The sequence below is a fragment of the Schistocerca cancellata genome, chromosome 4 (genome assembly GCF_023864275.1).
Source record: "Schistocerca cancellata isolate TAMUIC-IGC-003103 chromosome 4, iqSchCanc2.1, whole genome shotgun sequence".
NCBI lineage: Eukaryota > Metazoa > Arthropoda > Insecta > Orthoptera > Acrididae > Schistocerca > Schistocerca cancellata.
This window is the reverse complement of record NC_064629.1, coordinates 740,326,028-740,470,206: the sequence shown is the minus strand read 5'-3', so window position 1 is coordinate 740,470,206 and position 144,179 is coordinate 740,326,028. Positions and strand designations below refer to the sequence as shown.

The 144,179-nt window shown below is 43.7% G+C and overlaps 1 non-coding gene across 1 annotated transcript; it reads left to right on the top strand.

Annotated features, from left to right (window-relative positions):
- Nucleotides 1–5,660: 5,660 nt before the first annotated feature.
- Nucleotides 5,661–5,767, top strand: LOC126186556 (U6 spliceosomal RNA). Its single transcript, XR_007537628.1, has one exon. It is a non-coding gene; the product is annotated as a U6 spliceosomal RNA (small nuclear RNA).
- The last annotated feature ends 138,412 nt before the right edge of the window (nucleotides 5,768–144,179 follow it).

The window sequence follows — 144,179 nt, the reverse complement described above, 5'->3', positions numbered from 1 at the left end:
AGGTTCGAATCCTGCCTCGGGCATGGATGTGTGTGATGTCCTTAGGTTAGTTAGGTTTAAGTAGTTCTAAGTTCTAGGGGACTGATGACCATAGATGTTAAGTCCCATAGTGCTCAGAGCCATTACAGCTAAGAGGGAAAAGTATTTATTCTGCAGATGCGTACAATAAGAATATTGTGTATAGCTGATAATAACCGAACACCTTGCAGAAGCCTCATCAGGACCTAGAGATTGTCACGCTTTCGTGCCAATGCTTATACTACCTAATGGTGTTTGTACTTAACAACAAGAGTGAATTTAGGATGATCTCACCAATTCACAACTAGAATACTACAAAAAAGGAATAATTCTCATATGGACTATGCATCTCTCTCTGGTATTCAGAACTGAGTGTTATACGGGATGTTTTAAAAATTGATGGTACAGTTTCAGGTATGTATATCCTATACATAGACAAAAAATATTTATTGCAATGTGTGTCCGGACATCCTTGGTTTCAGAACTGTGGCCTTCAAAACGGTGATATTGACCGAAACATTTTTCCTCCTGCAGGAAGTTGCCATAACAGAAGATATTAAAAAGATAGTTAATTCCTCCTCCCCCCCCCCCCCCCCATAAACCATAGACCTTGCCGTTGGTGGGGAGGCTTGCGTGCCTCAGCGATACAGATAGCCGTACCGTAGGTGCAACCAAAATGGAGGGGGTATCTGTTGAGAGGCCAGACAAACGTGTGGTTCCTGAAGAGGGGCAGCAGCCTTTTCAGTAGTTGCAGGGGCAACAGTCTGGATGATTGACTGATCTGGCCTTATAACACTAACCAAAACGGTCTTGCTGTGCTGGTACTGCGAACGGCTGAAAGCAAGGGGAAACTACAGCCGTAATTTTTCCCGAGGACATGCAGCTTTACTGTATGGTTAAATGATGATGGCGTCCTCTTGGGTAAAATATTCCGGAGGTAAAATAGTCCCCCATTCGGATTTCCGGGCGGGGGACTACTCAAGAGGACGTCGTTATCAGGAGAAAGAAAACCGGCGTTCTACGGATCGGAGCGTGGAATGTCAGATCCCTTAATCGGGCAGGTAGGTTAGAAAATTTAAAAAGGGAAATGGATAGGTTAAAGTTAGATATAGTGGGAATTAGCGAAGTTCGGTGGCACGCGGAACAAGACTTCTGGTCAGGTGAATACAGGGTTACAAATACAAAATCAAATAGGGGTAATGCGGGAGTAGGTTTAATAATGAATAAAAAAATAAAAAAATAGGAGTGCGTGTAGCTACTGCAAACAGCATAGTGAACGCCTTATTGTGGCCAAGATAGACACGAAGCCCACGCCTACTACAGTAGTACAAGTTTATATGCCAACTATCTCTGCAGATGACGAAGAAATTGAAGAAATGTATGATGAGATAAAAGAAATTATTCAGATAGTGAAGGGAGACGAAAATTTAATAGTCATGGGTGACTGGAATTCGGTAGTAGGAAAAGGGAGAGAAGGAAACGTAGTAGGTGAATATGGACTGGGGGTAAGAAATGACAGAGGAAGCCGCCTAGTAGAATTTTGCACAGAGCATAACTTAATTATACCTGACACATGGTTCAAGAATCATAAAAGAAGGTTGTATACATGGAAGATACCTGGAGATACTCGCAGTTTTCAGATAGATTCTATAATGGTAAGGCAGAGATTTAGGAACCAGGTTTTAAATAATAAGACATTGGCAGGGGCAGATGTGGACTCTGACCACAATCTATTGGTTATGAACTGTAGATTAAAACTGACGAAACTGCAAAAAGGAGGCAATTGAAGGAGATGGGACCTGGATAAACTGACTAAACCAGAGGTAGTACAGAGTTCCAGGGAGAGCATAAGGAAACAATTGACAAGAATGGGGGAAAGAAATACAGTAGAAGAAGAATTGATAGCTTTGAGGGATGAAGTACTGAAGGCAGCAGAGAATCAATTAGGTAAAAAGACGAGGGCTAGTAGAAATCCTTGGGTAACAGAAGAGATACTGAATTTAACCGATGAAAGGAGAAAATATAAAAATGCAGTAAATGAAGCAGGCAAAAAGGAATACAAACGTCTCAAAAATGAGATCGACAGGAAGTGCAAAATGACTAAGCGGGGATGGCTAGAGGACAAATGTAAGGATGTAGAGGCTTATCTCACTAGGGGTAAGATAGACACTGCCTACAGGAAAATTAAAGAGAACTTTGGAGAAAAGAGAACCACTTGTATGAATGTCAAGAGCTCAGATGGAAATCCAGTTCTAAGCAAAGAAGGAAAAGCAGAAAGTTGGAAGGAGTATATAGAGGGTCTATACAAGGGGGATGTACTTGAGGGCAATATTATGGAAATGGAAGAGGATTTAGATGAAGATGAAATGGGAGATATGATACTGCATGAAGAGTTTGACAGAGCACTGAAAGACCTAAGTCGAAACAAGACCCCGGAAGTAGAAAACATTCCATTAGAACTACTGACAACCTTGGGAGAGCCAGTCCTGACAAATCTTACCATTTGGTGAGCAAAATGTATGAGACAGGAGAAATACCCTCAGACTTCAAGAAGAATATAATAATACCAATCCCAAAGAAAGCAGGTGTTGAAAGATGTGAAAATTACCGAACTATCAGTTTAATAAGCCACGACTGTAAAATACTAACGCGAGTTCTTTACAGACGAATGGAAAAACTGGTAGAAGCCGACCTCGGGGAAGATCAGTTTGGATTCCGTAGAAATGTTGGAACACGTGAGGCAATACTGACCCTACGGCTTATCTTAGAAACTAGATTAAGAAAAGGCAAACCTACGTTTCTAGCATTTGTAGACTCAGAGAAAGCTTTTGACAATGTTGACTGGAATACTCTCTTTTAAATTCTGAATGTGGCAGGGGTAAAATACAGGGAGCGAAAGGCCATTTACAATTTGTACAGAAACCAGAAGGCAGTTATAAGAGTCGAGGGACATGAAAGAGAAGCAGTGGTTGGGAAGGGAGTGAGACAGGGTTGTAGCCTCTCCCCGATGTTATTCAATCTGTATATTGAGCAAGCAGTAAAGGAAACAAAAGGAAAATGCGGAGTAGGTATTAAAAATCCATGGAGAAGAAATAAAAACTTTAAGGTTCGCCGATGACATTGTAATTCTGTCAGAGACAGGAAAGGACTTGGAAGAGCAGTTGAACGGAATGGACAGTGTCTTGAAAGGAGGTTATCAGATGAACATCAACAAAAGCAAAACGAGGATAATGGAATGAAGTAGAATTAACTCAGGTTATGCTGATGGAATTAGATTAGGAAATGAGACACTTAAAGTAGTAAAGGAGTTTTGCTATTTGGGGAGCAAAATAACTGATGATGGTCGAAGTAGAGAGGATATAAAATGTAGACTGGCAATGGCAAGGAAAGCGTTTCTGAAGAAGAATTTGTTAACGTCGAGTATAGGTTTAAGTGTCAGGACGTCGTTTCTGAAAGTACTTGTATGGAGTGTAGCCATGTATGGAAGTGAAACATGGACGATAAATAGTTTGGACAAGAAGAGAATAGAAGCTTTTGAAATGTGGTGCTACAGAAGAATGCTGAAGATTAGATGGGTAGATCACATAACTAATGAGGAGGTACTGAATAAAATTGGGGAGAAGAGGACTAGAAGAAGGGATTGGTTGGGAGGACACGTTCTGAGGCATCAAGGGATCACCAATTTAGTATCGGAGGGTAGCGTGGAGGGTAAAAATCGTAGAGGGAGACCAAGAGATGAATACGCTAAGCAGGTTCAGAAGGATGTAGGCTGCAGTATGTATTGGGGGATGAAGCAGCTTGCACAGGATAGAGTAGCATGGAGAGCTGCATCAAACCAGTCTCAGGAGTGAAGACCACAACAACAACAACAGTTAATTCCTAGATGAAGAGCAGTGTTCCATGTGGTGTTCACGAGGTACTCAAATCAGGAGCTGCCAAAAGTGCATTCTACTAGTGTTCAATGCTACGTTGGTTCGTCCTTTGTACCAGGCCAGGTACCCACAGCAAAGACATCCAGAATAGAAAACATTGTGCGCTCATAGGAAGATTACATCTCCTGGTTTGGAGAGATCTACAACTCGAGATGTAGAAGATGTAGAAGATTCTGGATTCTTTGCACACGAATGCTAGTGTTACAAGTGAATATTCGTCATAGATGTTTGTAGACTGTTGCGAGAGCTAATCTTATGATTTGTAACATGTATAGGCCTCGTCACCATCAACTTACCCCCCCTCTAAGTATGTTCTGCCAGTGGTTCTTGCAGCAGTGTGCTACAGATCCGAACTTCCCTAAGAATCACTCACATGAGACATCGGTGTGAGGCCTTTATTCGAGGAGGAGGTGGACTTTTTTAACATATTCTGGAAAGTAAGCTACATGTGAGAAGAAAAGCGTTCCAGCGGACGTCACGTCTTTGAAGACTATAACTCGAAAAACCAAGTATTTCCCGACATGTACTGTAATGAAATTCTTTTTGTTCTATACGTATGGGGAATACAAACCTGAAATTAAGCTCTGTTTTTTTGAAACACCCTGTAGTCTAGTGCAGAAATCCACAACAGGTTGCCTGTGGACATCAGGAATGAAATTAAATACACTCAAATATTTAGGCACGAAGTAAGATGGCTTGCTGCAAAGTAATGCCTCCAAAATTGTTTTGTAAAATATTTTCAGCTTTTTTAAGTAAAAGCCGGCCGGAGTGGCCGAGCAGTTCTAGGCGCTACAGTCTGGAACCGCGCGACCGCTGCGGTCGCAGGTTCGAATCCTGCCTCGGGCATGGATGTGTGTGATGTCCTTAGGTTAGTTAGGTTTAAGTATTTCTAAGTTCTAGGGGACTGATGACCTCAGCAGTTAAGTCCCATAGTGCTCAGAACCATTTGAACCATTTTTTAAGTAAAACAAGCATTAACATTCTACATCTTTATTCTTCGTGTCTTCAGATTTATTTCTCAGCATAGTCACCCTGGAGACACACAGCTCTCCCAACGAGAGACCAGATCGTTGATCCAGTTGCTGTAAAATAATTGACTCGGTTTACGGAGGCACAACCTCCCTTCTGCTTCATCACTATGAAAGTGAAAACCTCGAAGGTGCTCTTTAAGTTTTGGAACAGATGAAAATCGGACGGGGCCAAGTCGGGACTGCATGGAGGATGGTCTGTGACAGTGAACCCGAGTATGTCAAATCAAACACCTTTCAGCCGTCTAATTTCCAATCTTATTTTATTTGGCTACCAGTTTTTGTGATTTACTACGCCATCTTCAGGCCCCTGACAGACGTGTAGGAAGATTTCGACCTCAGCTCCGGTCAAAATGGAGACCAGCGCTCAAATACTGGTGCCTGTAGATTTGTTCTTGCTTCAGCGATCCCTTCAGTCGTCATCTGGCAACACCTTTGAAGTGATAACAGTATTTGAATGCTGGCCCCTATTTTGACCGGAAGCGAGGTTGGAATCTTCCAACACGTGAGTCAGGGGCCTGAAGATGGCTAGTAAATAGCCGAAACTGGTATCCAAATTAAATAAATTTGGAAATTAGGCACCTGAAAAATGCGCGATTTGACGTCCTGTAGTGAACAGCCCAGTCCCACAACCAGCTCTGAAAATATGGACTTACAGTGAACCCAAGGCATCGGATTGGATGTACTCGCTTTGGCGGTACATGTACTAAAATTGGAACGATACAGGGAAGATTAGCATGGCCCCTGCGCAAGGATGACACGCAAAATCGTGAAGCGTTCCACATTTTTTGGCAGCAAGAGAGGGGAAGAAAACCAATGTGCACTCCGTGTGCATACCGGGGGAGTCATTCCATATGTGGAAAGGGTCCTTCCGGATGCAATGAGGGGTACAGGGTGCACCCATCTGCAGGTGGTCGCTCATGTCGGCACCAATGATGTGTGTCGCTATGGATCGGAGGAAATCCTCTCTGGCTTCCGGCGGCTATCTGATTTGGTGAAGACTGCCAGTCTCTCTAGCGGGATGAAAGCAGAGCTCACCATCTGCAGCATCGTCGACAGGACTGACTGCGGACCTTTGGTACAGAGCCGAGTGGAGGGTCTGAATCAGAGGCTGAGACGGTTCTGCGACCGTGTGGGCTGCAGATTCCTCGACTTGCGCCATTGGGTGGTGTGGTTTCGGGTTCCGCTGGATAGGTCAGGAGTCCACTACACGCAGCAAGCGGCTACACGGGTAGCAGGGGTTGTGTGGCGTGGACTGGGCGGTTTTTTAGGTTAGATGGCCTCGGGCAAGTACAGAAAGGGCAACAGCCTCAAAGGGTGCGGGGCAAAGTCAGGACATGCGGGGACCAAGCAGCAATCGGTATTGTAATTGTAAACTGGCGAAGCTGCATTGGTAAAGTACCGGAACTTCAAGCGCTGATAGAAAGCACCGAAGCTGAAATCGTTATAGGTACAGAAAGCTGGCTGAAGCCAGAGATAAATTCTGCCGAAATTTTTACAAAGGCACAGACGGTGTTTAGAAAGGATAGATTGCATACAACCGGTGGTGGCGTGTTCGTCGCTGTTAGTAGTAGTTTAGCCTGTAGTGAGGTAGAGGGAGATAGTTCCTGTGAATTATTATGGGTGGAGGTTACACTCAACAACCGAACTAGGTTAATAGTTGGCTCCTTTTACCGACCTCCCGACTCAGCAGCATTAGTGGCAGAACAACTGAGAGAAAATTTGGAATACATTTGACATAAATTTTCTCAGCATGTTATAGTCTTAGGTGGAGATTTCAATTTACCAGATATAGACTGGGACACTCAGATGTTTAGGACGGGTGGTAGGGACAGAGCATCGAGTGACATTATACTGAGTGCACTATCCGAAAATTACCTCGAGCAATTAAACAGAGTACCGACTCGTGGAGATAACATCTTGGACCTACTGATAACAAACAGACCCGAACTTTTCGACTCTGTAGGTGTAGAACAGGGAATCAGTGATCATAAGGCCGTTGCAGCATCCCTGAATATGGAAGTTAATAGGAATATAAAAAAAGGGAGGAAGGTTTATCTGTTTAGCACGAGTAATAGAAGGCAGATTTCAGACTACCTAACAGATCAAAACGAAAATTTCTGTTCCGACACTGGCAATGTTGAGTGTTTATGGAAAAAGTTCAAGGCAATCGTCAAATGCGTTTTAGACAGGTACGTACCGAGTAAAACTGTGAGGGACGGCAAAAACCCACCGTGGTTCAACAACAAAGTTAGGAAACTACTGCGAAAGCAAAGAGAGCTTCACTCCAAGTTTAAACGCAGCCAAAACCTCTCAGACAAACAGAAGCTAAACGATGTCAAAGTTAGCCTAAGGAGGGCTATGGGTGAAGCGTTCAGTGAATTCGAAAGTAAAATTCTATGTACCGACTTGACAGAAAATCCTAGGAAGTTCTGGTCTTACGTTAAATCAGTAAGTGGCTCGAAACAGCATATCCAGACACTCCGGGATGATGATGGCATTGAAACAGAGGATGACAAGCGTAAAGCTGAAATACTAAACACCTTTTTCCAAAGCTGTTTCACAGAGGAAGACCGCATTGCAGTTCCTTCTCTAAATCCTCGCACAAACGAAAAAATGGCTGACATCGAAATAAGTGTCCAAGGAATAGAAAAGCAACTGGAATCACTCAACAGAGGAAAGTCCACTGGACCTGACGGGATACCAATTCGATTCTACACAGAGTACGCGAAAGAACTTGCCCCCCTTCTAACAGCCGTGTACCGCAAGTCTCTAGAGGTGCGGAAGGTTCCAAATGATTGGAAAAGAGCACAGGTAGTCCCAGTCTTCAAGAAGGGTCGTCGAGCAGATGCGCAAAACTATAGACCTATATCTCTGACGTCGATCTGTTGTAGAATTTTAGAACATGTTTTTCGCTCGCGTATCATGTAGTTTTGGAAACCCAGAATCTACTCTGTAGGAATCAGAATGGATTCCGGGAACAGCGATCGTGTGAGACCCAACTCGCTTTATTTGTTCATGAGACCCAGAAAATATTAGATACAGGCTCCCAGGTAGATGTTATTTTCCTTGACTTCCGGAAGGCATTCGATACAGTTCCGCACTGTCGCCTGAAAAACAAAGTAAGAGCCTACGGAATATCAGACCAGCTGTGTGGCTGGATTGAAGAGTTTTTAGCAAACAGAACACAGCATGTTGTTATTAATGGAGAGACGTCTACAGACGTTAAGGTAACCTCTGTCGTGCCACAGGGGAGTGTTATGGGATCATTGCTTTTCACAATATATATAAATGATCTAGTAGATAGTGTCGGAAGTTCCATGCGGCTTTTCGCGGATGATGCTGTAGTATACAGAGAATTTGCAGCATTATAAAGTTGCAGCGAAATGCGGGAAGATCTGCAGCGGATAGGCACTTGGTGCAGGGAGTGGCAACTGACCCTTAACATAGATAAATGTAATGTATTGCGAATACATAGAAAGAAGGATCCTTTATTGTATGATTATATGATAGCGGAACAAACACTGGTAGCAGTTACTTCTGTAAAATATCTGAGAGTATGCGTGCGTAACGATTTGAAGTGGAATGATCACATAAAATTAATTGTTGGTAAGGCGGGTACCAGGTTGAGATTCATTGGGAGAGTCCTTAGAAAATGTAGTCCATCAACAAAGGAGGTGGCTTACAAAACACTCGTTCGACCTGTACTTGAGTATTGCGCATCAGTGTGGGATCCGTACCAGATCGGGTTGACGGAAGAGATAGAGAAGATCCAAAGAAGAGCGGCGCGTTTCGTCACAGCTTTCAGTTTTCTGACGGTCTCATAGTTACGTTGCACATGGCCACGTTACACTCTACAATTCGAAGCCCTCCAGCAGCAGAGGGTTGCACCTTGCGTCAGTGAAGCAGGAAAGTCGACTGCGTGACATGTAATACTTAAACAGATATTGAGAACAGGCTAAAAAATTCGGTGGCATGGCTTTTTATCACGCCGTCGTAAAAGAATGCAACTTACTCGAATACTTGGGCTCAGAAATGTGAATTCCGCTTAAATCTAATATGTGCACTAGACAGAGTCTGACGTTGCCAATGTGTAGACTGCTGAGAATAGTCTGTGTAACGTTACATAAATGATTTGTTTAAAGTACTGCACGAAAAGCACAACTGAGGAGTATAGCAGGAGGAACAGTGGTATTTTACAAAGTAGGGGAGAGCGTTGTAGCTAGAGGATAGTTTACCTAGAAACACATCATCTTTTTTGGTCACTACTTCAGTTTAGTGACTGATTTTAGAATCACACGAAGGAATACATGATAGACACCGCCATAAGCAGATTCCGCTATTTTCTGCCGTTGCTAGAAATGTGGTTGTGTTTTGTGCAGCAATTGTAAATGTTTCGAGTTCTACACATTGAAGTGCCGTGTTGTTTATATATATACTAAGATACCATCTTAGTATATATATATATTTAAGGCTGACCGGCCACTTGACCATCTTCTTCTTCTGTGCGAATGCACAAACAGGGCGCGAACTCTTACGGGAATCGGCAACGCGACGCGTGTAATGTGTATAATGGGCGGGGCGGGGGCACTACGAATGTAGTGCGGGACAATATGTTGAGAATGTGGGTTTCGCGGGAGGCATGCCAGAGATAAATACCTGCAGTCGCGCTATCCTCTGTGTCCTCGGTGGCTCAGATGGATAGAGCGTCTGCCATGTAAGCAGGAGATCCCGGTTTCGAGTCCCGGTCGGGGCACACATTTTCATCTGTCCCCATTGACGTATGTCAACGCCTGTAAGCAGCTAAGGGTGTTCATTTCATTGTAATGCCGTGTTGTTGTTGCGGTCTTGATGCAGCTCTCCATGCTACTCTATCCTGTGCAAGCCTCTTCATCTCCAAGGAACTACTGCAACCTACATCACTCTCAGTCTGCTTACTGTTAGCCTCCCTTTACGATTTTTACCCCGCACGCTTCCCTCCAGTACTAAATTGATGATTCCTTGATGTCTCAGAATGTGTCGTGCCAACCGATTCCTTCTTTTGGTTAGGTTGTACCAAAAATTTCTCTTCTCCCCAATTCTATTCAGTACCTCCCCATTAGTTACGTGATCTACCCATTTAATCGTCAGCATTCTTCTGTAGCACCACATTTCAAAAGCTTCTATTCTCTCCTTATCTTAACTGTTTATCGTCCATGTTTCACTTCCATGGCTACTCTCCATACACATACATTCAGGAAGGACTTCCTGACACTTAAATCTATACTCAATGTTAACAAATTTCTCCTCTGCAGAAACGCTTTTCCTGCCATTGCCAGACTACATTTTATATCCTCCCTACTTCGACCATCATCGTTTATTTTACTTCCCAAATAGCAAAATTCACTTACTACTTTAAGTGTCTCGTTTCCTAACCTAATTCCCTCAGCACCACCTAATTTAATTCGACATCATTCTGTTATCCTGGTTTTGCTTTTGTTGATGTTCTTCTTATATCCTACTTTCAAGATACTGTCCATTCTGTTCAACTACTCTTCCACGTCCTTCGCTGCATCTGCCAAAATTGCAATGTCATCGGCGAACCTCAGAGTTTTTATTTCTTCTCTCTGGACTTTAATTCCTACTCCAAACCTTTCTTTTGTTTCCTTTACTGCTAGCTTAATATACAGATTGAATAACAACGGGGATAGACTACAAACCTGTCTCACTCCCTTCTCAACCACTACTTCCCTTTCATGCCTCTCGACTCTTATACCTGCCGTCTGGTTTCTGTACAAATTGTATATAGTCTTTTGCTCCCTGTATTTATCCCCTGCCCCCTTTAGAATTTGAAAGAGCTTTCTGTAAGTCTACAAATACTATAAACGTGGGTCTCCCTTTTCTTAACCTATCTTCTATCAGAAATGGTAGGGTCAGTATTGCCTCGTGTTTTCCTACATTTCTCCAGAATCCAAACTGGTCTTCCCCGAGGTCGGCTTCTACGAGTTTTTCCAGTCTTCTGTGCTGTGTAATACAGTGTTGTGTAATATATTAAAGCTATTTAGAATATATGGTTAATTCTTCAGGTACAGAATTTTGCGACAAGCAGAATTCTATACATTTTGAATCTGTTGATATAATGTGAGGACTGTAAAGCCATACTTCGTCGTTTGTGAACCATCTTATACCTTGAAACCTAAGGTCTTTTACCATGGAACGTAGAATATTTGCTAATTAACTGAGTTTAGTTAATTTCCTAACAGTTTTACCTGTCATGAAAACGGAAATTTGTGTTACTTTCCAATACCTTCCAGTTCAAACTGCAATTAACTTGTAACACGTTTTTGATAGTACTTCTGATTGAGTTCATTTCACTTACTAATTATTGGTGTGTTGTACAGTAATAACGTAACAGATAGACGACTAAATACACTATTCACAGGCTTTTATCGACTGCAACGCTTTTAAATTTCGAGAGAATATTTTTTCCTAAGTCCGTGACAACGTTGTATCTTGGAATATGTTTTTATGTTTGGAAAAACCTTACTTTTCCGGAGTAATTTTTGTAATTTCACAAAAATACTGCAGCACATCATATGCGAATACAGTGTAAATCTAATAAGAAAATATATTACATTTGTATTACAGTAGTGGATAGAGGCGAAAGTATAAAGCGTTTCCGAACATAGACCACTCTACCCTGGCTGTTTTTCTCCTAACATAGGTATATAATGTAATCCACAAGTAATTACCATTATTATCAGATGAAATAGACTAGCGAGAGAAACAATATGCTGTTAGCATATTTAACAGACGTGGCTACTTCTGCCAGTTAATATGTAACTCACGGTGGAATTTACGGAACATGATGTGCGTATGAATTGATGACTGAATTAATTGATAGTAACATCAGCACCATCAGGATTTACTTCATTATTCTTGGATAAGTTTATTAGACTTTATATTAAACTGATATTTCAAAGTTGTCAAGCTTGTTGACTCACTCCTTCCTCTTTTCTCGCCGTTGCAGCTTTCAACTAAGCAAAAGGGAACTGGAGTATAGGTACAGCTCCTCGGCTAAACATGCGACAGTCTGAGTAACTTTCTAGTAATATGCGAGCACACACCGTACGACTCTGGTCGCACAATTTCGTGGAACGCTTTAGTTATACGATTTGGCAGCCAGTGTGATGTCTTTGACGGCACTAAACGGCTCCTGCGAGGAGCGAGCAAGCGATATAGTGTCCCTGTACACTCCATACGACATCTGTGACTTCAGATGCATCTTCTGTGAACAGCTGGTCCTTAGAAGGCACTGAATGCGCTCACAGGGGGCGTCACGAGTAACTTACCAAAGTCGTATCGGCATGCATCAACTGTCTCATTGTCAGTGTCAGCAACTGGTGGTCTTGTGGTTAGCGTTGATGACTGTCGATTATGGGCCCCCCGGCCCGATTCGAGGCTGAGTCGGGGATTTTCTTCGCTCTGCACTGTGCTTGTGTGTGTGTGTGTGTGTGTGTGTGTGTGTGTGTGTGTGTCTTCATCATAATCGACTCACACGTTGCTGCAGTCGTGTCACATAAAAGGATTTGCATCAAGTCGCCGATCTGCCTAGAAGATATATATAAATGACCTAGCAGATAGTGTCGGAAGTTCCATGCGGCTTTTCGTGGATGATGCTGTAGTATACAGAGAAGTTGCAACATTAGAAAATTGCAGCGAAATGCAGGAAGATCTGCAGCGGATAGACACTTGGTGCAGGGAGTGGCAACTGACCCTTAACATAGACAAATGTAATGTATTGCGAATACATAGAAAGAAGGATCCTTTATTGCATGATTATATGATAGCGGAACAAAGACTGGTAGCAGTTACTTCTGTAAAATATCTGGGAGTATGCGTACGGAACGATTTGAAGTGGAATGATCATATAAAATTAATTGTTGGTAAAGCGGGTGCCAGGTTGAGATTCATTGGGAGAATCCTTAGAAAATGTAGTCCATCAACAAAGGTGTCTTACAAAACACTCGTTCGACCTATACTTGAGTATTGCTCATCAGTGTGGGATCCGTACCAGGTCGGGTTGACAGAGGAGATAGAGAAGATCCAAAGAAGAGCGGCGCGTTTCGTCACAGAGTTATTTCGTAAGCGTGATAGCGTTACGGAGATGTTTAGTAAACTCAAGTGGCAGACTCTGCAAGAGAGGCGCTCTGCATCGCGGTGTAGCTTGCTGCCCAGGTTTCGAGAGGGTGCGTTTCTGGATGAGGTATCGAATATATTGCTTCCCCCTACGTACACCTCCCGAGGAGATCACGAATGTAAAATTAGAGAGATTCGAGCGCGCACGGAGGCTTTCCGGCAGTCGTTCTTCCCGCGATCCATACGCGACTGGAACAGGAAAGGGAGGTAATAACAGTGGCACGTATAGTGCCCTCCACCACACACCGTTTGGTGGCTTGCGAAGTATAAATGTAGATGTAGATGTAGAAGGGTACTCAGTATCAAAACTGTCATACGCACATTTCATTTCGTTACTGCTCTGATAAGAGGGCCAATACTGGTCGTTCGGGCTATAGCGTCTGCCCCAGACACCTGCGTAAAAGTTGCTGACTCCTCCTGGAACAAATGTATTATAACGTGGTTGGAAGAGCACGCTATTAAATTTGTAGCTGATCTGGGGCAATATAGGGTGCGAACTGCCACCTCTGGCGGCAATAATGGATCTAAGCCAGCTGTGCATCGAGTCTAACTGAGCTAGCATCAACTATCTATCAGAGCTTTGATGACAGATACTGGTACGTTGTTCCATCTTTGTCAGAGTTCATCGATCACCGGCGCGTGGTAGTGGACCAGTTTCCGTCTGTACAGGCAAGCGAACAGAGTGAGTGTTGCAGTAAAATAACGGGATTGATGCTGTCACAGAATAAGTACGTACGCGCCAAAGAGGAGCGACCAACAGTTGTGAATCGTGAAGTCTTCTCAGGCGACTGTAGCATTGCTGGTGTCTGTAGACAAATCACTGTGGTAGTGGACTTCGTTTGTATAAGAGCTATTATTCTGTTTTGCTGTAAAAATGAAAAGTGTAATAATGGAGCAATTAATTGTCGTGAAGTTTCAGTTGCAGCTTAGAGAAACTGCTACTGAAAGCTATCCTCAACCAAAAAAAAAAAAAAAGTGCGTGGCAAAGACTATTTATCACGTACGCGAGTTTTTGAGTGGTTCGAGCGTTTCTAAGATGGCCGCGAAGTAGGGGCTGAGTCACGCACGGGACGTCCTTCAGCATCAGAAACGGCTGAAAGTATCGAATACGTGGATAGTCTGATTCGATCTGGTCGTCGGTTGAGTATTCAATCAATTGTTGAAACTGAAGGAATTGACAAAGAATGCGTAAGGCATATTTCACATAAAAAAATTTAATATGAGAAAAGTGTGTGCGAAACTGGTTCCGAAAATTCTCACGGTCGGACAAAAGAAGCTCGTGGAAATGTTTTTACTGACACTTTGAATACCATCCTTGGAAAGAGTAACAATACGTGACGAATATTGGTTTTTCGCTTATGATACAGAAATTAAACGACAATTCATTTATTGGAAGAACCCAGCTTCACCGAGAGCGAAAAAAGCTCAAATGAGAAAATCAAGATTCAAAGTGATGATGATTGTTTCTTTTCCTATCCAAGGAAATGAGTATCTCCATTGGGTTCCTAAAGGTGAAACTGTTGATTAACATTACTACATTGAGGTTCTCACTCAACTCTAAAAAAACTACTCGAATTGTGGAACAACAAGTCATGGGTTCTGAATCAAGACAACGCACCGGCTCATACTGTATTCTAGCGAAGTACAGCATCCCAGTGTTAGACCACCCACCATACTCGCCTGAACAAGCACCAGGTGACTCTTATCTATTCCCTGAGGTCAAATTTATATTAAAAGGAAGAAGATTTCTCTACGTTGAAGCAGTGAAAGAATATGCGGCACACGCCATCAAGGAGTTCGCACAGAAACACTTTCAGCACTGTTTCCATCAATGAAAAACTCGTATAGAGCTTTGTGGGGATAGAGGAGGTGAGTAGGAATATATTGAGGGTGTCAGTAACCAAATATGTATATTTTTGGAATAAACTTTTTACGGGAATAGTCCCGATATTTTATAACCATACCTTGTATGTTTGTCCTTTTTGACGCCTGTCTTGTGTGGATGTTGAGATCCTGCATGCCTAGATGAATGTGTCTATTCCATATTCGCGTTGAAGCCCACTCAACGATAAACTACAATCTCGATTGGCCACAATCCTACCGCTGTCGAATTCCGACACGTGATGGTAGACGTTCCTTTTTACATTAGCAGAATACGATCTTCTCACAAACAACCAACATATAAATGTCATTTCTGAATGAGAAACTTTCTGCATAATCGTCCTTTATATACAGAATATAGATAGCGTGACTCCTAACTACTTTGTGTGTTTGCACTGGGATGCTGATCTTGTGCGTATCTACTCGTGTAGCGCACTGCATCCCCAGTATGACGTTTGCAGCATGCTGCAGTCGCGGTACTGCAGTTTTAATGGCCAGCAGACTATTTCAAATAAAAGCTACCTCACACAGAGAAATGCTTTCTTTCAAGAAATTTTATGATTGTGAACCGAAGCATTAAAAAAATAGTAATATACATGATTATTGGGTCATACGTCCTTCCTGTGAAAATTGAGATGTACTTATGTCATTTTAAATTGTGTTATAGAAATTTAATTTCTTCACTCATATGAAATGAATGAAATCGATGCGTATTATTTAAATGGCATCTAATTACATCATTGAATGCAATTCAGAAATGCTGAATTTTTAGTGTAATGAATATGTTGCTGACAAAATCAGATTCAGTCCAGAGCGTCAGTGGATCTTGGCTCACCTACTTGTGACTAAAAGCTACCTGAGCCATTAGGCTGCTTCATCACTCCCACAAATTTTCAACACAACGAATATTTCATCCTACTAGTTCCGAACATTACAAGCAGAAGTCTTCCCGTGGGGTGTGCAGGAATTAATGTTCACAGTCAGCATACTGAAACATTTCAGTGATGTCATTCATATCACACGTTTCATTCTCGTTGGTCATATTCATTAAACTGATTTCCTTTTATTGGCTGATTATAATCTCAATGTGTTTCGTGTTCATCGTCATTTATACTTCCAAGCCACATCAACGTGTGTGGTGGTGGATAGGAAATATATCGGTTCTCTTATTTGTAAGTTAATTCACTTAGTTAACTAGATGTTACTAGTTTAGTGTTTGTCGCCTAATGGCAGGCTGACCATGGCTAAAATGGAATGATCACCTATTCCCAATGGTAGCTAAAGCAGCTGACAGACTGTAATGAGGCAAAGTATGTTCTGCGACACTTCGATTGACAGATCACTAATGAAGACACTGCCTCCTCCTTGGGGGAATAATAAGGGCACCCCTGCATCGCATAGAGGTCATGGTCTAGGTCATAAGATGGTGGACTATGACCTCCCAAAATATCAGAATATGGCAGGCTGTGTCAGACTATAGCAGACCATAATGTACAAGATGGCTACCAAGATGTTGGGAAATGGGAGACTGTAGCAGACTGTGGTGTCAGATAGTAGATGGCGTTGTAGTTACTCACCAACTGAGTGAGGATCTACTACCCATCCGTCACTTGTGTTCTGTTTGCCATAGTAGAGAAATCAGCCGCAACCCCCTGGCAGAATAAGAAGATGAAGACAATTTTTGCATTCAAAATTACACTACTGGCCATAAAAATTGCTACACCAAGAAGAAATGCAAATGATAAACGGGTATTCATTGGACAAATATATTATACTAGAATTGACATGTCATTACATTTTCACGCAGTTTAGGTGTATAGATCCTGAGAAATCAGTACCCAGAACAACCACTTCTGGCAGTAATAACGGCCTTCATACGACTGGGTATTGAGTCAAACAGAGCTTGGATGGCGTGTACAGGTACAGCTGCCCATGCAGCTTCAACACCATACCACAGTTCATCAAGAGTAGTGACTGGCGTATTGTGACGAGCCAGTTGCACGGCCACCATTGACCAGACCTTTTTCAGTTGGTGAGGGATCTGGAAAATGTGCTGGCCAGGGCAGCAGTCGAACATTTTCTGTATCCAGAAAGGCCCGTACATGACCTGCAACATGCGGTCGTGCATTATCCTGCTGAAATGTACGGTTTCGCAGGGATCGAATGATGGGTAGAGCCACGGGTCGTAACACATCTGAAATGTAACGTCCACTGTTCAAAGTGCCGTCAATGCGAACAAGAGGTGACTGAGACGTGTAACCAAAGGCACCCCATACCATCACGCCGGGTGATACGCCAGTATGGCGATGACGATTACACGCTTCCAATGTGCGCTCACCGCGATGTCGCCAAACACGGGTGCGACCATCATGATGCTGTAAACAGAACCTGGATTCATCCGAAAACATGACGTTTTGCCATTCGTGCACCCAGGTTCGTCGTTGAGTACACCATGGCAGGCGCTCTTGTCTGTGTTGCAGTGTCAAGGGTTACCGCAGCCATGGTCTCCAAGCTGATAGTCCATGCTGCTGGAAACGTCGTCGAACTGTTCGTGGAGATGGTTGTTGTCTTGCAAACGTCCCCGTCTGTTGACTCAGGGATCGAGACGTGGCTGCACGATCCGTTACAGCCATGTGGATAAGATGCCTGTCATGTCGACTGCTAGTGATACGAGGCCGTTAGGATCCAGCACGGCGTTCCGTATTACCCTCCTGAACCCACCGATTCCATATTGTGCTAACAGACTTTGGATCTCGACCAACGCGAGCAGCAATGTCGCGATACGATGAACCACAATCGCGATAGGCTACAATCCGACCTTTATCAAAGTCGGAAACGTGATGGTACGCATTTCTCCTCCTTACACGAGGCATCACAACAACGTTTCACCAGGCAACGCCGGTCAGCTGCTGTTTGTGTATGAGAAATCGGTTGGAAACTTTCCTCATGTCAGCACGTTGTAGGTGTCGCCACCGAATGCTCTGAAAAGCTAATCATTTGCGCATCACAGCATCTTCTTCCTGTCGGTTAAATTTCGCGTCTGTAGCACGTCACTTTGTGATGTAGCAATTTTAATGGCCAGTAGTGTACGTTGATGTCAGGGAGCGTGATGTGCATTCGAAATGAACAATATTTTGTTGTTTTATAGAAGCACATGGCCCGATATTAAAGGGGCGAACGAGGTCGTTTGTTGATTGAGAGATAACAAGGACCAACCTAAATGGCTACAGGAAGACTCTTTGCAAAGGAATAGCTACTAGAATAATGATCGAACAGTCCACAGGTAATCAAAATATCCACGGGTGTACTGCCGGTCTACAGTGTCCAACGGGCACAATATTTCGGCGATCATACATGTCGCCATCATCAGGTGAACTGACGGACTGAGCTCCTGTGAACGTGCCGGTACGGAGATCCGTACGCTATGGCTGCTCAGGGGGAACTGGGTTCGGTCGCGGCGGCGACCGATTTAAATACCCTCCGCCCGCAGGGAACCAGCGATTGGGTTAATCAAGAGTAAATCGAGCAAAGGTATAGTTGTGACGACCACGGCGGACAGAGCCATCACACCGACGTCATCTCAGACGCCGTCGCAATCTGTTTCACCGCGCGACCGTGGCGCGGGGCGCGAACGGCGGAGTGAGCGCGCCGCGGGCGGAGGGTATTTAAATCGGCCGCCGCTGCGACCGAACCCAGTTCCCCCTGAGCAGCCATAGCGTACGGATGTCCGTACCGGCACGTTCACAGGAGCTCAGTCCGTCAGTTCACCTGATGATGATGACATGTATGGTCGCGGAAATATTGTGCCCGTTGGACACTATAAACCGGCAGTATACCCGTGGATATTTTGATTATCAAATACGCCGGGAGAAACTCAAGAATCACAGTCCACAGGTGTACTGCTGGTTCATAGTGTCCGAGGCCACAATGTGTTGGCGATCAAGCGTTTCTCTCACTTTTCACTGTGTGTGAGAAAGTACATATGGTTTTCCTTTCTTCCAACAGTACAGCAGTGTCCTGATGTGGCACTAACCGTCAAGTTGGGACAGGACACACAACTTTTCGACCATCTACTGGCCACACCTCCACCACTCACCGAGCCACAATTAAGTGGTTCTAGTGTACTACACACATATCGGCTACCAGATATATCAGATCAGGACACACAACCGTTCATAGTACAGCAGTTAAGTGGTCCTAGTGTAGTGCTATTTGCCACAATATGTAATTTGACTGCCTGTAGATCGAAATTGAAATATGTAAATATATTCAAGCCGGCCGTTGTGGCTGAGCAGTTCTAGGCGCTTCAGTCCGGAACCACGCTGCTGCTACGGTCGCATGTTCGGATCCTGCCTCGGGCATGGATGTGTGTGATGCCCTTAGGTTAGTTAGGTTTAAGTAGTTCTAAGTCTAGGGGAGTGATGACCTCAGATGTTAAGGTCCACAGTGCTCAGAGCCATTTGAACCATTTTAAATATATTCATAAAAACATACAGTGAATACCAAGTAGTAATGGAAACTGAGAATGTTAGACATAGTGTTGAGGTATGGTTCAGTCAGATGCGTTGGAACGAACTATGTCGTTAAATGCAGTACATCGATACTCTGATGACTACAGAGTATGACCCACCTCAGTATCCTCATCCACACATCTACTGCTTTGGTTTGAAGCTGTCTATCATAATGATGTGTGGGGATGCAGCACTCAACGTAGTATCTGGCTACTCCTCCATTTATTTGTGTAATTCAAATAACATGAACTCATGTGACATAGAGAGCGCATTATGGACTGTGTTAGGCACACTGAGTGGGTGGCAGTCGTATGCTAAAGCTGTATTAATGCTGTTTTGTGTTAGTTGTATGAGCATAGTGTAATTGTGAATGACTTAGAGCAGTGTATAAATTCATGTGTGTGCACAATGCCAAGTGAGATACTATTAGCCTTATATGTATAACATACTGAATTTACGGATGGAATACGAAAGTTTTTTGTTGCTCCTATACAGCTGCATGCCATATAAGTTGAATAGATGGCATACAAGAAACAATTATCTGGAAAATACTGTACAGCTGTTGATGAAGTGAAAAAAGAAATCAATGAAGATGGTTTACTGCATCTGAAGTATGCTTACTGATGTATAATAAAATAATATTCCGACATACATTTTTATTTGATTCATTACCAAAGTCGTTAAGCTTCAGCGGCTGTGCATTTTTAAAGAAAAATATGTATATAGAAATATTACTTTATTTGTTCCTTTTCACAGCCTTCACAACGTATTTTAATAGGAGGTCAAGCAGTTTGACGTGATGCCCTCAAATCACAATGTTTATAACGAGGTGGCGTTCGATCATCCCAAAGATGTTCGGGCTCACATGCGGTTCCTCTTCGTCATAATGTCTAGGCTCAAACTCGTCTAGGAGCTGAATCGCACGTGTCGCATTACACGCACTAAATTAGACACTTGTGACCCTTTGGTTAAATTGTCTGGCTGACGGCAAGTTTGCGAATTACAGAGTTAACATAACATATAATAACAGTAATAATAATAATATCGGGAACTAATTAACGACCCATAAATGATGCAGGCTACACAGTTGAGATTTGGTTAGAATAATGTTTATTCGGAAACCAAACTAACAGTGAAAGTGGTTGTACTTAGAGTTACTGTTACACTCGAGCGCGTATCCATTTGACACAGTTCGATCATTCACAATCTCATCGCAAATTACAAGTTCGATACTCCACCTCGTTAACTATAGGAAAAGTTCACACCAGGCGCGCGGCTGCTCGCCGCTCAAGACTAAGTTCCGCGATACCATACAACGCGAAATTTTCTAAGTCGTTTCAATTCCTAGCTACCTAAAGACCGACCGTCCGCTTCCGCGTCTCGACCAGCACTCCCTTTGGTGTCTAGACCAGAACTGTCCCTCTGCCCGTCTCTGGCCGCTTTTCCCTCGCGACGAACCTCCTCGCTCAACTGACTAGCGCAGTTCCCTTTCCTGAATCCGTCCATCTGATTGGCTACAGCTTATTCTACATTATTTTACATTTTAACATATTTAAATAATCAAAGCTTTACCATTTTCACGTTCTAAATAAAGTAACAATAATATCCATTACATAATAAATATTAAATTCTTTTACATAAAACCAATACAATTTCCTTCTTAACTTTGAATATCACGGCTAGTAGCCTTGCACCAATGTGCTTTCTGATAAATAAAGAAAGAAAAAAAGGAACTATTATGCACCAAACTTTACAGCAAATATTCTATCACCTAATGATTCAATAAGGTGTCATGCTGTCATCGTTCAGTGTGTTTTGTGTAGAGGAAATGATGATCTGATGCTTAACTGAAAATACTGATAATTTAAATTTACTAAATTTTTTAAGCAAATAAAGTTACAGAGTTGATATTTACAACTTTTTTTTTCATTTTAATTATGTGCTTCTGTATGAAATGTCGATCGTTAAGATCGACCAAAGCTTTCAGATTTTAGCATTCAGGTCTTTGTTACAAAACTTGTTTAATTTCACTTTAATAGTAATTCCTGAACTATTATAGATATGATCAATATTCAAGTTTTATTGGGATCACCATGGAAATTTATGGAGGATGGCAGACTAAAATTACTGGAGCTTCATTCCCTGCACTACTACAGAATTAAATAGTTTTCATAAATGTTTCCCCTTATGGCCGATCTTAGGTCCGCCATATTTAACACCGCTACATCTCTTTGGCCACAAAAGCCTTTTACTGGGTTTCCCTATGACGTAGGTTCTCGTCTGTCTCACTCGCACATTACAGCGCTTAGGCCTCAATAGACAATAGACGCCTGTGAGTTTCCCCATCTCGCGGTGAATCTGCGCCCTTTCTGGCATCCAGTCCTGGACGACAGGGTTCGTTTCACAATTCCTGTAGGTCGACTCTTTCGGCCATATATTTAAATGAGAGTACAATGCTCATTAACTCACAAGGTTCAGACTTAGAAATAAAAGCATCATTCTGAAACATTTGAGGTAGGCATCGAAAGCTGTGTGAAATATCGCATAACAGTGGTATCGGAGGTTTTGGAAACAAATTATAGTCAATTATCTTTAAACTTCGACACCTTTCTATAAATTTTTTATATATGTCAGGAAGTACCTTACAAGCGTTTCTAGATTCAAACTACTCGAACAGGGAATAAGCATTGACCCCTTCATTCTCTTCCTTTAGAACAGGGAATAAGCATTGACCCCTTCATTCTCTTCCTTTACATCGAATTCATAGCCCTCCAGGTGTTGTTTTGAGACATATTTAGGGACAGTTAGTACCTGGATCCTCAAAGCATTAGTATATTTCTTCAAAAAAACACCAGAGTCTTGCAGTCATCTCTTTTTCTCTTAGCAGTGAATCGATGGACATGTTCAATGTGTGGGCTGATGCTTCAGTGTTCAGAATTTGCAGTACACTTTCACTGTCATTACTTAAAATAACAACTGACATTATAGCCTTACATTCATCACGTTTGGCATCAAGTATCACAACTTTGTTGGTTTTCTCAAGATTGACAGAAAGAGCGACAGCAAAAAACTGACTGATGAGAACAGTATATTCTTTCTTGTATACCGAAAAGCAAATATGATTTACATGTTTTTCTGTTTCACAGTTGCATAAATTGCAACGAGTTATATGTACACTGGATGAAGTAAAATGTTCTTCCGGTCGAGAAGTAGCCATCAAATGATAAGCATATCAAAACGTGTAGCAGCAAAGCCGCCTACATGCAAGTATTAGTGAGTAGAATACGCCGATGGTAAAAATATACATAATTCATTTTTCGCATCTCCATGCAGGTGGGGAGAACCATCAAACGTAAAAATAATGCTTAATACAACATCTACTTGAAACAACAGTGATATTAGATCAGTTAATGTGGGAATGATGTTCGATTGCTAGTTCTATCCAGTGTAGGTTTTCGAAAATCCATGATATGATGATATTAAGGTCATATTAACCTTGGATGAGTGGTTTCGACTATGCCAAGCTTCATGTTCAATGGAATTGCTGAAGTTCCCTCAATGATATTAGGTGATTCTATGGTCTCTGCAAGGGACTTTCCACAAATAGTTAAACTTTGAAACAAGAAATAGTACATTTATCAGCAAGAGTATATGTTTAAAAACGTAGCATACACCAGTTACACGATCCAGCATGCTCTAGAGCAGACATGGGAAACCTTTTGTGACCTCCAGGCCTGATTCGCATACATTCTTAACCACATGAGGCGCCTCATCATGTGACGTGACAACAGTGTTGCTAACACATAAAATCAAAACTGTAGTTTCTGTGACGTTAATATTTATGGATGATATATTTTAACTTGATGCTAGATTTTCTGACATACCATTACAATAAATTATACATCAAAACACGACTTTTCAAGAGAACATGAATATTATTATGCACAGAAACTCTCAAAATCGCCAGTCCAAATTGGAAATTATTATTTTAATTTTGTCTTTTGCAGTTGTGCTGTTTTTGAGCAGTGTGTTTCATACAAAAGTGCATTTTGATATTATATTCCATCACAACACATAGTTATTCAATACACGACAAGCAAATATGTATATCTCTGTACATGGTAAGTAATTCTCCATCCATTTCTTCTGGAACTGGTGACATCCAGCATCTGCTTTTCTCTTCAGGTATTTTGAAAATAAATTCAGTGCAGATGCACAGCAACACTTGTTCAAAATTAACCAACAAGTAGCACAGAACTTGAGATATAAACTGACAGCAAGTAATTAGTTTCTTCATGAAGTTATGGCACCTGCTGCCGTGTATAAATTGGCATATATCCCCACTAGTCGGTAATTTTCGTGCCATTGTCGCCTATTACCAAATTTGATGATTTATCAATGTGTAGCACAGACATACGCAGAAGCAGTAAATAGCGTGTGTGTATTGTCAGCACTGATCCAGAGATAAAAATACTTCTCCCCAAAATGACTGTCAGCAGAAATATCCGAAAAAGTGTCCCAGGTGGATTAGTAAGTAAACACCTTGCTCTCTCTCTCTCTCATGAATTCTCTCTGCAGGCCAAACTAAAACCAGTCACTGGTCAGATCTAACGCACAGGCCGCTAGCTGCCAACTCGTGCTCTGTAGGAGCGACTGAGCTGGCAGACACATGTGTATCGATTCTATGAAGGAATGTGGACCAAGCTGATGTAGTTTTTACACAGAACTAAGCATCCATTGGAAGATGTCATTGCTCAAAATTATGACTCTTGCAGTGGATCAATACATCGAAATATCTATGAAACATGTAGACCAGAAGTGGGCATAGAGCTGTGTTTCGATTTAAGCATGTACATACACCAAACGATCTGTATGAGTTTATTAAATGAAAGTTTAACAGACAAATATTTTTATTTTCTCTATAACATTATCATAAAGTCATCACCATGGCTGAGTGGGTGAAACACTCTCGTCACAAGGACTTCGTAATAGTCGACCGGTCCTGCAACATTACTGAAGCCTGGAAAAAGAATGGAATACTCCCTCCTGATAATATACAAGTGATAACTGTAAGTCCATCTAACTGTGGCAATGTTATAATGTTGCTAACACATTCAGATGGAATTCACTTGAACATGTGTTTCCATTTTAAAGAACACTGCCAAATTATTAGCTATTATGGGAGATATTGCATGGTATGGATGGTGTAACATACACGCAACATTCAGCGAAAGCAGGACTATCCCACTACATGAAAGAATAAAGCTAAACACTGTGCTTGTGTTTGATGACGTTGCAGTGGAAAACTGGGATCAAATAGGGAAATACTTCTGTTTTGGCCATCATAAGGGAGTTAACGTCTTTTATTGGAGTCAGTCACATTCTAGGATTCCAAAACAGTTGGCGAAGTATAAAGCAAATCTTATTATTGCCATCAAACAAGACGATATGAATTTAAAGCACACTTATGAAGCACACATAGAAACTGACATGACATTCAATGTATTTGTAAAGGTATGTGGAAACTGCTATAATCACACACAGTATGGGTTTCTGGTAATCGATAAAATAAGAAAACTGAATGACAGAAAATACAGACAAAACTCCCAGTAGCTTTTCTATACATAACACTGCAGGAGACAGGTTCATCAGTATACATCACATAACAGACAAATTGGCACATGTGTGCTGTGTCTGAGAGGGAGGTATGCACACGTAGAATATTCTTTCGTAGATGGATGCATAAACTGAATCTATCAAGGAAAGTCTTAAACATCATAGTGTGCTAACTGAAAAAAACATCAACAAAAGCTTGAGAAGGACGGTTTATATGAAGTTTTAATCAATAGGCTGAAACAAAATTCGAGAAGAATGGAAGCATGTGGGAGACAATATGCCTTTTTCGAGGGTCATGTTAATTGACCAAACTTAGAAGGTATGAAAAAAAAACCTTAAACGGGATAATTGTTGAACGAGAAATTAATGTGAGAATCCTACTGAAGTTAATCGATATATATAGCGAAAAAGTTGATGAAACTGGCCGAATTTTAGAAATACCACGAAAATAAATCTATTGATTAGTTCGTAAGACTACATAGGTTGCATACTGTGCCAAAGTCAGTTTAGTATATAACAGCATGTCGACAAAATGTAGTCATCAAGGTGCGTAAGGCTAGTCGACAAAAATTAGGACTGCTAAGGATGGGATATTTAGAAAGAGATCAGTCTCTCAAAGAAACGTTTAAATTAGTTACTGAATTCATCAAGTGACTCTCTCACACAACCACTAATTAAATGGGGGAAGGGAAGAAGAAGAAGAAGAAGAAGGATATACTACAGCTAATTTCCCTAGCCATAACACAGATAGTGAAATAGATTGCACATATGGGATCAGCAGGGAAGAACTGTATATGTTGGGCACAAAGTCTGTGAGCTTACCGAACGTGAAAGCATGTTGAGATATGGAATTTGAGAGGTCACCTGGTTTAGAACATCTAATATTTCTAAAAAGCTCAAACCCTAGCAACTAGGTACCCAAAGATCTAAAAATGTATGTTAAAATATTCCATAAGTCTAATGCACATAGGAAAAATAGGTGAATAAAAAGCTTTAAAGTAGAAAACACAGAAACATTATTAAACAGGTGTTACCTGGTAGCACTGGTAAAGGCATCGAAATTCAGCATAAAAGAATGAACAATCGATCTCTAGGGTGAGTGAGTGATGGTGACAGGCCATAGGGCCAGGGCAACCACGGTTAACAATTTGCAAAGAATTTTACTGATCTTGACACACGAAACAGCCAGGCAGGCATGTCTCTCATCGTAGACCCTGGCTGTGGTTGTTGCTGGGACAGCGCCTTCCACGTGGCGCTGCTACAGAACCAGTGCCTTGCACTGCTGAGGGCGACAGCCTCTAAAGCTTCTCCTGGTCAGTACAGCTGTCATGTTTAGTACAGTAACTCAGATCATAACATCCAGTAAATAAAACGTGTGTCCTAAAATAACACAAACAGACCTACTCATCAACAGACCACTACCTTGTATTTGCAAATGTTTCGATAACATGACCTTCCCCTGCTCATAGCAACTAGCAACCACCACAATGTCGTTGTACACGGATTGTAACAATGTAAAACCGCCTTCTGGAGGTAAGGTTCTGGTTCATTCGTATCTTTTTGGCAAGAACGTCCCTCTGGTTTACCCCTGAAGAGCTGCGTGTTCCATATACTCCTACTAGTCACAGTTTTGCGAGTCAGGCATATGGTGACTACACCACTGGAGCTCATCCTTAGTCATCACCACCTTCCGCTCGTCGCAGTACCCCTTCATCTCTTACTTGTACACATTCTCAACTTCTCCTAACTTCACTGCATATGTGTGTTCTGATAAAAGTAGCATCCTACTCCTTCAGTCTTTCTCCCATATGGCAGCCTGAGAACAGGAACCAATATCACCTCCCCTTTCCCCAGAAACCTGCTGTTTTGAACAGCATGTCTCAATACACTTACGATGAAAACTACCGTAATGTATATATATAACTTTATCGATAACAACGCCAATACCCTATACTATAGACAAAAGAAAAATATTCAGAAATCGAAAAAATCACACCACACATCAATTAATTCCTTGGCCTTAATGCATAAAGAGCGTGAAGTTTTTGGGTCACTCTCTCCTGCCGCTCATCCTTTCGCTACTTCTTTTTTTCCTCTCTCTTCGCTTTTGCCAGTGCCTCTCGTGGAATTGCCTCCAGTGCACCTTTCAGTGGTTGTATATGCCCAACATGCATAACTTTTGTTCTTGTCAGCATCTGTCGCTTCACAATTGATGATGACGTAGTATCAGTAAGTCCGCGGCTCGTGGTCTTGCGGTAGCGTTCTCGCTTCCCGCGCACGGGGTCCCGGGTTCGATTCCCGGCGGAGTCAGGGATTTTCCCTGTCTCGAGACGACTGGATGTTGTTGTGTCGTCTTCGTCATCACCATTCATCCCCATTACGGTCGGAGGAAGGCAATGGCAAACCACCTCCGCTAGGACATTGCCTAGTCAGCGGTATGGGTCTCCCGCATCGTCGCCTCCGCTCCTCGGAGTATGGGACCGCATCATCATCAGTATCAGTAACTTGGTACTAGGTTTGGTACCATGTTATAAAGTTCCTCTTCTTTCCCATCGGGGTATATGGGCTTGACAGAATCAACCATTGACCCACTTTGTATTGAAAAAATGTTCCCACTCTCTTCACTACCTCTTCTTGCTTCTCCAACGCCTTAGCATTTCTTGCTGGACCTTCATCCACAATTCCCTTACCGTTCTAGCAAACTCTGACACTGCCTCTCCTTTCCTATCACCGTTCTGATTAATCATATCAGCCGGCCGCGGTGGTCTAGCGGTTCTGGCGCTGCAGTCCGGAACCGCGGGACTGCTACGGTCGCAGGTTCGAATCCTGCCTCGGGCATGGGTGTGTGTGATGTCCTTAGGTTAGTTAGGTTTAAGTAGTTCTAAGTTCTAGGGGACTTATGACCTAAAATGTTGAGTCCCATAGTGCTCAGAGCCATTTGAACCATTTTTTAATCATATCAAATGATAATGGCATCTATTTCTCGTAAACCACCTTGAATGTTGACAACCCGCTACTATTTGAACTTTATGCGCACAAAACATAGGATAGATGTATGTCCCGCTCTGAATAACAGGAGTTCATGTAATAACAAAGCATCTTCCCGATTGTTCGACGAACTCAGCCCATTAGCTTGCCAGTGAAGTGAACTGGTTCTCAGTTTTTTCACCTTTATTAGCCGACATAACTCTTTCATCAGGTCTGACATCAAGATCGTTCCCTGGTCTATAATTATCGACTCTGGCACCCAGAACTTCAACATTCACCTATTCACCAACATTCGTGTGACCGTGCCCACCTGTTGGTTCAGCATCGGCACTATACCGGTGTAACGAGAAATACAGGCTATTATGGCCAACAGAAACTATCATCTGCTGGTATTCAGTTCAGCGGGCTTAACACATTCACCCCAATGAAACCGAACTGTTCTGTTGCTTCTAACAGCCTATGTAACAGTAACTGCTTCCGACTCAAATCTGCTTGCTGTGTGCACTCTACACAATTTCTGACATATCTATAGACATCATCTTTCTTCCATCAAAACTTCTCTGACACCCCCCAGTTCGTCGCCTGGAACACACATGACCCTGTAAAATATGATCATGCATTTCACTAACACGTGACTTACACCACCTGTCATGGTTCCAATTTCGTCTCCCTGCATAAAAGTTGGCATGCATTCTAAACCACTGTTCCTTGCTATACTACTTACACTCTTCGTCAGCACTCTGCACTGCTCGCCGTTCCCCAAGGTAGTGACCTAGAGTCTGTGTTACCGCTAATTTACTGCTTAGCCTGTCTGTATTGCCGTTTTTCTTCCCTGGTTTGTGGATCACTTCGTACTCAAATTGACTTAGATTTAATGGCCACCTCATCAGTCTGCTGGATAAGTCATTCAAACCTAGTAATTATTTCAGAGCAGCATGGTCCGTTACTACCCTGGTCTTCTTTCCATTACGGTCCATCATTACCTTGGTCTTCTTTCCATACAGTAAACACCAGAAGTACACCACTCAATACATCAGGCCGGCCGCTGAGCGGTTCTAGGCGCCTCAGTCCGGAACCGCGCTGCTGCTACGGTCGCAGTTTCGAATCCTGCCTCGGGCATGGATGTGTGTGATGTATTTAGGTTAGTTAGGGTTAAGTAGTTCTAAGTCTAGGAGACTGATGACCTCAGATGTTACGTCCCATAGTGCTTAGAGCCATTTGAACCATTTTTTTTAACATCAAGCTAACCATTTCATCCTATTTTGTAGAATAATTCTTCTGCGCAGTGTCCAGATGTCTTGAGTCATAGGCAATAGGATGTTCTTGACCATCGACCTCCTGGCTGAAAACACACCAGAGCATGATTCGACACATCACATGATAATATGAGCTCCTTCCGAAAATCTGAAATCACCAACATCAGACTCGACGTCAATAATCGCTTCATTTCGACAGATGCTTACTAGCATAGAAACTTAATCCGTTCTTTTACAACAGTGTAAGAAATCTGAAAATATCCACAAACACCTTCACAAACTTTCTATAACGATTTGTCAGAGCGGGAAAAGATTTCAATTCCTTCCTTGTTCGTGGTACTGGAAACTCTTGCACTGCTTGTACTAACCTTGGATTGGTTCTCACGCCGTACTTATTAATTATAAAGCCCAAATAGTTAACCTCTTCCAGCGCAAAGTGGCATTTCACCATGCTGAGTGTCAAATGGGCTGCTCGTAACCTCTTGAACACAACCCTCAGACCTTGTCTATGCTCTTGCGTATGCCTTGAAAAGACGATTATATCATCAAGGTATACGAGGCATTACCACAATTTCAGTCCCTTCAGCACTCTACCCAGCAAATGTTGGAATGCCGCTAGTGCATTCTTCAACTGAAAGGGGACCTTACAAATTGATAGTTTTCCCAAGTGCTGAAAACGCCGGTTTCGACCTATCTTAAAGCGCAACTTATAATTGATGGTATCCACCCTTAAGCCAACTGTCGAGAGCTACTGGCTTTGCCCTAGGTTATCTATCATCTCCGAGATGTTAGGAATTAGATAGGCCCCCGTCGTAGTCTTAGTATCAACTAGCGGTAATTGCAACATAACTGCTACCTTTTTGAGACGTCCATAGACTTGTTTGTCACAAACACATGTCTTGCCCCCCACGGAGTACTATTCTCTTCTACAATTTCATAGCCCACTGCTGGTTTATAAGCTCCTCTAAACCTTCTTGTTGTGATCACGGAATTCTGTATGACCTCAGATAAACCGGTGCTTCGTTTCCTGCCAAAATCCTACGTCATGTTACTGGCCTAGCAGGTAATGGCCCTCGCAGGAAAAACGAATCTTAACCCTCGAGCAGGCACGTCGATTTTCGTAACACGAGCTGCTGCGCGGCGCACTTTGCACATATGTAGTTAAAAGCTGTCATTATGCTACCAAGGGAAACATGTATGAGTTAAATCACAGTTTAATTTTAGTTTATTTAACCAACAATACAAGATACTTGTATTACATCGCTAATTTACTATTCGATTAAACAAATAAGAAACTTTCATATAATTCTAGTGCTGCAGCTGACATATCAATCTATTCCAGTACTTTTTTATGCTCATACTGAAGAAAAACACCCTTTCATTGCAATATAAAAGGAAAAAGGCTTTATGTATTGAATAAGTATCAGTTATCACAAAGTTCCTTCCATCTACACAGTTAACTGTCTAGCGCATTTTCAGGAAATGCTTTACAAAAAAATGGTTGAAATGGCTCTGAGCATTATGGGACTTAACATCTGAGGTCATCAGTCCCCTAGAACTTAGAACTACTTAAACGTAACTAAGCTAAGGACATCACACACATCCATGCCCGAGGCAGGATTCGAACCTGCGACCGTAGGAGATCGCGCAGTTCCAGACCGAAGCGCCTAGAACCGCTCGGCCACGATGCTTTACACTTCTCACATGTGTGCACTGTTTTTACATGTCCTTTGTAAACAAAACTATGGCATGAATTACACCTTATGGTAGGCTCCTCAGTTCTTTCAAGAAGTTGATCTTTGTATTTCACGAGGAAAGTTGCAATGTCGGCAGGAAGTGAAGGAATATTATCTTTTTTCACTAGTTGAGGCTTCATATGAGACAGTGCTAAATCTCTCAAGAAATTTCTTCTCTCCTTTTTTGGATTTGTGTTATTTGCACGAAAAATTATGTGAGCATTGATTCCTGCTATATCCATTAGAGCATAGAATACAAGCAATGGCCATCTTTTTGTCACCTGAGCGACGGAATACGCACCTCCCAGTTGATCGCCTGCGTCGAATCCTCCCTTTTGTTATACTGTAATCTAAAACTATCTCTGGTTTATCTGTAACTTCATCAATGGTTCCAAAATCCTGCATAGTTGAAAGTAATATAACTGTCTTATTTTGTTTCGGCACATATTAACGAAACTAGTGTCATGTCATTCTGAAAACCAAATAAAGAGGAGTGGATAGCCCTACATTTTTCAGGTAAAAATTCTTGCGGAATCTCGTATTTGTTTTTTCTTAACGTGCCGATCCACGTTATTCGCTTTTTCAAAAAGGATTTGGGTAAGGAACAGCTAAGGTACCAATTATCCGTTGTATCGTTTCTTCCTGAGCCTTCAGTGTGAGTAACTAGCATTCCTACTATATCACAGGGAGAATTAGAAACATCGTATGGTTCTTTAGGTTGTTTTCCACAATATACGTCAATATTACTAGTGAAGAATGTTTTATCATCTGCTAAACCAAAAATATTTATCCTCTACTTCGCTGGTTTGTTTGGAATATACTGAACAAAAGGACAGCGACCCCGAAAAGCTTGCAGCGTTTCGTCTACTGTCGCAAATTGTCCTACACTATAAGCGTTCTTGCAGTTCACCACAGCCGGCCGCGGTGGTCTTGCGGTTCTAGGCGCTCAGTCCGGAACCGCGCGACTGTTACGGTAGCAGGTTCGAATCCTGCCTCGGGCATGGATGTGTGTGATGTCCTTAGGTTAGTTAGGTTTAAGTAGTTCTAAGTTTTAGGGGACTGATGACCACAGATGTTAAGTCCCATAGTGCTCAGAGCCATTTTTTTGGTTTGCTGTTCTCCACAAAGGCATCCAATATTTGCCTTATTGCAGTAATTTTATCAGTTACTCTTCTTTCTTGCCTTATACTCTTGTCGTCAAAACGGATACATGCTAAAAGGAACAGAAATCTTCTGTAGCCCATCACAGCTCTCGTAATCTCCATAGCAGTACCATCTGCTGTCCGCAGTACAATGACATTTGTGTGGTTTGCTTTCTTTGTCCCAATCGGATACAGCAGTCCCAACAATGCCATTACTTCACACCTTGTAGTTTCCTTGGCGTCCCTTTCTCTAGAATATCGTACACATTCTTAGACTGAATGTATATGTCCGTGCATTTTACAATTTCATCAATCATTTCCAGCCTAAGTATTGTCCATAAAGCCTCTGTTTCACTTGTGACCTCTCTGGCAACAAGCGTAGGCCCAGGGAATATTTTCAGAACATTCTTTCCATTTGTTTTCTAAGTCACATTAGGACATATTTTATTCCATTTACATGTTTTGTAACTCCCAATAAAAATACTACCAGTGGAGAGTGGCTCTTCAGTCATCATCTGAATCTTGGACTTGATCAAAATCTGAATCGTGGTCACTTCGTGTGATAAATTCCTCTTCTTCTTCAGAGTCTTCATCGTTTTCGTTGTCTGGTACAGAGTTGAACTCTGGGTCCTCGTTGAGTGACCAGTCAAGCTCGTTGTCTGTCACCATTTATCTCATCCTGCACAGTGATATACCCGCTTGTTACGTGTTATCTTTTGATTCGATTAAAAAGGAACGAAATAAAAGTGAAGGAAAAATTACTTACATGACCGGGCGCATGGCGTTTTTTCTATGCAGTGCTCGAAAGTTGAATAACAGAGAATTATTGTGAGGTGATTCAATGAACCCTCTGCCACTCACTTAAGTTTGATTTACAAAGTGTCCATTTGCATGTACATGTAGGTAATGAAAACTGCACCACTTATTTATTTTTTGACCTTGAGCACAACGCGTTTAGAGCATTTATTCTCATATTCAAGTGCATTTGTGCATTTATTTACATGAATACGTTCGGGAATGTTTGTATACGTGATTATCTGCCACTCTTGCGTCTTTTGAAGTTAGTAGGTATTGTGCCTCCTCCAATATACAGAATATCACACACAACCAAATCATCATTTACACTGTTAGCTTACAAAACATACTACAAAGATATTAATATCTCTGTAGCATGTTTTGGAATCAAATGATTTGGCCACCTGGATCGTCTAAGACGAATCCCATCGACCATTTATGCGACATAATGGACAGGTCAGTTCTTGTATAAAATATTTTCTCGATTATGGACGGTTAAAAAGGCAGCATGGCTCAATATTTCTACAAGGACTTCCAACGACTTGTTGATTCCATGGCACGTCGATTCGCTGCGTTATGCTGGGCAAAAGACGGTCTTACACGATATTAAGAGGTATTCTATGACTTTGGTGACCTCAGTGTAGGTCACTGGGATGTTGTTTGTTGTTGTGGTCTTCAGTCCTGAGACTTGTTTGATGCAGCTCTCCATGCTACTCTATCCTGTGCAAGCCTCTTCATCTCCAATTGCCTACCGCAACCTACATCCTTCTGAATCTGATTAGTGTATTCATCTCTTGGTCTCCCTCTACAATTTTTACCCTCCACACTGCCCTCCAATACTAAATTGGTGATCCCTTGATGCCTCAGAACATGTCCTACCAACCGATCCCTTCTTCTAGTCAAGTTGTGCCACAAACTTCTCTTCTCCCCAATCCTATTCAATACTTCCTCATTAGTTATGTGATCTACCCATCTAATCTTCAGCATTCTTCTGTAGCACCACATTTCGAAAGCTTCAATTCTCTTCTTGTCTAAACTATTTATCGTCCACGTTTCACTTCCATACATGGCTACACTCCATACAAATACTTTCAGAAATGACTTCCTGACACTTAAATCTATACTCGATGTTAACAAATTTCTCTTCTTCAGAAACGCTTTCCTTGCCATTGCCAGTCTATATTTTATATCCTCTCTACTTCGACCATCATCAGTTATTTTGCTCCCGAAATAGCAAAACTCCTTTACTACTTTAAGTGTCTCATTTCCTAATCTAATACTCTTAGCATCACCCGATTTAATTCGACTACATTCCATTATCCTCGTTTTGCTTTTGTTGATGTTCATCTTATATCCTCCTTTCAAGGGTAAGTGATCAAAAATTTTGGTTGCGGCATTATATACCTTCTTTTTTTGACAAATACAACCTTAATGTTGAATAATGAATGTAATTTTTTCTTCCGGTATTGTAATTATGTACATTGTTGTTCCTTTTGAACTGCAGTGCCTTATTCACAAGAAACTTAATGAAGGGATAAATACACTCTGAAGCAGTAGCCAAACTGTCTAACCCCTTAAACAGACACCTACAAGATGATCATGGGTGAGCATCACACGTTATTCTCACATCACGTTTCTGAGGAATTAGAACATTCTTTTTTAAAGATGAGATACCCCAGCACATTATTTATATGATATTATTGAATGAAAATAAGCAAAGTATGGCAACTTATTAATTTGCCTCCCCCCAAGATTTTCAATGATCCTTAGTTCAAATATGGTAGAATTAAGTAGTTTTGGCAGTACCAAAATGTGGTTATGAGCTCAAATTCTCATCAATATGGCCGGCCGCGGTGGTCTAGCGGTTCTAGGCGCTCAGTCGGGAACCGCGCGACTGCTACGGTCGCAGGTTCGAATCCTGCCTCGGGCATGGATGTGTGTGATGTCCTTAGGTTAGTCAAAAGCTTGATAGACAGATCGCTGAAGTTAGGCGCGAGTTGGAGACCGAAACCGGAAAGATACGGATGGAGGTCACCAACAGCCTGGACAAGGTGAGTAAAGAACGTGAAACGAATGTTGACAATTTATAAACGCTGATAAGCGTTAAGATTATTTATATCTGTGTGCGCCTAGATGAGGAAACTAAATCATCCAAGGAAACACAAACACGAGTGTCAGTCCTCGAGAAAGAAGTGTCTGCAATGCGACAAGGTGATGTCTTTGTAACGCAGGTCACACCAACGAATTTGCAGGCTGCGCTCCCGATGTATGGGGTGGACATACCACACTGCCAAAGCTCGACCGAACGCGCAGCACTCGCCCTAAGGCATACCTAAAAAATTCCGAGATGTATCTGCGTGCGAAGGGAGTGGCGGAATGTAAAGCTTTACTCATTGCACGGCAGACGCTCGATCAGGAGGAAGCTGTCTGGTTTGACGTTACAGTTAGCGAGAACAGTAGTTACAAGGATTTCTGCACTAAGTTTCTGGCTAAGTAATGGAACCTGGCCGCACAGGCGAGTGCAAAATGAGTACCTATCGGGGACAGTATGCACCACAGTCAGACCAATCCATGGCAACCTACGCTGCTCACTTTGTCGTTCTGGCGGGATACTTGGATGACAAAATGACAGATGAGGAATGCTGCAGCGCGATGCGCTCACATTTCCCTGCTCCTGTACAACGTACACTCCTCGAGGCACCGTCGAGAGAACAGTTCCTCGATTTTTTAAGGTCCTTGAACGAAATCGAAGAGCAGGAGAAGCAAAGGACAGCAAATGGAAACGCAGTTAGGACAGAAAATGGGGCGCCGCAAGGGTTTGTGCATCGTAGTGAGAGGCAGAATAGGCGCAGTAACGGACGAAGGAGAGGGGAATAGGCGAGAGCAAGATAGACGTCATGGCCCACACCATGGAGAACAAGGCAGGAACGAGGTGCCAATCCAAAGACGCCACATTAACTGCGTGCAAGCGACGCATTATGGGAGAGACCTCAGGCAGAGGAGCTTGAGAGCACGAAAATGAAAGATCAGAGATAATGAGATATTGCAGGGGACGCCACGGTAGAGAAGGGCCCTCACATACGCAATGTGCGGTACTGGCAATCACAAGTGCAAGACGACAGTGACCAGTACAGTGATGAACCAGAGTTGCCGGACAAAACGGACAATCGGTGTCCCCTCATTGAAATAACTGTGGAAGGAATTAAGACGAGAACATTTCTTGATTCAGCCCGCATCTCGTGGTCGTGCGGTAGCGTTCTCGCTTCCCACGCCCGGGTTCCCGGGTTCGATTCCCGGCGGGGTCAGGGATTTTCTCTGCCTCCTGATGGCTGGGTGTTGTGTGCTGTCCTTAGGTTAGTTAGGTTTAAGTAGTTCTAAGTTCTAGGGGACTGATGACCATAGATGTTAAGTCCCATAGTGCTCAGAGCCATTTGAACCATTTCTCGATTCTGGGTCGCAAGTGACAGCACTTTCGGCGTCTTTTTACTCAAAGCTGGTAGAAAATGGTAGTAAATTAGCTGAGATACCCGTAAAAGGAATCTCACCAATTCCCGCTTTTGGGGCGAAAAGAGAGAACGTAGAGAATCAGGTGTTGGTGTCGTTAAGCGACGGAAGAAGTATCTTACAGGTGAATGCAATCGTCATCTCTGGGTTGTCGCTCGATTTTATAATCGGGAATGACATACTCTAGAGTAGAACGGTGGTCATGGATTGGACCACTAAAACCGTGGTCAGTTTGTTCGAAAATCCGATCGCATTGGGTGCAAAGGGCAAAAAGGGCACAGTTAATTTAGTAAAATGTATGGAGAACGAGGAGGTTTTCATAGATAGGCCACGGGAGGTAAAAGGTGATTTATTAGAGGTAACAGGTGTTCCAGATGAAGTCAGTTTGCCGTCCGCAAGTCGTGATGAGAATTCCATGAACGCAGCCGACGAAAGTGAATCTGACGGACATGATGCGACTGGTCGTAGGTTAGAGACCCTCGCACGTGTACGATTAGGGTTTAGAGGGCCGTAAATGAGTACGCTCCCGTAACACCCCATGTCGGCCATGCGGATATAGATGACGCATTCAAAACGGAACATAACGGTATACAGAGAGAGACCACAATCAAATGCCGTGACAAGAGCGCCGAGACAATGAAAAATGTTGAAGGTGAAGGCCCCACAGCAACAGAGCAGCGAATGTGCAGTGTAAAATGCGAAAGTGGTTGCAGAGTGGCAGAGAAGCACTGTGAAGTACGCCACAGAAGTACTAATGCCCACTCGCCAGTAGTAGAATACAGTGTTGTCCCCTCGACGGTCGCAATATGTGCAAAAGTCAGACGGTTTTCTGAGGATCCTAGGTGTTTCTATGCTTCCAAATGGCGAGAAAAAATGACGTCTCACTCGGAAGCAGCGGAGACTGCGAACAACAACGATTTCCTACGCAATTTATGAAGGCGAGCGAGAGGTTGGAATTTTTAACGCCCGCAGCCCGAGGGCGTACTTGACTCAATAGAGTATTGTACGGCATTAGTGGTATAAAAAATTTGTAGATGTCTGTTAACAGTACGCTGTATTTTGTCAATGAATTTTTCTGTTGTAATAATTAATAAGTGGTTTTTGTGTTTAGATATACATTTTTGAGTGTGTTTGGATTGTGAGCCACTTGGTGTGAATGTGAAGTGATGATATGACGGCTGCATGTGTATGTGTCTGGTTCCGTGCGCCGTCGCGACGTGCAGCGCAAGGCTGAGAGGAGCCGCACGCATTTGACAAACTGATACATCCCCTAGCGCGGGATTACCATGCAGCTGTCCGCTGAGTGCTAGCCGGCACGGTAGCTCAGCGTGTTCGGTCAGAGGGTTAGCAGCCCTCTGTAATAAAAAAAAAACTGAATTAATGGACAAACGACGAACTGAAACGGGTGTCTTGCGACGTCCGCCCCGATCATATGCAACGAACTAAAACGAACAAAATAAGATTTTTAAAAAAAGTGGTCAGCGTCACAGAATGTTAATCCCAAGGGCCCGGGCTCGATTCCCGGCTGGGTCGGAGATTTTCTCCGCACAGGGACTGGATGTTGTGTTGTCCTGATCATCATCATTTCATCCCCAGCGACGCGCAAGTCGCCGAATTGGCGTCAAATAAAAAGACTTGCACCCGGCGAACGATCTACCTGATAGGAGGCCCTAGTCACAGGACATTTATTTATCATGCAGCTCACACAAGCGCATTGCCATTTCCATGTCATCCAATTCTTGTTTATTTGTTGTCCTATATTCCTCTGTAACTTTCCTCTTCTTAGGTCCTATTTGTTTGGTAGTTGACACCATGCCAAGTACACATATTGAATTTAAACAGACTTTTTTTTACCACAAGTCGGAAACTGACATAGAGACCACACGGCAATCGGAGTTTTGTAATTTTTTTTTTATACACGTATACGTTACGTGAAGTTCAGAATCAAATATCAGTTACCTAAGGTAGTTCGATGCAACTATGAAAAACAACCTACAAAACTTACTTTAAAGGTCCCATGAAGTTGTTTAACACCGTAAAGTAAGTTAAACAAAGGTTCATGTTCCATGGCCATTTCCCTGAAGCGTAGGGTGCATCCTGATGGAAAAAAATTAATTTGAAATTTTTGTTTTCTTTTTTTTTAAGCGCTTTATGCATAAAGAATCAGTGATTAGGGGTTTATATCTGCAATGAAAATTGTATTTTTGTGTGTGATATGTAATTAAAAATAAGAAGACGTGCATTTCTCATAAATATGACAGTTAAATATGTGCTCATTAATATATATTTATATGATGTAGGTATTCGAACTGATCCGAAAAAAATTAAAACAGTAATGACTGAAACTAGACTCAAATAATCCAGCAATTACCTGCCTCGAGCGCTATTTTTTCCCAATCTGTATGTATTTCACGCTTCACAGAAATACCTGTAGAGCATACAACTATATTTAAAAACATATTTCAACTATGTACCTCTGTTTGAAACTACAGCCCACCTGGGAATCGAAACCTGGCCCTCCATATGGAAGCTAGCATCATACCACAGGACTACACTGCTCGTCGAGATATCAGTCTTTCATTTGAGTATTATATTCACTTAGCAAACTTCATAGTCTGTTATCCTGAGAATTTTTGAGAGTAGTATTCAGCTGATTTCGGAAATCGATATTTCAGTTCAGAATGTCAGCCGGCTGGTGTGGCCGAGCGGTTCTAGGCGCTTCAGTCTGGAACTGCGCGATCGCTACGGTCGCAGGTTCGAATCCTGCCTCGGGAATGGATGTGTGTGATGTCCTTATGTTAGTTAGGTTTAAGTAGTTCTACGTTCTAGGGGACTGATGACCTCAGATGTTAAGTCCCATAGTGCTCAGGGCCATTTGAACCATTTCAGAATGTCATGTGTAATAAATATAAAAAATTATATATGATTCACTTAATCTAGCAGTCTTATTTTAAATTTTCGACCCCTATTTTGACTTCTTTTGTAATGATTGTTTCTTAAAACTATTCTACATTTCAAGTCAATAATATTATTAGTTGCTGTAAATAAGAGACAAAGACAGTGGGTGAAATTGCACTAGGAGTGTCCCTTTTCTATCTTTGTAATGTGCAATCCTTAAACGTCATCAGTAAAACCACATTATTACAATTAAGGATTTATTTATTTTGTGCACTAAACTTAGAAGAAGGTACTGAGGTAGAAACCACTGCTAATTTCGATTGTTGTTCCTGCTCACCATAACTGAATACAAAAAACAAATGCAAGCCTACTAAACGTAAAGACAGACTTCACAGGTTAATTGTAAAAAGATAAAAGTTGGCTTTACTTACCGGAAGGGATGATAGGTCTATCGCGATCGAATGTGCACCACGTACCCACGTGAAGACCCGTGACTTTACGGCGGATAGTGTTTTGAGTTTGCAGTAAAATTAAATATGGAATGTATTGGCTGTGTCTGGCACTCGTCTCACTCTCACATCGCAGCAAACGTACCTCGTTGCGCAGTCCATAATACTGCTGACTGTTGGTTGCATATCGCCAAGGCGAACTATATTTTCTTCAAGATAACGGGAGGTCTCTTCAAAAATCCAACACACTGATCCTTTTCAAATAGGAATACAGACGAAAATCTAACGATAGTTGAATCAATGAAATGAGATATTCCAATTGTAATTGGATATGATAAGAAAGACACTTCATGGAATGCTCTTTTGGAGGTTTTACGTGAAACAAACCTTGAATTTTTCTTTCACTGAAACAGCTCCGTAGGCCAAAATTAGCGCTCCACAGGCTGCGTGACTCCTGATTGATACAAGTAGATATTAGGAGCACACATTCTTCTCTTCTTGTGTCCGCCACTCCGAACAAGCTGCCACTACTCAAAATTTTACTTCCTCTTTTTTGTGACAATTACTCTAATATGATATTGCCATATTACAAGTTGCAGGCCACCGTCTCCTTTTATGTTGTTATCGGTGATTTTTATTGCAATGACTTTTATAATTACACAGTTCCTGAAGCCCGTTAGTGTAAACTACGACTGATGTTTCGTCAGATTTTACCCAGTGACCGTCTTCTAAAGCATGCTCAGCTAAAGCAGATTTCTTGGTGTACCTCACACAAGCATGGTATCTTGTAGACCCCAGATGTTCTGAGACCAGCTGCGTCTTTTACTGGTCTTCTAACTGGCATATTTTTGTCGGAGGCCTCAAGATTGATTTAAAAGAGGGCAGTTATTGTGTATAAGGGGTGTACTAGCTTCCCAATGGCCGTCATACCACTTGACAATGGCAAGGAGTGCTTAGCCAAAAGGTCGTATTAATTTAATCACTTCACGTGGCTAGAGATCCGAGATCTTTTTATTCGATGTCACTGCAGTGAGGTTCTGCATTCTTAGTTTTAACAACATTGTTCACCAGTTCTTCTGTTGCTTTGCATATGCTTGGAATAATTACAATGCTAGTGTCGTCTGCAAATAGAACTAATTCTGTTTGTTGTATATTAGGCATAAGACTATTTACATATGTAAGGAAAAATAGTGGATCTGAGATTGAGCCTTGGGGAACTCCATACAAGATTCGTCCCCAGTCAGAAGAACCTCGCCTGATTACATTGTTTGATCTGAAAAGTACTACTTTTTGCATTATTTTGGTTATGTATGACATTATTCATTAGTTGGTTATACCATCAATTGCACGAACCCTTAATTTGTCTATGAGGAAATTGTGATTCATACAGTCAAATGCCTTGTATAGATCGCAGAAAATACCAACTATTTAATGCTTGTAAATTTTAGTAGGTGATCGTGAAAATTGCTTTCTCAGCCGAGAAACACTTCTGAAATTCAAACCGTGCCTTACTCAGGATGTCATTGTCACTCAGGTGATGTACTATTCAAGACTATGTTACCATCACCATAAATTTGGTAGTAATGTCAGTAGTTAAACAGGTCGGTAGTTACTGACACCTCACCAATCGCCTTTCTTATGGAGGGGTTTAACAATGACAAATTTCAATCATATTTCAATCTCTCTGGAAATATGTCTCGAGTTAGTGAAGCATTGCATATTATATTACTGTTATGTAAAGATTGAAAAATCTGAATCGAGAACACACTTGAAGGTAAACGCCAGTCATCCCACAGAAACCTACTGATAAAGTAACAAGTGAATAATTTAGAGACATTCTTCATCCCCCTACATGTCGCTTCCAAAGACACTGTGAAGACAAGTTCAGAATAGTCACAAACCGCACGGAAGTGTTTAAGGATTCATCCCACACTCTAGACGCGATTTGAATGGGATGAAATCGTAACATGGTGTACCATACTACGTACCCTCTGCCACGCACTTCGCAGAGATTTGCAGGCTACGGATAAAGATATGAATGTAGAAATCAATAATGAAAAGAAAAATTAACCCAATATTCCTTTTATCTTAGTTCCATATCAAAGGGTTTTCTTTCCTTATGTTGATTGCTATGGAGAGGGCACTTAGGTGCAGTTAGTGCAGAATGTATCTACAACTCTGCTACAAGTAGAGGTGCACAATGTAGGATGGTAATTGCGTGAATCAGTTCTGCTGACTGACTGACAGATGGGCGTGGCATCCGTCATCTTCGTGATGCGGCAAACACCTAACCCTGTTATACGGCTAGAAGTAATTAATGCGTGTTAAGTGAAGTGTTGTGTCTGCATTATTATGGATGAGTGTTATGGAAATGAAAGGCTCAGGGAGGGTGCGTCTCTAACAGGGCCGACCCATCTGACAGGCGCATAATTTGCAACTGCTTTTGTCCTCTCACGTATTACTATGCCCTGTTGCTTGGAATTTCGTTGCTGGCCATTGCGGTGCCATCTCTTGATGAACAGCTCCTCACCTCCACCCCCCTCTCCACCAAAGGGATTCGAACGCGATACTTCTGCGTCGAGCGCCAGCGCATTACAGCTGCTTAGCAATTTCGGTCAGATAGGTCGAGACGTATAGTTCTCGCTTTTCCGGTTTCCACATTTACGGGGGCTATTCCTTAGTAATCTGTATCATATTATAAACAAAATAATTAAAACAAATATATTAGGAAAATCTTAAAATTCTTTCACTGTATAATCCCCATTTAGATTTGAGCAGTTATCGTATTTGTTAACGAATTAACAAATTCTCTCTGCGTGAAATTCTTGAAGTTCTACGTCGAAGTTAAACCGTTGGGAACGAAACAACTTCTACATGTTATGAAGAGGTGGAAATCACTTGTAGCCACTTCTGGGCTGTAGAGTGAATATTCAATAACGTCCCATTTGTAGTGACACGACAGTTCATGTGTTTGCCAGGCATAGTGTACAGAAACAACACTCCGGTAGTGAGGACGTCGTGTCGCTCGTTTTAATTGTTCTCCTCGTTTTCCTTAATGTGTGACAGCAAACTTCTGAGATGATTGTCCTTCCATGTTCTGTAAAATCCAGAAACAAGACTCACTCCTTTAGCCTTCTGAAAAGTGGTAGCCATAACCTTTCCAGCTGACAGAGTTTGGAACCCTATTCTTGGTTAATTTGGCAAGGCGGCAAGACTCCACAGCATAAACTGTTGTTTTGTCTCCTCCTTAGCATAGGAAACCCTGTCTCGTCACCGCTTATGGTTCTGCTCAGTATGCCTTCTGTTTTCGTATCGTAGCACTAAGGATGTTCCAGAAAAGCATTCTTCCGTTGAATGTTGAAATCGAACGAGCACAGAACTTTTGGCACACTAATCCTTTAGTCATTGTGTCATGTGAAACATTCCGAGAAATCTGCGGGATGTTATCCAACAATTCAGATAACGTGAAATGCAGGTTTTTCCCAATTTTTGTTCTCTACAGTCTTCTGTACCATTCCGTTGTTTACCACTGATAAACGATCATTTCTGTCATCGTCATTCACATTCCTTAAATAGACGACGTCATTGACGGACAACTCAACACATTCGTCCCAAAGAGTTTTATCATAGAGTGACTATACGTCTGCTATGCTTGAGGCAAATTGAAATACCATGTTTCCTCAGATAAAAGGTATTAGATAGTATGCAACAGCCACTAGAAAATTTTATCTTCTTGCCTCTGGAAAAACGTTCCGTGATTTAAATAACTACTGACTATTGAATGTCGATGTGCGTCAGATCCGGCGGTATGTGCATTTTCCAAATTTCCTGCCAATGGGCCGAAGTCTACCTCCTGCTTTACATGCAGCCGAGCATATTCAATAATTACTTTTAATATCCTTACAAATTATTACACCTACAAGTTTCTATATGTTGACTGGTTATATTGTGACACTGATATTTTAGTCATGGGATTCAATGCTTTTGCGTTTTGTAAAATGCACAGTTTCACTCTACAGAAGATTTAAAGCGAGTTTCCAGTCTTCGCAGCACTTTGAAATCTAATGAAATATATTTTGTAAGTAGCCCTCCTATAACACAATTTGCTTTTACTAGCTTCATCAGTGTCGTCAATAAACAAAATTCTGTAGAGACATTTTATGTATTACTAATCGCCTCCTGAACAACAGGAAGATTAATTCAAATAATATTGTTTACACTTGACGTACACATTAACCCCGCAACTCAGTGTGCAGTGCCCGACAGTGTTGATTTTTTACCCCTGTTCCATTCGCGTATGCAGCGAGGGGAAAATGACTCTATACGCACCCTTGTCATCACTATGCGGAGTATACGTTTGTAACACGCACAGTCTTTCTCGAATACAGGTTCTCTGTATTTAGCCATCAGGGTTTCACGGAGAACCCTTTCCTCCAACCATTCTCTTTTAAGTTCCCCGTTACCCTTTAGAGTGCACTTCAGTGGGTGTACAGTCCATTTACGATCCTCTCAGTGCATCTTCCAATTCATTCTTGCCTACTTGATAACGACTCTAGTCATTTGAGGAACACACTTGAATCGATCGCACTAGTGTCGTATGCAATTTCTTTTAACGATGGATAATATATTCCCAGAATCAAAACCTTCCATTCGCCTCACCATAATACTTATTTTACAAGATGGTCCCATTTCATAGCGCTTCTTACCATTACTCCTAAATATTTATATGATGTAACTTGCTGAAGGTATTCACCACTATTCTTATAATCAGCTACCATTGGGTTCTGTCTATTTGTTAAAGACATTATCCTACATCTATCCTCACTTAAGGAGAGCCCCCATTGATTACATCGATTGAAAATTGTGACGAAGACTATCTGCAGTCCCTTACCATTGACCAACGATAGTACTTTCCTGCACAGGACAGCATGGTCAACTGCTGCTCGTAAGTGATAAATATATATTGAAATCGCTGGAGGTCATATTACTCTCTCCGTGGGTATATTTTTATTTCTTTGGATCATTCGTCGTAGAGTATAACATACTGGATACTGTTAGTCAAATACCCCTCGAGCCATTCACATTTATGCCGAAATATTCCATACGATTGTATCTCTGTTCGTTGTCGTCCATACGGTTCAGTGTGGAACGCCTTTCTCCCTGTTTACCTGCGTCTGTTGTTCTGTTTTGATTCTTTGCTATCTAGATTATCTCTGTCGTTGTGTGGAAGCGTTAGACACATTAGATGACAAGAGGAAGGCGACGTCAGGCGACGCAGCAGCTTTGTTCCCCCGAGATGAGTGACGTCACGGACGTTTTGGCGACGACGCCCCCTTGGGAAGCGACGCGGCAGGAGGCGAGGGAGGTCGTTAGCACAACTCGCTGGCCGCCGTTTCCTTCCCTCTCTCTTGTTTTCTACTCGTAAAGCATTTCGGGGAGGGAATTTCCTCTGCCGCTACTGACTACTGCTCTCAGCCGTCACAAAAAAAAGTCGACCGAAAATGTTGTTTCCTCGAACTGTGACGAGGTAACCACGAGCCATTTGCTTTGAAAATACTTGTATTCGAACGTAAAAATTGTCATTTTGCTTCACATTTGACCTTCACGGAAGCCGATTTCGAAATGAAGCAGGTTTCTCCGACCTCATGTACTATAATAAATACTACAGATAGATGGACTAGCCGGCCGGAGTGGCCGTGCGGTTCTAGGCGCTACAGTCTGGAGCCAGGCGACCGCTACGGTCGCAGGTTCGAATCCTGCCTCGGGCATGGATGTGCGTGATGTCCTTAGGTTAGTTAGGTTTACTTAGTTCTAAGTTCTAGGCGACTGATGACCTCAGAAGTTAAGTCGCATAGTGCTCAGAGCCATTTGAACCATTTTAGATGCACTAACAATTAGCATTCTTTCATCGTATCATTATATGTTTTCGATAATTTTGTCACGACATTACGACAACCAGCTCCAAATCAGAGAACAAGGTTGTCAGTGAAATACAACAGCCGGCCGCGGTGGCCGAGCGGTTCTAGGCGCTCAGTCCGGAACCGCGCGACTGCTACGGTCACAGGTTCGAATCCTGCCTCGGGCATGGATGTGTGTGATGTCCTTAGGTTAGTTAGCTTTAAGTAGTTCTAAGTTCTAAGGGACTGATGACCTAAGATGTTAAGTCCCATAGTGCTCAGAGCCATTTGATCCATTTTGAAATACTACACTTAGCACTGAAAGCACATTTGTTAGAGGCACCAGAGTGCAGCCAGGGCAGTGATGTACGGAGAGTGCTGCTATTTATATAAAAAGATAATATCAGACAATGTGCAAACATTGCAAACATAAGAAGTTCCGAGGACCTTCCAGTTGTGAAAAATACTAAATAAGAAACTTTTTTTGGCGGTGGGTTTTGAGCTGCTAGCCAGCGACGCTAGTCGACAATCCACAACTCGCTGCATTGCTCGTTCTCCTGAAGAAATAACAACCCTTTGTGCCAAAGCTTCTCATTGGAGCTGACTGCAACAGACTGCATCTGGATCTTCGAGGGTTCCTCTGTATGGCAGCGCTGCAGAATCCCTGCGTTCCTGTCACCTTGTCACACCATCTTCACTATGATCAGCGTCTGGCGTAGCGCCACGCGGAGTGAACGCGCGGTTTGAGGCGTCATGTCACGGACTGCGCCGTCCCTCCCGCCGGAGGTTCGAGTCCTCCCTCGGACATGGGTGTGTGTGTTGTTCTTAGCGCAGGTTAGTTAAAGTTAGTTTACGTTGTGTGTAAGTCTAGGGACCGATGGCCCAAGCAATTTGGTCCCTTAGGAATTCACACACATTTCAACATTTTTCTAGCGTAGCCCCTCCCGTCCAAGCTTCGCCATCGACGATCGGGTCTTCAGTTTCCTCCAGCAGGAAGCCCCATCGTTGATCTCCACCTTAGGCCTGTAGTAGGGCTTACTATGAAGGACATCGACGACGTCTCTGCGCTTTTGTCTTTCTCATCCTCGACTTAGAATGTGACGTCCGACATGCGATGCAAGATACGCTACTACCCAAAGTAGCGCTCAGTAACTTTTCCGATAACCCTACATTCCCTAAAGAAGCAAAACTCCGTACAAATTGTGGTGTCACCGCCAGACACCACACTTGCTGGGTGGTAGCCTTTAAATCGGCCGCGGTCCGCTAGTATACGTCGGACCCGCGTGTCGGCACTGTCAGTGATTGCAGACCGAGCGCCGCCACACGGCAGGTCTAGTGAGACGTCCTAGCACTCGCCCCAGTTGTACAACCGACTTTGCTAGCGAAGCTACACTGACAAATACGCTCTCATTTGCCGAGACGATAGTTAGCATAGCCTTCAGCTACGACATTTGCTACGACCTAGCAAGGCGCCATTACCAGTTTATATTGAGATTGCACTTATGTATCATCAAGAGCGATGTTCTGCAATTATGGATTAAAGTTAAGTATTCTACCAGTTACCTCCTGTTTTGCTAGTCTTATTTCTCTGACCTGTTCCAGACCTCACGCCAGCCTGCGTGAGCTTAAACGCGGGCCTTTCGGCTTCCTCCAAACTCCGTGAATTGGCTCCTGCCAATTCACAACACAAATTATCTCGGGTTGTATCTCACTGGCCGATACTTGGCGTTATAGCGCTCTCGGTTCTTCTTCTGGGCGTCCAAGTTCCGCATGCGAGCCACCTGTCTTGTTTCTCTAGTCGTGGTAATTGGGTGTTTCACATTGTCATCCTGAGTATCGCTCGACTGAAATAGGAACAGTGTATCCATTGTCGTTCTAGCCCTTGCGACCGTGGAGCAGAAAGAGTGGTATAAAGTCGGTTGTGTTTTTCTGGGGTAGGGAAATCCTTCCACAGGATTCTGAGTCTAGCCTGGGTATCACTGGCATAGCATATCGGAGAAAGAAGATATTAATACAGTATTATGTAACTGCTCGAGCGTCAATGGATACGTCTCGGAACTAGTTTCGCTTATAAACGGTAACAATGTGCTTAAAGTACTACGGACAGAAAGCTGGCTGAAAGCAGACATTAATAGCAATGAAAACTCCGAATGGAATGTTTATCACAAAGATAGGTTGAAAACTGGTTGAGAAGACGTATTTTAGCCATAACAAATTCGATAATGACTTACGAGATTAGTACAGATTCAAACTGTAAAATAATTTGGGTGAAGACAGGTATTAAAGGTAGATCAAACATGGCCATCGCATGTTTTACATACTCGTTGCCTCAGAAGCAGTAGTGGCGGAGCAGTTGACGAAAAACTTCGAGGATATTTCGTGCAAATTTTCTGGCCATGTTATGGTTTTAGGTGGAGATTTCAACTTATCACCTATACACTGGGAGGCTCGAGTGATTATGGCGTGCAGGAGGGGCAGAAAAGCACGAGAAGTTGTTCTCATTCCCTTATCCATAAATTACCTTGAGTAGTTAATCGGAGAACCCATTCGTGAAGGTAACATCGTAAATCTGCTAGTGACAAACAGGTCTGAACTTTTCGGCTCTGTGTATAATAGGTAATCTGTGATCGTAATGTTGTTACAGCTTCACTGAATACGGCTGTAAATAGTAATACAAAGAAAGGCAGGAAAATATTACTGTTTAGCAAGAGTGCAAGAAACAGATTTCAGATTACCCAACAGGTTAACATGAAAATTTCATCTTCAAAATGACAGCGTTGAGCATCAACGGACAAAGTGCAATAGCGTTGTACACTACTGGCCATTAAAATTGCTACACCAAGAAGATGACGTGCTACAGACGCGAAATTTAACCGACAGGAAGAAGATGCTGTGATATGCAAATGATTAGCTTTTCACAGCATTCACGCAAGGTTGGCGCCGGTGGCGACACCTACAACGTGCTGACATGAGGAAAGTTTCCAACCGATTTCTCATACACAAACAGCAGTTGACCGGCGTTGCCTGGTAAAACGTTGTTGTGATGCCTCGTGTAAGAATGAGAAATACGTACCATCACGTTTCCCATTTTGATAAAGGTCGGATTGTAGCCTATCGCGATTGCGGTTTATCGTATCGCGACATTGCTGCTCGCGTTGGTCGAGATCCAATGACTGTTAGCAGAATATGGAATCGGTGGGTTCAGGAGGGTAATACGGAACGCCGTGCTGGATACCAACGGCCTCGTACCACTAGCAGTCCAGATGACAGGCATCTTATCCGCATGGCTGTAACGGATCTTGCAGCCACGTCTCGGTCCCTGAGTCAACAGATGGGAACTTTTGCAAGACAACAACCATCTGTACGAACAGTTCGAGGGCACAGAAATAGTCTAGATCAATGGTCGACGGTCTTGTTGGCTTCACTTGCACTCAAGTTGGCCAGATGGCTGCAATGTTTTCACTGCAGAGTTGGTAGCCATCTATTGCACTCTTGAGCATATCCGCTCCTGCACCGGTAAGTCCTTCATGATCTGTAGTGACTCCTTAAGCAGCCTACAAGCTCTCGACCACTGTTTCCCTCAACATCCTTTGGTGCTGACTATCTAGGAATCTCTTTTTAACCTCGGGAACAGCGGACGGTCAGTGACCTTCATTTGCACCCCAGGACATATCGGGATACCGGGGAATGAACGTGCTGACAGCCTGGCAAACAAGCTAATGGTAACCCAACTCTGGAGATCGGCCTGTCGGAGACTGATCTCTGATCGGTCTTCCGCTGCAAAGTTTTCGCGATCTGGGACACTGAATGGCGCAACCTCATTACCTCAAGCAAACTCTGTGTTATCAAGCAGACAACGAATGTGTGGCGGTCATCCATGCGAGCCACACGCAGGGACTGTGTTGTACTTTGCCAGCTTCGCATCAGCCATACTTGGCTAACACAGTCACCTCCTCCGGCACGAAGACCCACCTCGCTCTTGCTGTGGCTCTTATATTACTGTCATCCCCCTCTTGTTGGACAGCCCAATTTTAGTCGCTCTGCAGCGGACTTTTAACCTTCCCAACACCCTACCTACGGTGTTGGGCGACAATGCCTCAACGGCCGATTTAATTTTACGTTTTATTCGCGAGAGGGGTTTTTATCATACGAACTAAGTTTGGGTGTCTGGCCTTCTCTCTCAGACCTCCAACCTCCCTCCCTTTCACTTCTTCGTCACTCTTGCTTTGCATTTTCTTTGCCTTCTTGTTCGTCTTTTCCCTATGTGTGTTCTTCTTTTCTTGTCTTTTGGGCTGACGATATTAGTATGTTGCAGAGTGGCTGACTCACCCTTTTTATCCTTGTGATCAGCCAGCCCAAGCCATCTGCTGTATGATTATAATACCTTCCTCTATCTTTCCTTTTAGTGTACGTTTTCCCCTTTGGTCCTCTTCTTTCGTTTTCTTTTTCGGTGTGCGTTCCCGTTAGTTCTACCCCCTTTACTTCCCCAATTCCTTTGTTCTTAATTGTTTTACCATGAGACTTGTTTGCTTGAGGAAAAATGGACTGATGACCCTGTAGTTTGATCCCTTTACCCTCCAAACCAACCAACTCACCATAAATCTCCCTTGTGAATCAGTCTATCTATTAGTGAGACCCATATTAAAAATACGCTAGTTGAACTGGGTTATCTGAACATAAAGATATAAGCCGCAATTGGGGACTATAATTTATGTATGTATACATAGGCAGATAGATATTTACACAAATATATTTCTTTCTCTGTTTCATGTTGAATAAATGTGATTCTAATACCACAGTAAATCTTACTCAGCGGAAAAACCATTCACAGTTTTTCCACCAACACCATAAAAACGAGGATGCTACACCTTCTTCCAACAGCTATTGCGATCAATAATGCATACCCAATATATTAATACTAGTGACACACTCCAGCTTCACATGGGTAGCACTGAGTATCTACAGCCAGACTACTTGTCTGTATACATTTGGGTCTACACATACATATATAGTCTTCATGCCACAGAATGGTGTGTGGCGGAGGGTATACACAAACCTTCCTCATGAATCAGGCCATCTATCAGCGAAAATCGTATCCAAATATCTAGAGTAGTTCCTGAGATCAGCCTTAGCATACAAACAGAAAAACGCGGCTTAGGACTTTAAATTACAATAAACCTAGAATAATTTACAGGGTGTCTCAGAAATGTTACAGTAAAGTCCGGGGGGTAATTACTAATAAAATTCGCCTACAGCTGTGTAATTGAGATGTCATTTCTTATTATTTTGACTACCAGTTTCGGCATTCCGCTATGCCATCTTCAGGCCCGATATGAATCTCTCAAAAGTAAACGATGTTGTCATACATTCCTGGATGTCGTGAATTTAAAACTGTATCCCAAGTGCTTCATTCGATGATCTGACTGCAGTCAAGTCTTAGATTGAGGCACTTGGGATACGGTTTTGGCAATATTTTGACTCAATAATAATGTCTCTTGTGGATCATTTAAAGAGGTGATGTCTGTTTGGATTTCAGAAAATCCATTTTACCTAAGTTAATTTATTATAATATTGCTCAGTAGTATCTACATATAACATTTATCTAGTAGTAACTGCACTGGCTCCTATATGTTGGCGCGCAATAAAGAGTGTTAATGCTCAAGGTAAGATACAGTATTTATTAGATACAGCTTGACTATTGACGCAGAGAAAAGTGATGTATTCAGGTAAGCTTTTCTCTCGTTTTGAAAGCTGATAAACAATGTTGTATTACGTTACAATCTCAACTCGACTTTAGGCCTGATGAGTGCATATGCTCAATTCTCTTATCGAATTACATCCATGAGCAACTAAATTACAGACAGCTGTGTAATATACACTTCTTGACCTTGTCCATCGGATCATCTTCTCAACTGCTGTGGAGCTCAGAGAACATTTCCTGTGTCCAGTGAATGGGAGGCTTTGTCCCTTCTGGAGGTGATGGGTCAAACTTTCCATAAACCATCAGAACTAGTCTGTCGTTGGTGCTTATCATGCTGAATTAAGGGCTAGTGATTTTCCCAAGGACGTAAGTGCATTCCTGAACCTATTGGCAGTAAACTTTTGAAGAATACAGGCTGGGAGCAGTGCTGATAGTGGCAGCAGAGAATGTCTAGTGAAAGTATCTGCATTCTGCTCCTCAGACGAACAACCCGTAAGGCCGCAGTATTGAAACTATTTTATGATCAGACTGGCAATTCTCGTAATTTTAGGAGGTAAGTCGTGTACCCTCGTGATCGTCAAAGAACTTTTTTCCACTACTGGAAGCCTACCACATACCGAAAGTCTATTCTTGTGCTCAGGAATGGAAATCTGCTTAGCTATTTTCTGGTTTCGTTGCGAGTGCACGGTTTAGTGAGGGTTCATGTGATCCCATTGAGCGAGATATCATTAAGAGAGAAAATTGCGTACGTTATATCCTATAAGCATTATGTTCATGATTCATTGCTCTTGGTGGCTGGTGGTACACATGATATTAACAACATCCTTGATACACATAATAAACAAGAAACATTGATTTCCGTGACCTGAATGCTAGCAAAGAAACGAACAAACACGAATTCGAAGTCCACAGAAAAATAACAACAGACATCACCACATGCAGCTCATCTTGCGACCAAAATCATATCAGCAATCTAGACACAGAGTCAATAATATACCACTTGGTAAAAAAAAAGAACCATACCAAAGTCCGCATGATTTAACAATATCAAAAAACGAAAAATATAAAAAAGCAGCAGAACATAAGAAGGCACTGTTTGCATACCATTCATTAGTGAACCCTCCAATCAAATAGCTTATACATTTAGACTACGTGACATCAAGATCACCTGCACAACACAAAATACACTGCAGCACATACTCAGGCACAACATACACCTGCATACAGATCAACACACACAAACGAACATATACAAAACATTCAAATAACTTCCGGGAATTCAGCCAGGTAACACTTTCAGCGACCGCCGATATTTCGGCGGGAGAACACACCGCCATTTTCAAGGCAAACTGCAACGGACAGGCGGCGTACATGCAAATTTAATACCTCGGTTCTCGGACCGAAGCAGGAAAGATAACACACACACACACACACACACACACTGAACACTAGTGCCACCAAAGATGACCAAAGTCAGAGCTATCGATAGTGAGGCTATGAATTCGCAGGTGAGGCAGCATTCACCCTGTTCCTCTGTTTTTTGACAAGGGTGAAAGCCGGATTCCAAACAGAGTTTAAACAGAAACCTCCATCCCTGTTAACGAGGTTGCTCGCTAATTTAATCTCAACTGCCTCCCGAATCACACTGTCCCAATAGCTGGACGTGCATGCCAATATCTCGGTGTTATTATATAACATGGGGTGACCAGTATCCAAGCAATGTTCGGCAATAACAGATCTATTTGGCTGCTGTAATCGTGTGTGCCGTTTATGCTCAGTACATCTGTCCTCCACGGTCCTGATAGTTTGACCAATATATGCCATGCCGCAGCTACAAGGGACACGATATACACCCGCCTTACGCAGTCCAAGATCATCCTTAACGGAACTCAAAAGTGCTCTAATTTTAGATGGAGGTCGAAAAACACATTTCACATCGTATTTCCGTAAAATACGACCGATCTTATTGGACGTGTTTCCTACGTAAGGCAAGAAGGCAGTAGACTTAGGTGTTGACTCAGAATTATCATCAATCACCTGATGTACAGTTGGTCGATAGCGCAACGCACGTTCAATATGTCTATCACTGTAACCATTTTGACGAAATGTAACTTCAAGATGGGACAGCTCAGCTGGCAAAGTCTCAGCGTCAGAAACGACATGTGCCCTGTGTACCAAGGTACGAAGTACCCCTTCACGCTGAGCCGAATGGTGACAACTATTAGCTTGTAAGTACAAGTCGGTGTGAGTACGTTTCCTGTAGACTGCATGTCCCAATGATCCATCATCCTTCCTCCTAACCAACACGTCGAGAAAGGGAAGGCAACCATCCTCTTCCACATCGTAAAACGAATGTTCGGGTGGATCGAGTTCAGATGTTCTAGAAAGACATTCAAATTCTCCCTACCGTGAGGCCAAACAACGAAGGTATCGTCAACGTATCTATAGAAACAGGCGGGTTTTAAAGGCGCCGACTCCAATGCACGTTCCTCGAAGTCTTCCATAAACAAATCTGCGATCACAGGAGACAACGGACTACCCATCGCAACTCCATCTGTCTGCTCGTAATACTGGTCATTAAATAAAAAGTAAGTGGATGTCAACACATGCCTAAAGAGATTAGTTAAATCAGCACCAAACCTGGCTTCAATTAACCGCAACGAATCAGACAGAGGAACACGAGTGAAGAGAGAGACCACATCGAAACTCACTAAAATATCAGAGTCACAGGCTCGAATCCTGCTTCGGGCATGGATGTGTGTGATGTCCTTAGGTTAATTAGGTTTAATTAGTTCTAAGTTCTAGGGGACTGATGACCGCAGATGTTAAGTCTCATAGTGCTCAGAGCCATTTGAACCATTTTTTTTTACCTTAAATAATGAAAAGTGTGAGGTCATCCACATGAGTGCTAAAAGGAATCAGTTAAGCATCGATTACAAGATGAATCAGTCACATCTAAAGGCCGTAAATTCAACTAAATACCTAGGAATTACAGTTACGAACAATTTAGGTTTGGAAGAACACATGTGGGCATTTTGTTGGAAAGACAAACCAAACACTGAGTTTTCTTGTGAGAACACTTGCAAAATGTAACAGATCTGCTAAAGAGTCTGCCTACCCTAAGCTTGTCCGTCGTATTTTGGAGTGCAGCTGCGCAATCTGGGACCCTTACCAGATAGAATTAACGGAGTACATAGAGAAAGTTCAAAGAAGAATAGCACGCATTGTATTATCGCGAAATAGGGGAAAGACTGTCACGGACATGAAACAGTCTTTGGGATGGACACCATTAAAGCAAAAGTGTTTCTCATTGCGGCGGAATCTTCTCACGAAATTTCAATCACCAACTTTCAGAGGGTGTGGAGTTAAATGGAAATATTAAGATACTAGGGTATGCAGATGATCTAAACATCATTAGCGACAAGAAAGAATCTGTAACAGCAAATGCGAATGCGTTAATCAAGGCTAGTGAAGATGTAGATCTAAGGATAAGTGAAGACAAAACTAAATACCTGATTACTACTAGAATGCCAACAGCAGTAGATCAGGAAATGTTAAGAGTTGGAGACATGCAGTTTGAAAAAGTGAACACATTTAAGTATCTAGGCGTGGACATCACTTCGAGAAATGAGATTGATTCCGAACTGAAGAAGAGATTACGGGCGGGAAATGCGTGCTACTTCTCACTGAATAGATTACTTTCATCACGGATATTGTCTAGGATTTTAAAGATTAGAATATACAAAACTGTTATTCTGCCAGTTATGCTGTATGGGTGTGAGACTTGGTCTCTCACTGTGCAAAATGAAAAGCCGTTTCGAATATTTGAAAGCAAAATTTTGAGGAAAATTTTCGGAGCAAAAAGGGATGAAATTAGCGGAGAGTGGCGAAAACTGCATAACGAAGAGGTTCACGAACTCTATTCAAGAGCTGACATAATCAGTATTATTAAATCACGTAGGCTGCGATGGGCGGGTCACGTAGCTCGAATGGATGAGGGCAGGGCAGCGCGCAGAGTACTGGTAGGAGGGAAAACGTCCTGTGGGGAGACCGAGGCGTAGATGGGAGGACAATGTGAAGGCTTAGGTATTGAAGGGGAATGGAAGGAAATAGCAAAAGACAGGGACAGATGGCGAAAATACATTGCTGCGGTAATGGACTCTCGAGTCCGGTATGACCAGTGAGTAAGTAAGTAACTTTCTCCTCCGAATGCGAAAATATTTTGTTGACGCCGATCTACATAAGAAGAAACGACAATCATAATAAAATAACGGAAATCAGAGCTCGCACAGAAAGACAGAGGTGTTCGTTTTTTGCTCACACTGTTTGAGGGTAGAATAATAGAGAATTATTGTGAAGGTGGTTCGATTAACCCTCTTCCAGGCACTTAGTGATTTGAAGAGTATCCGTGTAGATTTAGATGCATATTACGTTAGAAAATGATATTACCACTAAAAACGGAGGCTTCTGCTTAAATGATAGCCAGATTCTTGCTCTCTCCTTGGCCCGACAACTGAGGGCAGAGTTAGCTCTGCGGGCTCACCCATTGTTAGTTTATACACTCCTGGAAATTGAAATAAGAACACCGTGAATTCATTGTCCCAGGAAGGGGAAACTTTATTGACACCTTCCTGGGGTCAGATACATCACATGATCACACTGACAGAACCACAGGCACATAGACACAGGCAACAGAGCATGCACAATGTCGGCACTAGTACAGTGTATATCCACCTTTCGCAGCAATGTAGGCTGCTATTCTCCCATGGAGACGATCGTAGAGATGCTGGATGTAGTCTTGTGGAACGGCTTGCCATGCCATTTCCACCTGGCACCTCAGTTGGACCAGCGTTCGTGCTGGACGTGCAGACCGCGTGAGACGACGCTTCATCCAGTCCCAAATATGCTCAATGGGGGACAGATCCGGAGATCTTGCTGGCCAGGGTAGTTGACTTACACCTTCTAGAGCACGTTGGGTGGCACGGGATACATGCGGACGTGCATTGTCCTGTTGGAACAGCAAGTTCCCTTGCCGGTCTAGGAATGGTAGAACGATGGGTTCGATGACGGTTTGGATGTACTGTGCACTATTCAGTGTCCCCTCGACGATCACCAGTGGTGTACGGCCAGTGTAGGAGATCGCTCCCCACACCATGATGCCGGGTGTTGGCCCTGTGTGCCTCGGTCGTATGCAGTCCTGATTGTGGCGCTCACCTGCACGGCGCCAAACACGCATGCGACCATCATTGGCACCAAGGCAGAAGCGACTCTCATCGCTGAAGACGACACGTCTCCATTCGTCCCTCCATTCACGCCTGTCGCGACACCACTGGAGACGGGCTGCACGATGTTGGGGCGTGAGCGGAAGACGGCCTAACGGTGTGCGGGACCGTAGCCCAGCTTCATGGAGACGGTTGCGAATGGTCCTCGCCGATACCCCAGGAGCAACAGTGTCCCTAATTTGCTGGGAAGTGGCGGTGCGGTCCCCTACGGCACTGCGTAGGATCCTACGGTCTTGGCGTGCATCCGTGCTCGCTGCGGTCCGGTCCCAGGTCGACGGGCACGTGCACCTTCCGCCGACCACTGGCGACAACATCGATGTACTGTGGAGACCTCACGCCCCACGTGTTGAGCAATTCGGCGGTACGTCCACCCGGCCTCCCGCATGCCCACTATATGCCCTCGCTCAAAGTCCGTCAACTGCACATACGGTTCACGTCCACGCTGTCGCGGCATGCTACCAGTGTTAAAGACTGCGATGGAGCTCCGTATGCCACGGCTAACTGGCTGACACTGACGGCGGCGGTGCACAAATGCTGCGCAGCTAGCGCCATTCGACGGCCAACACCGCGGTTCCTGGTGTGTCCGCTGTGCCATGCGTGTGATCTTTGCTTGTACAGCCCTCTCGCAGTTTCCGGAGCAAGTATGGTGGGTCTGACACACCGGTGTCAATGTGTTCTTTTTTCCATTTCCAGGAGTGTATTTCAGTACCGATGACGCTGACGGTTATGTACAGTGGGGTGTGGTGGCGCTGGTTAGTATTGTATTTCGTCATACACCGTCTTTTGATTCCTGTCTGACGTAGTCCCGTCCACTGACAGTGTAAGTTGCCATGCACTGAGATCCGCCGTCTCATTTATGCCTCGAAACTAACGGGATGTTCACCTGTCGAAATGGCGGCGTTTGTCGTAAATGTTTTCCTGCTTCATTCCCGTAAGTTATCTGAACAAAGCAAGCGCTGTTTCACACGAGTGATGACCCCTGACTCTGTAGAGGGATTAGGGACCAGACGCACGATCCAGCGCACGCCGCGCCGCGCCGCTGGGGATCCCCTCGCCCTGCGTGGGCGTGGCGCGCACAGCGGCCAAACAGCCCGAGCGGCGACGCCCCCTCTGACGCAGCCACGCTTTTGTTACCGCAGCGCGCAGTGCCCGTTTATTACAACATGTGTCATCGCACCGTCTAATCGTGGCTTCCCTTCTCCTTTTTTTCCTTGTAATGGTAGCGCACTTGCCGCGAGCTTTAATAAGCGCTAAAATGAGTACAAAACCCGATACATGCACTTCTGTACTCTACAAGACTTAACCACCCATTCTAAGTAATATATGACTGCGTAGCCTCTGTTAAGGGTGATGAAGTGCTTTGTGAGACATATAAAACTGTGAGAGAGCCCTGGCTGTCTGATGCCTGCAAAACGTTTTCAAAGCACTGTTGTACTTAATCTAGTGGTTGGAGTTTAATAACATACACATGTCACTTCAACTTTCCTCACAGGTTAAAATCTCAGGTAATGTTGCAGGTCAAAGTATTTATATGTATACAGGGTGTTACAAAAAGTATGAAGGCTTTCACGACCGGATGACATATCTTCTGGTAAACCTTCCGGGATGAAAGGTCGTGGTCCATGAAACTCTTCAGCTCCTAACGTTTCGTCCAGAGCTGCGCTGGACATCTTCAGAGGGGTGTTTCTCCTCCCGTGAGTCTTGCCGACTGACGGGTCAGACGTCTGAGAGCGACTTATATATCGTAGAAAGTGGGCGTGGCCAGAGTTACACGTGATATGCAGAGATAATCTTTGTCAGAGATAAAACTTAACTATCGATCGTAATCTCGTCACGGATAAAACTGTCTAGCAATTCTGTAGTGCTACTGTCCAAACTTAGTGATATTTGGACGTTGATCACGTTGTTTAGCAACACTGTAATGCAAATCAATTCATCCATTACAAGGATTTGCGACGTAATATGTCCCATTACACAAAGAAACAGTTCCAAGGAATTTGCTGATCGAATGAGAGTATAAGAGTGTTCTTTTCCAGAAATGCCAATAAACCAGCAGTTTCAAAAGTTAAATTACCAACTGTTGTGTAACTTCATTGATATTGCATTTCACTGACGAACACTATTCTTATTGATAAATGAACATTAATTGCGAGTAGATTTTGAATACCCACCAACACTGCCAAGCAGCAGTTTACATCACAACCATTAATAAATGCCAATGTAAGTGAACGGGCATTACTTCATTGAAACAGAGCAATCAGTTTCCAATTCTAGGATAAACTGTACCAGGTGGAATTATTAAAATCTTGTGGAAGTGTAATAAGCTTTATCTGAACACTTGTATCATACATTGGTATTTTACATTACCTGGACAGATTGTTAGTCGGAAACGAATTCACCCACAACAGTTTGTCCGACACAACAGATCTCAAGAAGCCAGGGTCAAGAAACAAGAAAAGAAGAGACATCGGTATAAGGGTATATGTCACCTGGGGGATAGTAGACGTACTGAGAATGGTTTCAACGTCGTCCACCAGCAGATGGCATAGTAGCATAGCTACCAGACCGCTGTCTGTATCTACCCGTTAATAGAGGATACTCACAGTCAGAGGCTCAGTGTTGTGCAAACGTGTGAAGCAAGCGGGGACCCTTGCCACAGGGGACCTCTTGTGCTTTCTAGAGCCAACTAAAAGGGGTCAAACTGTGTCCTTCCGAGAAGAATTGAATATTAAATGGGGGATATGATACTGCGTGAAGAGTTTCACAGACTACTGAAAAACCAAAGTCGAAACAAGGCCCCGAGAGTAGAAAACATTCCATTAGAACTACTGATAGCCCTGACAAAACTCTACCATCTGGCGGGCGAGATGTATGAGACAAGCGAAATACCCTCAGACTCCAAGAAGAATATAATAATTCCAATCCCAAAGAAATCAGGTATTGACAGATGTGAAAATTACCGAACTATCAGTTTAATAAGCCACAGCTGCAAAATACTAACACGAATTCTTTACAGACTAATGAAAAAACTAGTAGAAGTCGACCTCGGGGAAGATCAGTTTGGATTCCGTAGAAATGTTGGAACACGCGAGGCAATACTGACCCTATGACTTATCTTAGAAAATAGATTAAGGAAAGGCAAACTTACATTTCTAGCATTTGTGGACTTAGAGAAAGCTTTTGACAATGTAGACTGGAATACTCTCTTTCAAATTCTGAAGGTGGCAGGGGTAAAATACAGGGAGCGAAAGGCTATTTACAATTTGTACAGAAACCAGATGGCAGTTATAAGAGTCGAGGGACATGAAAGGGAAGCAGTGGTTGGGAAGGGAGTGAGACAGGGTTGTAGCCTATCCCTGATGTTATTCAGTCTGTATATTGAGCAAGCAGTAAAGGAAACAAAAAAAAATTCGGAGTAGGTATTAAAATCCATGGAGAAGAAATAAAAACTTTGAGGATCGCCGATGACATTGTAATTCTGTCAGAGACAGCAAAGGACTTGGAAGAGCAGTTGAACGGAATGGATAGTGTCTTGAAAGGAGGATATAAGATGAACATCAACAAAAGCAAAACGAGGATAATGGAATGTAGTCGAATTAAGTCGGGTGATGCTGAGGGAGTTAGATTAGGAAATGAGGCACTTAAAGTAGTAAAGGAGTTTCGCTATTTGGGGAGAAAAATAACTGATGATGGTCGAAGTAAAGAGGATATAAAATGTAGACTGGCAACGGCAAGGAAAGCGTTTCTGAAGAAGAGAAATTTGTTAACATCGAGTATAGATTTAAGTGTCAGGAAGCCATTTCTGAAAGTATTTGTATGGCGTGTAGTCATGTATAGAAGTGAAACGTGGACGATAAATAGTTTAGACAAGAAGAGAATAGACGCTTTCTAAATGTGGTGCTACAGAAAAATGCTGAAGATTAGATGGGTAGGTCACGTAACTAATGAGGAGGTATTGAATAGAATTGGGAAGAAGAGAAACTTGTGGCACAACTTGACTAGAAGAAGGGATCGGTTAGTAGGACATATTCTGAGGCATCAAAAGATAACCAATTTATTACTGGAGGGCAGCGTGGAGGGTAAAAATCGTAGAGGGAGACCAAGAGAGAAATACAATAAACAGATTCGGAAGGATGTAGGTTGCAGTAGATACTGGGAGATGAAAAAGCTTGCACGGGATAGAGTAGTATGGAAAGCTGCATCAAACCAGTCTCTGGGCTGAAAACCACAACAACAATATCACAGTGGTTGCTTTTACAAAGCTAGTTTTATTTATGTACAATAATTTGCAAAGCTAATTTTTACTGTTTTGTTGATGTATTTTTGTCATAATTTGTAACTATTAGATACATTTACTTACACAAAGCTCGAATAGTGAACAGGACTTAGCTACCACACTTCCCATTTGGTTGCTATATACACTTGTTTCTCTTTGATATCGAATTACTTCTACCCGGCCACACAATGGTGTGGCTCAGTCTGGTATAATGGAAAAGAAAGAAACGAGAAAGCAGACGTTTCTAATATGTTTTGTAATTTGATATACATCTTAATCTCCTTCTCCCCCATGTCTCTGTCTATCTCCTCCTTCCCCTCTCTTTGTCTACCTCCTCCACTTTCCCCTCTCTTTGTCCACCTACACTTTCCTCTCTCTCTGTACAGAATCTGCTCCCCCTCCCTCTGAACATTTTCTCTTCCCTCTATCTCTCCATCTCCTCCTGCCCGCTCTCTTTGTCCGTCTCCACCTTTCCACTCTCTATGTCCATATCCTCCCGCCTCTATCTATCTTCTGTTCCACTTCCAATCTCACACCTTGAGCCACATTTATTGTTATTGCAAATTCAGATTCTGCTGTACTATTCTAATCATAAACCGATAAGGCAAAAACAAAACTTTCCTATTTTGTGTGGAAAGTGTCTGCTGTAAAAATGTACGGTTTTGTTTCCTTTCTTGCAGGCAGTTTTAACTGTGATACTGAGGCGTTTAAACCATTGGACTAATTGTTTCTCTCATATATATCCTCTCTCATTATAAATATTTCTAAAAATAAATTGTATACATTTTTTCTTCCTTGTGGAACACAGCAGAACATTTTCTTTCTAAGAGTCGATTCTAACAGAAAACCTGTATATTGGTGTTTAAGAAATGTATAATCTGTGTCCACCAGAATGTTCAATAGTGTATCGTTTAAAATTGGAAATCGGAATTAAATTAGTAAATCAGGGAAGAACTTCTCGAGATATTGCGAATGACATTTCACTTTACATATGTCTATTTTTTGACGATGTTATCAGATGTGTTAATATTTGCAAAGGAAAATGATATATTTGAAGAACTGAGGTCAGAGAAACAGTTTTTAGGCGACAGTATCTTTGTCTGCGATGGCAGCACTGAGTCATACAATCTTTGACAGTCAGTAGTGGATATCTGCGATGTGTACCAGGCAGATTTGTTAGAGTGTATAGTGTCATGCATGGACGTACGTTTGGAACTATGTCAGAGCAGTCAAGGTAGGAAGTTTGCCCTTTCTTAGATACGTTTTTGTGTATGCGTAACTACGCTTTCTGTTGCAATTTATTTTCGGTTCTTTCGTAACTGAAAACCAGCTCATTATTGATATTCAGTTTCATTTTCCGATATGTGTAGTACCAGTCAATTTTTTATGCATTTTTTGTGCAAAAATACTGTCTGACAGTCTCTAAACCTCAACAATGAACACCAGAAACGCAAAGCGCAGCAAAACTTCACCGAACGTGCCTACGCAACAAAGCGACGTTATGACCGCGTAAACAGTTAATACCATTCAGCAATCTCCCGTCTCTGACATGACTTGTGAATCAGAAAATAACAGTAGAATGGATTCACGTGAAAGTACAATCACACGTAATGTAAATCAGTTTTCTGACGTAACAAACAGCTATCGAATCGATCAAGAATTAACTAATATCCAACTGCCGGTATCCAATGCAAATACCGTTAGCAACATGGATTCGGGATGTGCAATGGAAACAATTAGGTCTATGGGTACAAATCCTGAGATAAATTTAGTAAATAGGGATGGGAGTCCAGGTATGACGTCGGATGTTCTCACGTCAGAGGATGTTCTCAAAGCTCGAGCGAAAATTTGACAGATTAGATGAAATTAGGGAAGAAATCAACATTTACAACCTGTAATCGATCGCGTGCAAATATTAGAGAAGGAAGTCGAGCAAATTAAAAACAGGCGACAGAACGAATACGATGAGGTTCTTGCCAAAATTACAGGCGTTGTACCTAATGAAATTGTAAAATAAGTACAACAACGCATCGCACAACTACAGGAACAAGTCCACACGGTAACTGCCCAAGTAGAAAGTTTGCAAACCTCGACGCATACGCACACTGAACGTTTTATTGAAATAACAGAGGAAATTGAAGAGATTGACAATAAAATGGTAAATTTGTCCACAAACTCTGACAATGATTCAGTTCATACGACACCAGTGCAGTTTACGGAAGCGGAATATTACACACTGAGACACTTCAAATGAAAACGAGATAAGATTAACGAACGGCAGAAGGAAGACAATGGGCGGCTTCAGGCGCAGCTCAAACGCATCAAAAACAGATTGAACGGAAATTATCGCTAGCAGTACGCTTCTCCTTGGCTCTAAGCACTATGGGACTTAACATCTAAGGTCATTAGTCCCCTAGACTTAGAACTACTTAAACTTAACTAACCTAAGGACATCACACAAATCCATGCTGAGGCAGGATTTGAAAAAAAAATGGTTGAAATAGAGGGTTAATAGAAATCCTTGAGTAACAGAAGAGATATTGAATTTAATTGATCAAAGGAGAAAATACAAAAATGCAGTAAATGAAGCAGGCAAAAAGGAACACAAACGTCTCAAAAATGAGATCGACAGGAAGTGCAAAATGGCTAAGCAGGGATGGCTAGAGGACAAAAATGGTTCAAATGGCTCTGAGCACTTTGCTACTTAACATCTGAGGTCATCAGTCCCCTAGAACTTAGAACTACTTAAACCTAACTAACCTAAGGACATCACACACATCCATGCCCGAGGCAGGATTCGAACCTGCGACCGTAGCGGTTACTACAAGAATTAGAGCTTGAAGGTGACAGTAAATTGACTGGCAAAGAAGCAGCAGACACCGTGTATTCTCGTAAACATAGCAGAAACTACGTGTCATACGGTAGGTCTCACAACAAAAGGAATTTCAGATACAAACGACAACACCACCCATATATCAAGAATATCTGGCACTAAAACAGCTACCAAAATCGTCAACATTTTCAGAGTCATGATCACCAGCATTTTAATCTGAACAAAAATCAGTATGGTAACGCTAATGAGCATAATGACTAACAATGCAAAGGTAACAGACATGTATATAATCAGCAACGTAATCATTCAAACAAAGGTTTGACACAACCAAAGCGATTCAAACTTTAATCAGAGGTCGGGTCAATGCAAACAACACAATCAGAAACAGTGGCAAAATTCAGGACAGTTCAACCAATCGAGGCAGCAGAGGTCGTTGAAGTACGTAATCCCAAACTAAACGATAATCACAGCAACAAGAGAGGTAAACGATGACTTGTAACTCTGGCAGCTCGCGAAAACAGTAATAAAAAAGAACCACCCGTTGCCACAACAATGAATTACGTGGACCTTGAGGACATTAGGGACCTTCTATTAGAAGAAAAGGAAACACAGACTAAACCACTTGCTTATCCTATTATTACAATCAAAATTGCCAGTCACAATGTTACTGCTGTGTTTGATTCCAGTAGCACAGTATCTGATATCAGTGAGGCTGCATACAAGTTCACTAAAGATATTTTCTGCCCCACACTACCGCTGAGAAAGACTAAAATTCTAGGTGCAATATCAGGAATATCTGTCGACGTTTAAAACGAGACATAGATTGAGTTTAGTTGTCAAGGTCCTTTTTTTGCCACCAACTTTTTAATTCTGCCATTTCTTAATACACAAGTGATTCTTGGCATCTATTTCCTTAATCAGCACAACGCTATTATGGATTTCAATAATGCTAAGATTAATCTCATAGTCTCAGATGAACAAGTTAAGTTAAAGTTTGAGGACTAGTTTAGTAGTCAAGACGAGGAAGTTAATCGACTGTGTTTTTTGTATGATGATACTTTCAGAAATTTTAACAATGCAAACGCTTATCCTGATGATTATTCTACCAGTTTCTCACTCAATGAGGTAATACAAGACAAACTGAGAGGGGTTGAGACTGGTGAACCTTTTGTGAAACAACAATTAGATAACGTCTTACATACTTATTCTTCGGTATTCAACCATAAACCAGATACTATGAGAGGTTTCCAGTATAAATTCCAAATCAAAATGCATACAAAATTTTGTGTCAGGCCGTATGTTATTCCTGCGCTTTATAGAGATAAAATAAAGAAAGAAATACAAACAATGCTAGAAAATCATACGACTGAGCCTGCAATCACTTCATAAAACAGCCCTTTGCACACAGTAGAAAACGAGATAAATCTGTTAGATTAGTGCTTCATTCAAGACAGATTAACACTATCATTATATCATAAACAGACGGACCACAGACTTTAAATGAGTTTTTGCAAAACCTTTTTTGCTGTACAAGTTATGTCCTCTATTGATCTGAGATAAAGGTTTTGGCAGATAGACTTGTATCGTAACTGTCGGTAACACACTGCTTTCCTCTGCTTTGGCAGATTTTATCAGTTTAGAAAGCTGCCGTTTGGCCTCAATATCTCTTCAGCTGCCTTCATCCCTGGGCTTAATAGCAGACTCCCTGAGAATGTGAGAAACTGCATAACTACATATGTTGACGGCATACTTATAGCAGAATCTGACTGGTCTTCAAACAACCAAGCTGTGGCAGATCTTTTGGACGTCTCCCAAGAATATGGTCTCACCATTAACTTAGAGAAATCAAATTTTGGTCAAAAGAATGTCAAATTCCTGAGACACTTTATTTCTCCTGACGGCATATCTTCAGACTCTATCTATCAAAGAAATCCCTCCACCTGCTACGAAACAGCAAGTAAGAAATTTTCTAAGAGTCTTAAATCTCTACCGACGTTTTTAGAAATTAAAATCATTGACGACATCCACTCTTTGTACTCTCACCAGTAAAAGTGCACCCTGGGTTCGGTCCAAACAATCGCAATTGCAATTTCAAAATTTGAAGGACGTGCTTCTCTCTGCACCAATCTTATCACACCCTGACATAACCAAAGTCTTTTGCCAGTTGATAGACTCATCTAATATTGGTCTCGGTGCTCATCTGTTCCAGGAATTTGAAGGAAATGGTGCAACAATGCAGAAATGTATTGTTTTTGCAAGTAGGATCCTCAGCAAGGCTGAACAAAATTATTCTATAACAGAACAAGAGGCTCTCACTATTGTGTGGACATTTGATAAATTCCGCTTTTACCTTCTTGGCTAACATACAAAGGTTTTTACAGATCATAAAGCACTACAAGTTTTAATGAATTCTAAACTGAACCACGCGCGTTTGCGTCGTTAAGCGTTGACGCTTCAGGAACACAATCATGGGGTTACTTACGTTCCAGGAGAGGAAAATATTATTGCCGACGCACTTTCTCGATGACCTATTGGCCTTAAAGAAAATTTTGAGAACACTTTAGATGCCAACTTCAGTCTCTTATATTGAAAAAGGAAGCATTTGAAAATTTCATTATGGGTTCAAATGATTCAAATGGCTCTGAGCACTATGGGACTTAACTTCTGAGGTCATCTGTCCCCTAGAACTTAGAACTGCTTAAACCGAACTAACCTAAGGACATCACACAAATCCATGCCAGAGGCAGGATTCGAACCTGCGACCATAGCGGTCGCGCATTATGGGTTCATTGCAACACTTAGCACAGGAACAAATGAAAGACAGTATTTGGCGTGACGTCATCGAAAAATAGCACAATAAGGAAAACGTTGTAATTCGTCATTACTATTTTGTCAAAAATGGCATTCTCTTTAAATGTAGCATTGCAAATGGTAATAACTGGGTAGCCTGTATCCCTGAGGATTTTATCAACAAGTTGATCTGGTAAACCCACCTCGCCACGCTCATTTTGGAACACGAAAATGCTTTAACAAATTAAAGATGTCAGGCCATTTCAAAAATATGGGGAGGCGAACACGCAAAGTTTTAGCGGTCTGCAAGCTACATCAAAAGGCTAAACTTGCACACATACCTTAATCCGCACCTTTATTCCCTATTATACCGTCCAAGCTTAAAGACTTTGATGCAGTTAACCTACTTGGACCTCTGGTCAGATCAAGGAATGGGTACACATACATCTTTGTAGCAGTGGAGCTTACTTCAAGATTCGTAACTTTAACACCCTCGCGCAATGCCACGACGAGGACTGTATCACAAGCTAACACAAAGATTTTCTTAACGCTAAGAGCTCAGGTAATGGAGTACAATCATGTTCTAAAATTTGGTTAAAGACATTAAAGGCTCACAAAACACAACTAGTGTTTATATCTTTATATTTGTCAAAGTCAGATCCATCTGAGAGGATTCTGAAAGAAATTAATAAGCTTTGTCGATTGTAATGTCACAAACAACATAAGAACTGGGACAAATACATCTCCTCATATCAAATCATATTAAATGATTTATCTGCCCGCCCGGTTAGCCGAACGGTCTAACGCACGGCTTTCCAGATCGGGAAGGAGCGCCTGGTCCCCGGCACGAATCCGCCCGGCGGACTTGTGTCGAGGTCCGGTGAGCCGTCCAATCTGTGGATGGTTTTTAGGTGGTTTGCCATCTGCCTCGGCGAATGCGGGCTGGTTCCCTCATATTCCGCCTCAGCTACACTATGTCGGGGATTGCCGCGCAAACAAGTTCTCCACGTACGCGTACACCACCATTACTCTACCACGCAAACATGGGGGTTCCACTCGTCTGGTGTGAGACGTTCCCTGGGGGGGGGGGGGGTCCATCGGGGGCCGAACCGCACAATAACCCTGGGTTCGGTGTGGGGAGGCGGAGGGTGAAGTGGACTGTGGTAGTCGTCGTGGGGTTGTGGACCACTGCGGCTACGGCGGGGACGGAGCCTCTCCGTCGTTTCTAGGTCCCCGGTTCACATACAATACAATACAATGCAATACAAATGATTTATCTCATGACTACGTCTTTACCACCCATTCCAGTCTTAAAAAACAATGAACTCTCTGACAAAATAAGGGAATTAATACAGTTTCTTCATGTGAGAAAATTGAGGCATAAGATGTTATTGAAATGGCTATCATTCACATTAAGGACGCAGCAGACAAACGTCGACAACTCCACAATGCTAAAGTTAAAACTTTAGTGACATTTTGGTACATTTGTGAGTCATGATAAACATTCCTGCAATCCAGTCTGTGCAGTGAAACATTCTATGACCTATATTGAAAATATATTAAGATAAGTGTGGAATATAGTGTGAAACGATGGAAACTTGGGGAACTGTTAGTTTTGTAGGGTATGGCTAAAGGATGTACAGTGAATTAACAACTATGACATTCCAGTGATGTCGTCTTCATATTGTCTACTTGTGTGTGAACAGAACAGAGAAACTACGATATACTGAGTGAGATGAGATGAAGCGTTGATATTTATAGCGTATACTTTATGGAGTTTATGCGTTTAGTAGTAGCCTGTTGTGCTTGAAGATTTTTATGGAACTTTATGAGGTTATATTTGCGCTTATACTGCTAACGAGATAATGAGAAGAGACACTCTGCTTCTGTCTAACATACAACTGCGACAATATTACATTAGTGTGACCATGTTTAATGAGAGAATAGGAAACCAGTATGTGAATGTTTGATAAGTTCTTTGGTTTGTAGGAAAGAGGACATGTTTTACTGTGCACACATCCCCACTTATGGTACTTACACGTACAGATATGAATAGCAGTTGGTCTCTATACAGCAGCACTTACCTCAGTGTATCTGATTTGAGGAATTTGTTGACAGTTTTCTATTCTGAATAATTATGGGGGGATATAATGGATTTTTTTTCCAAAAAATCGATTTTTCAAAAATATTATTTTCTTGATCTAATAGTTTAATCTATATTTTATGTGAATTTATCGTGATAGCAGCTTTAGAAATGCCTTTAAATGGTTAAACTGAGTAACTCTGCACTGGCGGCCACTCCAACCTTTTCTGACATTTGGGAAACTGTTTGCGCCAGCGGAACTTTTGTCTCTGTGAAGGCTATTTTCTTTCGATATCTTTGGCTGATATCTATATCTCTGGCTGAAACCTATATCTTTGCCCGAAAACTTTATTGGATGCGGTTTATTTACATTCTGACAATAGTAACACATATTAGTACGTGGAAAGTTGAAAGCCGGCCGCGGTGGTCTAGCGGTTCTGGCGCTGCAGTCCGGAACCACGGGACTGCTACGGTCGCAGGTTCGAATCCTGCCTCGGGCATGGGTGTGTGTGATGTCCTTAGGTTAGTTAGGTTTAAGTAGTTCTAAGTTCTAGGGGACTTATGACCTAAGATGTTGAGTCCCATAGTGCTCAGAGCCATTTGAACCATTTTTTTTTTTTGGAAAGTTGAATTCGCAAACCTTTGCGTGAAAGTCAAGATTTATGCATAATGGGCGGTGGAAAAACTGTGTTTAGGAAACGGGAGTTTCATGGAAATCGGTTTACCAACAAAAAAGAGGAAGCAGCTGTGTGGGCAATTTTTTTCCGCGAGCTATCCACTGACCAAACACCAATACACAATCTATGTTCGAAAGACGAATTGTGTAAGTTCAACAACAGAAATGAGACATATTTACATAAAACTCATTACCAGAACCTGTTATGAATGTAGTTAAGTCCACATTCAGGTTTCTTGCAAAGCCTGATTTATTGAGGAAATGTCTTCACAGAAAGATACAAAATGCAAATGAAAGCCTCAATAATTTAATTTGGATTACATGCTCAAAAAGGGCATTCTCTGGACTTGAAGTACTCAAAATAGGTGTCTATGATGCAGTTTTATTTTACAGTAATGGAAATAATGGCAGAATTGAAGTCCTGAAGATAGTTGGTATAGATCCTGGTGTGTTTACAACAAAAGCATTTTACTCCATCGACGAGAGCAGGGTCAAGAAAGCTAACAGTTCAGTGTCTCACCAGCAAATACTGGCCAGGCAGATTCGAAGAGGAGAGAAGAGAAACCTGGAGGATGAGGAGTATCAGTATGGACGATTTTAAAACTGAGGTGGGGTTATTACATGTACAAGTATGAGAAGAAAATCTTTGAACCTCATTTTCTCTGTTTTACACTTTTTACGTTATTAGAAGCCAACTGTTCGCAAAGTGTTGCTGTCTCCCTGGAACTAAAAGATACGAGATCCTGCAATTACATTCTGTTTTTTAGATGATTGCATGTAGAAAAAGAGTTAATTTTGGATGTGCAAAATTTAAAAAATCTGTTAATGATCCAGTTTGTACCATAAATTAATAACTGTGGTTCAGTGGTCTTGTAACCTTCTCAGGACACTACAATAAAATTTTCAGATTAATTGCATGATTCGAATTTTCGTTACAGCTTTTTATAAAAAAAAAGGCAATAAAACAACTAAAAATTCAAATTTCTCGCAAAAATTAATCCTGCATATTTTATTATATGTTTCGGCTAAAACACAGCTCTCTTGCTTTACACATGCAAACTGTTAGATTTGTACATTAATAAATATGGCTGTAATGATTTTTTAAGTAAATGTTTACATTTTCCGTTACATTCCCCCTTAATATTGGTAAGAAACATATGCTTTTCTGGATTTTGTTAAAGACAGTGAATTTATTGGGCTAATATTGCTTATGATCCAACTGTGACTCTGTGATGTAGTATGGCTCATGCTATTAATAACCATTTCTCATCCTGCAGATCTTAAAAGATCTTTCTATGATAACAGCATTTTATCTAATAAAAATGGGGGCAAAGAAAAATACAGCATAATGATCATGACTAGTGCCACAGCATACAGTTTTATATGAAAATATGTACAGTCCTGGAAGGACAACATAACGACCCAACTTCTTTGCTTGACAATGTGTGTTCTTGCTCATTACTATGTGTACTGTAAATACTGTGAATATGTTTATTTGTACACAAGTTCTCAGAATATTTTACGTTTAATGTATAGTTGCAATGCATCTTTGCGTGAGTTTGACATGTTGTACTTTGAGTTTTCTCTGCTTTATTTACTGTTTTTTTCAGCCTGCACGTCATCTCCAGCCCCTTCCCCACCCCTCCCCCCTCCTACCCTCCCGCTCACCAACCTACAGTATTGACGGAAATTTCGATTTTGGCAGAAATTTCGAATTTTGGTGGGAATTTCATGGTCACAGGGCTGTGCTGAGATCCCATCCCACTCGGGAATTGGGAGGAAATTAAATTGGCATTACCGTTTCCGGGTCTCGAATCCTGGTCTTCCTGGACGGAAAGCCCAAGTGGACCCCTCCCCCCCCCCCCAACGCAATTATATCAGCACAGGCGCTTGGAGTTGACGGGAAATTAAAAATGACGGTGGCGTTTCTGGGAATCGAACCCTGATTCCACTAGATGGATAGCTTAAGTGCATCCCCCAACACCTGGAAACTGTCCACATGCAGGAGAGGAAGGTTAAGTTAGTGCACTTTATTTATTTTGATCGGGAAACTGACGCAAAGATCGATCCTAATTGTATAATTAATCATAAATATTGAGCCTAATTACACAACCATATGTATAGCGCTACACAAGAATGGCATAAAATCGCAATACAACTCAAAAATTGACGATGCCGTACAACTGATGTTATCCTGCTGGGAAAGAATTTCGCAATACCACTCGAAACTAGTGACAGACGCACTCAAACTTTACCACACGTACAAGCTGGTGGGAAAAAGGCAGTGGTGAAAGATACTATCTTTATTCCTTTTGGCGGGAAATACGTTCAAATGACGAGATGCTGATATTAGACAGAGAGGAGTTTAAAAAGTGTATTACCTGTAAGCATACAGTATTTATCGTTGTTTGACATCAGAGTTCACTAGAGACGCCTACTCAAAAACCGTCTTACAACCAATTAACCGAAGCCAGTACATCATACTGCAACCGATGGAAAAATGCGTCACAGTTCTAATTACACTTCGAAATTGTCGTGAAAAAAACGCACTCGTAATGAATGGGTCATAATGCACCACATGTATTGGGAAAAATCGTCGTCATAAAGGACTGCAAAGGAGGCGGGAGTTGAATGCGCATTCTCCTTGATGTACAATCACAAACTGCCGAAAATCGAGGCCCTCTCTCCTCCCTCCCTCCCTTCCTCCCTCCATCCATCCACTTATGGGGGGATACAGGCTTTTTCAAGCAGGCTTTTTCAAATGGCCAGCTACTTTGCCGAGTGCCTCGTGGCACATGCTGGCTGCTGTCCACCTTAAGGCCATGGTCCTGCACCAACACATAAGCAGGTATAGTTAACAAAACAATAGGAGAAAAAGGATGCCCCCCGCCCCAAAGTGCATCTTCTTCGTCTATAATGACACAGTCGCCCCTAATGGTTAGGGGGCGTACCTGCAGCAGCGACCTGACATAGACTATGCAGAACCTCATCGCCTCCAATAGGCCTCTCGTTCTGCAATGGAAAACACTGTAACACCACAATAGGTGTTGTTACATGACTAAATGAGTGCCAAAACAAATCTCCATCCTACCTGACAAACAAAATTGTAAAATTAAATCAATCTTCATGCAACTAATTATTCTCTGCTCCAACAACTGCATCCTTGCAAAAACAATATGAGCCGATACATTTCTTTTCAGTCTTATGTGCACGTCCTGTGTCCTGATTTCCATTTCTCGCCCTTCCTGAAAGTGTGTGGTCAAGTGTGAATGAATTGAATGAAGTAGCAGACGAACCAGAGAAGTGGTAAATCCACCACTTCTAATCTGCTACCAACCTAAACGGTGTCGGTGGAAAGCAGAGAGCAGGAACAGGAGGGCTTGGCCAAAGATGAGCAAAAACGTTTACGTAGCAGAGGTTGGTCATGGGCCTCCCCCACCACCTCGGGCGGTTCGGACAAAGCTCCACGCGACGGTTACAGGGAGTTGTTCGGAAGACAGGTAAGCGACTAGACGTTCCTTCAGAACGTCTGTGTCGAACGAAGGACAAAGAGGTATTTGAATGTGTTAATAGTTTCTAATCTCATCAATTTCTTTTCCTAGTTGTTTTTGTATTACCATTTAGGTTCTGGTTACAATTTTTTTTTCAGTTAATCAGTGGGATTATAAGATGATTTCCGTTAGGCGCGACCACGCGGTCTATAGACTCAAATCGTAGCCCAAGCCTTAACAATTTCAGCTTGCGGTGTTATTTTATTTGTGGTGGACTTTTAAATTATCAGTAAAATTGTATCGAGCGTACATTTGGCAAAGAATGAGACGATTTAATTCGAAGCTCTTCACGCAAGGCTATGCAGCCACCCAAAATCCTGCTCGATGCCAACCACAAGGTACATACAATACTTCTTACAAAAATGGTATCAACATTTTGTTTGACATGTGTATTTAGTGCACGTGAGTGTGTGTGTTTCGAAACTAAGCAGTGACCACGTGCTCCCCAGATATCCCCACCCCACAGGACTCGCCAGCCTAACGTGAACGTGAGGCCATAGGCTCGTTTATAAAAATGTATCAACAATGTTTTGTCTATCTATTAAATACAAAAGTCTACTGTTAACATGCGAAAACCTAGCCAAAATAAACATTTCATCATTTGAAGCTATTTCCCTGTTCGTTTAATTTATTGCTTCCTATGAGGCAAAAAATAGTGTCACTTTTGTTTCATTGACAATCATGCTACTAAAATACGTAGTTCTTGGGACAAGGGTAGCTAACGGGACGTAGTGTTCTCTGACTGCCCCATAGTAAATCATTGCGTTATCCGTCGCGATATATTCAAACAACGGGCAAAGTTAATCACAGAACCTACCGTCCAGTTACAACACTTTTATTCAAAGTCAACAACTCTTTCTTGCAATGTGTTAAAAGTATTTCCTGGGCTTACTGGACCCCTCTGGAACCAAAACTAAATTCCGGAGAATGGACCAGATGGTCCACAGTGTCTTCAGTACAATGTGCTCCGGCGAGAGCATGGCGCCAGGTGGTCAGCGTTACAACAGAGTGGGTCCAGGCATCCCTCAGAACCAAACCATGGACAGAAGTGACATAAAATCGATCAAATGACGGAAAATACGTATAAATTGAGGGAAAATACGTGGAAATGCGGCAAAATTGAGGGAGTACTTGCATGTCTTGTGATTGATGCAGAACAATTCTTGTACATGGGAACGAATATATGACAGCAAGAGGAATACGGTGAAACATAAGCACCAGGAACCGGGGACACAGTCTTTTACTTTTCGTTGAGGCAACATTCTATTTTATGTTTACTGAAGTAATGATGATACTTGCGAGTTGAGTGCCGTGTTTGATGCTTTCCTGCACATGCCTTAAAGGATGACAGAGAGTGGATGGAGAGATCGGTTGAGATGGAGTTGCAAACAGGTAGGATTTAATGGTAGACCGATGACGCAATCTAGAGAGAGAGGGACATGTTGTTGCAGGTCATTTGACTATTTTTTCCGTTGTTCTGTCGGGATGCATCAGTTGCGTGACATATCCTGCGTTCGACTCAACTTAACCTAATGTAACCTAACCTAACTGCGTGATCTGTGTGTGACTTAGAGCACTGTCTATTTGCGATCTTTAACAGCAAACATCTCGGTCATCAGAGGACTTCCATGCTGTTTCGACACATTCCTCTAACCAAGATTTATGCGACGTACTCTATTCCCTTACCGCATCTTGAGCATAAAATAGAGTCTTCAGTTTCATAACTACGGTGATTCTAAGGTAGCGACAGGTGTTTGTGAGGCACTACAATTCCCGTGTATACATCTGGTTGACGAAGTTTACGGAGATAGTGGCGGCGTGACGTGTAATTTCACATGTCAAACACCTATGCTATGCGTTTGTAAGAGGCATACTCAGTTACTAACGGTCATTGTATAGAGGACTGATGCGAGCATAGTATAATTTCTGAACCGTGATTGGATGTCAATAGTGGGGGCTGTACACTTCTGGAAAGCTATATTGTACATGTATCACAATGAATCGATGTTTTAAGGAAGTGGTTTTTCATTTTACAGTTTTTTACCATAGTTGAACGTAGAGAAACCTGCAAGCAGAAAGTATGTCATCCGCTGTAAAGATATATCATACATTGCAATAGTAACAGCGTTGCATTCTGTATGACTAATAGGTTGGAAACCACAACCATCTAACATTATAGTGTGTTTTAAATGCAAAACTTTGTAGCCTTAGGAGTGCATGTTTATGTACTCTCACACCAATACCTTCTTGGTAATGACCCCAGACACTAGAACAATACTTTATAATTGATAACACAGCTGATTTACGTAAAATGATGCAAACTCCATCCGTCTGGAGCTCCATCACGCATAAAAAACGCCCGTTTCTTGTTCTTAACTGCCGGGTATATCATCAAAACAGATTCATATGTACTATATACCGATAAGGGGTGCTAACCTCTTTGACATTCGCCCACCTGGAGAAACCTTGTGCTCTTGATGGGAGCGGGACAGCAGTTACAGCCTTGGTTCGCACTGTTGCTACACAAAACGTGAAATGTAGTGGTCTACTTCTGGTCAGCTGCAGATTAAATCGGTGCCATTGCTGCAGGGAGCGTTGGTCAAAGACAATGCGAGGAAGTAACGCAAATTGCTTGAAGTGCTAGAGATGTGTAGGTTGCCGTCCGGTGTACTTTGGTGTATATGTTAGAGAACTAACAATGAAGGAACGCAGTGCACAGTCATATAGGTAAGAAAAGGGGGTCGCTACGCTTTCAACTACCTAATTTCAACCACTTTTAAAGGTCATCCAACCACCCACCTCCACATCCGAAATACGTACACATAAATCGTTGTATATAGGAAATGTCTTAGCATTTTGGTAGGTTAGCGATTAAGATAGGTGAACATTCTCGTAGAAAATATTTATTAACTCTTTCCTTATTTTTATAGGTGTAGTTTTAATAATGTCCAAGCTAATTTTTAACTTATAACTTAAATCCACATCTGAATCATCTGTTTCTTTCTCCAACCAGTAATTTGACAAATACAGAGAAGGTATAATCTTGAATTCTAATACATATCTAATTTTCTTCCTGTAAAATACTACTTTTATAGCTTTAACTATTAGCCCAGTTCCTTCCTGCAGTTCTTCTAGGCGAGAGCATTCGGGGATTTTAATTTTTCCTCGTGTCTCCACCATGACGCTACTGTTAAAGCGTTCCACGTCTTCCTGTGTGTATGTTGGCAACACTTCTGCTCCACATTCTAACGGGATTTCTGTATAGAAATTTAGGTTTACAAATTTTGCAAACGAGCATCCATTAAATATACACTCCTGGAAATTGAAATAAGAACACCGTGAATTCATTGTCCCAGGAAGGGGAAACTTTATTGACACATTCCTGGGGTCAGATACATCTCATGATCACACTGACAGAACCACAGGCACATAGACACAGGCAACAGAGCATGCACAATGTCGGCACTAGTACAGTGTATATCCACCTTTCGCAGCAATGCAGGCTGCTATTCTCCCATGGAGACGATCGTAGAGATGCTGGATGTAGTCCTGTGGAACGGCTTGCCATGCCATTTCCACCTGGCGCCTCAGTTGGACCAGCGTTCGTGCTGGACGTGCAGACCGCGTGAGACGACGCTTCATCCAGTCCCAAACATGCTCAATGGGGGACAGATCCGGAGATCTTGCTGGCCAGGGTAGTTGACTTACACCTTCTAGAGCACGTTGGGTGGCACGGGATACATGCGGACGTGCATTGTCCTGTTGGAACAGCAAGTTCCCTTGCCGGTCTAGGAATGGTAGAACGATGGGTTCGATGACGGTTTGGATGTACCGTGCACTATTCAGTGTCCCCTCGACGATCACCAGTGGTGTATGGCCAGTGTAGGAGATCGCTCCCCACACCATGATGCCGGGTGTTGGCCCTGTGTGCCTCGGTCGTATGCAGTCCTGATTGTGGCGCTCACCTGCACGGCGCCAAACACGCATACGACCATCATTGGCACCAAGGCAGAAGCGACTCTCATCGCTGAAGACGACACGTCTCCATTCGTCCCTCCATTCACGCCTGTCGCGACACCACTGGAGGCGGGCTGCACGATGTTGGGGCGTGAGCGGAAGACGGCCTAACGGTGTGCGGGACCGTAGCCCAGCTTCATGGAGACGGTTGCGAATGGTCCTCGCCGATACCCCAGGAGAAACAGTGTCCCTAATTTGCTGGGAAGTGGCGGTGCGGTCCCCTACGGCACTGCGTAGGATCCTACGGTCTTGGCGTGCATCCGTGCGTCGCTGCGGTCCGGTCCCAGGTCGACGGGCACGTGCACCTTCCGCCGACCACTGGCGACAACATCGATGTACGGTGGAGACCTCACGCCTCACGTGTTGAGCAATTCGGCGGTACGTCCACCCGGCCTCCCGCATGCCCACTATACGCCCTCGCTCAAAGTCCGTCAACTGCACATACGGTTCACGTCCACGCTGTCGCGGCATGCTACCAGTGTTAAAGACTGCGATGGAGCTCCGTATGCCACGGCAAACTGGCTGACACTGACGGCGGCGGTGCACAAATGCTGCGCAGCTAGCGCCATTCGACGGCCAACACCGCGGTTCCTGGTGTGTCCGCTGTGCCGTGCGTGTGATCATTGCTTGTACAGCCCTCTCGCAGTGTCCGGAGCAAGTATGGTGGGTCTGACACACCGGTGTCAATGTGTTCTTTTTTCCATTTCCAGGAGTGTAGTTATTCCATCAGTTTTAAACTCGGCAAGTGGCTGTTTGTTGATAGATGGACAACATCCAGCTCTCAACCCTTAGATAGCATATAACCATCCTGTTTAAGCCGATCCAAATGGGAATAGAGCTTAATAAACACATTTTTCATGTATCCCTTAATATAGTAAACGTTCTCGTTTGTAGATATGCGTAATGAGAGAAAATTTTAATTAATAGGTAATTAATACTTTCATGAGTGTCTCTCAAGCTATTCATAGGTAAAGGAGGAGGAGGAGATTAGTGTTTAACGTCCCGTCGACAACTAGGTCATTAGAGACGGAGCGCAAGCTCGGGTGAGGGAAGGATGGGGAAGGAAATCGGCCGTGCCCTTTCAAAGGAACCATCTCGGCATTTGCCTGAAGCGATTTAGGGAAATCACTATTCATAGGTAAAACCACATATGGATGGGCTATGATAGCTTTCACTGAACTTGAAGATTCACTAACCTATACCAAGTAAGATATGGCACATTTGTGCTAACATGAGATATTTTTAGTGCATTCAGTGGAATGTTGTTATTCTGGAACTTTTTTTTTGTGGAGATGAAGATTTTGCACTCATGAAGCTAACCAAATATGTCCTACACAAGGAAAAACAATGATTTAAATCTGTATGTACATATGTTATAAAAATCACAAACTAAAAATAAATAAACTGCGAATTTAGAAATCTGTACATATCAGGCCATCGGTACATTATGAATGCCCTAGAGAGGCTACACAGCGTCTGATTTTGAGTGTAAATATTAGTGTTAAAGTTTCTTCGCATATAAAAAGTTCTAAAAATTTTTTTAACTATTGTAAATAAAATAAAAAGAACTCTAATCCATAGGGATACTAACGAAGCAAGACATGCTACACGAAAATTTATTGATGAAAACGAGATTTTTTTAATATGGAGAAAAACGGTGTCATTAGTGAACTCGAAATGCAGGTGCAACGTGTGTTAACATATGAATGGAAAATCAGGAACGCTCTAGTGAGTGATAATGCGTTAATCAAAGTTTGTGCTTTGGTACAAGAAACGGTAAAGGAAAACATTTGGTGAAATGTTAACTTACCTTTGATGAATCGTGAGTAGTAATGTGTGGAGTAAATCTGCAGGCAGATTCTGCAGTGGATGAAGACTTCGTAGAAGGATGATGCACTTCTCACGACAGTCACGCAGGGCAGTATCGAACTGTAAGCACTGTGCACTGCTGTGGCAACCGTGGACTGCTGGGCAGACGCCTTCGGCTCTTGACAATTGACTTAGCAATGTCGACAGTTTTGGTATTAAAATAAGAAGGCCTGTAACCATAGCAGTTATGGACTGAATAAAAAACTGTGAATAAAATAAATGTTCCATGCAATTATAAAGAGTGCTTGTGCTGCTGAACTCAATGTGCATGGACACGAACTAATAACGAGAATGGCAAATCATACCATTAAAAAGTTGCATAACTCTCTCACACAGATAAGATGTTTAAACCTTTAATAAATGTAATGATAATAACAAATACGAAATGAAATTCATAGTGACAAATCACAGATCAGAATGAATAAAAGTGGATATTGATAAAATTCTCTCGATCTTCCAGTCACATCAAGTGGTTTAAAGTCGACGAGCTTTCCGTGGAGTATTCCTCGGCTGTTTTCAAGTGGTGACTGTGTTTTGGTTGCTGCTACCGTATTTATGTAGCCACTCTGCCTACTGTGGCGTCACTGATGCTCGCTCCTGCGCCATACAAGGTAATGTTTTCGTGGCGCGCCGCAACCGCTTCAGCCTTCCGACGGCTACGTCCCAACCCACGCTTAGCTGCAGGCCGCCGTCAGAGTGTTGTCACAAACTTTTGATCGATCGCCCCTTTAATTACGTTACCCCAGAAACTATTAGACCGTCTAATAACAGATATCTCGTCGAATGCAATACGATGTCCATTTTCTAGAGCATGCTCTGCTACTGCTGATCTCTCAAGGTACCGAAGGCTAGAAGTATGTATCGTGTTCCCTACAGCGCTGCTGAATATTAATCACAGTCTGTCCGAGATATAACTGTCCACGCCCACACGGTATTCTGTATACTTCTGGCGTTCTGAGGCCTACATCGTCGTTCACAGGTTTCTTGACAACGTCCGAGAAAGAATGTTATCAGTATATTTTGCCGCAAAACCTTGCATTCGGATGAAAGTAGACACGTAAAACAAATACTACAAAATGTTGTCAACTAAGGAATAAATGTGCTAACAATTGTCTTCCTATCCGTAGTAGAAGAAGCCACATATTCTAAGGAAACTCATACTGCTCTACAACTTTCTTGTGTATTCAACTTTGGAGAACGGCAACACAACACGAAACGGGAGCTACCAATACTACGCGGCCTAGGACAAGCCATGACTGCTACGCGTGCCCACCAGTCACGTGATCACCCGCTTGTTAACTGCTGTGCTGATGTCACACCAAAGCCTGAACTTACGACGCCGACAGCCGAAAATGTTTCTATGTCGCCGACGAGAAAATGTTATTGTGTATAAGACACTAATTACCATAAAACAAGTAAACTGAACAATAAAACCATATCGGTATATACCAGGTCATCAAAAAGTCAGTATAAATTTGAAAACTGAATAAATCACTCAATAATGTAGATATAGAGGTACAAATTGACACACATGCTTGGAATGACATGGGGTTTTATTAGAACCCAAAAAATACAAACGTTCAAAAAATGCCCGACAGATGGCGCTTCATCTGATCAGAATAGCAATAATTAGCATAACAAAGTAAGATAAAGCAAACATGACGTTTTTTACAGGAAATGCTCAATATGTCCACCATCAATCCTCAACAATAGCTGTAGTCGAGGAATAATGTTTTGAACTGCACTGTAAAGCATGTCCGGAGTTACGGCGAGGCATTGGCGTCGGATGTTGTCTTTCAGCATCCCTAGAGATGTCGGTCGATCACGATACACTTGCGACTTCAGGTAACCCCAAAGCTAATAATCGCACGGACTTAGGTCTGGGGACCTCGGAGGCCAAGCATTACGAAAGTGGCGGCTGAGCACACGATCATCACCAAACGACAAGCACAAGAGATCTTTCACGCGTCTGCGTCTAGCAATACTTTGGTTTTTTTTTCCTAATAAAACCCCATGTCATTCCAAGAATGTCTGTCAATTTTTACCTCTCTATCTACATTATCCCGTGGTTTATTAAGTTTTCAAATTTATACTGACTTTTTGATCACCCAGTACAATCAAATGCAACTTTATTGATGAACTATTTAATTTTTAAACCGAAGTACATATACTAAACCTAAAGAAAGTTCTTATTAATAGAACTGTTGAATGCAAAGGCATAATGAACTCTGGAGCAACTGTAATTAAAGATTTTATTATGAAAACCAAGAAGAAAATCAAAGACATTTGTTATACTCTAAGAGATTTATTATTCCAACAGTCCGCCACCGATGCTCAATGGACAGCGCGCCGGCTTGTCATGCCGGGGGGCCCGGGTTCGATTCACGGCTGGGTTGGAGATTTTCTCCGTTCAGGGACTGGGTGTTTGTGTCGTTTTCATCATCATCCTTTCATCATCATCGACGTGCAAGTTACCGAAGTGGCATCACCACAAAAGACTTGCACCAGCCGATCAGGTCTACCCACCGAGGGGCCCTCGCCACACGACATTTCATTTTCATTACTCCAACAGTAAGTGGAGAAATATTTTATTCTATTATTCCTTTTCGTGAATATATTGGTTAATATAAATGTTTATATTACGCAGTTAATATAGTTCAGGCAGTCTGAGAATTCAGACTGAGAGTGTGAACGCATTAAAAAAGCTAGATCCTATTGAATCACAATTAAGGATAAATAAGTTTCAGACTACCTGAACACATTGAAATACATCTGCACCAAAATAACAAGCTGTCCATTTACAGAAATAGATACAAAATAATAAAGGTTAAATGTACATGAGTTTAAATAAGCAAGCCTCATTTCAAATAATAATTCATAATTGAAACCTCGGAGTCAGGCCATGTATAACCATAACTTCCCAGATTCAGGTGGTTGTAAAGCATACAAAATAAATCACAGTAATATTTCCTTCTTTTCCAACCTGAACTCTCACTATTATGACAAAATGTATTATTGCACAGGTATGACAATCTATGTAATCAGCTAATCCTTTATAACTGTATCAGTATCCAACAAGCCACAGTCAACTGTCAGAAAAAGAGAGAGTACAATTTTTTTGAGAAGAAGTTCTTTCACGTTTTATTCAGTCTTACTTTCTATATATGAGATAGATGTGGGTATATGTGTGACTGTCTTGTAAATGCATTTTCACTGAATAGTTCAGAATTAACACAAACGTGTGTACACTTATTGTAATATTGTACAGATTTACCGCATATATTTTCTTATGTTCGATATATTCTGTTCTAGAAAAGATGTCTCAGGAAGGGTAATGTACATTGTTCGAAAGACAACAGACTGATCGCGTATTGTGTCTTACTTTTTAAGTGCCTCATTTCAATTAAAACCTGCATCTTTTATCACAAAGTCCGAATTAGTGTTAATAACACTATTTCCAGGGGAAATTAAATTAACACTTATTATGTTCAATCCACTTATCGAACAGTGGTACATTCTGCAACACCCACGGCCTAATGCAATCATCGAATATATCAATGGGATAGCTATTTTATCCTGAAGAAGAGAATTCAGCTCCAGATAGCTCATTTTGTAATTAAATATCGGGATTTAAGCTCAGTCAATCTTGCTATCGCTTTTGTGATGTGTCCTTTGGATGGCAAACCTTTACTTATGCACTAAATTATATTGAACAGATTAAATTGTCTTCACCATTTGTAACTGCTCTTTGCTACTTGACAAAGGATACATTACAGCTTCTTGAAGGAGATTCCGGAGGTTATACTAACAAGTTCGATCCCCATCCTGAGACATTGCTGCAGGTTTCTGTAGCGCAGAACATAACGATGTTTGTTCTCCAGCGTTGTCACCAGAATCAGTTTGGAACCATTTCGCGGGACTAAGTACTCCCGACGTGCAAGTGGGTGGGATATTTCAGTTCTATCTCCAGAACATATCCCTCGCCAGCATTCTCCAGCCTGGCGATTTTCCTTTTGGGCGCTCATTTGAACCCCCTCAAATGGTGGACTTTATTGCTTTGCATACCTGTAGAGGTTGTTTACATCCAGGAAAGGGATTAACTTAAATCGTCGGATGACCTGCACTCCTCCTCACTCATTCACGGGATATTTGCCATGGTATGCACTGGCAGAGTCCCCCGAATTCTGCATTTGAAGAAGAGCATCATGTCAACACCAACAACAGTTCGATGCTGACACGTGTTCTTCTTAACTTTGCGTCCCATGACAACCCTTGCATGGTGTAGTAGAAGGTGGGATCCTTGTATTTGTGCACACGCATGCACTTTGCTTCAAAACGTCCGCAAGCGGGTGTACATCACTGTTCGTGTATAATCTCACATATGATACTAAATCAGGGATGCCGGACTCCTGACCAACATTCACCACATACTCATACTTCACATCCATTATGGCAATGCCTGTTAGTTTACTGGAACCTGCAGTTATGTTGGGTAATGTGGTTTCATGGAGTCTCTCAATCCATCCAGGCATTCATATGGAAAAAAGATTCTTCTTCACAGGCTGAAACTTCGCATCATCGAGATGTGCAGCTCTTGTGATATGCATATTCTCCTGACGCATCGTCTCAGCAATTTTCTGAAGAGACACGTGCATTAAGCAAAGTGATTCCAGGAACTGGACCGATATTCTTGGTGTGAGTCTCTTGGAAGATGAAGTGTACTTTCAACGGTGTCAGGAATGACACTCACCTTGCCACCCTTCAACTTGGTATCACCCAAGTGTTGAACGAGAAAGTGAAAATCATACCCACTCAAGCTGCGAAAGAAGATGAATATATACTATGGCATTTGGTACTTTAAGCCGCATGCGATGTGAGCTCCGCCGTGGAACTTCCCTGTTAGATGAAAATAGTCTCTAGGTGCAGTTTCCGCTTCGCTGTCCGACGGCAGCCCACAGATATGACACTCAACTGCCTGCTAGTACAAGGCAACATTACCCGGTGAGTCGATCAAGGAAATGTTGTTGTCTTAAATCCCACCAACGCAAGTTTGTCAAGTTCTGGAAGCAACAATCCCATAGGAGTATCCCCGACTGATGATTCGAGCCGGCCGGTGTGGCCGAGCGGTTCTAGGCGCTTGACCGCTACGGTCGCAGGTTCGAATCCTCCCTCGGGCATGGATGTGTGTGATGTCCTTAGGTGAGTTAGGTTTAAGTAGTTCTAAGTTCTAGGGGACTGATGACCTCAGCTGTTAAGTCCCATAGTGCTCAGAGCCATTTGAACTTTTTTTTTTTATTCGAATTTCTTGTGACTGCAATTATATCAGCATACAAGTTGATACGCTGCCACATATCGCACATGTCGTTCTGTGAAGGTGGCATGGCAGACAGTGTGGCTGTCTTCACAACATGCCACAGGGGTGAGAGGCAATCGATGTCGGCATTTCCTGTCTCGAGAAATCAGTGAGCTGTCTTTCTACGCACTCTCTCTTGGTAAAAGAGTGGAGGCGTCGCCGATAAAACTGTCATAGACCACAATGTTTTGATAACTGGAAGGAAAGTAGGTGGGACATGGTTCAGATCCACACATAGTGTTGCCTCTCACCCTTGGAGAACAATAACAGATATATGTGTTCGGGATGCTTATCAGCTAATTTTGAAAAGCGGACGGATTCATATACTTTATGCTTGACTGCCTGGAGCTTGATAGGAAACGAGATTTATTTATTTATTGCCAAATTATAGACCTGTTACCGGATGTTTTAAAACAGGTCGTACATATTACAATCTTCATTTTTCATATTTTGCAGTTTTCTTTTCTTTTGTTTTATCTACAACATTTACAAAGAATAATAATTTTCAAAATAACAATAATTAGAGCTTGAGATACAAAAAAATTTTTTTTTAAGGAGAATATAACAAGATGATAGGATAGATGAGAGACTTGTTAGTATCATCACCGAATGTGACTGACGGTGAATACCTCGGAATGGTTTCTTCGAGCCTTTGACCGCCAGTCACACACACACACACACACACACACACACACACACACACACACACACATGGTTATTAGTAAAGAAATAGTATTGCTAATAATATTTATTACTAATCATATGTATACTCTTTAGATGCCCATCCGTGTACAGCATTTGGTGATTCCTTGGCTAGATCGAAAGCACCTTATGCTTATTTACTATCACATCTCGGCTTCCTCCTCCTGTTCCTCCTCATTGTCGCTGTAGGTATCACTGTCCACTGGAGATTGTTGTTACGTTGCACAAAGGTTGTCTGTTATGTCGTGACCGCATGTACTGTCCATGTGTCGTTTTTGACATGCTATTTGTCAATACTTTTAATTGTGCCCATTGTTCTTTGTCTCTTATAGCTGTGTGTATATCTATGTCTGTTTCGGTGTAGTCTAAGTGTAGTGTATGTCTGTTGTTCGCCTATTGCCCGCAGCAAAAGACAGTATGTTCTGGGGAACCTTCTTCCCCGCATGTGCATGTAGGTGTCTGCCTCAGACTCACGCTGTTTAAGTGCATGGAATAAGGTCCGTGTCCGGTTAAGAAATGTACCATACCGCGGCTGGGATCGATATGTTTCATTCTCAACCGCTCCCGTATGTCAGGGAGGAAGTCGTGCAGTCTACGTCCCGTGACGTATCGTCTCTATTGGCACACCAGTTCTTGTGTGAACCTTATCTAGTCTCCCCGTCTTTAACCAATACCTTGCAGCTCTGTATTTGATCGTGACGTCTAGGGGCATATTCTGAGTGCCACACACAGCGTATCTGCTGAGGTGGTGCCGAAGGCTCCAGGTACCCGAAGTAGCACACTTGTCTGCCCTCGTCTGACCGATGCTTTGTTGGTGACCAGGTTCAATCATTTGCCCACGTGCTAGCTGCGAAGCTGGGTACTAATTCGAAGAATGCACAGTGGTATGTCCATATGACTGGTAGAGGTAATCTGTACTGTTTTGAATTTAGCCTCACCAGTTTGTGTAGTATTTTTTCTGCTTTGTCTGTTGTTAGCCTTATGTGTTCCAGGAAATTAATTTTTTCATCTATGTGTACCCAAAGGTGGCGCGTAACGCGTGCTCGTTTGATGTTTGTGTCACCAATTTTAACGGAAGGATTCCTTTGGAGTGATTCTTTCGATAATGTGTATGTTGTTTTGTTTTCGGCTCTTCTGAGTTTATTGTTGTTGTGGCGTAGCAAGACAGCCACGCCACTCGGAAGTAGCCGAAATGCACGCGTACACACACGCCGGCTGGCGCGAGGTCTGAAACAGGATACTTAATGAAAACTATAAAGAAAAGTGCGTAGCTGCGGTAGTACTTAACTTTAATCCATCATTGTGGTACATCGCTCTTGACGATACAAATGAGACTCTTTAAATACAAGCACTGTAAGGCTAATGGCGCCTTGATAGGTCGTAGCCATGGACTTAGCTGAAGGCTATTCTAACTGTCTCTCGGCGAATGAGAGAAAGGCTTCGTCAGTGTAGTCGCTAGCAAAGTCGTCGTACAACTGGGGCGAGTGCTAGTACGTCTCTCTAGACCTGCCGTGTGGTGGCGCTCGGTCTGCAATTACTGACAGTGGCGACACGCGGGTCCGACGTGTACTAATGGACCGCGGCCGATTTAAAGCTACCACCTAGCAAGTGTGGTGTCTGGCGGTGACACCACAATTGTTGTGCCACCATTGTGTAATTTTTTGTAATATTCCACTGGCTTTCTCTCCTAACTGGGCTCTGTTGTTTGCAGCGACTACAACTAGTAGGTCATCTGCGTAGGCAACATTTCCGTCTGACCTGTCATCCCCATCCAGAAGTTGTAGGAGGGGTTATGTCCCAGAAGATGGGGCCGCAGACGACAGCCTTTGGTAATTCTTTTAATTACTTTCCGGCTGTTCATCTGCCATTCGACTACTCGGTCTTTACAGTAGTCTAGGAAACTTTTGTACAGTGAGTGCTGTACCTCCAGATGTCTTAACCTCTGAAACATTGCGGGCCACCAGAGATTATCGAATGCTCCGGCAAAGTCAATCATTATTCCATGACGTATTTCTGTTTTATAGTAATAACTATGTGTAGGGTCTTGTTGATGGCATCATCTATTGATCTGCCAGTTCTGAAGCCGAATTGGTGTTGGCTCATACCCCTGAGAGCTATGCGTGTTTGCAAGCGCTTACACAGTAGCTTCTCCTGAATCTTTGTTAAGGTCTTTATAAGGCATATTGGCCTGTAAGTCTTTGGATCCGAAGGATCCCTGTCCGCTGATTTCTTAATAATGACCTCTTTGGATCTTTTACATACTGTAGGTACCCTGCTCAGCCTAAGGCATCGTTCAGTAACGTTGTTAGGAACGGGGTGATCTGCGGGGCTAGTTTTTTCAGTGTTTCCGAGTGGATACCATCTTATCCAAGTGCTTTTTTGTTTATGAGCTCTGAGATTGCTAGGGCAACCTCTTCTTACGCAAAAGGGCAGGTGACAGTTGCAATGTTGTATGGTGTGTGTAGGTTTTCTCTTAGTGTTATATGATATTGTGTGTCTGTATCGATAACGTCGTCAGGGAGAAGTTTATACAGCAGAAACTCCGCTGTATTCCTCCATCCCCTTGACATCGTGCCGCCATCCTGCCTTATCGTTCCCAGAACTAGTGGGGTTTTTATCTTCTCTGTCAGTATTTTGTATGGTTCCTCCCATATATTTTGCTCTGTTTGTGTTTTTATAAATAGCTCCCAGTGTTGTCTACGCGTGTTGTATAGGATCTGTCTGTATAATTCTTGAGCATGCCTATATGCTTCAAGTCGTATACGGCTGTCCCTACATACTATCGCCCTTTGATATAATTTTCGTTTGCGTCTGGCATCTTTTTTGAGTCTCGTGAGTTCGTTGGTTCAACAACAAATGTCTGGTGTGTGATTTGGTCGTTGTGTTCTGAGTGTGGGTTAGTGTGTATGTTATGACAATGTGATCGCTACTGGTTATGTTGTCGTGTACTGTGCAGTTTGTTACGTATGCCACTGCTGCATTATTTGCTAGCGTAAAGTCAATGGCACAGCGCGTACCATCGAACCCTGCATATGTTGGTATAGATCCTTCCGTGTTCATTACATGTAATTGTGTTTCTCGTATTAGGCTGGTTATTCTGCTTCCTCTGTCACCTGTCCTGTCTGAGCTCCAGAGGGTCGGTCTGGAATTAATGGCGCCGGCCGTGGTGGCCTAGCGGTTAAAGGCGCTACAGTCTGGAACCGCGCGGCCTCTACGGTCGCAGGTTCGAATCCTGCCTCGGGCGTGGATGTGTGTGATGTCCTTAGGTTAGTTAGGTTTAAGTAGTTCTAAGTTCTAGGGGACTGATGACCTTAGAAGTTAAGTCCCATAGTGCTCAGAGCCATTTGAACCATTTTTTTGGAATTAATGGCAGCACTTATCACTAATTTTTTGCCTCTGGCATACATTACTAGGTCTCTGATGTAGTCTGCGTACGTCTGCATTATGGCTGTATTGGGCGTACATGGATGCAATCACCCATGTAATGTTCCCATTAGTTATCTCTATGGTAACTAAGTGCTGATTGCATAACTGTGTTACCTTAATTATGCTTCCTGTTATTGTGGTAGCATGTTTTGGTAGACATATAAGTTGCCCATTTCTATTACAATGTTCTTGTAAGCACATGATGTCTGCTTGCAAGTCTTGTGCTATTTTAGGGATTTCCGCGCTGACTGTCGTACTGTTTTTGTATTACGTTGTAAGACATTCATTTTTTGTCTATGTGTTCAGGTTGTTTTACGTGTACAAAACATTTACTGCCGGTCTGCGAGTAATCGAAATAGGTTCGTCCGTGTGCTCTTACATGATCTCTATATATATATATATATATATATATATATATATATATATATATATATATATATATATATATATTATCCAAATCGAATGATTCTGACCTACGCAGGCAGACCTGGAGCATGAGGTCGAGCAGCGGCTCTGCTGGTGTAGGAATATTTTCTTTCTGTCTGCTCAGTTACTGGAAAACAGAGAGAATCTCCCTTTGTATGGCACAATCTAAGTAGCATCCGCTGCACCCTTTGCAGTGTCTCATTTTTCTCTAGCCTGCCTAAAAGTAAGTTAAATTCTAAATTATCATAATAAGGCGTAGCTGGCTTGCTGTTGGTGCTGGTTTCTGTTGCGATTTCTGAGGTGCTACTAGATGGATTGTGGCTTGGTGTTGGCCGCTGCTTGGTAGCCATTTTAAGATCTCTTTGGGATGTCACACGGTTACACTTCATTTTGTCACACGCTTCTTCAATGCTTTTTGACTTCACACGTTTTTCACTGATGTTGGTGGTGCTTGCTGGTGTTGTGTCGGCGATGGTGGTGATTTGTGTGGGAATGACTGTATGTATTACGTTGTCTTTGTTGATGTTTCGAGTGATGGTTCTTTCTAGACGCACGTTGACATCGTTGCAAAGGTCACATGTGTCTCCCTTAGATTTTTCTTCATCTACTTTGTCTACTTTTATAAGTCTGGGTTCAGTAGTTCTGAGTTTTGTATTGATTTGTGGCCTGGTTGTCGCTTTGTATTGATTCAGGCTCTACGCATTTGCATATTCCTTGTTCCTTTTGCCCGGTGTTAAGAGTGCCTACCGAGATAAATTTGACTGGTTTGATGTACTGCTCACATTTACGTGTTTTGTACGGTTCCCATGTGATGATGATTCCGGTTTGTGTTTATCTTGTCTATGTGTGATGTGATGTACACTCCTGGAAATGGAAAAAAGAACACATTGACACCGGTGTGTCAGACCCACCATACTTGCTCCGGACACTGCGAGAGGGCTGTACAAGCAATGATCACACGCACGGCACAGCGGACACACCAGGAACCGCGGTGTTGGCCGTCGAATGGCGCTAGCTGCGCAGCATTTGTGCACCGCCGCCGTCAGTGTCAGCCAGTTTGCCGTGGCATACGGAGCTCCATCGCAGTCTGTAACACTGGTAGCATGCCGCGACAGCGTGGACGTGAACCGTATGTGCAGTTGACGGACTTTGAGCGAGGGCGTATAGTGGGCATGCGGGAGGCCGGGTGGACGTACCGCCGAATTGCTCAACACGTGGGGCGTGAGGTCTCCACAGTACATCGATGTTGTCGCCAGTTGTCGGCGGAAGGTGCACGTGCCCGTCGACCTGGGACCGGACCGCAGCGACGCACGGATGCACGCCAAGACCGTAGGATCCTACGCAGTGCCGTAGGGGACCGCACCGCCACTTCCCAGCAAATTAGGGACACTGTTGCTCCTGGGGTATCGGCGAGGACCATTCGCAACCGTCTCCATGAAGCTGGGCTACGGTCCCGCACACCGTTAGGCCGTCTTCCGCTCACGCCCCAACATCGTGCAGCCCGCCTCCAGTGGTGTCGCGACAGGCGTAAATGGAGGGACGAATGGAGACGTGTCGTCTTCAGCGATGAGAGTCGCTTCTGCCTTGGTGCCAATGATGGTCGTATGCGTGTTTGGCGCCGTGCAGGTGAGCGCCACAATCAGGACTGCATACGACCGAGGCACACAGGGCCAACACCCGGCATCATGGTGTGGGGAGCGATCTCCTACACTGGCCGTACACCACTGGTGATCGTCGAGGGGACACTGAATAGTGCACGGTACATCCAAATCGTCATCGAACCCATTGTTCTACCATTCCTAGACCGGCAAGGGAACTTGCTGTTCCAACAGGACAATGCACGTCCGCATGTATCCCGTGCCACCCAACGTGCTCTAGAAGGTGTAAGTCAACTACCCTGGCCAGCAAGATCTCCGGATCTGTCCCCCATTGAGCATGTTTGGGACTGGATGAAGCGTCGTCTCACGCGGTCTGCACGTCCAGCACGAACGCTGCTCCAACTGAGGCGCCAGGTGGAAATGGCATGGCAAGCCGTTCCACAGGACTACATCCAGCATCTCTACGATCGTCTCCATGGGAGAATAGCAGCCTGCATTGCTGCGAAAGGTGGATATACACTGTACTAGTGCCGACATTGTGCATGCTCTGTTGCCTGTGTCTATGTGCCTGTGGTTCTGTCAGTGTGATCATGTGATGTATCTGACCCCAGGAATGTGTCAATATAGTTTCCCCTTCCTGGGACAATGAATTCACGGTGTTCTTATTTCAATTTCCAGGAGTGTACTTCGGTTGGGAGAAATTTTGAATGAGTATGTCGATTTTGTTTGTACGTTTTCTTGTGCACAATGTATGTAAGCTCATCTTCCAACTCATCTCTCCTCTGCGTTAATGTTATCTGGAAGTTTATCCAGTGGTGTAATTGTCTTTTGATTTACTTTAACCTCGTAGAGTATGGAGCCACCGATTGTCGTGTCATCTACATATTCTATCGTATTAATACACCCATCCTGTGACGGCGTTGAGTGTGTTAGGGGCGGGATGCGTTCATTATCGTCGTAATTCTCCGGTAGAAGATTCTTTGTCTTCTCCAGGAAATTTCTGTTTGGTAGCGTCTCTGTAATGTTGACGGTGATTTGTATTTATGTGTTTTGGGTGATTGGCTTTGGATGTTCGTGTTTCTTGTGTGTGCGCTGATTTTAGCTGCCATAGTCCAGAAGCTGGTCATGCAACTGTTTTATCGGTCTGACAATCATCTGCTTTTGTTTTATTGCAGACACGGCCTCTGTATTTGCAGGGGATGCAGACGCAAACCTAGCACGGGCACTGAGTGTGCTCGTGTCCTCGGTTGCCGCACTTGGCACACGTAACGTCGGCTTTTCTGCGGGTTTTAGTCGTATGTCCTAGGTCACAACACTTAAAACACTGGTTTGCTACTCTATAGTCTTTCGCAAAGCGTGATTTGAAGTCTGTGTAGACTCTCTGTCTTCGTGTAAGGACTCTGTACAGGTGTGGACTGACCTCCAGTATCTGGTGACTGAAACCTGTTTCCTTAGGCTCTGTTTTAAGCCTTCTTTTGACTTCTCTGTCGAAGTCTTCTGTCGTGGTGTCACCGCTTAGATTCTGCTCGTAAAGGCTTTCTAGAAACTCCTCGTCGGTAAGTTCCTGGCACGTGATATACTGCCACGTGAAACTTGCGTTTTCGCGGTCCTTCACGGACAGTGGTGGGCCGGTCTTCAGTCTTTCCTATTATTTCCTCCTCTCTTTCCGTTTCTACTATAACTGCTGTCTGGCTGGTTCTGTTTGACTTGTTATGTATATTCTCTTTCCTGGGATTTATGTTCTCGGTGATAGTCTGTCGAACAGCTTTGGCGTCTCGATTTGCTGTCGATTTGATGTATAGGATTGTAGCCTATTTTGTTTTAGCCTGCTCTATTCTTCGAGCCTCTTTGGTTTTGGGCTCTATTGTTGAGGTGGAAGCTTACGTTAGTGTCTCTGCTTGTGTTTACGCTTGTTGTGTGACTTAATTAGTTAATTATGTAATTTGGTTTTGCAAATCTCGGTCCGCTACACTGAGTTCCCTATTTTCGTCCTCTAATTTCTCAGCCTTCCCTTTGCAAAGTTGTGAGTGTGTGGGTGCTATTCTGTCATTACCCCGTGGCTCCTGCAACATGCAATTTCCACCCCCACACTACTACAGAAGTCAGACAGACGCTCCTAACGTTCTAAAGAGAAATGCCTGAAAAACTTTCAGCAATAAATATCTTCTGGAGTCGTCCGCTGTAAGGAAATGACACAAAAATTCACAAAATCTCTTACATAACTAGTGAGATACTTGGGTACTGGAGTAGTGCTAGTTAGTGTAAGAAAAAAATGAAACTAACGAAAATTATTATTTATTTTCCAAAAATTCTGAGAAATCACAATGGCACTTTTAGTAATGAACTGAACAAGTTATTTCCAGGTTATTTTCAGAATGCGAAGTTAGCTTTGAAGGATAGGATTCGCTAATGAAATTTCTATACAAAGTTTAAGATTGTTATTGACTTGGCAGAATGACTGAGAGCCGCGCTTACTCAACTTGAATAATTATCTGTTAGAATGTTGCTAGGTACGGTCGAGGCTGTCGCATGTGAAATACAGTGAAGTGTACTGTTGTAGAGGAAATATGGGGCTCGCAAGAGCTGTAGCACACAATACTGTAAGCTGTGATGACTGCTGTCTGCGCCGCTCGCTGCTGACAAATAAGATAACTCTCGTTCTATCTGGATTGACCTTCGCCAATCAAACTCTCCCTATGCCTTGATGAAGTCAAGGACTCCTATTCGCCCCAAGTGTAACTATTGGCATGGTACACCGGTCAGATAACCAGTCCACCGCGATGCCACTCAAAAATTCGCTCGCAGGCGTTTAATTACAACTCTGTCTGTTCACACCGCACAATAAGTGTGGCGGCCAACACAGTGAACAACGCTTAATCGCAAGGAGTCAATATAGAGTCGCACTCCGATTCGCTCTCCCAGTGAAGTACTGAGGAGAGACTTGGTCCTCGCTCTTTGAGTACATGTACGAGTGCACACGCTCTCGTTACGTGTTCTCGCTCCAAGAGCGACAACAGAACGGCCCCTCTCCAAGCCAGACGTGAAGGGGTATATCTTTCAGTCTCTTCCATTACTCCTTCAGCACAAGGCGTCAGGAATATCGTCTGGCAATCAGCATTGCTCTTCTAAAACGGGAGAATGACGTTTCGTTTAAGGCGACCAATCCGGAAATCTGTAGCATCGGCGTTTGGCGTTTGCTGTCTCCCTGTGAAAACCTCTGAAACTGTGTGCTATGTTTGTAGAGAATGCGTAGGCTGGGCACTCCCACACAATGTAGCGGAATTTGCTTTTAAGCCGAACACAGGGTCGTTATTCCTTTCACTCGGACACACGCTGTCTGCTCTACGGGCGGTCACCAGCCGACATAGATAGGTTGACGTCCTCTGAAGGGAGCAGCCTCCCCGCGTGCAGTCTGCCACTCCCGAACTAAAAGCTCCTGTGACTGTCGTTTCTGGAATGTGTGTGTGTACGCCAGCCTCGAGTATTTCAATCTCGGTGCGCATTTGCGATTTACTAGTTATTTGCATATTGTTTACGTGAATTCATACAACATTGGCTTTATCTTATCGAGTTTGGGTTCGAATGAAGCGTCTTGATGTGTGGAATATGATTGTGAGGGTGGAATATGTAAGCAATGAAGGTCAGGAGACCACGACGTCTTACAAAGTTTGTATTTGTAATCCTTTTGTGGTGTCACCGCCAGACACCACACTTGCTAGGTGGTAGCCTTTAAATCGGCCGCGGTCCGTTAGTATACGTCGGACCCGCGTGTCGCCACTATCAGAGATTGCAGACCGAGCGCCGCCACACGGCAGGTCTAGAGAGACTTCCTAGCACTCGCCCCAGTTGTACAGCCGACTTTGCTAGAGATGGTTCACTGACAAATTACGCTCTCATTTGCCGAGACGATAGTTAGCATAGCCTTCAGCTACGTCATTTGCTACGACCTAGCAAGGCGCCATTATCATTTGCTATTTATCTTGTGATGCATGTTCCGTCAGACCGATGTTCACCAATTATGAATTAAAGTTAAGTATTCCAGTAGTTACTTACGTTCTTTGTTACTATAATTTCCCATAACTGTTCCAGACCTCACGCTAGCCTGCGTGAGCTTAAACGCGTGCCTTTCGGCTTCCTCATAGTGGCTTGGCTGTCTTGCCAAGTCACAACACCTTTGACTGGATTCGATGTTCTCTGTAGTTCAAGTCTCAATCACCTATTTTCATCATTTAGGCAGTATATTTACATTCGAGGCTAGTTATTTGGAAATCTAAGGAAAACAGTTTGTCTCTAATGACGGTTAGCAGAGCTGATGAAGCATGCTTAGCTTTTAACCCTACTCCTATTTCATCTGGTATTTTCTCTAAGGCTGCTATCTTTTGACTGGGGGACATAGGCACAAGTTCTTCCACCTTGTTTTCCATTCCAGGTGTGACACTGATGGCTGGAGGTAGAGTCTTACCCCATGCTTGCTTTCCTTCTTCTTCCGTCGGCCTCTGGTGTGGCGGTGTCGCTGCTTCGTCGGCTGAAATCCAGGGCCGACCGTAGGCAGGCGTTCGTTTATGGACAGCAGGGAACGCAGCTGGTGGCTGCTCCTGCTGACGTCGCAGGCGGGGCGCGGGGCAGCTGGTGGGCGCTACCGACGCGTCGGATTTCGCTGTGGCTTCTTGGGAGACGAGATGCTTTGGAAATTGTAATGCCGACGGACATTAGACGTATTGTAGGTACACTGAAGCATTGAATATGTAGGATAATTCCTGTCACTAGCCACAAGTTATCTTGCAAAGCAATACTCATCCCTCTCATCTAGATTCTGGATATTAACACTTCGCCGTCCGCACGTCTCGTACAAATGTATTCGCGTGGCGCCGACAGCGCTAATTCGTACTACTTGGCTTGTCGCCGGCCGCTTGTCACCTTTTCGTTGATGACAAGCTTCAAACACATTGACTTTCGAGCGCTTTAATTTTTCCGGAAATCCTCTATTTTGCCGTATTGTTCCACAAACTCGAAATATCTCTTCAAGTAACTTCTCTACAAGTTCTACACTGTTATAATTATTATCCATGTAGAAGTGATGCCACTTTGCATAAGAAGTTGTCAATAGTTCCATCACTGCTTTTGCTAAAGGCTGCCCAAAAAAATGTTCAAATGGCTCTGAGCACTATGGGACTTAACATCTATGGTTATCAGTCCCCTAGAACTAAGAACTACTTAAACCTAACTAACCTAAGGACATCACACACATCCATGCCCGATGCAGGATTCGTACCTGCGACGCGGTTCCAGACTGAAGCGCCTAGAACCGCATGGCCACACCGGCCGCCAAAGGCTGTCCACCGTCGGAGTATATCTTGAATGAGGAAATGTATCTCGTACTCGAATCACACAGCACAATTCATAATTTTCGCTGAATTGTAACTTAAAAATTTAACCGTGCACGCCAAGGTATCATTCCTTCATCAATTGAGATGTTTTAACTTAGATTAAACGTTCCTTTAAATTTTTTGGAAAAATAATCAATTACGAATTACATTTTGAAAAGCCAGTCGGAATTATCCGTTTCATTGTTGTTGTCGGAAAAATGTTTAAATGATAATATTTGTCTGAATCGGTTATGGTACATCGTTTTGCGAAATATCGGTGTGTCTATCAACGGATTCGTTGACCAATAATGATCGATCCTTGCTTTTTTTACAGTTCCCTTAAGGATAGCAAGCCCAGACCATTATCTAAGTTCAGCTTCCGTAACGTCGACAAATTTGGCATTTTTTAACCGGTATCCGTCTATTGCAATTTTGGCTGTAGTACTTGTCGGTTTCGTTGCTCATATATTCAAATAGATCGTTCTCAATATATAATTCTACCATATCCTCAACGCTCTGTGTATCTTTGGGAAATATGTCTGGACCCGGAGATCATTCAAATTTATTATTGGTCCTCGGTAAATCGAAATCTGACCACTTTCCACTGTCTTCTTCGTTTGATTCATTCCGAATCAGCTGGCAACCGTAGCGTTCGCCGAATTCTTCTGGGACGTATTTCAATATCTTCCCACGATTCTACTTCACTCTCATATTTTTGATATCCAATGTCTTCTTCCCAATCGTCCAAGTCGTCCGGAACGTCAGACAAGACGTCCGCGTATTCATCGTAAGTAACCGTATCGTCTCTTTCGTCTACCATGATGAAAGGGCACAAGCACTTATAAAAACAAAAAACTTGTTGATGTGTGTAACTTATTGTTACCTAAACAAAACACCAACAGAATGCAAAAGATACTAAAGTGCTGTCGCCGGCCACTGCGCGATACTATGCTCATTACACCACTGTGGTATCGCCGGCCGCTGAGCGACGCTATGCACACGACTAGACTTGGCCACTGTTTCTATGTTTCGATACAGTGTATCGATACCTGGAACTGTTTCAGTGTTTCGGAACGGCTATGGTTCACTGTTTCGAAATAGTGGTGTTTCATTCCGCCCTTGTCTCGGATCTCGAGCCAGACACAGAAACTGTATCGTTGTTTCAAAATAAGACTGTTTCAGTCCACCTGCGCCTGGAATGGACTAATTGTATCGAAACAGTGATGTTTCATTCCGCTCTGTGTCGGACGTCATTCGGGCTCGGCACAGGTACTGAAACACAACATACCACTTCATGAAACACTTTCAAGAGTGTCGAAATCTTTTGACAAGCAATAGCATGAAGCTCAAGATATCCGAAATTAAAGCTTCGTTTCTAGCTGACCGTCCTATTCCGAAATGGCGTAACATCTGCTTTATAAACACTAACCAAACAATAAAACAACGCATACTATTCGCATTCAAAATAATAAATATATGAAAATCATTTAGTTAAATTACACTTTTTTTATAACATACGCTTCTCTGTTCATGTACAGTAATCATATTAAGAAACGCAAGTAAGACTACAACATTTTAAATAAAAAAAAGGCGTAGAGTGATAGTTATTAGACATGTATATAAATTTGATGTAGGTATAATTGCAAGCAATCTGTTTGACATATCACTGATAGTGTAATGGTGAGCGGGAAGCATCGTAAATTCATAGTAACGGTTCGAAACACCTTGAAACACAATTTTTTTCTGTTATATTTTGTTATTTATTCGAATTATTTGGCGTTATTTGTGAGTCTATAGTCACTGTGTCTATTATCCACAATGATTCCCTTTGTGTGCATGGAAATTAGCAGGATGGGTATATTAGCCATACTAATGGAATGTGGGAATCCCAGTAGCATATCTGTTGTTTCTGCAGTTCGCTCCCACCTCCAGTTCCGTTCGTGGTGGTTCTTCTGTCTTCAGCTAAGGCTTTCCTCAGCCAATTGAAAAGTATGAAAGTCACATGACACAAAAGCAGCGCATTTGCTGCAGGAAATAGGAAACTGCCAAGACGCCTAAGTGATAGTTTCATACTTTCTGCGATATGATTAGCGCTCTCGCACCTCATTTGTGTTTATATGGACGTACTTATACAGTAGACATTCAAGATGATAAAATGTGTAGGTTTATTAGATTACAAAACAAACTGTTTCACTGTTTCGAAACACCGTATCGAAACATTACATTGTACTGTTTCATTTGTTTCGAAACATTTACGTGTTTCAGTTTGCCCATCTCTACACACGACACCACTGTGGTGTTGCCGGCCGTTGACCGCTATTTCGCGCACGACACCACTGTGGTGTCGCCGGACGGCAGAGTGTTAACAGATGCTTTTAACAACAATATCTGTCTGAAGATTGATGAAACTGGACCCCCAATTTTGGGGTGCATAGAATGGAGGTGGAGTACAGGGCTGAGTGCCTTACCCAGGCCTCATTCTTGCATGTTGGATACATGGTCATAAGAAAACTTCTGAACCACTCTGCGATCGAACAGCCCCGCAATATCGAGCTACTTCTCGCTCTAATATAAACTACGCTCTTCCCCTCGCCGGCGTAGCTGCCCTCTTTAGAGGCAGGGACGGGAAGGAGGGGCGCAAGAGCTCACAGTACAGGGTTATTACAAATGATTGAAGCGATTTCACAGCTCTACAATAACTTTATTATTTGAGATATTTTCACAATGCTTTGCACACACATACAAAAACTCAAAAAGTTTTTTTAGGCATTCACAAATGTTCGATATGTGCCCCTTTAGTGATTCGGCAGACATCAAGCCGAAATCAAGTTCCTCCCACACTCGGCGCAGCATGTCCCCATCAATGAGTTCGAAAGCATCGTTGATGCGAGCTCGCAGTTCTGGCACGTTTCTTGGTAGAGGAGGTTTAAACACTGAATCTTTCACGTAACCCCACAGAAAGAAATCGCATGGGGTTAAGTCGGGAGAGCGTGGAGGCCATGACATGAATTGCTGATCATGATCTCCACCACGACCGATCCATCGGTTTTCCATCTCCTGTTTAAGAAATGTCGAACATCATGATGGAAGTGCGGTGGAGCACCATCCTGTTGAAAGATGAAGTCGGCGCTGTCGGTCTCCAGTTGTGGCATGAGCCAATTTTCCAGCATGTCCAGATGCACGTGTCCTGTAACGTTTTCTTCGCAGAAGAAAAAGGGGCCGTAAACTTTAAACCGTCAGATTGCACTAAACACGTTAACTACTGGTGAATTGCGAATTTGCTGCACGAATGCGTGAGGATTCTCTACCGCCCAGATTCGCACATTGTGTCTGTTCACTTCACCATTAAGAAAAAATGTTGCCTCATCACTGAAAACAAGTTTCGCATCCTCTTCCATGAGCTGTTGCAACCGCGCCGAAAATTCAAAGCGTTTGACTTTGTCATCGGGTGTCAGGGCTTGTAGCAATTGTAAACGGTAAGGCTTCTGCTTTAGCCTTTTCCGTAAGATTATCCAAACCGTCGGCTGTGGTACGTTTAGCTCCCTGCTTGCTTTATTCGTCGACTTCCGCGGGCTATGCGTGAAACTTGCCCGCACGCGTTCAACCGTTTCTTCGCTGACTGCAGGCCGACCCGTTGATTTCCCCTTACAGAGGCATCCAGAAGCTTTAAACTGCGCATACCATCGCCGAATGGAGTTAGCAGTTGGTGGATCTTTGTTGAACTTCGTCCTGAAGTGTCGTTGCACTGTTATGACTGACTGATGTGAGTGCATTTCAAGCACGACATACGCTTTCTCGGCTCCTGTCGCCATTTTGTCTCACTGCGCTCTCGAGCTTTCTGGCGGCAGAAACCTGAAATGCGGCTTCAGCCGAACAAAACTTTATGAGTTTTTCTACGTATCTGTAGTGTGTCGTGACCATATGTCAATGAATGGAGCTACAGTGAATTTATGAAATCGCTTCAATCATTTGTAATAGCCCTGTATATAGCTGTCTTACACTTACTGTCAGGATAGAGTAGGTAGTTGACGACTTTGGTGAGCATCTTTCCAAAACGCCTTGCCAGGCATCGAGAAAAGTGGCAGCATCTTGGTAGCCCACACTCATTTAAGACTTCTGAGATCTTATCCCCAAAAGCGTCAGCAGCCACAGAGTAGTCCAGTGTAGCTGCATGACTTCACTGGTGACCTGCAGGAGAACAGTGAGAGGTGCTGCCGCTGCTGCTTGGGCCACAGTGATTTGACGAGTTGTCCAATACCGTGAAGGTCCGTGGCGACTGCGAGACAGTCCAGGGCGCGGCGGCAACATTGGTTATGATAATGATGGACCGGCAGTGGTGGTGTTTGCAGACGCAGCGAATACATTGACGAAGAATGAGGCTAGGACGACGAACACATCGTCACCGTCAAGTAGCTGTCACAGTCACACATCCATCGCGTCTGCAACAGAAAAAGAAATAAATCATCAGAATGCAGCTTTGGCGAGCATATACAAACGTGGAGGAAAGCAATAAATGTGATCTTACATGTATACCTGTAGGACCACAGGAGAGCATTTGGAGCCACTTATTAGCCCTTGATGAAGCATCATTTCTACCGTGGAATTTCATCTCTACTGATTCTATCGGTGTTTTTTATGTTGCTGCTAGCAAAATCTCATACTGGAATGACTCCTCGCTCATATTTATGGCCGAACCACATTTCTTTGATTATTTCAACGAATAGTAAACGCATATTCTAATCTCTGGTCATGTGGTTTTATGCACGATGATGTCTACTCACAGCTGTGTGTAGGTGGCACTATGTCACACAACTTACAAAGGTATTCTTATACATATAATGTATTATATCTCAGTGCAGGTGCACGAGCTCGTCCTTTACGACACGTCACTCCTACTACTCAAACTCACACTACGGTTCTCTTCAGTAACAATAACAATAATAATAATAACGTAATCGGCTAATTTGTACCAAGGAAGAGAGAACTGTTAGAATCACAGCACCATCTGCTCCCAAAAAATTACTGAGAGACCTGCACTGATGGTTGAGAGACATCGCAGAGCCCTTGGGAAAAAAATGTACAGCGTTTGTTATTTATACACAGGGAGAGATGGAGAGATATAGCGTCACACATTGTTGTTGTTGTTGTTGTTGTTGTCTTCAGTCCTGAGACTGGTTTGAGGCAGCTCTCCATGCTACTCTATCCTGTGCAAGCTTCATCATCTCCCAGTACCTACTCCAAACTACATCCTTCTGAATCAGCTTAGTGTATTCATCTCTTGGTCTCCCTCTACGATTTTTACCCTCCACGCTGCCTTCCAGTACTAAATTGGTGATCCCTTGATGCCTCAGAACATGTCCTACCAACCGATCCCTTCTTCTAGTCAAGTTGTGCCACAAACTCCTCTCCCCAATTCTATTCAATACCTCCTCATTAGTTATGTGATCTTCCCATCTAATCTTCAGCATTCTTCTGTAGCACCACATTTCGAAAGCTTCTATTCTCTTCTTGTCTATACTATTTATCGTCCATGTTTCGCTTCCATACATGGCTACACTCCATACAAATACTTTCAGAAACGACTTCCTGGCACTTAAATCAATACTCGATGTTAACAAATTTCTCTGCTTCAGAAACGCTTTTCTTGCCATTGCCAGTCTACATTTTATATCCTCTATACTTCGACCATCATACACCCAGAAATAAAAAAAATCATTACACAGCTGGAGAGTAGATAGAGACGGACTATAACGAGTAGGTATAAGAGACGAAATGTCATTTCAAAAAAATGGCTCTGAGCGCTGTGGGACTTAACATCTGAGGTCATCAGTCCCCTAGAACTTAGAACTACTTGTTGTTGTTGTGGTCTTCAGTCCTGAGACTGGTTTGATGCAGCTCTCCATGCTACTCTATCCTGTGCAAGCTTCTTCATCTCCCAGTATCTACTGCAACCTACATCCTTCTGAATCTGCTTAGTGTATTCATCTCTTGGTCTCCCTCTACGATTTTTACCCTCCACACTGCCCTCCAATGCTAAATTTGTGATCCCTTGATGCCTCAAAACATGTCCTACCAACCGATCCCTTCTTCTAGTCAAGTTGTGCCACAAACTTCTCTTCTCCCCAATCCTATTCAATACCTCCTCATTAGTTACGTGATCTAACCACCTTATCTTCAGCATTCTTCTGTAGCACCACATTTCGAAAGCTTCTATTCTCTTCTTGTCCAAACTAGTTATCGTCCATGTTTCACTTCCATACATGGCTACACTCCATACAAATACTTTCAGAAACGACTTCCTGACACTTAAATCTATACTCAATGTTAACAAATTCCTCTTCTTGAGAAACGCTTTCCTTGCCATTGCCAGTCTACATTTTATATCCTCTCTACTTCGACCATCATCGGTTATTTTACTCCCTAAATAGCAAAACTCCTTTACTACTTTAAGTGTCTCATTTCCTATAATTCCCTCAGCATCACCCGACTTAATTTGACTACATTCCATTATCCTCGTTTTGCTTTTGTTGATGTTCATCTTATATCCTCCTTTCAAGACACTGTCCATTCCGTTCAACTGCTCTTCCAAGTCCTTTGCTGTCTCTGACAGAATTACAATGTCATCGGCGAACCTCAAAGTTTTTACTTCTTCTCCATGAATTTTAATACCTACTCCGAATTTTTCTTTTGTTTCCTTTACTGCTTGCTCAATATACAGATTGAATAACATCGGGGAGAGGCTACAACCCTGTCTTACTCCTTTCCCAACCACTGCTTCCCTTTCATGTCCCTCGACTCTTATAACTGCCATCTGGTTTCTGTACAAACTGTAAATAGCCTTTCGTTCCCTGTATTTTACCCCTGCCACCTTCAGAATTTGAAAGAGAGTATTCCAGTTAACATTGTCAAAAGCTTTCTCTAAGTCTACAAATGCTAGAAACGTAGGTTTGCCTTTTCTTAATCTTTCTTCTAAGATAAGTCGTAAGGTCAGTATTGCCTCACGTGTTCCAACATTTCTACGGAATCCAAACTGATCTTCCCCGAGGTCGGCTTCTACCAGTTTTTCCATTCGTCTGTAAAGAATTCGCGTTAGTATTTTGCAGCTGTGACTTATTAAACTGATAGTTCGGTAATTTTCACATCTGTCAACACCTGCTTTCTTTGGGATTGGAATTATTATATTCTTCTTGAAGTCTGAGGGTATTTCGCCTGTCTCATACATCGTGCTCACCAAATGGTAGAGTTTTGTCATGACTGGCTCTCCCGAGGCCATCAGTAGTTCAAATGGAATGTTGTCTACTCCCGGGGCCTTGTTTCGACTCAGGTCTTTCAGTGCTCTGTCAAACTCTTCACGCAGTATCTTATCTCCCATTTCGTCTTCATCTACATCCTCTTCCATTTCCATAATATTGTCCTCAAGTACATCGCCCTTGTATAAACCCTCTATATACTCCTTCCACCTTTCTGCCTTCCCTTCTTTGCTTAGAACTGGGTTGCCATCTGAGCTCTTGATATTCATACAAGTGGTTCTCTTCTCTCCAAAGGTCTCTTTAATTTTCCTGTAGGCAGTATCTATCTTACCCCTAGTGAGACAAGCCTCTACATCCTTACATTTGTCCTCTAGCCATCCCTGCTTAGCCATTTTGCACTTCCTGTCGATATCATTTTTGAGACGTCTGTATTCCTTTTTGCCTGCTTCATTTACTGCATTTTTGTATTTTCTCCTTTCATCAATTAAATTCAATATTTCTTCTGTTACCCAAGGATTTCTATTAGCCCTCGTCTTTTTACCTACTTGACCCTCTGCTGCCTTCACTACTTCATCCCTCAGAGCTACCCATTCTTCTTCTACTGTATTTCTTTCCCCCATTCCTGTCAATTGTTCCCTTATGCTCTCCCTGAAACTCTCTACAACCTCTGGTTCTTTCAGTTTATCCAGGTCCCATCTCCTTAAATTCCCACCTTTTTGCAGTTTCTTCAGTTTCAATCTGCAGTTCATAACCAATAGATTGTGGTCAGAATCCACATCTGCCCCAGGAAATGTCTTACAATTTAAAACCTGGTTCCTAAATCTCTGTCTTACCATTATATAATCTATCTGATACCTACTAGTATCTCCAGGATTCTTCCAGGTATACAACCTTCTTTTATGATTCTTGAACCAAGTGTTGGCTATGATTAAGTTATGCTCTGTGCAAAATTCTACAAGGCGGCTTCCTCTTTCATTCCTTCCCCCCAATCCATATTCACCTACTATGTTTCCTTCTCTCCCTTTTCCTACTGACGAATTCCAGTCACCCATGACTATTAAATTTTCGTCTCCTTTCACTACCTGAATAATTTCTTTTATCTCGTCATACATTTCATCTATTTCTTCATCATCTGCAGAGGACGTTGGCATATAAACTTGTACTACTGTAGTAGGCATGGGCTTTGTGTCTATCTTGGCCACAATAATGCGTTCACTATGCTGTTTGTAGTAGCTAACCCGCACTCCTATTTTTTTATTCATTATTAAACCTACTCCTGCATTACCCCTATTTGATTTTGTATTTATAATCCTGTAATCACCCGACCAAAAGTCTTGTTCCTCCTGCCACCGAACTTCACTAATTCCCACTATATCTAACTTTAACCTATCCATTTCCCTTTTTAAATTTTCTAACCTACCTGCCCGATTAAGGGATCTGACATTCCACGCTCCGATCCGTAGAACGCCAGTTTTCTTTCTCCTGATAACGACGTCCTCCTGAGTAGTCCCCGCCCGGAGATCCGAATGGGGGACTATTTTACCTCCGGAATATTTTACCCAAGAGGACGCCATCATCTTTTAATCATACAGTAGAGCTGCATGTCCTCGGGAAAAATTACGGCTGTAGTTTCCCCTTGCTTTCAGCCGTTCGCAGTACCAGCACAGCAAGGCCGTTTTGGTTAATGTTACAAGGCCAGATCAGTCAATCATCCAGACTGTTGCCCCTGCAACTACTGAAAAGGCTGCTGCCCCTCTTCAGGAACCACATGTTTGTCTGGCCTCTCAACAGATACCCCTCCGTTGTGGTTGCACCTACGGTACGGCCATCTGTATCGCTGAGGCACGCAAGCCTCCCCACCAGCGGCAAGGTCCTAATTAACCTAAGAACATCACACACATCCATGCCCAAGGCACGATTCGAACCTGCGACCGTAGCAGTCTCGCGGTTCCGGACTGAAGCACCTAGAACCGCTCGCCATCATGGCCGACATGTCACTTCATAGTCCTTAAAAATGAGAAGACGTTGCATTCTAGAGAGACATCGTGGCAAGACGAATTTGTCATTCTCCCTTTAGTTTTTTGTGCAGAAGGAAACGATAATGGTTTTTATTCCGAGTGTTGTGGTATTCTTCCTCAGTATATGCGACTTGTAAATTGTGGGGGATCAGTGCTTTCAGAAACATTACCTGGAATCAGTGGGGACGAGTGAAAATGTGCACCAAATCGGGATTCAAGCCTGGAATCTCCTGCTTACTAGGCAGGGGCGTTATCCAATGCGCCATCTGGCACACAGCGCCGGCCGTTGTGACTGAGCGGTTCTAGGCGCTTCAGTCCGGAACCGCGCTGTTCTAACTCTAGGGCACTGATGACCTCAGATGTTAAGTCCCATAGCGCTTAGAGCCATTTTTTTGGGACACAGCGTGTGTCATTCTCCCTTTAGTTTTTTGTGCAGAGGGAAACGATAATGGTTTTTATTCCGAGTGTTGTGGTATTCTTCCTCAGTATATGCGACTTGTAAATTGTGGGGGATCAGTGCTTTCAGAAACATTACCTGGAATCAGTGGGGACGAGTGAAAATGTGCACCAAATCGGGATTCGAGCCTGGAATCTCCTGCTTACTAGGCAGGGGCGTTACCCAATGCGCCACCTGGCACACAGCGCCGGCCGTTGTGACCGAGCGGTTCTAGGCGCTTCAGTCCGGAACCGCGCTGTTCTAAGTCTAGGGCACTGATGACCTCAGATGTTAAGTCCCATAGTGCTTAGAGCCATTTTTTGGGACACAGCGGTACCGCAACTGCACAGACTATCGCTGCTCGTCTCACTGCCGATCCACATTCCCGTCGAGAGCCACCTATCTGCAGTCACTGTCCATTGACTCCATGTTCGCTACTCTGAGATTCCAACAGGAGATCGGACGCATTTGTACATCCGCACTGAAGAATGTTTATGCATTGCCCAGTTATAGGCATATCAATTATATTAATATAACTGATATGCCTAGCTGGGTAATTGGATAAACATTCTTCAGTGCGGAAGCACAAATGCGTCTGATTTCCTGTTGGAATCTCAGAGCAGTGGACATGGAATCAATGGACAGCGACTGCAGATAGGTGGCACTCGGTTGGAATGTGGATCAGCCACAAGCGTGCCGAGATGGTCAGCACAGTTGCAAAATGTTGTGTCCCGGATGGCGCAGTGGTTACCGCACCTGCCTAATAAGCAGGAGATCCCCAATTCGAATCCCGGTCCGGTACGCATTTTCACTCGTCGCCGCCGATTCCGCGTGATGTCCTGCTACAGCTGACAGCAGCGATCCCCCTCAATTTACGTATAATGTTTCACAGTTGTGGATTCTGCGTTATGTCTGTTCTATTGGACACGTCCGAAAGAATAGACACCATGCATTCATATAACCAGTGCATATGAGTTGCAAGTCATATGTACACCCCTGGAAATTGAAATAAGAACACCGTGAATTCATTGTCCCAGGAAGGGGAAACTTTATTGACACATTCCTGGGGTCAGATACATCTCATGATCACACTGACAGAACCACAGGCACATAGACACAGGCAACAGAGCATGCACAATGTCGGCACTAGTACAGTGTATATCCACCTTTCGCAGCAATGCAGGCTGCTATTCTCCCATGGAGACGATCGTAGAGATGCTGGATGTAGTCCTGTGGAACGGCTTGCCATGCCATTTCCACCTGGCGCCTCAGTTGGACCAGCGTTCGTGCTGGACGTGCAGACCGCGTGAGACGACGCTTCATCCAGTCCCAAACATGCTCAATGGGGGACAGATCCGGAGATCTTGCTGGCCAGAGTAGTTGACTTACACCTTCTAGAGCACGTTGGGTTGCACGGGATACATGCGGACGTGCATTGTCCTGTTGGAACAGCAAGTTCCCTTGCCGGTCTAGGAATGGTAGAACGATGGGTTCGATGACGGTTTGGATGTACCGTGCACTATTCAGTGTCCCCTCGACGATCACCAGTGGTGTACGGCCGGTGTAGGAGATCGCTCCCCACACCATGATGCCGGGTGTTGGCCCTGTGTGCCTCGGTCGTATGCAGTCCTGATTGTGGCGCTCACCTGCACGGCGCCAAACACGCATACGACCATCATTGGCACCAAGGCAGAAGCGACTCTCATCGCTAAAGACGACACGTCTCCATTCGTCCCTCCATTCACGCCTGTCGCGACACCACTGGAGGCGGGCTGCACGATGTTGGGGCGTGAGCGGAAGACGGCCTAACGGTGTGCGGGACCGTAGCCCAGCTTCATGGAGACGGTTGCGAATGGTCCTCGCCGATACCCCAGGAGCAACAGTGTCCCTAATTTGCTGGGAAGTGGCGGTGCGGTCCCCTACGGCACTGCGTAGGATCCTACGGTCTTGGCGTGCATCCGTGCGTCGCTGCGGTCCGGTCCCAGGTCGACGGGCACGTGCACCTTCCGCCGACCACTGGCGACAACATCGATGTACTGTGGAGACCTCACGCCCCACGTGTTGAGCAATTCGGCGGTACGTCCACCCGGCCTCCCGCATGCCCACTATACGCCCTCGCTCAAAGTCCGTCAACTGCACATACGGTTCACGTCCACGCTGTCGTGGCATGCTACCAGTGTTAAAGACTGCGATGGAGCTCCGTATGCCACGGCAAACTGGCTGACACCGACGGCGGCGGTGCACAAATGCTGCGCAGCTAGCGCCATTCGACGGCCAACACCGCGGTTCCTGGTGTGTCCGCTGTGCCGTGCGTGTGATCATTGCTTGTACAGCCCTCTCGCAGTGTCCGGAGCAAGTATGGTGGGTCTGACACACCGGTGTCAATGTGTTCTTTTTTCCATTTCCAGGAGTGTAAATGGAATCTTAAAAATATTTGGACGCAATGTAAAGTTCTATGTTTGACGTTACTACAGATGAAAGCATGAGAAGAGTGTATTTTATCTACTTGACTTAGATTAGCACCTAATACCACTACTTCTCTGCGTTTGCGTAATGTTTAAAACCATTTATCCTACATTCAGCCACTTTTTCCGTTGTTCTTTCTGGAAGAATTAATTGAGGGGTGTATACTGTTTTCTACACCTGTTCTAAATTCCCTGTCAGAAATTTCTATGCGCTGATACTTAGAGAAACAACGTCTTAGGCATCCCAGTGATAGAGGAAAGTATCGAGGGTAATAGCAACTACCACTACATGTTTTGGCCACGCAGAATTAGCCGAGCGGTCTTAGGCGCTGCAGTCATGGACTGTGCGGCTGGTCCGGGCGGAGGTTCGAGTCCTCCCTCGGGCATGGGTGTGTGTGTTTGTCCTTAGGATAATTTAGGTTCCGTAGTGCACTACATGTTTTACAAGGAATGTTGAGAAATGTGGAAAATATTTTTGCTAGCAAGAATGACAGGATAGAAATTGCAGAGTATCTGAGGAATCAGTATCAAATATTCAGTGCTGAGGACAGAGATGTGGAGCACAAATGGAAACAATCCAAAAGCATTGTTCAATCAATGTGTCATAGACAAGTATGCTGCGAGCATGGTCATAAGGGATGGGAAAGACCCAATGTGGATAAAGTCATGTTAGAAAACTGCTGCGCAAACAAAGAGGACTTCACCACAGATTCAACAGAAGTCACAACGTAGCTGACAAACAAATGCTGAGCAAAGCGGAAATGACCGTAAAAGAGAGCAATGAGAGCCGCGTTCAATGACTATGAAAGATCTGAACAGCGAAGGGTATCTAGGGACTACAAAAAAAAGGTAACAGGTCATTCCTGTTGTCAAGAAGGTACGCAAGACAGATGCACATAATTTTAGGCCTATTTCGGTGACGTCAATGCGTTGTTTAGATACGGAACTTGTTTCTTGCTGGAGAATTATGACTTTTGTGGAGGATGAAAAAATCCTCTCTGAAAACAAACACAGATTTCGCAAAACACAGCTCTTGCAAAACTCAGTTCGCTCCATTCCTCCATGAGATCCATAGGGTCGTGGAAAACAGCGATGAGCTTGATGCCGTGTTCCCTGACTCCGTCGCACACTGTTGTTTAGTGAAAAAAATACGAGCTTACCGAGTACCAGACCAAATTTACCACTGGATTCAAGTCTTCCTTGCAGACAGAACTCAACACGTTGCTCTTTACGGAGCAAAATCGACAGATGTAAAGGTAATTCCCAGAGTACCCCATAGGAACTTGATAGGGCCATTACAGTAGGGGGCCTACCTTCGTTCTGCCGAAATCTCCATTGTTGCCAGATATATCCACGATGTCGGCGATGACGTCATCCAAGATGGTGGACTGTAGACTTGGCAACAGTGCATGATGTCATCCAAGATGGCGGTCGCTGATTTTGGCGAGAAGATAGATCAGTTGGGCTACATCCACTAACCTAACCCTAGTCCACTCCCCTCTCCCAGAATATGGCGGGAAGTTCAAATTCCATTAGGACAATGCAACACACCTCTACTAAACTATGAAAATGGCGGGAAAATAGGTCACTGGGGCTACCTCTACTAACCTAAGTCATCTGACCGCCACCTCCTCCGAGGGATTGGCGAAAAAAGTACTCAGCCTGCACTGGGCTGCTGGAGAGATGAAGGGGTGTACTTTAATTATTTTTGAACAATTTATTTAGGGATGGATTTTTAGAGATAGTATATTTATCACAGTGATACAGAACACACGCTCTGACATGCCTGGGGTCATGCCACACATCCTACAGACCTGACATACAGCTTTTAGGAAGCTTTAATGTTCGAGTACTAGTAATAGTGTTCCATAGTTTTCGTGTTTGTTTTGAATACAGTCAGAGAGAGTCCCTTTAGTCAACCATAGTGCCAGTAGTCTCAGAGTCGTCGTAACTGCCGCATGCTTCCCATCTGCAGTGCAGCAAGCTACGTAAATTTAAGTATTAACTGAGTTTTCTTATTTGTCACTTCTTTTTCCGTGTGTTTTTGCTTTTAGGAAGCTTTAATTTTCGAGTACTAGTAATAGTGTTCCATAGATTTCGTGTTTGTTTTGAGTACAGTCCAGAGACAGGAAGGGCTTATTTTGTTTCCAACAAGAAGTGTCTAGTAATCACAGTTTAGTCATCTATCAGCCGCCTTTAGTGAATTAGCAGTCTAGTTAAAAGTTGATTAACTCTCTACAGTAAATTGTTGATTTCTTAGGATGGATAGGATGTGTGACTCCTGTGTACGGACGCAGGAGGAGCTGGCCACTGTTCGCGAATAGCTGAACGTGCTGATGGCCGCGGTCAGCCGTCTTCAGGCTGCTGCCTCGGAGTGCAGCGGCAGTGGGGAGTCTGGTGCGTCCCATGGTACACCCCAGATGTTACATGCTTCAACCACGGTCCCTACTGTCGAGACATCTTCGCGGGTACCGGGCGCGGTTGGGTCACCATCTCCCCAAGGGGAGTGGCGGGTTCAGCGGCGTTCGTGTCGCACGAGGCGGAGGGTCAATGTGGAGGCTGGCCGTGTGGCATCGCCCGCTCTGCCTGTGAGTGGACATGTGGCCGCTCCTTCAGCAGGGTCCGAGCAGGCACACGAGGAGAGGGGTTTATTAGTGATTGGGAGCTCCAATGTTAGGCGGGTCATGGAGTCCCTTAGGGAAATAGCGCAAAGGTCGGGGAAGAAGGCCAGTGTTCACTCTGTCTACTTGCCGTGGGGTCTCATCCGAGCTGTGGAGGAGGCCCTGTCGGCGGCGATAGAGAGCACTGGGTGCACCCGACTGCAAATTATTGCTCATATCGGCACTAATGACTCCTGCCTCTGGATTCAGAGGTCATCCTCAGTTCATACAGGCGGTTGGCGGAGTTGGTGAAGGCGGAAAGCCTCGCTCGCGGGGTAGAATCTGAGCTAACTATTTGTAGTATCGTTCCCAGAACCGATCGCGGTCCTCTGGTTTGGAGCCGAGTGGAAGGCTTAAACCAGAGGCACAGACGATTCTGCGGAGACCTGGGGAGCAAATTTTTCGACCTCCGCTATCGGGTGGAGAAATGTAGGGTCCCCCTGAATAGGTCAGGCGTGCACTACACACAGGAAGCGGCTACAAGGGTAGCGGAGTACGTGTGGAGTGCACATGTGGGTTTTTTAGGTTAGAGAATTCCCTCCATAGGCCCGACAAGACGCCTCCTGAGTCGCGAAAAGGTAGTAGTAGGCAAAACGCAACCGGGAATAACAATATTAATGTGGTAATAGTAAACTGCAGGAGCGTCCATAGAAAGGTCCCAGAACTGCTCTCATTAATAAACGGTCACAGGGACGGAAAGTTGGCTGAAACCAGATGTAAACAGTAATGAAATTCTAAACTCATATTGGAATGTATACCGCAGAGACAGGCTGGACAGTGAAGGGGGAGGCGTGTTTATAGCGATAAAAAGTGCAATAGTGTCGAAGGAAATTGACGGAGATCCGGAATGTGAAATAATTTGGGTGAAGGTCACGGTTACAGCAGGCTCAAACATGGTAATTGGATGTCTCTATAGGCCCCCTGGTTCAGCTGTTGTGGCAGAGCACCTGAAGGAAAATATGGAAAATATCGCGAGTAGATTTCCCGACCGTGTCATTGTTCTGGGTGGAGATTTTAATTTACCAGATATAGACTGGGAGACACAAACGTTTATAACGGGTGGCAGGGACAAAGAATCCAGTGAAATTTTTTTAAGTGCATTATCTGAAAACTACCTTGAGCAGTTAAACAGAGAACCGACTCGTGGCGGTAACATATTAGACCTTCTGGTGACAAACAGACCCGAACTATTTGAAACAGTTAACGAAGAACAGGGAATCAGCGATCATAAAGCGGTTACTGCATCGATGATTTCAGCCGTAAATGGAAATATTAAAAAGGGTAAGAAGATTTTTCAGTTTAGCAAAAGTGATAAAAAGCAGATTTTAGAGTACTTGGCGGTTCAACACTAAAGTTTTGTCTCAAGTACAGATAGTGTTGAGGATCAGTGGACAAAGTTCAGAACCGTCGTACAATATGCATTTGATGAGTATGTGCCAACCAAGATCGTAAGAGATGGAAAAGAGCCACCGTGGTACAACATCCGAGTTAGAAAACTGCTACGGAAGCAAAGGGCACTTCACAGCAAACATAAACATAGCCAAAGCCTTGCAGACAAACAAAAATTACACGAAGCGAAATGTAGTGTGAGGAAGGCTATGCGAGAGGCGTTCAATGAATTTCAAAGTAAAATTCTATGTACTGACTTGGCAGAAAATCCTAAGAAATTTTGGTCTTATGTCAAAGCGGTAGGTGGATCAAAACAAAATATCCAGACACTCTGTGACCAAAATGGTACTGAAACAGAGGATGACAGACTAAAGGTCGAAATACTAAATGTATATCGAAATAGATGACAGAGGGATAGAAAAACAATTAAAATCGCTCAAAAGAGGGAAGGCCGCTGGAACTGATGGGATGCCAGTTCGATTTTACACAGAGTACGCGAAGGAACTTGCCCCCCTTCTTGCAGCGGTGTACCGCAGGTCTCTAGAAGAGCGTAGCGTTCCAAAGGCTTGGAAAATCGCACAGGTCATCCCCGTTTTCAAGAAGGGACGTCGAACAGATGTGCAGAACTATAGACCTATAACTCTAACGTCGATCAGTTGTAGAACTTTGAAACACGTATTATGGTCGAGTATAATGACTTTTCTGGAGACTAGAAATCTACTCTGTAGGAATCAACATGGGTTTCAAAAAAGACGATCGTGTGAAACCCAGCTCGCGCTATTCGTCCACGAGACTCAGAGGGCCATAGACTCGGGTTCCCAGGTAGATGCCGTGTTTCTTGACTTCCGCAAGGCGTTTGATACAGTTCCACACAGTCGTTTCATGAACAAAGTAAGAGCATATGGACTATCAGACCAATTGTGTGACTGGATTGAAGAGTTCCTAAATAACAGAACGCAGCATGTCATTCTCAATGGAGAGAAGTCTTCCGAAGTAAGAGTGATTTCAGGTGTGCCGCAAGGGAGTGTCGTAGCATCGTTGCTGTTCACAATATATACAAATGACCTTGTGGATAACATCGGAAGTTCACTGAAGCTTTTTGCGGATGATGCTGTAGTATATCGAGAAGTTGTAACAATGGAAAATTGTACTGAAATGCAGGAGGAGCTGCAACATATTGTCGCATGGTGCAGGGAATGGCAATTGAATCTCAATGTAGACAAGTGTAATGTGCTGCGAATACATAGAAAGAAAGATCCTTTATCATTTAGCTACAATATAGCAGGTCCACAACTGGAAGCAGTTAATTCAATAAATCATCTGGTAGTAGGCATAAGGAGTGATTTAAAGTGGAATGACCACATAAAATTAATCGTCGGTAATGCTGATGCCAGACTGACATTCATTGGAATCTGCTAATTCAGAATTTCCAAATGTACAAGAATACGGGAAACTGACTTCACCCCAAAATTTGGACCTTTCAGTTCGATGTGTCGTTACTTCCGTCTTAGCCATTGCAGTCGAACTTGATTTTATCTGCGGTCATATAGAGGGTGCGGCAGTGGAAGAGATGTGTGGAATTGCCACAGCGTGTCGCTCCTACTAAGAATTTTGTGATGCATTTCCGCACAGCTGCTGGGTGAGAGAGAAACAGGAAATGATCATAGTAAAAGATTATGTAGCGTTGTAATTCAAGAGATCAGTACAATTATTAGAACTCATGATTAAGAGAAATCAGTTTCTGGACATGCTATGCAAAGCACAGGAGGTAATCAGGCACTACTATACGAAACTTTTGCCCTATTACCAACATGTTTTATTTGGGAAATGCGATGTGGACATAAATAATTTCTGTAACCCGCTGCATGAACTGGAGTTTGCGATTAATACTCAGCACAGTCATGAAAGGAGGTTTAATTATGAAGGACACAATCTGGGAATAATCAGTGTGGAGAACAATTTGAAACCAACAACGGAGGTGGTGTGACGGTGTAAAACAGAGCCAAGGTTGTGGAAATATGAGGACTGAAATGACAACCCCATCAATGGGATTACAGCACTCCTAGAAACTGACGTCTGGATAGCGAGGGAGAGGCAAATATAGCACTCGCATCATCAATTGGACCCAGCGACACCTACGTAGTTCAGCACGATGACACACGGAATGCAGTGTCACGAAACCAGCATGCATCAGAAAGCTTTGCCACAATTAATTTATATGTACAATGGAGTATTACGTATATGCTGAATCACCCATGTTATTACATATGAACTGGAAACCATAAAGTCCAAAAAATCAGTCAGTGTGCATCATTCTGCCATATCAGACAATTAAGTGAATCATTCTGCCATATCAGACAATTAAGTAAATCAGTAAATAAGGTAACAGCAAAAGCAAGTGACGACTTGAGAAGTTGCTGTGATCTGTAAGCAGAACACAACGTTCAATGCACACTACGCAAGAAGAAGAACTATTTAGGAGACGACAGCAGTCAACACGATAAAGGAAGCCCAGAAGACACGATGCATAGTGTCCGATGGGCAACGGCCTTGCCGCAGTGGATTCACCAGTTACCGTGAGATCACCGAAGGTAAGAGCTGTTGGGCGTGGCCGGCACTTGGATGCGCTGTTGCCATTTTTCAGGGTGCACTCAGCCTCGTGATGCCAATTGAGGAGCTACTCGACCGAATAGTAGGGGCTTCGGTCAAGAATACCATCATAACGACCGGGAGAGCGATGTGCTGACCACACACCCCTCCTATCCGCATCCTCCTCGGAGGATGACACGGCGGTCGGATGGTCCCGGTAGGTCACTCGTGACCTGACGACGGAGTACATAGCCCGACGTTAAAGGGGCGAACGAGGTCGTTTGTTGATTGAGAGATAACAAGGACCAACCTAAATGGCTACAGGAAGACTCTTTGAAAAGAAATAGCTACTAGAATATTGATCGAACTGTCCACAGGTGTACTGCTGGTTCATAGTGTCGGCGGCCACAATGTGTCGGCGATCAGACATGTCGCCGTCGTCAGGTGCGCTGACGAGCTGAGCTCCCCAGGGTGCACGGCGGACTGATATATGCTGCCCCCATGAACCGTTCCCTCCGTGGTCCATTCCCGCGGCCGCGCTCGTGTGGTCGCGGACGTGCTAGTGTACGCATCTCTGATAGCGTTGATGTAAGTTCTCTGTCCGCCATGTTCGCCAGATCGTTTTGTTTGCTGAGAGTCTTCTTATTTAAACTCACCGCTGGTTCCCAATCCTTGCTAAGATTATAGCCGTAATCTCTGTTGATATCGTCTCTTGTACGAATTTCTGTGGCCTCACTAACGATGCTGTCCCAGTATTTGGAAGTCTGTGCCAAGATCCTGCTATGTTTGGACACCATCACCTGATTGTAGGACAAACAGTGGTCTTCTATTGCTGACTCTTTGGAATACTACAGTTGAGTGTGCCTCTGGTGCTCTCGGCAACGTTCTTCAACTGTGCTCGCTGTCTGTCCAATATATGTCCAATATGGAATCTGGCATGCGACGGCCATCGGCAAATCGGAATCATCTCTGACACTTACCAGTAATGCTCGTGTTTTATTGGGCGGGCGACATACACTTTTTACTCGTTGCATCTTCGATACGCGTCCGATTTTTCCTGATAGTGCACCAGTATTCGCTATAAAGGCTGTCGATGCCTCTTCCTCCGTGACTTCTTCCGTCTCCACAGATTATACTGTTGTGATTGGGCGGAGACCTCGCCTGTCTGCCATTCTGAATACCTGTTTCTTCGGAATACAGTTCCGAGGAGTTGCAGCTCCTGAGGCAGACTCTCTGCGACTGAAATGGTGCGGACCCAGTGTTCAAAAATGGTTCAAATGGCTCTGAGCACTATGGGACTCAACTGCTGCGGTCATAAGTCCCCTAGAACTTAGAACTACTTAAACCTAACTAACCTAAGGACAGAACACAACACCCAGCCATCACGAGGCAGAGAAAATCCCTGACCCCGCCGGGAATCGAACCCGGGAACCCGGGCGTGGGAAGCGAGAACGCTACCGCACGACCACGAGATGCGGGCTAGGACCCAGTGTACTAGTGTTTTTAGTACCCCATTCCGCTGCGAAGGGTGGTGACAGCTGCCTGCATGGAAATGCAGGTCAGTGAGCGTTTTCTTCCCATATACAAAATTTCCCATGGTGACATCAGCCCTTTTCCTGACCATGACGTTCCTTCTGCTTCAGTCCTCGTAGTGAAATTTAATGTTGAGATGTATGGAGTTCAAATGTGCAAGAAAGTCGAGGAGTTTGTCCCTTCCGTGGGGCCAGAAGACAAACGTGCCATCCACATAACGGTAAAAGATACGTGAGTTTCCATTTGGATGACGTCAGGGCTTCCTCTTCGAAGTGGTCCGTATACAAATTCAAGACCACAGGCGAGCTTTGGCTGTCCAATGGGAATCCTGCCGTTTGTTTACAGTATTCTCCATTAAACAGAAAATACATGGAGGTCCGGACATGCCTGAACAAGCGGAATCAGTTTCAATGGACAGCGCACTCTCGCCTGTGATCACGATTTATATAAGAAGTACCTCCAGAAGAAGGCCCTGACGTCATCCAATTGGAAATCCACGTGTTTTTTTTCCCGTTATGTGAATGACACGTTCATCATCTTTCCCTATGGAAGGGAAAATCTCCTTGGCTTGCTTACACATTTGAACTCCATACACCTCAGCATCAAATTCACTGAAGAGGTCGAAGCAAAAGGATGATTATCATTACTGGACGTTATGGTCAAGAAAAGTGCTGATGCCACCCTGAGCCACGTTGTATATCAAAAGAAAACGCATACTGACCTGTATTTGCATACAGACAGCTGCCACCGTCCTTCGCAGAGGAATCGGGTACTAAAATCACTGGTACACAGGGGGCGCGCCATTCCAGACGCAGAGTCTGTCCCAGGAGCTGGAATATTTTAGAACTGTGTTCCGAAATAACGGATACCCAGAATGGCAGAATAGGTGCGCTGTCCACCCTAGCACAACGGTACAACCTGTGGAGACGGAAGAAGTAACGCAGGAAGAGGCAGCGACTGCGTTTACATCGTACACTGACTCTCTACCTTGAAAATCGGAGTGTTCTGTATATATGCGCGTGGTTGAGCTTGTTTGATGCTGCTCTCCGATTGCCTATAATGTTTCTCTGCCAATCAGAAATTAGCATATTCACGCATATTTTGGGAACAAGAAACTTCCTTTGTGTAGAGAGATAAGTAGGCTCGGGACTTGGCTCGCATAGTGATCCAACCTGTTGATAAGCGCTGTTATAGTTGTTGTTGTGGTCTTCAGTCCAGAGACTGGTTTGATGCAGCTCTCCATGCTACTCTATCCTGTGCAAGCTTCTTCATCTCCCAGTACCTACTGCAAACTACATCCTTCCGAATCTGATTTGTGTGTTCATCTCTTGGTCTCCCTCTACGATTTTTACCCTCCACGCTGACCTCCAATACCAAATTGGTGATACCTTGATGCCTCAGAATATGCCCTACCAGCCGATCCCTTCTTCTAGTCAAGTTGTGCCACAAATTTCTCTTCTCTGCAGTTCTATTCAGTACCTCCTCATTAGTTATGTGATCTACTCATCTAATCTTCAGCATTCATCTGTAGCACCACATTTCGAAAGCGTCTAACCTCTTCTTATCTAAACTATTTATTGTCCACGTTTCACTTCCATACATGGCTACACGCCATACAAATACATTCAGAAATGACATCCTGACACTTAAATCTATACCCGATGTTAACAAATTTCTCTTCTTCAGAAACGCTTTCCTTGTCATTGCCAGTCTACATTTTATATCCTCTCCAGTTCGACCATCAGTAGTTATTTTGCTCCCCAAATAGCAAAACTCATTTACTACTTTAAGCGTCTCATTTCCTAATCTAATTCCCTCAGCATCACCCGATTTAATTCGACTACATTACATTATCCTCTTGCTTTTGTTGATGTTCATCTTATATCCTCCTTTCAAGACACTGTCCATTCCGTTCAACTGCTCTTCCAGGTCCTTTGCTATCTCTGAAAGAATTACAATGTCGTCGGTGAACCTCAAAGTTTTTATTTCTTCTCCATGGATTTTAATTCCTACTCCGAATTTTTCTTTTGTTTCCTTTACTGCTTGCTCAATATGCAGATTGAATAACATCGGGGAGAGGCTACAACCCTGTCTCACTCCCTTCCCAAACACTGCTTCTCTTTCATGTCCCTCGACTCTTATAACTGCCTTCTGGTTTCTGTACAAATTGTAAATGGCCTTTCGCTCCCAGTATTTTACCCCTGCCACATTCAGAATTTAAAAGAGAGTATTCGTGTCAACATTGTCAAAAGCTTTCTCTAAGTCTACAAATGCAAGAAACGTAGGTTTGTCTTTCCTTAATCTATTTTCTAAGATAAGTCGTAGGGTCAGTATTGCCTCCTGTGTTTCAACATTTCTACGCAATCCAAACAGATCTTCCCCGAGTTCGGCTTCTACCAGTTTTTCCATTCGTCTGTAAAGAATACGTGTTAGTATTTTGCAGCTTTGGCTTATTAAACTGATAGTTCGGTAATGTCAACACCTGCTTTCTTTGGGATTGGAATTATTATATTCTTCTTGAAGTCTAAGGGTATTTCGCCTGTCTCATACATCTTGCTCACTAGATGATAGAGTTTTGTTAGGCCTGGCTCTCCCAAGGCTATCAGAAGTTCTAATGGGATGTTGTCTACTCCCGGGGTCTTGTTTCGACTTAGGTCTTTCGGTGCTCTGTCAAACTCTTCACGCAGTATCATACCTCCTATTTCATCTTCATCTACATTCTCTTCCATTTCTATAATATTGTTCTCAAGAATATCGCCCTTGTATAGACCCTCTATATACTCCTTCCACCTTTCTGCTTTCCCTTCTTTGCTTACTACTGGGTTTCCATCTGAGCTCTTGATATTCATGCAAGTGGTTCTCTTTTCTCCAAAGGTCTCTTTAATTTTCCTGTAGGCAGTATCTATCTTACCCCTAGTGATATGCACCTCTACATCCTTACATTTGTCCTCTAGCGCCGGCCAGAGTGGCCGAGCGGTTCTAGGCGCTTCAGTCTGGAATTGCGCGACCGCTACGGTCGCAGGTTCGAATCCTGCCTCGGGCATGGATGCGTGTGATGTCCTTAGGTGAGTTAGGTTTTAGTAGTTCTAAGTTCTAGGGGACTGATGACCTCGGAAGTTAAGTCCCATAGTGCTCAGAGCCATTTGAACCATTTTTGTCCTCTAGCCATCCCTGCTTAGCCATTTTGCACTTCCTGTCGATCTCATTTTTGAGACGTTTGTGTTCCTTTTTGCCTGCTTCATTTACTGCATTTTTGTATTTTCTCCTTTGATCAATTAAACTCAATATCTCTTATGTTACTCAAGGATTTCTATTAACCCTCGTCTTTTTACCTACTCGATCCTCTGCTACCTTCACTATTTCGTCTCTCAAAGCTACCCATTCTTCTTCTACTGTATTTCTTTCCCCCATTCTTGTCAATCGTTCCCTAATGCTCTCCCCGAAGCTCTCTACAACCTCTGGTTCTTTCAGTTTATCCAGGTCTCATCTTCTCAATTTCCCCCCGTTTTGCAGTTTCTTCAGTTTTAATCTACAGTTCATAACAAATAGATTGTGGTCAGAGTCCACATCTGCTCCTGTAAATGTCTTACAATTTAAAACCTGTTGCCTGACTCTCTGTCTTACCATTATATAATCTATCTGAGACCTTCCAGTATCCCCAGGCTGGCCGAGCGATTCTAGGCGCTACAGTCTGGAACCGCGCGACCGCTAAGGTCGCAGGTTCGAATCCTGCCTCGGGCATGGATGTGTGTGATGTCCTTAGGTTAGTTAGGTTTAAGTAGTTCTAAGTTCTAGGGGACTGATGACCTTAGAAGTTAAGTCCCATAGTGCTCAGAGTCATTTGAATCGTTTATCTCCAGGCTTCTTCGATGTGTACAACCTTCTTTCATGATTTTTGAACCATGATTAAGTTATGCTCTGAGCAAAATTCTACCAGGCGGCTTCCTCTTTCATTTCTTACTCCCATTCCATATTCACCTACTACGTTTCCTTCTCTTCCTTTTCCTGCTGTCGAGTTCCAATCACCCACGACTATTAAATTTTCGTCTCCCTTCAGTATCTGAATAATTTCTTTTATCTCATCATACATTTCATCAATCTCTTCATCATATGCGGAGCCACTTGGCATATAAACTTGTACTACTGTGGTAGGCGTGGGCTTCGTATCTATCTTGGCCACAATAATGGGTTCACTATGCTGTTTGTAGTAGCTTACCCGCATTCCTATTTTCCTATTCATTATTAAACCTACTCCTGCATTATCCCTATTTGATTTTGTATTTATAACTCTGTATTCACCTAACCAGAAGTCTTGTTCAACCTTTCACCGAACTTCATTAATTCCTACTATATCTAACTTTAACCTATCCATTCCCTTTTTCCTTTCTCCTGATAACGTCCTCCTGAGTAGTCCCCGCCCGGAGAACAGAATGGGGGACTATTTTACCTCCGGAATATTTCATCCAAGAGGACGCCATCATCATTTATCCATACAGTAAAACTGCATGCTTTCGGGAAAAATTACGGCCGTAGTTTTCCCTTGCTTTCAGTCGTTCGCAGTACCAGCACAGCAAGGCCGTTTTGGTTAGTGTTACAAGGCCAGATCAGTCAGTCATACAAACTGTTGCCCGTGCAACTACTGAAAAGGCTGCTGCCCCTCTTCAGGAACCACACGTTTGTCTGGCCTCCCAACAGATACCCCTCTGTTGTGGTTGCACCTACGGTTCGGCTATCTGTATCGCTGAGGCGCGCATACCTGGGTATGTACTTATTTCAGTTCTATTAGTGCATCTCCTTCACATTCTCTTCCCATCTGCTGCTCCCCATTCTCACTGTTCATCTGCTGCTCCCCACTCTCACCATCCAACTGCTCTGTCCATATGCTGTTTCTCTCTCTGGCCTTCTCCTCTTCTCCCCTCCAACTCCTTCCCCTATTATGCCCTCTATCTCCTCCTTATCCCTTTTTCTCCTCCTCCCACATATCCCTTTTCATCGCCTGCTCCCCCTCTCCGTTCCATCTCCTCGTCCCCTCTGTTTTGTTCCTTTCCCTGTCCATTTCCTCTTATCCATCACTGTTCACTTCCTCTTCCCCCTTCTCTCAGTCCATCTCCTCTTCCCCTTTCTCTGTCCATTTCCCCCTCTCCTCTATCACTGTCCTTTTCTCAGTCCATTTCCTCCTCCTCAACTCTGTCCACCTCCTCTTGTCCCCTCTCTCAGACCGGCTACTCCTCCCCCTCTCCTTGTCTGTCTCCTCTTCCTTTGACGATCGTCTCCTCCCTCCTCTCTCTGTCAATTTCACCCTCCCCTCCCTCTGTCCATCTATTCCTTCCCCTCTGCCCACACTCTCTCCACTTTAATACCTCCACCCCAATTGCTGGTTCTTACCTTCACAGTATTTCTTGCAGATAGGAATTAATATGTATACAAAATGGGCTTGGAGTAGTTTTTATCCACAGTTTTATATGCATACGCACATGTCACATATATTTAATATGTTTCACATATATTACTACACACATTTAACCTGTATCTTTAGTGGATTTCGCCCTGCAGTTTCGCATTTACCAAGCGCAATATTTATGACTTGATATCTTCTGAAATATGTGTTGTACAGTGATATAATTTTGTAAATATATTCAGAGGCATTTGTAGATACTGTCTGCTAAATGTATTGCGATTAGAGTAAGTAGTAAAGAAGTAATAAATTTAAACGTCATGCAAGTTGCAAGTTTTTTACTTGTCCATGACGTCATGTATCCCGTACTATGTAACGTCCAATGATATAATTTCGCAAGTACATTCGGAGGTCTATGTGAATACTGTCTCCAAAGTGTGTCGCGAATAAAGTTAGTAGTAGAGAAGTAATATATTAATACGTCATGACTGAGGGAGCAGTTCTACTGCATGAACAGCGCAGATGTCGTATGCGAGAAACTCTTTTCGTTCCATCATTTTGTGGGAACTGTCAGCATGAAAAAGTTTCGTAAGAGTTCTGAATTGTGTGTTAAGTTTGTTACAAGTCACTAAGTGCTCTTATCCTCAAATACCTTTTACACACGTACATCGATTTTATGCTATGTGTGGATTATAAGGGGCAGTCAAACGGAAAAGAGACACAGAGAAAAAAGTTCATAAACTCTTTATTATTTCAAAAGTAATTGTCACAGCTGTTAATACATTACCCACTGTGAGACAAGACGGTCAGTTCCTTCTTGGAAAAATATTTGCGGTTGGCTACAGGACCATAATTATACCCAGGCGTGCACTTCTTCGTCCCAAACAAATTAACGGCCTCGAATCCATCTTGTCTGACAGTGGCATAAATTTATAAACACTTACGGTGATTAATTTTGAAATAATAAACATTTTACTTACTTTTTGCCATCTGTCTCGTTATCATTTGACTACCCTTCATACATTTGCCTAATTTAGGCTGGCGGCCGTATTTATTTTGCATGCTACATCTTCTTACTTTTTGTGTTCGACTCCCGCTCGAATAACTTTCCTTCTTTCAAAACTCAGATCACACACGAAACAAATTAAAGCCCGGTAACCTTTCCATCCATATGCGATCAGGGTCTTTTCGAAACTTTGGTAGAAGTGTAGCATTGTAGTGTGCGATTACTTACTTAGTGTCCCCCTTTACTGTTATAAGTGGAGTGCCCAATTACAACAATGGACAGAGTAGTGACACTTGACAGTCTTTTCAGACGAGTCCGCGTTCTGCGTAAGGGATGACGCTGAACGTATCCACGCGTTGAGGCTCCAAGCAGAATTATTCTTAATCATTATTTCGGCACAGCACATGGCATGATCGTATGGGATGCCACTGAGTACACCAAAAGATCACCTCTGAGGCACAAAACTGGTAATTTTGACAGCAACTGTTTCATTTCTGACGTGTTAAGCCTGGTGGGTATGCGTTGTCTTCCAGGTTTTCGTGTCGTTATCTTTCAGCCAGATAACGCAAAACAGCATCTTGCCCATGCTGGCCTGATCTACGTAAATACTGAAAATGTTCGACTGTTGCTCCCACTCACGCACTAAAAACATTTGCTGATGGTTTGCCAAGAGACTTGCACCACTACTATTGATGAACTCCAGCATAGAACTGATGTAAGCTCAACTCGATGCACAACCTAGCTCGAGATACGGTCTTGTTGAAAGGGGTGGTACATCTGCGTGCAAGATATCGCGTCCACATACCTTCCAGTCACCGACAAATTTAATCGTGTATTCTTCCTATTGTACTGTACACGCACAGTAGCAAAAATTTCGTTATTTGCTGTCCTTCCTTGTGTTATATTTTTAATAGTCAGCATTATACACTACTGGCCATTAAAATTGCTACACCACGAAGATGACGTGCTACAGACGCGAAATTTAACCGACAGGAAGAAGATGCTGTGATATGCAAATGATTAGCTTTTCAGAGCATTCACACAAGGTTGGCGCCGGTGGCGACACCTACAACGTGCTGACATGAGGAAAGTTTCCAACCGATTTCTCATACACAAACAGCAGATGACCGGTGCTGTCTGGTGAAACGTTGTTGTGACGCCTCGTGTAAGGAGGAGAAATGCGTACCGTCACGTTTCCGACTTTGATAAAAGTCGGATTGTAGCCTATCGCGATTGCGGTTTATCGTATCGCGACACTGCTGCTCCCGTTGGTCGAGATCCAATGACTGTTAGCAGAATATGGAATCGGTGGGTTTAGTAGGGTAATACGGAACACCGTGCTCGATCCCAACGGCCTCGTATCACTAACAGTCGAGATGACAGGCATCTTATCCGCGTGGCTGTAACGGATCGTGCAGCCACGTCTCGATCCCTGAGTCAACAGATGGGGACGTTTGCAAGACAACAACTATCTGCACGAACAGTTTAAATGTGTGTGATATCTTATGGGACTTAACTGCTAAGGTCATCAGTCCATAAGCTTACACACTACTTAACCTAAATTATCTTAAGGACAAACACACACACCCATGCTCGAGGGAGGACTCGAACCTCCGCTGGGACCAGCCGACGAACAGTTCGATGACGTTTGCAGCAGACCATGGATGCGGTTATCCATGACGCTGTGGCCGGCCGGAGTGGCCGAGCGGTTCTAGGCGCTTCAGTCCGGAACCGCGCGACTGCTACGGTCGCAGGTTCGAATCCTGCCTCGGGCATGAATGTGTGTGATGTACTTAGGTTAGTTAGGTTTAAGTAGTTCTAAGTTCTAGGGGACTGATGACCTCAGATGTTAACTCCCATAGTGCTCAGAGCCATTTTGAACCTTGGCGCTGCATCACAGACAGGAGCGCCTGCGATGGTGTACTCAACGACGAACCTGGGTGCACGAATGGCAAAACGTCATTTTTTCGGGTGAATCCAGATTCTGTTTACAGCATCATGGTGGTCGCATCCGTGTTTGGTGACATCGCGGTAAACGCACATTGGAAGCGTGTATTCGTCATCGCCATACTGGCGTATCACCCGGCGTGATGGTATGGGGTGCCATTGCTTACACGTCTCGGTCACCTCTTGTTCGCACTGACGGCACTTTGAACAGTGGACGTTACATTTCAGATGTGTTACGACCCGTGGCTCTACCCTTCATTCGATCCCTCCGAAACCCTACATTTCAGCAGGATAATGCACGACCGCATGTTGTAGGTCCTGTACCGGTCTTTCTGGATACAGAAAATGTTAGACTTCTGCCCTGGCCAGCACATTCTCCAGATCTCTCACCAATTGAAAACGTCTGGTCAATGTTGGCCGAGTAACTGGCTCGTCACAATACGCCAGTCACTACTCTTGACGAACTGTGGTATCGTGTTGAATCTGCGTGGGCAGCTGTACCTGTACACGCCATCCAAGCTCTGTTTGACTGAATGCCCTGGCGTATCAAGGCCGTTATTACGGCCAGAGGTGTTTGTTCTGGGTACTGATTTCTCAGGATCTATGCACCCAAATTGGGCGAAAATGTAATAACGTGTCAGTTCTAGTATAATATATTTGTCCAATGAATACCCGTTTATTATCTGCAGTTCTTCTTGGTGTAGCAATTTTAATGGCCAGTAGTATAGTAGCGGCGACGCAAATGAAATAAATAATTTACAACCGATATCGGTGGTTTGTGTCCGCAAGGGTTATCAGAATGAGAAGATATAAGTGAGTCATGTCCGCAGTTACAACGTGGGGCGCCAGCCGGTAATCTGCCCCCCAGCGAGCCGCTAACGCAGACAGACGGCACAGACAGACACGCCCTGCTCAGGCGACGCTGTGCGCCCAGGGTGGGTCGCGATAGCAGCAGCGCATCCGGCGGGCTGTGCTAACACTTTACAGGCTGTCTCGTAAGACTCATCCAATTTCACAAACTGTATCTACTGCATGAATTAAAATTGAAACTTGGGCTACATTTTTAATTATCCATCGAAACTAAAAGCTCAGTTCGGTCCCAGTTTCAAGTTACAGTTTGCTGTGGTTGTAGGTAGGTGTTTCACTGGTGGAGCTAGCTCCCTCGTTCATTATGAAATGAGCGTCGAAATGAAGTGGCGGTGACACAACAACGAAATGCGTTTGGCGTCCTCCGTGTCTGCAACGTCAATTGACTTACAACTGCACATCGCAGTTTTCTTACAGAATACGATACTGAAACTCAACATTTACATCTACATACATACACGACAAACCAGTGTAAAGTGAATGGCAGAGGATACATACCAAGGTACCACTTGTTAGGATATGTTCCTGCGCCAACCGCGTATGGGGGGCAAGAAGAATGACTGCTTAAACATGGAGAGAAACAAGAATGACTGCTTAAACGCCTCATTACACGCTGTAAGTAGTGTAATATTGTCGTCACGATTCCTACGGAGTGATACGTAAGAGGTTCTCGAAACTTTGTAACTGTGCCGCCCTTCTTTGTATACGTTCAATATCCGCTGTTAGGACTACTTCATATGGAGCCCATATACTTTAGAAATATTCTAACGGTGATTTGCAATCGCTCTCATTTGGAGACTGAGTGCTTTTTCCCAGTACCCTGCCAATGAACAAAAGCCTGCCACAAGCTTTAGGTCTGACAAAGCCAATGTGTTCATTCTATTTCGTTTACACACAAACTGTTATAGTTATTTTGGATTTTTCCAGTACTTTTCATGTATTGAGCGCGGGAAGAATGACTTTTTAAATGCCTCCATGCGCCCTGTAATTTACCTAATTATTTACTCACGATCCGTTTGGCAGAGAAATGTAGGGGTTTGGGATTGGTTTGGGGGGAGGGGGGATGGGGGGAGAGACCAAACTGAGAGGTCATCGGTCTTATCAGATTAGGGAAGGATGGGAAAGGACGTCGGCCGTGCCCTTTCAAAGGAACAATCCCGGTATTTGCCTAAACGATTTAGGAAAATCACGGAAAACCTAAATAAGGATGGCCGGACGCGGGATTGAACCGTCGTCCTCCCGAATGCGAGTCCAGTGTGCTAACCACTGCGCCACCTCGCTCGGTGTAGGGGGTTATAGTATACACTCCTGGAAATGGAAAAAAGAACACATTGCCACCGGTGTGTCAGACCCACCATACTTGCTCCGGACACTGCGAGAGGGCTGTACAAGCAATGATCACACGCACGGCACAGCGGACACACCAGGAACCGCGGTGTTGGCCGTCGAATGGCGCTAGCTGCGCAGCATTTGTGCACCGCCGCCGTCAGTGTCAGCCAGTTTGCCGTGGCATACGGAGCTCCATCGCAGTCTTTAACGCTGGTAGCATGCCGCGACATGTGCAGTTGACGGACTTTGAGCGAGGGCGTATAGTGGGCATGCGGGAGGCCGGGTGGACGTACCGCCGAATTGCTCAACACGTGGGGCGTGAGGTCTCCACAGTACATCGATGTTGTCGCCAGTGGTCGGCGGAAGGTGCACGTGCCCGTCGACCTGGGACCGGACCGCAGCGACGCACGGATGCACGCCAAGACCGTAGGATCCTACGCAGTGCCGTAGGGGACCGCACCGCCACTTCCCAGCAAATTAGGGACACTGTTGCTCATGGGGTATCGGCGAGGACCATTCGCAACCGTCTCCATGAAGCTGGGCTACGGTCCCGCACACCGTTAGGCCGTCTTCCGCTCACGCCCCAACATCGTGCAGCCCGCCTCCAGTGGTGTCGCGACAGGCGTGAATGGAGGGACGAATGGAGACGTGTCGTCTTCAGCGATGAAAGTCGCTTCTGCCTTGGTGCCAATGATGGTCGTATGCGTGTTTGGCGCCGTGCAGGTGAGCGCCACAATCAGGACTGCATACGACCGAGGCACACAGGGCCAACACCCGGCATCATGGTGTGGGGAGCGATCTCCTACACTTGCCGTACACCACTGGTGATCGTCGAGGAGACACTGAATAGTGCACGGTACATCCAAACCGTCATCGAACCCATCGTTCTACCATTCCTAGACCGGCAAGGGAACTTGCTGTTCCAACAGGACAATGCACGTCCGCATGTATCCCGTGCCACCCAACGTGCTCTAGAACGTGTAAGTCAACTACCCTGGCCAGCAAGATCTCCGGATCTGTCCCCCATTGAGCATGTTTGGGACTGGATGAAGCGTCGTCTCACGCGGTCTGCACGTCCAGCACGAACGCTGGTCCAACTGAGGCGCCAGGTGGAAATGGCATGGCAAGCCGTTCCACAGGACTACATCCAGCATCTCTACGATCGTCTCCATGGGAGAATAGCAGCCTGCATTGCTGCGAAAGGTGGATATACACTGTACTAGTGCCGACATTGTGCATGCTCTGTTGCCTGTGTCTATGTGCCTGTGGTTCTGTCAGTGTGATCATGTGATGTATCTGACCCCAGGAATGTGTCAATAAAGTTTCCCCTTCCTGGGACAATGAATTCACGGTGCTCTTATTTCAATTTCCAGGAGTGTATATTCATGTCCTTGATGACAATATTAATAACACCTTAGATTTTTCGCAGCTCAGGCTGTTATCTACACTGAATTAACAGAAGTCATGTGATAGCGATATGCTCATATGCAGATGGCGGTAGTGTTGCACACACCAGGTATAAAAGGGCAGTGTATTGGCACACACCAGGTATAAAAGGGCTGTGTATTGGCACACACCAGGTATAAAAGGGCAGTGTATTGGCGGAGCTGTCATTTGCACTCAGATGATTCGTGTGAAAAGGTGTCAGACGTGATTATGGCCCCACAACGGGAATTAACAAACTTTGAACGCGGATTTGTAGAGCTAGATCTACAGGACGTTACATTTCGCAAATCGTTTGGAAATTCAATATTTCGAGATCTAAATTGTCAAGAGTGTGCCGGGAATACCAACTTTCAGACATTAACTCTCACTACGGACAACACCATGGCCGACGACCTTCAAATGGTTCAAATGGCTCTGAGCAATATGGGACCTAACATCTGAGGTTATCAGCCCCTAGAACTCAGAACTACTTAAACCTAACTAACCTAAGGACATCACACACATCCATGCCCGAGACAGGATTCGAACCTGCGACCGCCGACGGCCTTACTTACCGACCGAGAGCAGAAGCATGAATGAAATTACAATGAAATCCAGACCTTTTAATTTTTTCTTTTTTAAAATCTCATTTTGGTCTATATTGTTCGTCGAATTTGTTCGGGGCGGACGTCCGATGACACGGCCTTACTTACCGACCGAGAGCAGAAGCATGAATGAAATTACAATGAAATCCAGACTTTTTAATTTTTTCTTTTTTAAAATCTCATTTTGGTCTATATTGTTCGTCGAATTTGTTCGGGGCGGACGTCCGATGACACTCGTTCAGGTCCATCGTTGATCCGTTCACTCAGAGGATAGCTAACTCTCTGACCGACCACACTGAGCTACCGTGCCAGCAAATGATGATGACAAACACACAACACCCACTCCCCTGCCGGGACTGTTTATCTGTGGCACACTCCCCGTGAGACCTACCGGGCATGGATGTGTGTGATGTCCTTAGGTTAGTTAGGTTTAAGTAGTTCTAAGTTCTAGGGGACTGATGACCACAGCTGTTAAGTCCCATAGTGCTCAGAGCCATTTGTGAGACCTACATTCCCAGCTTACTGTAGACACACTACATGTAGTGCCCCTGCCCACTATCCACATTACTCGCGGCAGTCACTCTACCGATTCCCGTAAGAGTTCGGGCAATGTGAGTGCATCCGCAGTGAAGAAGATCATTGGCCGGTAAGCCTTATCTATATGAAGATGGTATGTCTTCTTTGGGACATGAGTATAGTGGGCTGGGGCACTACAAACGTAGGGTGTGGACAGTGATCTGGGAATGTGGGTCTCACGGGGAGTGTGCATGATATAATTACCTGCAGTCGCACTATCCGCTGTGTCCTCGATGGCTCAGACGGGTAGAGCGTCTGCCATGTAATCAGGAAATCCCGGGTTCGAGTCCCAGTCGGGGCACACATTTTCAACTGTCCCCGTTGATATTTATCAACGCCTGTAAGCAGCTGAAGGTGTGGATTTCATTGTAATTTCGTTCTTCGAGAGCTGCAAGATCACCAATGGTATTTGTTCTTTCGGACATGTCCGAAAAGAATAGATACCATATTCACACTCATAGAGAGTAGATGCGCTGTCAGTGCTAGAAAACTACAAACACTACGTAAAATATACACTGAAATGTATGTGGGATGTACGACGAACTTATCCGTTAGGATAGCGTGGCGAAATTTGACGTTAATGGGCTGTGGTTGCAGACGATCGACGCGAGTGCCTTTGCTAAAAGCACAACATCGCCTGCAAAGCCTCTGCTGGGCTGGTGACCATATCGGTTGGGTCCTAGACGACTGGAAAACCTTGGCCTGATCAAATGATTAAGGATTTCAGTTGGTAAGAACTGATGGTAGGGTTCGAGTGTGGAGCAGACCCCACGAAGCCATGGGGGCAAGTTGTCAACGAGGCGCTGTAGAAGCTGGTAACGGCAGGATAATGGCGTAGGCTGTGCTTACACGGAATGGAGTGGGTTTTATGCTCGAACTGAATAAATCATTGACTGCAGTCCGCGCCTCGTGGTCTTGCGGTAGCGTTCTCGCTTCCCGCGCACGGGGTCCCGGGTTCGATTCCTGGGCAGGTCAGGGATTTCCTCTGCCTCGAGATGACTGAGTGTTGTGTGTTTTTCATCATTATTTCATCCTCATTTACTCGCAAGTCGCCGTAGTGGCGTTAAAGAACTTGTGGAGCCGCTGCCGAATCGCCCCGCGAGGGGTCTCCCGGCCACCAATGCCATACGCTCATTATTCATTATTGACTGCAAATTGTTATATTTGAGTACTTAGAGATCATTTGCATCCATTCATGCACATAATGTTCCCGAACAACGATGGCATTTTTATGGATGCCAGTGCGCCATGTCACCAGATCACAATTGCTCTCGATTGGTTTGAAGAACATTCTAGACAATCCAGCGAATGATTTGGCTACAGGGGTCGTCCGACGTGAATCCTATTGAAAGTTTATGGGACGTAATGGAGAGGTCAGTTCTTGCACAAACTCCTGCACCGACAACATTTTCGCGATTATGTGCAGCTACAGGGGCAGTATGGCTTAATATTTGTGCAAGGGGCTTCCACCGACGAGTTGCTGCACTGCGTCGTGAAAACGGAGGTCACACACGATGTTAGGAGGTATTCCTTGACTTTTGTTACCTCAGTAGATAGTCAAGTATTATCTTTACGCAGTGTTCTATGACTATAATATCAATGAGCTACAGTTAGAAGCGGTCAAGTCACATACAAGCCGTGGTCTAACACTTCGCCTGGATAAGGGATGGAACGACCACATAGGCTCAGTCGTAGGTAAAGCAGATGTGCTTGAGTTTATTAGCAGGATACTAGGGAAATGCAGTAAAAAAAAATGGTTCAGATGGCTCTGAGCACTATGGGACTTAACATCTGAGGTCACCAGTCCCCTAGAACTTAGAACTACTTTACCCTAAGTAACCTAAGGACATCACACATCCATGCCCGAGGCAGGATTCGAACCTACGAGCCTAGTGGTCTCGCGGTTCCAGACTGAAGCGCCTAGAACCGCACGGCCACACCGGCCAGCCGCATGAACGGTCACAAGTTTGTTCGACACATGGAAGTGTGTGACAGGGGTGCTGAAGAAACTGAACTGGCAGACACCTGAAGATAGTCGCATACAATCCTTAGAAAGCCTACATAGAAAGTTGCAAGCACCAGCCTTAAATGATGCCCTAGTGCGTGGGGGAGTTTGAAAATAAGTTTCCCCTGTCGACTGTGGTCAGAGTTGTGTGTGAAAGGAAAAAAAAAGAGAATGAGAGATTAAAGATAAGACATATCTTTATTTTTCTACATAATTTCCAAGTACATTGAGGCATTTGTCATACCGCTTTATAAGGTTCAAAAGGCCTTCCAGGAAAAAATCAGGGCGTTGCATACGGTAGAAGCGTTGAACGGCTTGTTTGACGTCAGCACTGCTGCCAAAGCGCCTTCCGCCGAGAGTCTTCTTCAACGCAGGAAACAGATGGAAGTGCGAGATCCGGACTGTAAGGCGGATGGTGTAGGTGCTCCCAACCAAGAGTTGCAAAATGGTTTTGCGTTGCCGTTGCCGTGTGTGGTCTCGCATTGTCATCCAACAGCAGAACGCCAGATCTGAGAAGGCCAGGCCACTTTTTCCGAATCATCTCTTTCAATTTCGACAGAGTGGCACAGTACCGCGCAGCATTGATGGTTGCATTCTCCAGAGTCCAGAAAGTCCAGCAGCAAAACCGCTTTGGCGTCCCAGAAAACGGTGAGTAGCACTTTATCTGCAGACGGAGTGTTTTGAACTTCTTTCGGACAGATGATGACGGACGTTTCCACTCGAAGGATGCGGCCTTCGATTCGGGTGTGTAATGGTGGACCCACATTTCATCCCCCATCACAGTCCGAAACAAAAGGTCATTGCCAGATTCATGGTAATGCACGAGCTGTTCAGAGCTGAACGCCATGCGTTGTTCCATGTGTGTCGGGTCAGTTGGCGGGGCATCCATCGTGCTGACATCTTCCTGTATCGAAGAATGTCGTGGATGATCTTGTGAGCTCGCTCATGTTCGATTCCAAGTTCTGCCATTACTCCATCGAAGGTGATACGCCGGTTCGCTTTAATCTTGTCATCCACCTTCCTGGCATTTGCGTCTGTAGTGGCCGTGCGCGTCTGTCCAGGTCTCGGTATGTCCTGCACGTGCTGACGACCATCACTGAATTGCTGGCACCATCTCCGCACTATTTGCCTCAACATCACACCTGACCCATACACCTCAACAAGGCGATTATGAATTTCTGTGCCCGATACTCCACGTGCCCATTCATAGCTGATAACAGCTCTCACTTCCGCCTTTCACCACGACTCCAAAACACACCTTCTCTCCACAGCTCCGGGAAAAGACTGAGCGGCTGGCCACCGTTTTGCGCAGGCACTGCAACAGCGCCATCTGCTTAATCGCAATCAACTTCTACCCAATGGTGTATCGGTGTCTTGCACGTGCGCGTTCACCTGCCGTGACGTCTTTCACCCATATCACGCAACTCTGCCCACAGTCGACAGGGGAAACTTATTTTCCAACTCCTCCTCGTAGAAATACACTCCTGGAAATTGAAATAAGAACACCGTGAATTCATTGTCCCAGGAAGGGGAAACTTTATTGACACATTCCTGGGGTCAGATACATCACATGATCACACTGACAGAACCACAGGCACATAGACACAGGCAACAGAGCATGCATTATGTCGGCACTAGTACAGCGTATATCCACCTTTCGCAGCAATGCAGGCTGCTATTCTCCCATGGAGACGATCGTAGAGATGCTGGATGTAGTCCTGTAGAACGGCTTGCCATGCCATTTCCACCTGACGCCTCAGTTGGACCAGCGTTCGTGCTGGACGTGCAGACCGCGTGAGACGACGCTTCATCCAGTCCCAAACATGCTCAATGGGGGACAGATCCGGAGATCTTGCTGGCCAGGGTAGTTGACTTACACGTTCTAGAGCACGTTGGGTGGCACGGGATACATGCGGACGTGCATTGTCCTGTTGGAACAGCAAGTTCCCTTGCCGGTCTAGGAATGGTAGAACGATGTGTTCGATGACGGTTTGGATGTACCGTGCACTATTCAGTGTCCCCTCGACGATCACCAGTGGTGTACGGCCAGTGTAGGAGATCGCTCCCCACACCATGATGCCGGGTGTTGGCCCTGTGTGCCTCGGTCGTATGCAGTCCTGATTGTGGCGCTCACCTGCACGGCGCCAAACACGCATACGACCATCATTGGCACCAAGGCAGAAGCGACTCTCATCGCTGAAGACGACACGTCTCCATTCGTCCCTCCATTCACGCCTGTCGCGGTTCCTGGTGTGTCCGCTGTCCCGTGCGTGTGATCATTGCTTGTACAGCCCTCTCGCAGTGTCCGGAGCAAGTATGGTGGGTCTGACACACCGGTGTCAATGTGTTCTTTTTTCCATTTCCAGGAGTGTACAACATGACCAGCAAAGGTCTCAATACACTTCGCTCGTACACATCCAGAGTTACTTCTACACCTATCGATGCTTTTCAGACCAAGACAACTAGCTGCGTCCAGCTTAGCAAACAATACTCAATCCTATCAAAAAATTCAACTGATGCTCGTTACAATTTTACTTTTTACAGTAAGTGTAGATGTGATACTGAGACAATTGCTTTTCAGAAATCGAGACATACTGTATCTACTTAATTTCCTTCATCTAAAGCTTTCAATAACCAGTGATTCAGTGGATATTCTAGGTGACCTTGACGTCGTACATCTGAGGCAACTGAGCGGGTTACATTCAGGGCACCCAGGGAAACCCCCATTATATGAACACACTTTTATGTGGTACATTCAAGGTTACCAACCCTCCCTTATTCTCAGGCATTTTTTCACATTTTGACCATTTTTCCACGTTTTTTTTTAAATATATTCTACGATTTAACCATTCTTACATATTATTCCACATGTTTAAGTATTTTCCACAGCCTGTATGTAAATGTAAAATAATATACAACAAACTTAATAAATTAGTAAATCCGTATGTCCTACACAAGTAAATTCAAAGGCAGTTTATATTCATAAAGATAAGAATGTGGCGCTTAGTCTATCACTGACGTAAACTTCCGAAAATACGTTTTTCTCTGAATGAAAAGAGTACAGCGCCATTTATTGGTTCTGTAGCGACCCAGGACATGGAGCTGAGGTTGGGTCAGAGGAAGCCGCTAGGCGCGGAAATTGACACACATTACGCCGACCACCGCCCTGACGAGGAAACTGTTACATCAGACTGAGCACCAGAACGGTTACCGCATGTGACCTACTGCCAGTTACGACACACGGCCACCTATGGGAAGACATCAGTATCCTACCAAATATTGTAACGATGAGGGGCTTTGGCATGACACACTAATGATGCCACCATCACGTAATCAGCAGGCTGCGTCACATTTAAGCCCAATCCCGATCTTTCGTTAGCCATCATGGGCCACGATATATGTATGATCTCTCAGTGATGCTGCGCCCCACGCCGAAGACGTTTATTTGTTCATGAGACCCAGAAAATATTAGATACAGGCTCCAAGGTAGATGCCATTTTCCTTGACTTCCGGAAGGCTTTCGATACAGTTCCGCACTGTCGCCTGATAAACAAAGTAAGAGCCTACGGAATATCAGACCAGCTGTGTGGCTGGACTGAAGAGTTTTTAGCATGTTTTAGCATGTTGATCTCAATGGAGAGACGTCTGCAGAAGTTAAAGTAATCTCTGGCGTGCCACAGGGGAGTGTTATGGGACAATTGCTTTTCACAATATATATAAATGACCTAGTAGATAGTGTCGGAAGTTCCATGCGGCTTTTCGCGGATGATGCTGCAGTATACAGAGAAGTTGCAGCACTAGAAAATTGCAGCGAAATGCAGGAAGATCTGCAGCGGATAGGCACTTGGTGCAAGGAGTGGCAACTGACCCTTAACATAGACAAATGTAATCTATTGCGAATACATAGAAAGAAGGATCCTTTATTGTATGATTACACGATAGCATAACAAACACTGGTAACAGTTACCTCTGTAAAATATCTTGGAGTATGCGTATGGAACGATTTGAAGTGGAATGATCATATAAAATTAATTGTTGGTAAGGTGGGTGCCAGGTTGAGATTCATTGGGCGAGTCTTTAGAAAATGTAGTCCATCAACAAAGGAGGTGGCTTACAAAACACTCGTTCGACCTATACTTGAGTATTGCTCATCAGTGTGGGATCCGTACTAGGTCGGGTTGACAGAGGAGATAGAGAAGATCCAAAGAAGAGCGGCGCGCTTCGTCACAGGGTTATTTGGTAAGCGTGATAGCGTTATGGAGATGTTTAGCAAACTCAAGTGGCAAACTCCACAAGAAAGGCGCTCTGCATCGCGGTGTAGCTTGCTGTCCAGATTTCGAGAGGGTGCGTTTCTGGATGAGGTGTCGAATATATTGCTTCCCCCTACTTATACCTCCAGAGGAGATCACGAATGTAAAATTAGAGAGATTCGAGAGCGCACGGAGGCTTTCCGGCAGTCGTTCTTCCCGCGAACCATACGCGACTGGAACAGGAAAGGGAGGTAATGACAATGGCACATAAAGTGCCCCCCGTCACACACCGTTAGGTAGCTTGCGGAGCATAAATGTAGATGAAGATGTAGACGCACCTGCGTCTGTTGTCACTAGGTCCCAAACCCCTGCCAATCGTCTGAGGGCCTACCCATGGAGCAATGCTCTGCCCTGCCATCACCCTAGGGCCTAGGGGAAAAGTCGATGTATTCCAGCCTGCCCTGGCATCGCTGGGGGTACATGAGGGGTCTCATGAGCTCCAAGGCTTGGAGCATGATGCAGCCAGGGTGTTCCTCGTCATCGCTCTCTGTAATGTGAACCAGCATTGTGAGTCTTGTCGCAGTGCAACAAAGTTGTAGGGGAACAGTACCATCAGGACAATTTGTTAGTGGAGGTTGCCCACATCAGGGGCAAGTAAGCTCTCAGGAGGAAACCTATTGTTCTCCTTTGATTGACAGCTAATGACCCCCTGCAGATAATCTAACCTCTTGAGTGACAGGTCCTTAAGCTATTGTCCCACCACCCCTCTCCCTCCCCCATCACCACTTCACACCTGAATAAATGGCGGAAAGTTCAAATTTTGGTGGGAAAAAGGTCAATTGGGCTACCTCCACTAACCTAACCCCCTCCCTTCCCTTCCCTCTCCTCCACTTCCCTCCAATCCCCTCCCCTCCACTCCCCAACCTACCCCAAGAAAATGGCAGGAAAAATTTGGTGGGGAAAAAACGGCAAGAAAATATGTCAATTGGAGTACCTCCACTAACCTAAGTCATCCAGCCAGAGTCCAACTGACCTAGTGCACAGTACTGCCACCAGAGGGAACTGCTATCCCTCCTGTGATGTAATCCAAGATGGCGGCATGGGGAAAATATGGTGGGAAAAAGAATTAGTCTGTGTCCAGCTGCTGGAGAGGAAGGAGTGTACTTTATTTATTTTCAGTGGGAAGTAGGAACAGTTTATTTAGGGATGGATTTAGTTTATTTATTACGCTGATATGAAACACTCGTCCTGATGTGCTAAGTGTCACAATAAATAGCCTACTGACCTGCAAACTACTCATAAATTACCGAAATAATGCAGAACACTAATGTACAGACACGCAAACAACTCGCAAATTGTCAAATAATGCAAGTAAAAACCTCTGCAAACACACTCACTAATTGTAAACTGTTGAAATAATGCATTGCATAGCCTACAGACATGTTCACAAAATAATGCAGAACACTGATGTACAGAAACGTTCGCTGCGCTTAAAATTCGCAAAATAATGCATGGATAACACTCTGCAAACACGCTCACAACGCTTAAACAGTGGAAATAATGCAATTCACAAACACTCATCGCACATAAAAACGCTTTTGAACTATAGTTAAGAAATTCTACTGCAACATATCAGCAAACTGTTCCCTACAGAGGTCAATGGTGGAATGATGACCGGATGTGTTGGGCATGCACACCAGTCCAGACTGTCCCGCACATGAGATGCCTCTGGGCATGCGCATGTTTACCTAACCACCATGGCTGATGCATCGCCTTTGTTCCCACAAACCAGTGCCAGCCTAATTGACAAGTGAGATGTTTGCATAGCGACCCACCCTCGCAGGTGCAGCTAAAAAGTAGTCAGTGTTATACTGACGTCTCATATCTGTGTAAATAACATCCAAGTCTTCCTCTGGACGCGCTATGCAAATATTTTGCAATGCTTTCAGAAACTGTTTACGAAAATATCCCATAATAACACAGGATACATTCCTCCTAGCGATCCTAACGGTACCAACCATCCATTACATATCAGTCCCTTCCCGAAAATCATAAAGTGCCACAGAAATAGCTAATGGTCGTTTATTGTTGTAGGAGGTTTCGTGATGTCTCAGCTTGTCTGCATGGAAATTCTTGTCCTAACAGGATCTGTTTAAAAAATATCCCAGAACAACACCGAAAGCATTCTTCCTGTTGGTCCTAAGGATGCACCCGTCCATCATATGTTACCCTTCACAGAAAATCTAACGTCCTGCTTTCAACATGGTCTCAGAAAAGTTTCGCTCCTGTTCTCGCCACCAGAATCCTTCGTCATGTCGGTGCATGCTTGTGACAAACCACCATTAATCATAAAGGAATTTTTGTTGTTTGGAAAGAGAGAACTGTCTAAGCACAGGCAGAAAAATCAGAACAATTATGCAAACAGAATTCGAAGGTCTGTTCTACAGAAGAGGAAAATCGCTGGAACTTTCGGTGGCCTACACCGCCACAACGCCACAATGGCAGATGAGGGACAGCATCACGCCAGAGATGGATGGTCTGCTTCAACTTGTCTTTCAACACTTGAACAAAGAAGACATCACGTTACTCTCAGAACTTTCTGTAGACACCTTGCCCCCATGTTGTTCGAACCAGTCTGTAGAGGCTCCTGTGCCCCAGCACAAAGGATGCCTTGTGAATAAATGGAGCATCTCGCTATTTTGTCGAAAGTCGACATGTTGAGAAACGTGGCTGTTGTACTAAGGTTTATAATTTATAAAAAACAGCTACCAGCCACATGTGGCTGGTAGCTGTTTTTTATAAATTATAAACCTAAATGGAGCATTCTGATTGGCTCTTACTGAATTTACCTGCCAAACTGCTGCTGAACCGATGTGGGAGCACTGTCCGCCATTTTTTCTGCAGATGAGACTTTCAGCGGCAGAAGTATTTTGTAGAGATCGTCTTATTGCACTGACAGTTAAACCCTTCAAAAGTGGTCTACAGATCGTCAAATACGGAAAGACAGTTCGTCAAGTACACTGATCTGCTACTGTCGAGGAAAGCTTGAATATTTCAGAGTGAAGCCGACCTCCAACCCAGTTATATCACCACATGCCATATCGACGTAGTAAACACACAATTCGTATCCTGCGCCATACAAAATCGCCACTTCTGCAGCCTGATTATAGCTATGGACCACCAGACACTTGTACATATACCACAAAGACAGATAGCATAAGCACATCCACCATATATACTCCTCGCAACACTAGATACTTCCCGCGAGGTTGGGCGGCCATTCACTGCAGTCGATGGTCATAAGTCATCTGCCCCCCCCCCCGCCCCCCCACACACACACTGTTCTGATGCGTGACCAGAGTACCCCCTGCGGAGCGAGGTCATTTTCGGAACTGTTGTACAACGGCTAGTTCGGTTTCCCTCGGCACAAAGGCGTTGTTGTTTCTGACCCCAACCTCCTTGCTTTCTACACTAATCTCCAGACGCTGGGATTACAAGAACATACGTATTTTCACATGGTTTACCAGAATACCATACCATTTACGCGATACTTCTTGACATCAAACATCCACAACGCACGCACAGACACAGACATACAGAAAACAGAGCAAATGTACTGCAACTGTAGAATATGTTGTTGGAGGTGACCGGATGATATCGAGTACAGTGCTACTCTATGCCACCTGACCAGAAAAATGGTGCACATGCAGTAGGTGCTGGCAGCTGTACTACACTTAGAAGCAGTTTGAGAACACGGAAAGGGAAGTGATGTCATGATCGCATGGGTAGATGTGACATAAAATCGATAGAATTATGAAAAATGACGGAAAATAAGAATAAATTGAGGGAAAATACACTGAAATGCAGGAAATTTGAGGAAGTATTTGAGTGTCTTCTGGTTGGCGCAGAAGAATTCTTGTACATGGAAACGAGTATGCGACCGCAAGAGGAAAGCGAGAAGACGTTGACTTGGAAGTGCCGGGAGCCAGGGAAACAGTCTTTTTTTTCGTCGAGCCACCATTCTACTGTGTGTGTATTGAGGTAATAGTAATACACACGAGTCGGCTGCTGTCTTTGATGCTTTCCTGGGAAAAAAGAGAACCATCTACCTCGAAACTCACTTCATCTGCGTTAAAGGATGACAGAGAGTGGATGGAGTGGTCGGTTGGGATGGAGTTGTAATGAGGAACGAATTTATGGTAGACTGATGAGATAGAGGAAGATGTTGATGCAGGTCATTTGACCATTTTTTTCCGTTGTTCTATCAGGATGCATCAGTTGTGTGACATAGCCAGCGTTCAACTCATACAATCGCGTCTCCTGTGTGTGTCCTAGAGCACTGTCTACTTGCGATCGTTAACAGGAAACCTCTCGGTCATCAGAGGACTTCCATCCCATATGTGATGAAACGTGACCATGATGTTTCGACACATTCCTCTAAACGGACAAAGATTTATGCGACGTACTCCATTCCCCTGTCCCATCTTGGGTATAAAACCGAGACTTCAGTTCCATAATTAAGGCGATTCTAAGTTACCGACAGGTGCTTGTGAAGCACTGCAATCCCCGTGTATACATCTGATGTCCGGTTTACATAGTTAGTGGTGGCATGACATGTAATTTCACTTGTCAAACCCCGCTGCTATGCGTTTATCAATTTCCTTCTAAGGAATATTCTCCGTTACTAAAGATTATTTTATATAGCAGTGATCCGAGCATAGTATAATTTCTGAACCGTAATCGGATGTGAACAGTGGACGCTGTACTCCTCGGGACAGCTATATTGTGCATGTATCACACAGAATCGATGTTTTAAGGAAGCAGTTTTTTTCATTTTACAGTTTGTCACCATAGTTTATCGTACAGGAACCTGCAAAAAGGATGTATGTCATGCGCTGGAAATACATTTCTTACACCGGAATATTAACAGCGTTGCATTCCACACGACTAATAGGTCGGAAACTGAAGCAATCTAACTTTATAGCCTGTTTTAAATGCAGAACCGTGTAGCCTTAGGAGTGCATGTCTTTATGTTCTCTCTTACTAATACCTTCTTGGTAGTGATCTGAGACACTATAACAATACTTTAGAATTGATACTATATCTACATGGTTACTCTGCAATTCACACATAAGTGCCTGGCAGAGGGTTCATCGAACCATTTTCATACTACTTCTCTACCATTCCACTCTCGAATGGCGCGTGGGAAAAAGGAACACCTAAATCTTTCCGTTCGAGCTCTGATTTCTCTTATTTTATTACGCTGATCATTTCTCCTTACGTAGGTGGGTGTCAACAAAATAGTTTTGGCATTCGGAAGAGAAAGTTGGTGACTGATATTTCGTAAACGGATCTCGCCGCAAAGAAAACCGCCTTTGTTTCAGTGACTGGCACCCCAACTCGCGTATCATATCAGTGACACACTCACCCCTATTGCGCGATACCACGAAACGAGCTGCCCATCTTTGCACTTTTTCGATGTCCCCCGTCAATCCCACCTGGTAAGGATCCCATACCGCGCAGCAATTTTCCAGCAGATGACGGACAAGTGCATTGTAGGATGTCTCTTTAGTGGGTTTGTCGCATCTTCTAAGTGTTCTGCCAACAAAGCGCAGTCTTTGTTTCGCCTTCCTCACAATATTATTTATGTGGTCTTTCCAATTTAGGTTGCTCGTAATTGTAATTCCTAGGTATTTAGTAGAATTGACAGCCCTTAGATTGGAGAGATTTATCGTATACCCTAAATTTATCGGATTTCTTTTAGTACCCATGTGGATAACCTCGCACTTTTCTTTGTTTAGTGATAATTGCCACTTTTCGCACCATACAGAAATTCTCTCTAGATCATTTTGTAATTGGAATTGATCGTCCGATGATTTTACTAGACGGTAAATTACAGCGTCATCTGCAAACAATCTAAGGGGGCTGCTCAGATAATCACCTAGATCATTTATATAAATCAGGAACAGCAGAGGGCCTATGACCCTACCTCGCGGAACGCCAGATATCACTTCTGTTCTACTCAATGATTTACCGCCTATCACTACGAACTGTGACCTCTCTGAGAGTAAATCACGAATCCAGTAACACAACTGAGACGATACTCCACATGCACGCAATTTGATTAATAGTCGCTTGTGAGGAACGGTATCAAAAGCATTCTGGAAATCTAGGAATATGAAATCGATCTGAGATCCCTTGTCGACAGCACTCATTACTTCATGCGAATAAAGAGCTATGTGTGTTGCACAAGAACGATATTTTCTGAATCCGTGTTGGTTATGTATCAATGAGTCATTTTCTTCAAGGTGATTCATAATATTCGAGTACAGTATATGCTCCAAAATCCTACTGCAAATTGAGTGATATGGGTCTGTAATTCAATGGGTTACTCCTATTTCCTTTCTTGAATATTGGTGTGACCTGTGCTACTTTCCAGTCTTTAGGAACGGACCTTTCGTCAAGTGAGCGGTTGTATATGATTGCTAAGAAAGGCGCTATTGTGTCTGCATACTCTGAAAGGAACCTGGACCGGAAGACTTGTCTTTCTTAAGTGATTTCAGTTGTTTCGCATCATCTAAGATACCTAGTTTTATGTCACTCATGCTAACAGCTGTTCTGGTTTCGTATTCTGGAATATTTACTTCGTCTTTTTTCGTGAAGGAATTACGGAAAACTGTATTTAGTAACTCCGCTTTAGTGGCACCATCATCGGTAACATTTCCATCGCTATCGCGCGGTGACGGTATTGACTGTTTTTTGCCACTCGTGTACTTTATATATGACCAGAATCTCTTTGGGTTTCTACTATATTTTGAGACAATATTTCATTGTGGAAACTATTAAAAGCATCTCGCATTGACGTCCGCACTAAATTTCAAGCTTCCGTGAAACTTAGCCAGCCTTGGGGATTTTGCGTTCTCCTGAGTTTGGCATGCTTTTTTCGTTGCTTCAGCAACAGTGCTGTGACGTGTTTTGTGTACCATGGTGGATCAGTCCCGTCTCTTATTAACTTATGCGGTATGAATCTATCTATTGCTGTCGATACTGTATCTTTGAATTTGAGCTATATCTGGTCTACACTTACATAATTAGCTTGGAAGGATTGGAGACTCTCTCTTAGGAAGGCATCAAGCGAATTTTTATCTGCTGTTTTAAATAGATATATTTTGCGTTTATTGTTAGTGGTTTTGGTTGATATGGTTTTGAGACACGCTACAATGACCTTGTGTTCACTAATCCCTGTATCCGTCATGACGCTCTCTATTAGATCAGGATTGTTTGTGGCTACCACGTCAAGTGTGTTTTCGCAGCCATTTACAATTCGTGTGGGCTCATGAAATAATTGTTCAAAGTAATTCTCAGAGAAAGCATTTAGTAGAATTTCGGAAGATGTTTTCTGTCTATCATCGGCTTTGAACATGTATTTTTGCCAACAAATCGAGGGTAGATTGAAGTCTCCACCAATTATAACTGTATGAGTGGGGTACTTATTTGTAATGAGATTCAAGTTTACTTTGAAGCGTTCAGCTATTACATCATCTGAGTCGGGAGGGGGGGGGGGCGCAGTAGAAGGAGCCAATTATTATTTTGGTACGACTGTTGAGTATAACCTCTACCCATAGTAATTCGCAGGAACTATCTATTTCAACTTCACTACAAGATAAACTACTACCAACAGACACAAACACACCACCACCTACTTTATTTAATCTATCCTTTCTGATGACGGTTTGCGCCTGTATAAAAATTTCAGCAGAATTTATCTCCCGCTTTAGCCAGCTTCTGTTCCTATAACGATATCAGCTTCAGGGCTTTCTATCAGCGCTTGAAGCTCTGGTACTTTTCCAACATAGCTACGACATTTTACAACTACAATACCGACTGTTGCTTGGTCGATTCGCGTCGTTTCTTTGCCCTGTACCCTTTGAGACTGGAGCCCTTTTTGATCTTTCCTGAAACTGCCTAACCTAAAAAACCACCCAGTTCACGCCACACAGCCCCTGCTACCCGTGTAGCCGTCACCTGTGTGCAGTGGACACCTGACCTATTTAGCGGAACCCGAAACCCCACCACCCTAGGGCGCAAGTCGAGGAATCTGCAGCCACCACGGTCGCAGAACCGTCTGAGCCTCTGATTCAGACTCTCCACTCGGCTCTGCACCAAAGGTCCGTAATCGGTTCTGTCGACGATGCTGCAGATGGCGAGCTCTGCCTTCATCTCGCTAGCAAGACGCAGTCTTCACCAACTCGGATAACCGCCGGAAACCAGAGAGAATCTCTTCCGATCCATAGCGACACACATCATTAGTGCTGACATGAGCCACCACCTGCAGTTGGCTGCAACCTGTACCCTTCATGGCATCCGGAAGGGTCCTTTCCACATCTTAGATGGCTCCCTCCGGTATGCACACGCAGTGCACATTGGCTTTCTTCCTGTCCTTAGCTGCCATATCCCTAAGGGTCTCCATCACCCGCCTAACATTGGAGCTCCCAATGACAAGCAGTCCCAGCCTCTGCGCTTGTCCGAACCTCTCAGGAAGACCGGCCACTGGCGCAATAGACGACGCCGTCCGTGCTGGCTCAGAAGTACTTTCAGCAGTGGGCAGTACCTCAAACCTGTTACGGAGGAGTAAGGGTACAGCCTTGCGGCCAGC